A 109,774-nucleotide genomic window follows, 5' to 3' on the forward strand; every position below is an offset into this window, starting at 1 on the left:
TCTGCCAAGCTTTAGCTGTTGGACACATGGCTTCACATTTGACTCTAAAATAGTTTGACTGCAATGGCAGCAAGGTGCCCAGGTGCAGGATTGTTGAGCCACATGATATCTCATTTAGGAAGATAAAAATAAGTTATTGGGATCACCGCTCCTAAACCATTAAACAAGTAAGTATTACTGTAAATATGACATTAAATGTGTCCTAATTGTATCCAAAAAAAAGAAATAGGTTAAAGTGACTGCAAAACAAGCCAAAGTCATTGACCGTCCACCACCTTACTCGAGCTTGTTTGTGTTGTGTATTGGTGCCAGATATCTCCAGTTTGGTCTCATCTTGTGCAAACCTAAGCCATGCTGCCAGGTTTTCTTTAGAGAGAAGAGGTTTCCTTCTGAAAACTGTTCCAAAATCAGCCACCCTTGTTTAGTCTTTTTCTAATTGCACTGTCACGAACATTAACATTTAACATACTAACTCAGTCCTGTAGAGTCTGAGATATGATGATTTTGGGGGCAATTTCTCTGGGTATTGCACACTAGTGGCTTTATGGTCTAGTGGTTTACACAAAGTTCAGATAGAGACACATGACTGCACGTGTTTGTGTGTTTTCACCTTGTCGCTCCATGTGTCCATTTGTCCATCTGTTTGTCTGTCTGGCTCATCATGCAAAATCCGGTCTCGTTGGCATCTGCTACGACAGACCCAATACTGTGACATGTTCTCGCTCATGTTCTCTCTCTCTGAGCAGATTTTGTCATTTTTTCCCTTTCTAGTCTGTTGCTCATCTGAAACTGTAGGTTGCTAAACAAACAGGTAATACATCTGGCAAAACATTTCTATGGCGCAATCACCACCTACGCTCAAGCCTTGCTAAAATACTTGTTAGCATATAGCAAAATGAAGACTCTTGGACAAACTATAAAGAAACAAAACTAATTCGAGTGCATGCTAAGTGTTATATAAGACATTCTGGAAAAAACTGTGAGACGTGGGAAATATATGACAGAGTATTAGTTTAAAACTTCTTAAATCCCATGGCAGGCAGCTCAGTGCGGAGCACTCTATCAAGAGGCTTATTTCACAAAATGTCAGGCTTACTTTCTTCCAAAGTGTAGCTCATCACTTCACTGCTCAGGTTATGAAACAGCAAATGTAGGGAGTGTTCTAAGGATATATTAGGTACTATGCAAAATACCTCCACACCAAGACATGACGTTATTACAGTACTATTATTGCACCAGTAGTAGTAGTATTTGTGGCAATATACATACCATGCATATTGTGATACTAAAAGACACCAAAGTCTTATTGATTAACCTTCTAAAAACATTCCCAGTCAATAATGGGTGTTACTTCTTACATTTAGTTAAAACTACACTATTTGTCCCAGAGAACTGAGTGTTTCCACAAGGGTTTATCTTGCATAGTTAAAAAAGACAGGCGACGCTGTCTGAAGCTGGATGTGTTATGTTGACTGTATGTTATTTAAAACATCAGTCGGTTTAAGAAAAACAGAAAATCAAAACTTCATACATTATGATTAATGCTGCATATTTAAACTAACATTAAACAGAAGAAAAACTTTGTCAGCACTATTCATGAACACTTTTTTTAACCATATTTAATGTAACTGACAACAAAAGGCAAAGGATGATACCAGCAGGACTCTGAACATATTCATCCAGAATCCTATCCATTTTGGCAGCTTATCTTCTTTTTAAGCTTTCAGTACTCCTTATTTCCTTTCCAGGAAAGCCAGCACTTGACAGACTTTAGAGATCAGCACATGGACTGCACAAACTTTGCTTCAGTTAAAAAGATATAAATGAAATACGACTGAAATTCTGGTAAAGGGACTCAAAGGTAGTGTGGGGGAATGGGATTGCACAAACTGCTGATATAGACTTTGATAAGGAGAACTGGATCTCTGACAGAGAAGTTGGGATTTGTCTTGGGCAGCAGCCTAAAAACCCCAAGTTGTCAATCGAAGAAGTTTCAGTTTTGTCTCCTGCCTGTTTTGCAAAGACTGGTACACTTTGTGCATTTTGGGATTTTTGGTGACTCGTTGTGAGCTTTGCTGTACTAACGTCGAAGGAGAGGTGCCATAGTGTGCGCGTCAACAACAAGCAGCACTTTTCAAGAAAAGGATTACCATTAATTGAGGTTATAACACCGGCTGCCGAGACCTTACAAGATGTCGGGATGTTTTCAAAAGCCGACTTCAGCCCAGTTATTCTCATAATACTTTTGAACCATTTTATTTTTATGTAAATCCCTTAAGGAGAGTATACAGACTGGTGTATACAGCTACTAAATGATTGTTTCTGAACTTGTGGCACATTTATTAAAACATTAAAACATAGAGTAAGGTCTTGCTGACTCCACATGGTGACTCATGGTTCTGTTTGGCTCATTGCCTGATATCATTATCGCTCCTAGAGCTGATTTAATATCAAAACCCAGATATTCCCTCGTTGCAGGACATCAAACTTCACTCTGGAGAGCTTTTTATGTGTAGCGAGGTCAAGATATGATATGATCATATGTCACAAGGGGGTAGGTGTCTCCCCAGTGCTGTTTGTGGACTAACAAACCTATTGTGTCACAAACAAGGATGCAGTGGACTCAAGAGCAGATTCAATTGCTCGAACTATGTACAATTTATTGAAAGGAAAAGGAAGTTAAACAAGACTGGGTCTAACAGAAATCATTCGCAGGAACTGAGGGAGGCCCGAGGGCGGAGAAACGGACGTAGAACACAGGGAGAACACGGGCAGGAACTTCTGCAAACACAGGAGAAGGGTTTTACTGAATGGGAAACAAGTAAAGGGCAGAGGTGAGTGGTACTAGTGGAGAGTCTTTGGGCTTATTTGAAAATACCGGCAATTAGGCGGGGAAGGAGTTGCCGTGGGAGCGTTCTAGGGATGGTTGAGAGTGTGGGGAGGCTGGTCCAGGTTCCAAGGTGTCCAGGGAGGTTGAAGTACGGGCTGGAGGGCAGGCTGAGGAGAAGATGAGTGTGTGGTCCTCGGGTTCTGGGCAGACGGGAGAACGGGACGGAAACAGCACCAGCACTGCTGGTGAGTACGACGGGTGATGAATCTGGAGAATACAGGAGACGGAGGACACATTAACCCACGATCGAGGCACACAGAGTCTGAGCACAGAGGAGGCCAAGTTTACCACGGGTGGTAGCAGGACGAACTGGCGAGGAGTAGCAGGCAGTGCTGGCTTAAAAACCCTCTAGATGGAGCCCCGGAAATTGTAAGCAGGTGATGAGCTGGCCAACTCCACCCCAGGGAACGGACAACAGGAACCTGGACCACACCCGACCAGACACTCCCACAGCATATGACATATTGGCATTGTGGGTTTAATGTATTGTCTCTTATCTCAACAATGTTGTGGCAATGACAGCATTGTGTTATATTATCCAAATGTGGACCTCCTATGTCATACTTTAAGTGTGGCCTGGGCACTTTCATTCACAAAATTTGACCTACAGTATGAGTAAGATTTACTTCCAAATTCAGTCTCCAAAGAGAAATCATTGCTTATGTCAGCAGGAGACAGGATGAGAAAATATACAGAATTAATAATAAACATGTATTTGCTTCAAAAGATAGAATTCACTCCCGGGTTTTAATTATTTAGTCACATGTTTTGATTCGAGTGGAAGCCCTTTTTTCCCCTTGTAACTGAGATTTTAACTCTGTAGTTCATTTTATTTGTTATCTTCGTTCTTCTGACTTTACCTGTCTACCTGTCTGGAGCCTACAAAGCAACACCCCTCCCCCACGTTGGACAATCGGACCATCTCTCACACCTCGGTATTCACCACTCATCCAACGTGTGAAACCTGCTGTGAGGACAATTAAAGCGTGGCCAGAGGGGACAGACGCAGTGCTCCAGGACAGATTTAAAAACATAGACTGGAATATGTTCACCCACACAGACCTGGACAGGTACGCCTCATCTGTACTGGATTACATCTCCAAAACCACAAACGGATCACCATGTACCCCAACCAGAAGCCTTGGATGAACCGGGATGTTTGTCTCCTCCTGAAGGCCCGCAACACTGCCTTTAGGTCAGGAGATGCACACGCCTACAGTACAGCCAGGGCTAATCTAAAGAAGGGTATCAAAAAAGCCAAAAAGAAGGTAGAAGAACACTTCTCCAACTCCTATTATCTGGAATCACTTATCCTAACATCTGCCTTCAGGATAAAGGGTCATATGAAGCTGATTACCAGCTTAGTTAAACTAAGGTTTCCCTTGCACTGTACATATGAAAGGGATCCATCGCCAGTATCTGACCAATCACAAACATGGATACAGTGACTTTACAAAGGTAAAACTGTAATATTAGAAAAATGTGAAGAGGTTAAACACATAATACATAAGCTACACAGCTGCTGCAAACAAGTAACAGCGGGAGTGTGTGTGAGAGGAAAAGTGCTGTACAGTATTTAGCATTAAGTGTGCTCTACATACGTGTGAGGATCAGTAAGTCCAGGCAAAATGTACTTTATGAATAAAGTTTGACCTATTTGAAGCCAGGAGAGAAAGCCAGCAAAAACACAGACTCAGTATCACAACTTTCTTATTAATACACAGTGGAATCTGATGGGTTATAATGAAGAATTTCATTAAATGATTGTCTAAAATAACTTTTTTTTCTAGCTACAGCCTGGGTGGTTCTTATTGGTCACAGAGCAAGTAACTGTATGGGCAGAAATCTGTGCCATCAGAAACTGAATTTGAATAAGTTAAATTTGAATTTGAATTGCTCAGATTGAATCTGAATTGTAACTTGAATAAATGCTTTTGAAAACTGAATTTGAATTAGTCTAATTTGAAATTAAATTTATGGTTTGAAAATGATCATCACTAAATTGAAATTGTATTTTATATTTTGAAAATGAATTGATTTGCTTTGAAACTGCATTTTATCCTTTAAAAATTCAGCTCTCGAATAATTTCAGTTTCACTTCTCACCATTCAGTTTCAGTTCTACAATTCAATTTCAGTTCCAAAATTCAGTTTTTTGGAACTTACATCCGGTTCCGGTTCAAGCGCAGATTAATAGAACTACGTTTTACTAGCGGACCGAAAGTGTTACTGATGGGAATCTACGGCGTCTTGAGCTGAATTAAGACTTCAGAAGTCATTCGTCATGTCGAATGACCAGCGGATAAACTCTCAGGTTGGTAATAAATGTATTACATGTATAAGAACATGCGTCATGTTAACAAATGATAGCCGTAAGGTAGAGCTGGGCGATATGAGATTTTTTCATATCACGATATGTTTTTTTCATTTCAGGCGATAACGATATCTATCACGATATAAGCCAAATAACTATATTTGTAAGATTTAAATGTGCCGTTGCTCACAAGTAAAATGTGAAATAATCAGCAGCTTGTTTTTATTTAAATATTTATTTCTCATAATAAGTTCAACAGGGTAGATGTACTTAAGGAACATGAGACTTTTTCAGATAAATAAAGGCAAATATTGCAAACTACACAAAAGGCAGCCGCTAAAGCGTTTAAGTTTCAAAATAGAACAAACGAAACAGACTACTAAACTGTCAATTCCACTTAGAAACAAAATATTAATTCTAAAAATAAATCTTAGTTTGTTTTACAGAAGAACAGACAAAACTGACTAACTTTTGTCAATATCAAATAAACTGAGAACTAAAAGGAAATTCTCAATCTCTCCTTGTTGTATAGCTGAGCTTTTCAAACAGTTTTAACAGGTAATTTAGTCTGACAAAAGCCGAATGACGAATTAGCGCTTCCAGTCAGAGACTGAGGCTACGTCCACACGTACACGGGTATTTTTGAAAACGGAGATTTTCCGTTTTCGTTTTAAAAAATAATCCCGTTCACACGTAAAGGCAGAAATGAAGGAAAACGCTGCTATGAACATGCCAAAGCAGCAGGTGGCGCTAGATTCCTAACCGTGCAGAAATGTTGGCCAATCAGAAGTCTAGAAGCCTCGGTGGGAAAAAGTAAACAAAGCTGGGGCATAGAAGCAGAACCGAGTCGTATGTGTGGACGGACAGTAACTGTGTGTATATGTAAGCATTTAAACACTGCAGAGAGTAGAATTAACAGTAACAGTATTGTAGAAATTCATTTCACCGAAACAATAACGTGGCGCACAGTGTGACGCATGCACCAGTTTATTGTATTTCCAGACTTGCTTTCGGCACAATTTACAGTGCACGCTACTGTTTTTTGTCAGACTTGAAATAGCCGAAATACCTTCACACTACGGAACTTCTGTGGCTCTTCCGTTCGACAATCTCTCCGGCATTGGAACCATCATCTGTTTTCTCTTCGGTCACGCTCGGTTGATTTTTTTAGTCGGCGCACTCATTTCCTCCATTACGCGCTGGCTCCATTACCCGCTGGCTGCTTCCCAAACAAACACACGTGCGGCTTGGCACTTGTGACGCGACGTGACGCTGCGGCTGTGATTGGTTCGGCTCTGCGCTACTTAATTTGGATTGGCTGACCTTTTTTTTTTTTTTTTTTTTTTAAGAGGACAAGAGCGGCGAGGTCTATCGCGATAGCTTAATTTCTCTATCAAGTAAAAGTTATATCGCGATACATATCGTTATCGTTCTATCGCCCAGCTCTACCGTAAGGTAACTTTTATGCTTATTGTAGCTGTTAGCTAAAAACGCTAATTTAGCGTAGTTTGCCCTGAATTCAGCTTTGACAAACAAATATGATCGACTGTTTCTAGTAGAATTCCAAAGTTGTCATCTTGGACCCTGTCAGAGTACCCCCTCTGTATGCTTGCAGAGACCCCTACAGTAGGGAAACATGCAAAACGGTGCCCAAACCTTTGTATTTTAGCTTTATTTATGTCTTACACAGCATCCCAACTCTTTAGCTAACTTAATAACTTTAGCTAACGTGAATAGTTAGTCTAATTCATTAATGCAGCATTACTGGATCACCTCTGTTTAAGTGATATAATATGATATACAACTATCACTGAAACAGCAAACTTTGTAAATAAGCAAACAACACTTCTCATTCTCTAAACGTTTGGCCACAGCTGTAGATTACATTATCAGTGCTTGTTCACTCTTGACAATAATTACATTTCAAAATTTACTTTGTGCATTTACAGGTAAACAATATCTAATATTTTATCTAAATGACTGCTTTGTCTTTGAAAAGGGTGAAGAGCCTGAGGCCGGTGACAGTCCATTTCCATTCTAAGTACATCCTTACAGTGGCTCACAGGACAAGGCCACATTCCTGTCCTGCCAGAAGAGAAGAGAAACTTCAGAGTCTTCATGCAGTTCAACCACACCTGTCAAATTCCATATGACAGGGGTCTCAAACTCCAGTCCTCAAGGGCCAGTGTCATGCAACTTTTCCATGCCCTCGAGGACTGGAGTTTGAGACCCCTGCCGTATAGTGTTCATGCAGTTTTCTACCCCACAGTTACAGCATGTCTGACTGCCTGTTCAGCATATGCAAAAATATATGATGAGTTTAAGCATGTGATGACTAAGGCCTTCCATTATGGTGTTTGTCATCACATGTCACAGACATCTGGATGATCATTTGGAATAAACAAAACTAAAAACTTGTTACTTCATCTTTTATCTTTATTATTATTATTGTTCTTATTTTATATTTTTCATTGTTAGGCATTGGGTTTATTTGTAGTAGTCCTTTCCAACTTCTTTCCCTCTTCCATGTTACTGTGTCAGCTTGTCGCATCTATTTGGGTTTGGAAGTGGAACAGAAAGTAAGGAAATCCAAAGTGCCATTAAAACCAGGAGAGGTTCTTATATTTCAGAAGAAGGGATTAATTCAAAAGAAATGACCTCAATGCCATATTTTATTTAGGAACCCTAGAGAGCACTTTGCAAAATAACACATTCTTATAATTTCACCCTCAGATGAGCCAAGCTACGACTGTCAGGGAAGGTGATGTAGGTACAGAGCATATGAGAGTGGTTAAGTTAATGTCTCTTGTCTAGATGAAGGCACAAGAGGGATCAATGGCAAGGCGTAGAGATTCAGTATCTTCAGTCTTCAGTGGACACTCCATTTCTGGCACAAAACACCTGTAAAAGATGGTCGATTTAGGAGGTGACCCGACAACTTCAGCCTGTCAAACATAGTAATGGAGCAGTATGCTTTAAAAAAAAAAAATCTAATTAAGCATGCACTCAGTACCCTAAGAATTATTATGGTAGTTAAACACAGTGATAGTTGTATATCACTTCAAACAGAGGTGACCCAGTAATGCTGCACTAATGAATTAGACTAACTATTCACTTTAGCTAAAGTTATTAAGTTAGCTAAAGAGTTGGGATGCTGTGTAAGACATAAATAAAGCTAAAATACAAAGGTTTGGGCACCGTTTTGCATGTTTCCCTACTGTAGGGGTCTCTGCAAGCATACAGAGGGGGTACTCTGACAGGGTCCAAGATGACAACTTTGGAATTCTACTAGAAACAGTCGATCATGTTTGTTTGTCAAAGCTGAATCCAGGGCAAACTACGCTAAATTAGCGTTTTTAGCTAGCAGCTGCAATAAGCATAAAAGTTACTATACGGCTATCATTTGTTAACTTGAGGCTTGTTCTTATACATGTAATACATTTATTACCAACCTGAGAGTTTATCCGCTGGTCATTCGACATGACGAATGACTTCTGGAGTCTTAATTCAGCTCAAGACGCTGTAGATTCCCATCAGTAATCAGTAACACTTTCGGTCCGCTAGTAAAACGTAGTTCTATTAATCTGCGCTTGAACCGGAACCGGATGTAAGTTCCAAAAAACTGAATTTTGGAACTGAAATTGAATTGTAGAACTGAAACTGAATGGTGAGAAGTGAATCTGAAATTATTCGAGAGCTGAATTTTTAAAGGATAAAATGCAGTTTCAAAGCAAATCAATTCATTTTCAAAATATAAAATACAATTTCAATTTAGTGATGATCATTTTCAAACCATAAATTCAATTTCAAATTAGACTAATTCAAATTCAGTTTTCAAAAGCATTTATTCAAGTTACAATTCAGATTCAATCTGAGCAATTCAAATTCAAATTGAACTCATTCAAATTCAGTTTCTGATGGCACAGATTTCTGCCCATATAACTGCTCTAATTGCTCTAAGCAAGAATTCATATTAAAAAAAATAATAGGCTGTCAACATGCAAATTTGATATGAGGCCAGCAAGTACAAATAGCTGCTTTGTTTTAAATTCATAATGCTCATAGAACAACAAAATTGTATTAAAATAGTTTCAAATCAAGATGGAAAAAAGGGAATAAAAGCTTTAAAAGAAACTGTACACCTCCTGCTATCCGCACACAGAGGTGTAGGGATCTTCCAAGAATGGGGATGGGGTTTTTTCCAGAGAATATATTGGTCTGTATGAATCGAATCTAGAATGGGTTACAGCATAAGTTCCCATGGCAACGTAACCCAGTACATTTCTAAAGTGTACATATTACACACAGACATAAACACACACATGTACGTGTACTAACACTTTCGGGGGAACAAAAATTAGAAGTTTGGTATACTTTTGGGGACCAATAACCCTTGTGGGGACCAAATTCCTGGTACCCAAGAATTTGAAAGCATTTTTGAGATTCAAAATGTGGTTTTATTGTCAGGGTTACACTTAGGTTATGGTTAGGTTTAGGGTAAGGGTCAGGGTCAGGGTTAGGCATTCATTTTTGATGGTTAGGGTAAGCGGCTAGGGAAAGCATTATGTCAATGACATGTCCCCACAAGGATATAAATACACACACACACACAGACACATCTTTTGGTTAGGTTAGTCAAATGAGTCAATTACAGATCACTAAAATGTTATTGGTCTAAATCTGAGGCCAAATGATGACTTACTCCACGAAAAATAGATCCTAGCTCACTGTCGACCTTTTCACGGTTGGAAAGAAACATTCAAATGTGTAACAGATGCTGCTGTTTGTTAACCATGCTGCCTTAATATTTATCCTCCAACTCCCGCACCCCCCCAAAGCACACACTCATACACACGGTTGGTAAGTCAAAAATGCTGTGATTGAATAGTGCTATAAAACACCTATGATGACAACAAAAGAACCTTATTTGCAAATGTGGCCCACAGACAGCATTACAGTTGCTGCTGGTGCAGCTAAAGAGTGTGTGTGCATGTGTGTGGCCACCAGGTCCCAGCATGCTTCTGCATAAGAAAGGAGAAGCTGATTAACCAGTGCACACCAGCTGTGCCAATCAACTCCACCTGGCACTGCTCCCTGAGCCAGTGTGCATCACCTTTTTTTTCCTGCAGCTGAACTAAAACCACACCGACTACCACAGTGTTTTAAAAATGTCTCCCTCGTGAGACGAGTTAGAATCTGTGACCATCTCTCGAGGTGAGTGACAGATACAGCGCGCATCATGCTTCATAGAAGAGAAACAGTAATGTGTTGCGTTGGTTCTCTGGGTATGCTACTGCTTTGTGTGCACAAATCAGCCGAAAAACACTAAATTCATCATAAATGTGCATACAATACCCTTATTATTTTTATTAGGCTTTAGGATGATTTCCTTTGCACTTTTACATGTACTGACTAGCTTAATAATCACCGAATCTGTTCATGAAGGAGGAATAAAAACAGGAAAAAGGACTATTTTTATAAGCAGCATTATGAAAATTCCTTAAACAAAACACCACAATTCCTGGTATCGTGTAGTTTACGATAATACATTTCCCATGATCCAGTATTGTAACGCACATACCCTAGATGTGCCATTTGCCCAGCTGATAAATTTATCAGCACTTTAAAACGTGTTGTCTCTTTTTATTAACAAGTCAGGGACAAACTGCTGAAGACCTGAATGGTAAATTAATTGGTTTCAGCATTGCCATCAACATTTCTCTGGGTTTTACAATCCTGCCAAACATTTCTGGAGTAGCTAAGCAGTAAGTGGGATTTGAGAATCTCAGTCAAACAAATTGTTTTTGCAAGAGCTGACACAGGCACCATATCTCCAGTGATATCCTCACAGTTGACAGATAATATTCTCTGCAGCCCCACTTACTGTTCCAAGCCACTTGAAAATTAGATAGCCAAATATTGCATAAAGCCTGAAAAAAGAGACGTGCTCAAATATGGTGTAAAGACCAAAGACTTCAGATGTTTTCAATGTTGTCTCTTGAAGTAATTGCACTTCCAGTCTCCAGTTAATAAGGAAATATGGAACACTTAACCGCCTATAAAATAAATCTCCCTTAAGAGAAGCCCATTCTTCCCATCCCATGGTGACTGGTATTGGACATCAAAGAAAAATCCAATTAAGAAGTGCCGGGTGAATTAAATACCACCGCTCTCGTCCTCTGTCCCTCTCCTTTAATTCATACCTCTTCAGGCTGTTTTTGAAGCAGATTGTATGCTCCACTTAACTTCCAGCTCAGCTCAAGTTGAACACCATGCTAAAGTTTTGCTGCTTCTTCCTTGGAGTGCATGACTTTGAAGGGACTTTGGAATTACAGCAGCTCACTTGAAACTCTTCAAAGAAGAGCTGGTTGCAGCTGCAGGTTAAAAAAGAAAGAAAGAAAGAAAGAAAAGAAAAAGAAATGATAAAAAAAATAGTTAGTCATATTCATCTAACATGAAAGGGCATTATCAGAACCATATACACTGAAATCATGAGGCCAGATCTGTCCGACACTTGTCATAAATGCTTCAGAACTGTTTGATTGTTTTAACGTCTTTTCTGTGGTTTTTGAAATCCATGATGAATGCCAGCTACTGTATTGCTATTAAAAATAGCAGCTTAAAGCCTCTGCCTCTTAATCTAGTGATATCACCGGGTCAAACTCTGATTAATAATCCGATTTGTGACCAAATCTCTGGACATTTTTTTTAAAAAACAGCAACATTTTCATAAGCCCCAGCTTTATATTCATGCTTAGCATTTACTATCAAATTTTAACATACTAAACTTAAATGTGGAAATGAACATGGTGAAATTATACCTGTGTCAACATGATGGAATTAAAGACTTGGAGTCAATTATTTCAGCAAGTGACTCAAAAATAATGAAACTTCAAAGTAATCATGATATGGGCAGAGGAGCAGAGCTACTGTAACTATCTTTAACTATCTTAACATCTGTGATATAGTTCGTCTCACTGGTGTCAGATCAGGAAATGTCTCCTTTAGTCTTTTAACCATACTAATGGGCTAAGTTAGCATGGTTATCTTAGCATTCTGCTCAAAGCACCATAGTTCACTAATTGAAATTCCCCCCAAAACGTGAACCAGCTCATTGTCTTCAAGCTTATGTCTCGCAAAAAAGATGTTTCCAGGAGGAAAACATAAATACAGGCACAAAATAAGGAACCACATGAAGTATGTAGGTCAGAGAAATCATTTAGGGAATCATTTAGGTTACATAAAGGACATTGTTAACATATGATAAGGTACACCGGCCACGTCAGTGCTCTCTATTGTCCGACCTTGACATCTGGTTAGTGTTCTGTTATTCCTCTCTGAAAGCTTTACAGCCTACCTAATGGAAGACAATGGTATGATCAAAGCTTTATGTCATTATAAGCAGGCCCCAGGTCCAGCTCATCTCTTCTTGTTTAATGATGAAACAAATTAATATAGACTGGATTGAAGACGTAACAGCTTCTCTGGAATCTATATAACAACTGAGGGACATGCTGATCTTTCAGTATTTTACACTATAAATATATGCTATACTAGAAAGTGGGTTAACATATTTGTGGTCTGGTCAACATACACTAAAATTGGGTATGAATGTTATGGTAATTCAGTGTGTTTTTTAACTATCCTTTTTCCATGGTGGAATGATTGTACAGCATACATCTTTAATAATTGTACACAAGTTCAAACGGTTGTACACAAATACAAATTATTTGGATATCACCACTTTGCCAAGGTCTGGAAGAAGACTGTCACCCTTAGATGAAACGAAATTGGTTAAGATATTCAGGAACAAACCAGGAACCACTAAGGCTCAAGCCTGCTATGGAGTGGAAACTGCTGGAACACCAGTGTCGCTGTCCACAGATCAGCCAGTTTTAAATTGCTACTGCTCCCAAATTGAGTCCTTGAAGTTTAACTGAAATTTGCAGCTGCCCAGTGTTACGGTCAGATGACACCAAGATCGAGCTATTGGGCACAGTGATAAGAGGTATGTTTGAAGGAGTAAAGATGAGGCTTTCAAACCGGAGAACACTGTACCGACTGTCAAGCATGGTGGTGGTAGCATCATGCTTGGGGCTGTTTTGCTGCCAGTTGCACAAAGTGGATGGAACAATGAAAGAGGAGGACCATCTCCAAATCTTAAACTTCCCCTCAAATCAACAGCTAGATTGTTGACACGATAGGATATTCTTACATGACAATGATTGTAAATTAATATCAGAACTAGTTTTGGAATGGATACAGCAGGCTAACATTAAGCTTCTATAACTGCTGAGCTCTATTGAAAATCTGCGGACTTTGCTTAAAAGCCAACTTAATGAAAGGAAAACCAACCATTTTAAATCAACTTTGCTAATTCGGCCAAGAAGAGCAGTAAAATATCCCAAAATTATACCAGACATTTGTTGATGGCTACTGAAAAGAATCAAGGTGCAACTTCCTAAAGAACACTATATGTATGTGTAACCCAGTGAGTTTACACGACTCAGTAATGCACTACAACATGTTATTGTTAATTGGGATTTATCATTACTCTGTTAATCACTGAGTTGATCAAAAATAAATCAATAATAAAAGATAAATACTATAAATATAAGAATAAAACCCAAAGAGTATATTTAACACCCCTACTGGTTAGGAAGGAACAAGCCCTGCCTTCCCCTGCTCTGTACCGTCACGTGCTCAGACACAGAGAGAGACGGAGGTGCACGAGACCATCACTGATTTTCACCGCCAAGCTTTTCGCTGGAAAATAACTATTAACTTGATAAATTGAGCAAATATCCATACCGGAGATCTGCATGGACCTTGGAGAAACGGACCTGATTTATTGTGAACATTTCGGACCTTGAAACCATCGCGGTGAGTCAGAAGCTGTTAAGCTAACCTTGAAGCTAAAAAGCTAACAAGAAGTTAACAGGGAATATAATGGCCCGATTTCAATGTTGTAGATCTGCGCGGGAGCGGATGAAGTGGACAAGATCCTCTCTGAGAGTTGAACAAGATCCTCTCTGAGAGTTGAACATTAGAAGTGTGCTGGTGAGTTAAACTGGGACTGGGCGAATCAGGCTAATTGAAAAGCTAACTAGCCTAATGCTCATAGCTGTAGCTGACCACGTTTTCACTGTGGGAGAACACACGGGGTTTCTCACTGAGTTCAGCCATTTTGAGCACTCAGCTTGTGTGCTGATGATGTTCTAGTATTACTTGTTGAATATTAAATGCACTAAAATTAGATGATGGAATAAGTTAATGTTGATCTTAAAGGTCATGAATCTACTTTATTTTGTTACATTTGATGCTCGAGCGGCACTGGATAGATGTCCGTGTGTATTCTTACTGTGCTGATACGTTACCGCATACTGTAAAACTACAGCCTGTGGGTTTTTGTATATTCTTTTGGTAATTTTATTCTGTACATTGAGTGTAAATAATATATTGCTTCATTGCTATGCAGTGTAAAGCAATGCTCCTGTAATTCAGTTAAAGGGCAATACTGTAAAAAAATAATCTACCATAGTTTATGGTTTATTTCTGATCTCTGATAGAAATGTGCACATTGATGATAGAATAAGCTGATTGTGATTTAAAGATTGCATTCATGATTAAGATGCACTGTATAGACTATAGTTAGAAATTAGAATTAATGTTTTGTGCTTGTTTTGTTATAGCACTTACATTATTTACATATGGCCATGTATATCATTAGAGTGTGAACTGAATTAGTAATAGTCCTGTTGTTTACAGGCTAGGTTTTTTTATGGGATCGTGAGACCTGGATCTCTTCCTGACGAGGAAGATGGCGAGCCTTTCCCTTTGAACCGAACCGAACCACAGCCATTCTGAGTTGGCCCAGAAGGGCAGGTTGCTCTTCTCTCATGAACAATTGCAACAGTGCGGTAGGACGAAATCGCACCAATCACAAACTTTTGACCTGTTGGATTTGACTTGACTGAACACTGACTATTAAGCCGGCAAGACTGACATATCTGAGCTCAGATAGGATTCTGACTGTTATTATTATTGCTGTCACTGTATTTTATTTTATGTTTTCATTCCTGTTCATAAAATGCTGTTAAATTGTTGCTAAATAGTTTAATACAATTCATAGCAACTTTACCTGTGGCTCCAGTCATTCTTCTCCACGCAACTCCCTTTATCCCTCCTGCGAATCTAGCTATTGGCCCATTCTCTCCATCTTACTTTAATTTCCCCTACCCTATCCTGTACTTGGCTACAGAAAGTGGCGAGCCAGCCAGGAGGGTTTGCAGAGTTGTTAGTCCACCCAAAATTTAATAAAACGATTAAGAGTGCCTGGAGCTTCACAGTGACTTGTATTTTTTTCTACTGGTACTTTTACGTGTCCTAACCATGGAAGTTGTGAAAACAGAGAATGTTAAAGTTCAAAATGCTGTCTTGGTCAGTGGTTTAACTAACACAGACATTGATAAAGAAATAATTGAGTTCTTAGAAGCTTTCGGTCCTGTCAGTAGGCAGATTAAGCTACCAACTGGTGGTCAGATTATTGTGGAATTTCAACATGAGGCTACTGCTAAAGAACTAGAGAAAAGATATTTGCCTTATGACAGACCTTGCACTGTGAAACCTGAAGTTGTCTATCACGTTCGAGACCTAGCCAGTGCGTATAGCATTGAAACCAGCGCATCAGCTACTGTAACTTACCTGTCACAGCTTAAAGATGTGGCAGCACGAAGCAACCGATCGTTTAAAGACCTTTTGATGGATGAACTAGCTAAAATTGGGGAGTCATTGGGAGGGGATGTCCACACAGTTGAGCCTTCCACTGAACAAGAGCCAGTGCCCCACAGTGATGAGGCCCTACCTTCTTCTCCTTTAACACCCAATAGCAACCATGTAAGTGCCTTGAATACTCACCCACCGGCAGAGGCTGAGAAACAAACCCCTCAGATTCCCACCAACCTTTTAAGCACACCTGAAGTGCAGCGGGTTATTGTAGAGCACATTGTTAAAAGCAGTGAAGTCATTCCCCCATCAAACTCGCAATACAGACTGAAACCTTTTTCAGGGAGAGTTCCACATCCTCCTTTCGAAACTGACTATGACACTTGGCGCAGCAGCGTAGAGTTTTGCTTGACTGATCCCTCGCTCACCGAAACTCAAGTTGTGCGAAAGATTGTTGAAAGTCTTTCACCCCCTGCAGCGGACCTGGTGAAAGCTTTTGGTCCAAAAGCAAACCCCAAAACTTACCTTGAACATCTTGATTCTGCCTATGCAACTGTAGAGGACGGTGACGAACTCTTTGCTCGCTTCTTAAACACCAATCAGAATGGAGGTGAAAAACCCTCACATTACCTGCAAAGATTGCACACAGTGCTAAACCTAGTCATAAAAAGAGACGGAATTGCTTCTAGTGACATCAATAAACAGCTCCTGAGACAGTTTTGTAGAGGGTGTTGGGACAGCTCATTGATTGCAAACCTTCAACTTGAACAAAAGAAAGACGACCCACCTCATTTTGCAGAGCTACTCCTCCACCTACGCACCGAGGAGGACAAACAGGCAAGTAAAGCAACCCGCATGAAACAACATTTGGGGATCCAAAAGACTCGTGTTTATTCTAACGTGCAAACCACACGCTCTCAAGGTAGGAACGATTATGAGCATGAAATGGACAGCAATTCGTCTGACCTCCAGAAGCAAATTGCTGACCTCAGGTCTCAAATCGCACAGCTCAGAGCTGATAAAACAGAGAAAAGATCGCAGAAACTTCAAAAGGAAGCAAAAAGGAACCCAAGTACCAAAACTCAGAACAAGCCGGGACAGATACCACAAATTGCTGCAGTGTCAGCCAAACCCAAACCTGGATACTGTTTCAAGTGTGGAGAAGATGGTCATATCGCTTCCAGCTGTAGTAATGATCCCAACCCAGCATTAGTAGCAGCTAAAAGGAATGCCCTCAGACAGAAGCAGCGAGAATGGGAAATATCCAGACCAGTTGATGAGTCATTTAATTTAAACTAGAAGGAGCCCCTGTCGCGGGACAGATGGGTGCTAAATCTGAACCAAGTCCCACTGAGAAAAAGACAACAAAAGCCCAATGTGAAACAGCTAATGTTCACTCAGTGCCTAAACTTCCCAAAAGACTTGTGGGTAGAAAATGCACAGCCAGAGTTGTTATCAATGGCGTTGAATGTAGTTGCTTGCTCGACTCAGGCTCTCAAGTAACCACTATTGCCAAATCCTTCTATCAAGAACACTTACCTGATCATCCTATAAAACCCATCAGTGATCTCCTAGAGGTCGAAGGTGCGAATGGTCAGACAGTCCCTTACTTGGGATACATTGAGACGAGTATCATGTTCCCCAAAGATCTCGATCAGTCAGAGCTTGAACTATCTACTCTTGCCTTAGTTGTCCCTGACATTCGCTCAAACTCAGACACACCTCTACTAATTGGCACAAATACACTTGACCCCTTATATGAGCATCTTTGTGAGAACACCTTACCTGACTTTAAGGTACTCCCTTATGGATACCAACAAGTGCTAAAGACATTAGCATCCAGAAAAAGACAAAGTGACAGTGGCAAGATCGGCTTGGTAAAACTTCAAAGTAGAACCCAAGAAGTCCTTCCTGCAAATCAAAAGCTACTAGTGGAAGGTTTTATGCATGCTAGCCACGCTAAGCCTGAACAGTGTGCACTTATTGAACAGCCCACTACCGGCTCCCTACCTGGTGGTGTGTTTGTAGATTGTTGCCTTATATCTCTGCCAAAGCACGGACCTTATAAAGTTCCTGTGTTGCTGAGAAACGAGACTAACCATGACATTACATTGCCCACTAACTGTGTAATTGCTGAGCTAGTTGCCCCTGACTGTGTCATGCCATGTCCTGAGCCTGAGAAAGGCGACCAAAAGGTGTCTGCAACGTGTAACTCTCAGCAGCAGACTTCAACCTCAAGACCCCCTCTCAGTTTCGACTTTGGTGAATCACCACTATCTGAAGAGTGGAAAGAGAAGATAGCTGAAAAGCTAAACACCTTCTCTGATGTTTTCTCACACAATGATCTTGATTTTGGGCATGCCACACATGTAAAACATCACATCAACTTAAAAGATGAAACCCCCTTCAAACAGAGATCTCGCCCGATTCATCCCCATGATTACGAGGCAGTTAAAAAGCACTTACAAGCCCTCTTAGATGCAGGCATAATCAGAGAATCTGAATCTCCATTCTCATCACCGATAGTGGTGGTCCGCAAAAAGAATGGTGATGTGCGGTTATGCATTGATTTTAGGAAGCTTAACTTGCAGACCATCCGCGATGCCTATGCCTTGCCAAACTTAGAGGAGTCATTTTCTGCTCTTGCAGGATCTCAGTGGTTCTCTGTGATGGACCTTAAGTCAGGGTACTATCAAATCGAGATGTGTGAAGAAGATAAGCCAAAGACAGCCTTCGTGTGCCCCTTCGGCTTCTACGAATTTAATCGTATGCCCCAGGGAATAACAAATGCCCCAAGCACTTTCCAAAGGCTTATGGAAAAGTGTATGAAAGACATCAATCTGAGAGAAGTGTTAGTCTTTTTGGATGATTTGATAGTCTTTTCCAGTTCCCTTGAAGATCATGAGACCCGACTCATTCATGTTCTTGAGCGACTCAGAGAGTACGGGCTGAAACTCTCGCCCGACAAATGTCGTTTCTTCCAAACATCAGTCCGTTATCTAGGCCACATTGTATCTAGAGACGGCGTAAAGACTGATCCCGAAAAAACTGAAGCACTCAAGACTTGGCCGAGACCCCAAACCTTAAAAGAACTCCAATCGTTTCTTGGTTTTACCGGTTATTACCGGAGATTTGTCAAAGATTACTCAAAAATTGTCAAGCCCCTCACCTCCCTCACAGCTGGCTATCCTCCGAGACGAAAGCATAGTAAAAACCCACCCAGTGATCCAAAGTATCTGAACCCCAAAGAGCCCTTTGGTGATCGTTGGGGACCAGAGTGCCAGAAATCGTTTCAAACTATTATTGAAAAACTCACCACCTCACCAGTCCTTGGGTATGCTGATGCAAAGCTACCTTACCTGGTACACACAGATGCCAGTACAACCGGACTTGGGGCAGCTCTTTATCAAGTGCAGAATGGAACCACACAGGTTATAGCCTATGCAAGTCGTGGTCTATCCCGTAGTGAAGCTAGATACCCCGCCCACAAGTTAGAATTTCTAGCTTTAAAGTGGGCCATAACTGACAAGTTTCATGACTATTTATATGGAAACACATTCACAGTCATCACCGACAACAATCCATTGACTTACCTTCTGACCACAGCAAAGCTTGATGCCACGAGTTATCGTTGGTTGGCTGCATTGTCCACCTATAACTTTGACATTAAGTACAGAGCTGGGAGACAAAATCTTGATGCAGATGGACTATCTAGGAAACCACATGACAAACCTGAAGACGATCCAGTTTTTACCCAGGAATGTCAGCGCATTGATAAGTTCAGATCCCATCTCTTGTCCTCAGTCAAAGATGTCGAGCTCCAACTTCAATCCGATACCGTGATGGCAGCCTGTCAAAGATATATGGCTATGGATCAGACTGAACCCTCTTGTGCTCTAGTCCAGTCACTTGCCATGTCTGCAGGTGCCATTCCAGACATGTTTCAAGAAGAAGGCAATGATAACAATCTCCTAGCCTTACCCAGATACACCCATACTGATCTTGTCAACCTGCAGAGAAAAGATCCAGCCATTAGTAAAGTCATCAAGCTGCTGGCAGCTGACTCACGTCCACCAGCCGATACTAAGTCTGAGTCTCACGATGTTCTCTTATTTTTAAGGGAGTGGAAACGTCTTGACCTCCAAAATGACTTACTGTACCGGAAACGCCAGTTGGGGCCAGAGACCTTGTTGCAGTTAGTCCTTCCTGATTCCTTACGCCCTACAGTTATGCTTAATCTTCATGACAACATGGGGCATTTAGGGGTCGAACGCACACTGGAACTCATTCGGTCACGTTTCTACTGGCCAAAAATGGCAGTTGATGTCGAAAAGAAAGTGAAAGCTTGCGAGAGATGTGTCCGTAGAAAAGCCCTGCCAGACAAGGCTGCTCCTCTGGTAAATATTAAAACTTCCAGGCCCATGGAGCTAGTCTGCATGGACTTCCTCTCAATAGAACCAGACAGTAAAAACACTAAAGATGTCCTAGTGATCACGGATCATTTTACAAAGTATGCTGTGTCCATTCCAACCAAAGACCAGAAAGCCACCACCGTTGCAAAGAACTTATGGGAGAACTTCTTAGTTCATTATGGCTTTCCAGAGCGACTTCATAGCGACCAAGGGAGAGACTTTGAATCGCGTACAATCAAAGAACTGTGCTCTCTGCTCGGTATCCGCAAAGTCCGAACAAGTCCTTATCATCCTCGTGGCAACCCTGTTGAGCGATACAATCGCACATTACTCAGTATGCTTGGTACCTTGAAAGACACCGAGAAACATCACTGGCGTGACTTCGTAAAACCACTTACTCACGCTTATAACTGTACAAAAAATGATGTAACAGGCTATTCTCCTTATGAGTTAATGTTTGGTAGACAGCCTCGCTTGCCCATTGATATTGCCTTTGGCCTGCCACAGCCAAACAAGCCACAGTTGACTCACTCTCAATACGTCAAGCAGTTGAAAAGATACCTCGAACAGAGCTACGAAATAGCCATCAAAAACTCCCAGAAAGTAGCAGACAAAAACAAGAAACGGTTTGACAAAATCATCCGTGAATCCACACTACATGTGGGAGACAGAGTCTTGGTTCGAAATCTCCGCCTGAGAGAGAAGCACAAATTAGCGGACAAATGGGAGCAAACAGTGTATATTGTTACCAAACAAATGGAAAACTTACCAGTATACACTGTAAAACCAGAAAACGGAGATGGACCCAACAGAACGCTCCACAGAGATCTGTTACTTCCCTGTGGATTTCTCTCACCAACAGAGCATGAACCCGAGCGAGTCACAAAAACTAACAGACCACGCACAAGACAAAGTTCAGCTTTGGAAGTTGACTCCGACCAAACACTTGAGGAAGAGGAAGATGAGTTTTCTTACCCTGAACCTCCACAAGTGAAAAACAGACATTTTTACCAAGTATGCGCCATACCGCCAACCCAAGGATTCAAACAAAACAAAGATCCTGTAAATGATAACGAACAACCTAACACATTACCGGACATGACAGACTTACCTGAAAAGGAAACTGAGAACGAAACTGAAACATACTTACCTGAAGGCGAAATTGGAAGTTCAACTGACACCAACTTACCTGAAATGGACCGTGAAACAGACCTACCTCAGACAGAACGTGAAAGTGAAGCAAACGTATCACCAAGTGAAAGTGACACAAGCCTACAAAATAACACACCAAGTGAGTCTGAAACAGACACTCGAAAAGACAAAAATGTTTTGTCGACCAGTTTGTCAGATTCACCGTTGTCAGAGAACTCAACTCATCAACTTTCACCTGAAAGACAAGTTGAAAACGATGATGAACCTGAAACCTTGCAAACAGAAACACAGATCAGAAGATCTGAAAGAATTCGCCAACCATCCCAAAGACTCACTTATCCTCAGCTAGGTAACCCACTAGTAACAGTGGTTAAATCACTCTTTCAAGGATTGAACAAAGCTTTCATCGACTCCCTTGCTCATAATGTTACCTATTCCACCAGAGCCATGCACGGGGACGTGCATGAGATTTAAGAGGGGAGGATGTAACCCAGTGAGTTTACACGACTCAGTAATGCACTACAACATGTTATTGTTAATTGGGATTTATCATTACTCTGTTAATCACTGAGTTGATCAAAAATAAATCAATAATAAAAGATAAATACTATAAATATAAGAATAAAACCCAAAGAGTATATTTAACACCCCTACTGGTTAGGAAGGAACAAGCCCTGCCTTCCCCTGCTCTGTACCGTCACGTGCTCAGACACAGAGAGAGACGGAGGTGCACGAGACCATCACTGATTTTCACCGCCAAGCTTTTCGCTGGAAAATAACTATTAACTTGATAAATTGAGCAAATATCCATACCGGAGATCTGCATGGACCTTGGAGAAACGGACCTGATTTATTGTGAACATTTCGGACCTTGAAACCATCGCGGTGAGTCAGAAGCTGTTAAGCTAACCTTGAAGCTAAAAAGCTAACAAGAAGTTAACAGGGAATATAATGGCCCGATTTCAATGTTGTAGATCTGCGCGGGAGCGGATGAAGTGGACAAGATCCTCTCTGAGAGTTGAACAAGATCCTCTCTGAGAGTTGAACATTAGAAGTGTGCTGGTGAGTTAAACTGGGACTGGGCGAATCAGGCTAATTGAAAAGCTAACTAGCCTAATGCTCATAGCTGTAGCTGACCACGTTTTCACTGTGGGAGAACACACGGGGTTTCTCACTGAGTTCAGCCATTTTGAGCACTCAGCTTGTGTGCTGATGATGTTCTAGTATTACTTGTTGAATATTAAATGCACTAAAATTAGATGATGGAATAAGTTAATGTTGATCTTAAAGGTCATGAATCTACTTTATTTTGTTACATTTGATGCTCGAGCGGCACTGGATAGATGTCCGTGTGTATTCTTACTGTGCTGATACGTTACCGCATACTGTAAAACTACAGCCTGTGGGTTTTTGTATATTCTTTTGGTAATTTTATTCTGTACATTGAGTGTAAATAATATATTGCTTCATTGCTATGCAGTGTAAAGCAATGCTCCTGTAATTCAGTTAAAGGGCAATACTGTAAAAAAATAATCTACCATAGTTTATGGTTTATTTCTGATCTCTGATAGAAATGTGCACATTGATGATAGAATAAGCTGATTGTGATTTAAAGATTGCATTCATGATTAAGATGCACTGTATAGACTATAGTTAGAAATTAGAATTAATGTTTTGTGCTTGTTTTGTTATAGCACTTACATTATTTACATATGGCCATGTATATCATTAGAGTGTGAACTGAATTAGTAATAGTCCTGTTGTTTACAGGCTAGGTTTTTTTATGGGATCGTGAGACCTGGATCTCTTCCTGACGAGGAAGATGGCGAGCCTTTCCCTTTGAACCGAACCGAACCACAGCCATTCTGAGTTGGCCCAGAAGGGCAGGTTGCTCTTCTCTCATGAACAATTGCAACAGTGCGGTAGGACGAAATCGCACCAATCACAAACTTTTGACCTGTTGGATTTGACTTGACTGAACACTGACTATTAAGCCGGCAAGACTGACATATCTGAGCTCAGATAGGATTCTGACTGTTATTATTATTGCTGTCACTGTATTTTATTTTATGTTTTCATTCCTGTTCATAAAATGCTGTTAAATTGTTGCTAAATAGTTTAATACAATTCATAGCAACTTTACCTGTGGCTCCAGTCATTCTTCTCCACGCAACTCCCTTTATCCCTCCTGCGAATCTAGCTATTGGCCCATTCTCTCCATCTTACTTTAATTTCCCCTACCCTATCCTGTACTTGGCTACATATGCTTTAAGCCCCACATGAATTAGAGAAAACCCAAAATAAATTCAAACTTGTGCACCCTATTCTTGTTTTTAAATTCATTAAAAAACTATACGGGCAGCACGGTGGCACAGTGGTTAGCCCCGTTGCCTCACTGCAAGAAGGTCCTGAGTCCAGTTCCACCATCAGGGTCTTTCTGTGTGGAGTTTGCATGTTATCCCTGTGTTTGCTTAAGTTCTCTCCGGGTACACCGGCTTCCTCCCACAGTCCAAAGACATGCAGTTAGTGGGGATAGATTAAGTGGAAAGTCTAAATTGCCCATACGTATGAATGTGAGTGTGAATGGTTGTCTATGTCTATGTGTTAGCCCTGCGATAGACTGGCAACCTGTCCAGGGTATACCCTGCCTTTCGCCCTATGACAGATGGGATAGGCTCCAGCACCCTGCAACCCTGAATTGGTTGAAACTATGCACTTAAATATTCGACCAGAACTGTGCCATAGTATTTTGTAGTTAGTAGTATTTCTTCCATTTGCGCAACATCTCTAAAATTAGAAATATCCTGTCTCAGAGTGACGCTGAAAAACTAGTTCATGCATTTATTACTTCCAGGCTGGACTACTGTAATTCATTATTATCAGGATGTCCAAAAAACTCACTGAAAAGCCTTCAGCTAATCCAAAATGCTGCAGCAAGAGTCCTGACAGGGACTAGAAAGAGAGAGCATATTTCTCCTGTTTTGGCTTCCCTTCATTGGCTTCCTGTTAAATCCAGAATTGAATTCAAAATCCTGCTCCTCACATACAAGGTCTTAAATAATCAGGCCCCATCTTATCTTAAGGACCTTGTAGTACCATATCACCCTATTAGAGCACTTCGCTCTCGCTCTGCAGGCCTACTTGTTGTTCCTAGAGTATTTAAAAGTAGAATGGGAGGGAGAGCCTTCAGTTTTCAGGCCCCTCTTCTGTGGAACCAGCTTCCAGTTTGGATTCGGGAGACAGACACTATCTCTACTTTTAAGATTAGGCTTAAAACTTTCCTTTTTGCTAAAGCATATAGTTAGGGCTGGACCAGGTGACCCTGAATCCTCCCTTAGTTATGCTGCAATAGACGTAGGCTGCCGGGGGATTCCCATGATGCATTGAGTTTTTCCTTTCCAGCCACCTTTCTCGCTCACTATGTATTAACAGACCTCTCTGCATTGAATCATATCTGTTATTAACCTCTGTCTCTCTTCCACAGCATGTCTTTTATCCTGTCTTCCTTCTCTCACCCCAACCGGTCGCAGCAGATGGCCGCCCCTCCCTGAGCCTGGTTCTGCCGGAGGTTTCTTCCTGTTAAAAGGGAGTTTTTCCTTCCCACTGTTGCCAAAGTGCTTGCTCATAGGGGGTCATATGATTGTTGGGTTTTTCTCTGTATCTATGAAGCGCCTTGAGGCGACTTATGTTGTGATTTGGCGCTATATAAATAAAATTGAATTGAATTGAATTGAATAGTTTCATGTAAACTTGGCCGTATGAATAAACGTACAAGTACAGCACTCAGCACAGAAACCTCTGTGGGGTTTTTTGTATCTGATATGAGTGTGGACATACTGAAACTGCACAGCTCTGTGTTATAGTATCATTATAACATTGACTGAATGGTGTATTCTTTAGGTTTACACTGTGGGAAGGTTTTTGCAGTCATTTTATTGGTGCTACCAATGGCTTTCCACTCTGACAGGTCTGCACAACTCTCCCGGGAATCTCATGAATATATTTAGAACTATTAAACCGTTTTTAAAAAGCTATTTTGCATGCACACAGTCTAATCATTATAATGCAAATGAGACCGATGGGATGGTAAATAATGTGTGAATGAGAAAATGGATAAGAAAACCACTTGGATGCACATTTGTGGGGCCAACCGCATTAGTTTGGATGCCCGTTATAGTCAACCTTTATTGTAGTTTTTGTACACTATCATGAAGAATTGTGATTTTTTTTGTAACACAGACTTACCTGTGCATGTTTGTTTCACACACTGCGCAATATTGCTTCTTGTCCTTGGCAAGATGTTTTGTATTTGCTATTAGCTCTGTTTGATTCTGTCACTGAGATGTATTCCAATAGTTTCATTTACAAAATCAATGACTGTGGAAATGGGTAACATCCTATGAGACAACTGAGGTGACATTTTTCACTGCGGCAGGCTGTGATAGCAATCTGCTCAGAGGTAAGACGGGTCTTTGAAGCAACGACTGAACTCATCAACCATCAGGGGTCCTGCTGCACAACCTACACACTCAGACAAAGGCAGGGAGTTGTGAGCAAATCTGTCACCCAGCATATTTTACAAACAGGACTCATGTTAGAGAGAGCTGTGGGAATATACAGAGCAGTTAAAACACCTAGTTGGTATTTTCTGGATATCTATGATAAAGAATTTGAATGATGAAATATAAACATCAAGTGGCTAAGATGAAACATGAAAGCTGTAGCTCCCACTGAGCCCACTGAGGGCATCCTCCAGTTTTAGCCTGTTCCAGTTAGGCCTGTATTAATACCACCAAAGCACATTACTTTGGAAAATCTTTTTGAGACCAGGTTTTCACTTTCATTTCAGGAGAGTCAGATGTCTAAGCAGTAACATTTATTACATCTTGGTACCAAGGTAGAAAAGCCTGAATAGACGTATTGGCAGGACTAATAATCATCCAGTTCTGAAAGCTGCCCTTCAACAGAGAGTATTTGTGGTCATCATCATTTCTTCAGCCCGCCTGCCCCTTCCAGATGAAGTGAGCACAACTCTTTCACCTTTAGTCTAAAAAGGAACAACCAGAATTCAGTCTTATCTTGCTAAATTAGATAAAAGAGCCCCAATAGGCCTTTGGGGCTTTCATGGACACAAATGAGATACGCATGAGCAGAGACCCAGAGGTCAGCCAAGGGATCAGCTCAGGACGCTCCAAAAAAGGCTCCATTTAGCATAACCCTTTAGAGAGATCTCTAAACAGGAAGAGAAAACTTCTAACAGGGAATATAACCTTTGTTAACAAAGTATTTCAAACGAGATGTATCACTACTAAATATTTTAGGGTGATACAACATACCATTTATAGCTTAATTTCCCAGCATCTACTCACAGTATTTTCCTTGAACCTACATTGTAATTTTATTTTATTTTTTTTGAATGAATGAATGAATCAGTACATGCGATTTACTTGGTGTTCCTACTAGTTCTTAAACTTATATGAAGTGGAGCATGGGACGAATGGTGAAAGAAGTTATACTGTTTAATAAGTACAGGGTTCCTACAGGGCACAGTGGCTAACTGTGCCCTATAGGAATACAAACTGGTGTATTTTGGTGTAAAGTGACATGATAGCATTGCACAGTTGCTGCAGATGACTATCTTTGTTCCACCAAATCCCAAGGGTGCTCTACTGGACTGAGATCTTTTGACTGTGAAGGCAATCTGAGTACACTGAACTCACTGTCATGTCCAAGAAACCAGTTTTAGATGATCTATGCTTTGTGACATGCCCTGTTATAATGCTGGAAGCAGCCATCAGAAGATGGTACCTTGTGCTCATAAAGGGACCATTAAAAGGGACCATTACCACTACTGCCTAAGAAGTGTCCGGTGAGTGTCTATTTCAATTGTGCAATAAATCAGCTCAATAAAAATAAACAAATCACACTTAATTCAAAAAATTTGACAAACTAATTAATAAACCATAATTATTACTTTGCAAAGCACAAAACAAAATAACTTAAAATAACAAATTAGCCAATAATTTGTGTTTGTTTATTTGGTGATTTGAAGGCGCATGTACCGGTGGATTTATTTCTGCAGCCTTTAATCTTGTCTGGGAGAACACACTACCAGTAAAACAATGTTACAATGCAATATTTCTGTCTTTCTTAAAAGTCTGTTGTCAAACATAAAAGCAATCAATGAGATCCTTCTGAAATTAATTAAATGCAAAATACTAGAATAAACTTGGATGCGCGTGGAATAAGGATCAAATTGTTTTACATCCACAACAGGACGCTGTTAAACCTGTCATACATACAGATGTCAAAGGGTGAACAGATTCTGGTGATAAATCAGAGTGGCATGTGCTGTGTGCCACTAATTATCGCTCTTTTGCCTATCATTAAGCTACTGAATGTGCTCTTCTTCTTTTTTTTTTATGAACACCTATTTTAATTAAGAGAAATACTGCTGTGTGTGGAGATTAGTCACTTCACTTCTCTAAACTACTCCATTAATCTTACTCTGTGCACTGGAAGTCATTACATTCTGTTTCGGTCCATTTGTTTAGATCATATTGTAACTGCCATAATCTCTTTCCACTTGGACTGTGTTTGACTTTCTGTCATGAGCTGCAGAGTTAGAGTGTGTGTGTGTGTGTGTGTGTGTGTGTGTGTGTGTGTGTGTGTGTGTGTGTTTTTCATGCTTCATATTTTTTTATTTTCATGTAAGAAAGGGCTGTGGTCATGTTCATGATAAACAAACAAGTTTTCTATTCCGTAAAATGTTTTTATTTTTATTATTTAAATAAGGTTAACAGTTGCTATGGGGGGGAGGCATCAAACGAGGCCTGAAGAATCAGGATCAGAAAAGGTCAGAAGTTGTTCTTTCTAGCTTGTAGTAAGAGATAGTTCATATTAGCCATATTTTCACTTCAGGAAAGGCTTTGTTTCCTTTAGATGAGGGTGCTGCATGAGTAAAACAGGCAGCAGACAGGAAATAGGACAACCACTTGCTAGCTGTGAACTGACAGGACTATTACCTGCGCTTTTGTCACATTAGTGCAAATTGGTGGAAATTCCCACAATCAGACATCACACAGTCTTTGTACTAGAGAGATGTCATACATTTGCAAACGTGTCACCTACTGAGTGTGTTTTCTTTTATGCCAAAATACCTGCCCGGTGCTTTAGGTTTGATTTATTTGGCAGTTTGTTAATATGGTGCAGTTAGTGACTCCATAGTGTAGTGATTTACATAATAGTGTAACAAGCAAAAGATCTCATTCAAATCTGAGAAGAGACACAAAATGCTTTGAGGTTGTATGAGGAAGGGCATCCAGTAAAAATAAATAAATAAATAAAATCTGCTAAAGTCCAATTGCCTTAGTATTGATCGAATACTGATCCAATATTAGCATTGGTATTGATACTATCAATATTTGGATCAATCCGCCCACCTCTACTATCCTACTGTCCCTTTGTGAACAGGGGATTAGCCCGAAGTAGCTTTGTTCCAGTTGGGTGTGATGAGGGATGAGAATCTGTACCCATTGCTTCCACACCTGCAGCTTGTTTATCTCACCTGGTTTTGCCAGGTGGAGTAATAAAGTCAAGACTTTCCTAAACCTGTAATGTTGCTCATTCTCACCTCCATTAGGTAATGTAATGTGGGTTGTCTTTTGTTCATGTCATATGACAGCAAAATTAAAAGAAAACACAGAATTTTCTATGAAATTAAGTATAAAACTGAGAGCTTACATAATACTTTATGTACTATCGCTTCAGGTTGTAAGCTGACAGATTTTTACAATAGACAGTCTGTATATAGATTGATAGATAGATCGAGTAAGCATCACAGTGGCAGACATCCAAGAAAGGGTCTCCAGTATGAAGAATTGGACAGCACCAGGCCCTGAAATGTGTTACAAAATCAGTTTCACCCTTTTTTATTCCTCGGGCATCCAGAGACGGCACCGGACTCAGTAGTCATTTTCACAAAAACCTTTATTCATCTTGTTAAGCATGCATCTTCTAGAAGGGGAGATGTGCAAGGCCGGTGTCCCTCTCCAGATCTTCCACTCCTTTGTTTGTTTCAGTCATCTTTATAGAAGCGACCCCATCCTAAAACCCCGATGGTGTACTGCAAACTCTGTGTCTGTGTGTGTATGCACGAGCACGTGAGTGCCTGTGTGCGCGCACACGTGTGTATAGAATAGAATGACTTTATTGTCACTATACAGTCGTACAATGAGATACAGAGCATCTCCTACTCAGTGTAAACATGCTGGGGGGGGGGGGGTACAGTTCTGCAGCGCTATGTACATATGGACAGTGTCTGTGTGAGTGCACGTGAGTGAGTGTGCATGTAGGTGTGGGTGCGTCGTAAAGCACTGTGTGTGTGTGTCTCTGTGTACGTGACTTCCTGCCGGTCATAAAAGTAATCTCCTCACTCAATCTACACCAAATTCCTTTAGACAACATACAAAACAGAGTTAACATATTACAAACACTGAGACCCCCACTCTGCATCCACTGGACCATTGGCCTCTTGTTGTCTTACATTTACATTTAGGGTGGAGAGTCTCCTGTAAACCTACTTCTAAGTTTATAACAATTATGAGCGTTTATTAAATTCAGGTTAAAGCATCAGCATCGCATTCCCTACTGTAGCTTCCTGTCTCATTTCATGACAGCAGACCCCCAGTGTCAATAAATTCCTTTCCCTCTAAACAATTACACACACTATCAGGCCTACAGCTAAGCCAAACTAAAACACAGACAAATCCTTCCCTATTCCTCTGATCTACTGCTGGACCGTCTCATCTAAGCAAATTTAACACATTGTATTCTAATAATTGTTTTCTTGTACTCACACATGGTTCACGCTTGCTGGCTGAAGAAGCTGACTGCACTCCACAAGCGCCTGGCAGCACAAAAGAACCAGCTGCTAGTTGACGAGAGACACCCAGAATGGCTAACCAAAGCCAAAGGCTGGACAGTCCTGATCCTCAGGGACCCCCAGAAGGGACCGGTCCTGTCCAACTACCGACCAATAACCTGCCTCAGCACCACGTGGAAGCTCCTATCAGGCATCATCAGAGATGGGCAGTAACGCGTTACTGTAATCTCATTACTTTTTTCAAGTAACGAGTAAAGTAAGGGATTACTATTGCAAAAACGGTAATTAGATTACCGTTACTTTTCCGTAGGAAGGCTGCGTTACTGCGTTACTAAAACTGTGATTTTTTTTTGCGAGAATGTCTCATGACAGTGACGTAAGCGAGTGCGCCGTTAGTGACAACAGCTGTGTGCAGATCAACAATGGATCATATATCAAGTGCGGGAGAGAGTATGAGCGTGCAGCGTTTAAAGCGTGGAAGTAATGACCTTATTTTAAGTTTGAGTCCATAAAAAGTGACAAAAACATTAACATCCGTTGTGCGTGGGAAGAAAACTTCTTTTTACACCGAAAAAAACCCTAAACAAGCTCGTGTGCAATGACGGAATGGGAAACTCACAGAGAAACTCGCAGATTCTTCCACTGACCGCTGCGGCACACCTGCATCAGGGTAAACCTCCGCCTAACCCCACTCCTGTCATGATCCTGGGTCTTTTGACCCAGCGTTTTAAGTTTGAGTTTATTTTGTTCATTAGGAGTTCATTTGTGTATCCAACCCCGTTAAGTCTCCCTTGTCCTTCATGTGCTTCATGTCTGTGTTATGTTGTCATGTTTGCGTTTCATTAGGTTTCCCATTTTATTTTGAAAGAGGTCCTGTGTTCCTGCATTCAGTTTTACTCTTCCCCTGTGGCGTTGTTATGTTCATGTTGATCTACTGTGCCTTTCTGTTCCATGTTTCAGATCCCTATGTTCTGTCTCCCCCAGTCTGTTAAGTTCACATGTCTTGAGTTCCATCAGTGTGTTTCCTGTTTTACTTTCAGTATGTTCTATGTTAATGTTTCTAGTTTTGCTTCCCTTGCCTCGTCCTGCTTAATTACTCTCAGCTGTGCTCTCCTCCTGTGGCTCATTCCCCCTCGTTATCCCTCAGTGTATTTAAGCCCCATGTTTCTCTTTGTCAGTGTTGCGTCCTCCCTCATAGCTGTGTGATTTTTCCCTGTGGCTCCTTGTGCTTCAGTTTTCCCAGTTTAGTTTACTTTGTATTGTTTTTCGTGTCCCACTTCACGCCAGCAATAAAGCTGTGTTTTTTGAGTTTACCTTTTGACTCTGTGAGTTTGCGTTTGGGTCCTACTCTTGCCTGCACACAGCCGTATTGTGACAGAAGGACGCAACCAGACAATGGACCCAGCAACTCATAATCCCTCCGCTGAGCTCCGGGAGGACATGATCTATGCGGTGGAGTTTCTATGCCAGGAATGGTTTGCGCTGCCCTTTGAAGAATACCAGGAGGAGTTAGCTATCCGTCTGCAGAGGATGGTTTCTGGACTTCCCTGGCTATTTGGCGCGCTAAACCCTCTCATCCAGGACTTCCTCGTTTCCACCGTACACGTCTGCCCAGATCGGCCTCTCCACTATGAAGACTCGGAGGAGGTTCAGCCCGGTCCGCTGGAGGATTCGCGGGCTGGCACGTCTCCTCCCCCTCCTTCCCGGAGAAAACGGCGTTCACGCCGCCATCGTTCCACAGCAGCTGAGCAGACCACTTTCACGAGTAAAAGTGACTGTTTGCCACATTCTGATTCCAATCCTTCTGCCATTTCATCCACAGTTAGTCATGCTGCTCCTATGAACACTTTAGTTTTTCAACCAGCTCCTCCGAACCTTCATGATTCCAATCCTGTATCTGAGATTCTACGTAATGCTCTGCCAGTATCTCAGGGAGTTATTTTTTTCTGTGCCTCAGCTGGGAGGTGTAAATAGTAACAGAGTGCCTCCTACCATAGTTAAACTGGCTAGAAGACTTGGACTTGATGCCACTGAGCTCATGAATCAAGTTGAATTTTGTGTTCCACAGCCAGCCATGTTCAAACACACTCACCATGTTTTAGAGTCAGACCAAGTTCAACCTGCACCTCAAGTGACTGTTTTGGGTGTGGCTTCACCCCTGGACTTTGCTGCTCATCAGTCAGCTTATTCAGAAACGGCCTTTGCAAACCTACCTACGCCTGTGACCACTCCTGAGCGCCGCTCTCCACCACCTGTCCCGGCTCCCAGGGTGAGGCCAGCCAGGACACAGCCTACCTCCGTACCCGTACCTACTCCTCGGGTGGGAGCGGCTCGTGTCCGGCGGTTGCCTGCACCCATTCCTGTGTCCGCTGAAGGCTCAGGCGAGCCTATCCAGCCCCTGTCCTTGTGTTCTGTAGGCTCGGAGTTAGCCCAATCATCTGCACAACCAACCGCTCAACAGTCTGCTCAGCACTCCGTGGCTCCCACACCGCCGCCTGTTTCAGCTGGAGGGCCCGAGGAGCCCGTCCAGCCTCTTGCCACGTCAGCTGGGGGTTCAGGAGAACCGCACCAGCCTCATGCCACGTCGGCTGGAGGGCCCGAGGAGCCCGTCCGGCCTCATGCCACGTCGGCTGGAGGGCCCGAGGAGCCCGTCCGGCCTCATGCCACGTCGGCTGGAGGGCCCGAGGAGCCCGTCCGGCCTCATGCCACGTCGGCTGGAGGGCCCGGGGAGCCCGTCCGGCCTCATGCCACGTCAGCTGGGGGTTCAGGAGAACCGCACCAGCCTCATGCCACGTCAGCTGGGGGGCCCGAGGAGCCCGCCCAGCCTTATGCCACGTCAGCTGGAGGGCCCGAGGAGCCCGTCCAGCCTCACGCCATGTTAGCTGGGGGTTCAGGAGAACCGCACCAGCTTCACACCACGTCAGCTGGAGGGTCCGAGGAGCCCGTTCAGCTTCCTGTCTCCGCTGGAGGGTCCGAGGGGCCCGTTCAGTCACCAGCTGCTCCACCAGCAGCCTCATCCCCGTTTGCAGCTGATGTGTCTTCATCCACGCTAGCTGCGGCCTCCGTGTCTCCGTCCACATCGTCACCTGGTCCAGCTTCATCAGAGTCTTCAGCCTCGCCTGGTCCAGCCTCAGAGTCTTCAGCCTCGCCTGGTCCAGCCTCAGAGTCTTCAGCCTCGCCTGGTCCAGCCTCAGTCTTCAGCCTCGCCTGGTCCTGTTGCGCCAGCTGGAGGTTCAGCCAAGCCCGTCCAGCATCCATCCACGCCGTCGCCTGCAGCGCCATTATCTGGTCCTGCCTCGCCTGGTCCTGCCACGGCCCAGCCAGAGGTCGACGCCACACCTCTGCTTGTCTCACCTGCCAAGCCACGTCCAGGTCCAGCACGGCTGTTTCCGGAGCCTGTCAGGACAGCCTGTCGACGGAAACCAACCAAACCATCCAAGGATTATCGTCCACGCCGTCGACCACCAGCCAATTCTTGTTCACGCCGTCGACCACCTGCCAAGCCGCCCGACGGTGTTTGTACCCGCCCACGTCGCCGCCGGCCACGAGCCAAGCCACCCGACAGGTCTCGTCCATGTTGCCGCCGGCCACGAGCCAAGCCACCAGAGTGTGGCCAGCCATGCTTGCTTCGCCACCTTCCACATGGCCGGCCCCCTGAACCCTTGAACTATGGACTACTGTGCCATCGGCCTCCAGGTCGGCCACCTGAACTACTCCGCCATGAACTCCTTTTCTGCCGAGATCATGGTCGCCCTCCTGAGACAGGGTCTCGGACTCTTAAGCCCTTGTGTTTGGACTGAGTGCTTCGGATTCTTTGTTTTGTTTCTGGCCCTCCATCCTGGACCCCCGCCGCCCGCCCTGGGTGGGTTGTGTTGATTTTGTTTCATGTTTGTTTTCTTGTTGCTTCTTTTCTTTGTTCATGGTTTTGGGCGTCTGGAATCCGCCCTTGAAGGGGGGGCTCTGTCATGATCCTGGGTCTTTTGACCCAGCGTTTTAAGTTTGAGTTTATTTTGTTCATTAGGAGTTCATTTGTGTATCCAACCTCGTTAAGTCTCCCTTGTCCTTCACGTGCTTCATGTCTGTGTTATGTTGTCATGTTTGCGTTTCATTAGGTTTCCCATTTTATTTTGAAAGAGGTCCTGTGTTCCTGCATTCAGTTTTACTCTTCCCCTGTGGCGTTGTTATGTTCATGTTGATCTACTGTGCCTTTCTGTTCCATGTTTCAGATCCCTATGTTCTGTCTCCCCCAGTCTGTTAAGTTCACATGTCTTGAGTTCCATCAGTGTGTTTCCTGTTTTACTTTCAGTATGTTCTATGTTAATGTTTCTAGTTTTGCTTCCCTTGCCTCGTCCTGCTTAATTACTCTCAGCTGTGCTCTCCTCCTGTGGCTCATTCCCCCTCGTTATCCCTCAGTGTATTTAAGCCCCATGTTTCTCTTTGTCAGTGTTGCGTCCTCCCTCATAGCTGTGTGATTGTTGTTTTTTTTTTTTTTTTTTTTTTTTTTTTTTTTTTCCCCCCTGTGGCTCCTTGTGCTTTAGTTTTCCCAGTTTAGTTTACTTTGTATTGTTTTTCGTGTCCCACTTCACGCCAGCAATAAAGCTGTGTTTTTTGAGTTTACCTTTTGACTCTGTGAGTTTGCGTTTGGGTCCTACTCTTGCCTGCACACAGCCGTATTGTGACAACTCCTGCTTTACAGGTGAAAATAGAGCAACAGGACCGCTAGTCTTTGACTTTATTTATTTTCTGCTGTGTTTTACTTGCATCTATTTGAAAGAGTGAGTGTAAACACAAAAAAAATTATTTTATTTTATGTGCTGGAATGTGCAGAAAATAGGTTTAAATGTTAAACTAATTTCTTCAAGTCAGAGAATGGTGCATATAATTTAATTTTTGCTTGATGCATAAAGTTAAAAGATTAAAACTAATAAAACAAGTTTTAAAAAGAGACTTTTCCATTTGATTACATTTTGTATGATGGATTATGCAGAAAAAGTAGAATTGGGCTGAAAGATCTATCGCTTTATCACCTATTCAGGTTGTAAATAGTGTTTTTAAAAAGTAACTAAGTAATTAATTACTTTTGAAAATAAGTAATCAGTAAAGTAACGGGATTACTTTTGGGGGGAAGTAATCAGTAATTAGTTACTGATTACTTTTTTCAAGTAACTTGACCAACACTGGGCATCATAGGGGCTAAGATAAACAGGCACATGGGTCAATACACGAGCGGGGCACAGAAAGGGATGGGCAAGAGTACCAGAGGCACAAAACACCAGCTACTGGTAGGCCGAGCAGTCAGCCGAGACTGCAAGACTAGGCTGACCAACCTGTGCACTGCCTGGATTGATTACAAGAAGGAATATACATGTATTTTTTTATCTATATCTATATCTATTTATATATATATAGATTTTTTTTATTTTTACGTTTTATTTTTTTTACCTTTGGTCTCTGTTTCAAATAACGTTACACAAGCCTCTCAAAAAAAAGAAGTTGGATGGGATAGCTACACATTGACTGAGAAAAACAAAACTCTCCAAGGGACTCTTTGAAAAAAAATACAAAATTACAAAAATATTCCTTTATTCCCACAGCATGGCCTCTGCGGATTTGGAGCTTTTTAGCACTTGCCCAAAGTTGTTCAGTTAGTGATCTGGCATTGGTGATGCTAGTTGCGAATGCTTCCCTCAAGGTAAAAACCCAAGAGGGATAACTTCTTTTTTTCCCTGCAGAGAGACCTCTGCCAAGAATAAATGGTTTAAGCAAATAACATTTACAGGGGCGGGTACACTTATCTGCTTTGTACTAGAATAAACTCGGCATTTCTTTGTGCCTCATCCTCTCAGTCATTTTCTGTGGATGGACTTAATGACTATTAATTATATCAGTCAGCTGTCTACAGGGCATGAGCAGATGGACTGAGTGATCAAATAATGAGCCATGATGGATGCTTTTTTTTATGTGTCATCCAGTTATTTTCACACTTTCTGAAAAGCTCTGAGAGACTGGCTAATTCTTTGGGTGCACGGGGCCTGTTAGCCTATGGTAACATATCAAATTATGAAGAAGTACAAAAGACGGACGTAAACTCAATCCCACTACAGGCAGCGCTCGTCTTCATCACCTCCTTGCCCTTGCTTCTCCCACACTCAGCGGTTATGCGTTGTCTCGCTCCTTTAGGTCTGGCCCTCTTTAGCATCTCTGCAAAACCCGCAGAGCAAATGTTTTGAGATGATTTGGCCCCATCAAAGACTTAGATTTATTCACTCTGTTTCTGTATGATTGTTCTGCATACCAGATTCACAGCATGATTAAATCTACCTCCTACACACTCGCCTCCTCTCTACTGTCACTCACACCTCGCTAAGGCAGCACTGTCATAGTCTGTTATCAGGCTCGATATTCCCCCATTGGCATTTTCTATTCTGTCTAGAGAATAGGTATCAGAGAAAAAAGAAAACACAGACAAGGGAATGTTTTCTTTGGTAAATTCAGCCAGCAGGGAAGGAAAATAACAAAGCGAGGTTTTGTTTTGTTGAGAGAAATACTGAGTGGCCTTTCTCTACAGGGAGTCGACTGTCATAGCATTTTGATACAGGTACAGTCACATCACAGAACACCACAACAAACTCTTAGCAGTCATCAATTATGCTGCATCTCTTAACAATGCCAGTCTTATTCGGTCCCCTAGGAACACTCAAAATGAAGTGCTTGTTCAGTTAGTGTTGCTCCCTAATAGGTACACCTGCAACACATAGTTTTCTCTCTGACTGTGGAGTGTGTTCAAGTGTGTATCTGTAGGAGGAGGTAATTTAACACAACTTCAGCGTTTGCCTAAAGGAATGATACATTCAAACATTCTCGCTTTGTGTTGTTTACTAGTTCATACTCTCCATCCTGGCCTTACACTCAACCAAGTGCCTCAAATACTTATATGGGGGTTTTTTTCCCCTTGTGCTTCAGATGAAAAGCTAAATATATTTTCAGCTGAAAGTTTTCACATTTTAATGTTTACACACAACTTTAAATATTTCATGGTTTCCTATCCTGACAAAGTTACACTTGTCATTACTTTTTATTAAAATGTCAACAGCGTTCATGTGAAAGCAATCACTGAGGTGATACCGAAATAGAGATTTTGTCATTTTTAAGTCCCGATTTGGTGTTTTGGTTCTGTGAGGAAAGTTACACTTTTTTGTAATTTTGCCTCTACCCAAGTTCTTTGGATTTTAAAATCAAGCAATCAAGATCTGATTAAAGTGCAGACTTCTAGCTTTAATTCAAGGGGTTTAACAAAAGTATCCCAATTTTCAAAAATAATCAACCGATCATTTCTTTTGTAGGTGAGGCCATGTCCTTAATTATTCCATAACAAATTAAGCAGACAAAAGTGTGGAATGGGGCCTTAAGAGATGTCAGTGGAAGTGAAGGCTGAGAAACCAAAATAAATCAATGAAAGAGATAGAGAAAAAAAAAGCAGCATGAATTGAGACATGCACAGGGTTGCACTCTCTGCTTAGACAGCGCTTCACAGTTCAGAACTTCAACGGCATTGCAAGGGGTGCCAACCATGGAAAAAGACTTTTGGACTGCCTTGAAGTGATTCTGGCAAACCATCGGGCTACTAAGGAGGAGAAAGTAGTGCCCTATTCACACAGTGCATTGTGTGTGGGGGGCACTGCTGACTTCAACTGTGGACATAGTGGGACCGTAGGTGTAGCCAAATGGTTGAAGGCTTCCACCTTGGTGAAATCAGAATCGTATCTCTACTTTTTGCAGATGAGGTGGTGCTGTTATCTTCATCAGGTGGTGGCCTCCAGCTCACATTGGAGCAGGTTGCAGTTTGAAGAAGCAGGTATGAGAATTACCACCTCCAAGTCTGAGGTTGTGGTCCTCAGACAGAAAACGGTCCAGGTCAGGGACAAGTTGCTGCCCCAAAAGGAGGAGTCCAAGTATCTAGGAAAGCTGTCAATCTTTCCTAGATACTTGGTCTTTTGGTCACTACCCAAGTTTTGACAGTGACCAAAGGAACAAGACGGTGGATACAAGCAACAGAAATGAGCTTTCTCTAAAGGGTAGCTGGGCTCTCCCTTAGAGACAGGGTGAGGAGTTCAGCTATTCGAAAGAGGCTCACAATAGACCCACTACTCCTCCGCAATGAATCAGAATCAGAATCAGAATACTTTATTGATCCCTGGGGGAAATTACTTTTTGTTACAGTGCTCCATTTTAAACCAACATTAAGACAAGACAGACAATACGCTAACTAAGAATAGTACAATATATACATATATATACATACATACATACATAAGTCACTTATAAATAAATAGTTGGAAAAGAAACATGTGTAGTTGTAGCAGCAAACAGTGTGTTAAGTGGATGCGTTGTACAGGGAGATGGCCACAGGCAGGAATGATTTCCTGTGTCGTTCAGTGGTGCTTTTCGGTAATCTCAGTCTCTCACTGAACGAGCTCCTGTGACTGACCAACGTGTCATGGAGTGGGTGGGAGGTGTTATCCAACATTGTCTTTATCTTGGACAGCATCCGCCTCTCCGACACCACCTTGAGGGAGTCCAGCTCCATCCCCACAACATTGCTGGCCTTACGGATCAGTTTATTAAGTCTGTTGGCATCTGCGACCCTCAGCCTGCTCCCCCAGCATGCAACAGCATAGAGGATCGCACTGGCCACAACAGACTCATAGAAAATCCTCAGCATTTTCTGGCAGATGTTGAAGGACCTCAGTCGCCTCAAAAAATAGAGACGACTCTGGCCCTTCCTGTAAAGTGCTGTGGTGTTTTTAGCCCAGTCCAGTTTATTGTCAATGTGTACTCCAAGGTATTTATAGTCCTCCACAATGTCAACACTGACCCCCTGGATTGAAACAGGGGTCAAGTGTTTCCTGGTCTTCCTGAAGTCCACGATCAGTTCCTTGGTCTTTGCCACGTTGAGCTGCAGATGATTCTGCTCACACCACGTGACAAAGGAGTCGACCACAGCCCGGTACTCTGTCTCATCATCCCTGCTGATGCATCCAACCACCGCAGAGTCATCAGAAAACTTCTGAAGATGGCAGGTCTCTGTGCAGTGGCTGAAGTCTGTGGTGTAGAGGGTGAAGAGGAAGGGGGAGAGGACAGTCCCCTGTGGTGCCCCTGTGTTGCTAATCACCTTGTCAGACACACACTGTGGGAGACGTACATATTGTGGTCTTCCTGTCAGGTAATCAACAATCCAGGACACCAGAGAAGCATCCACCTGCATCGCTGCTAACTTATCACCCAGGAGGGTCGGCCTGATGGTGTTGAAAGCACTGGAAAAGTCAAAAAACATGACCCTCACAGTGCTCGCCGGCTGGTCCAGATGGGTGTAGACACGATTGAGCAGGTAGATGATGGCGTCCTCTGTTCCGAGACGAGGCTGATAAGCGAACTGAAGGGGATCCAGATGTGGTCTTACTATGGGTCGCAGCTGGTCCAGGATGAGCCTTTCCAGGGTCTTCATGATGTGGGAGGTCAGTGCCACGGGCCTGTAATCCTGGGGGCCACTGGGACGAGGCGTCTTTGGTACAGGGACGAGGCATGATGTCTTCCACATCACCGGGACCCTCTGCAGACTCAGACTCAGCATAAACAGTTTATGAAAGACTCCACACAGCTGGGGGGCACAGGTCTTGAGGACAAGGGGACTCACTCCGTCTGGTCCAGCAGACTTGCCTGAGTGAAGTCTCCTCATTTGCATCTCAACCTGGTATTGAGTGAAGGTGATGGGTGGGGGAGGGGTGTCAGGAATCTCACAGGAGGCAACATGTGAAGAGAGAGGCTGGCACAGTGGTGTGGCTCTGGATTCCAGGCTGACTGCAGGTGAGGTTGTGGGGGTGGGAGCAGACACTGTGGTGTCGAATCTATTGAAAAACAGATTCAACTCGTTAGCTCTATTCTCACCTCCCTCAGCTCCCCTGCTGTTGGTTGGCCTGAATCCAGTGATGGTCTTCATGCCCCTCCACACCTCTCTCATGCTGTTCTGCTGGAGTTTCCACTCCAGCTTCCTCCTGTAATTGTCCTTAGCCTCTCTGATCTTGTCCTTTAGTAACACCTGGATCTTCCTCACCTCCTCTTTGTTGCCCCCTCTGAAAGCCCTCTTCTTGTTGTTGAGGAGGGCTTTGATGTCCTTAGTCACCCACGGCTTGTTATTTGGGTAACAATGAACAGTCTGAGCTGGAACAATGGAGACGGTGCAGAAAGTTATGTAGCCTGTGATACACTCAGTAAGCCCATTGATGTCCTCGGCGTGAGGCTCACAGAGTGTTTCCCAGTCGGTCACCTCGAAACAGCCCTGTAGTTCCGCTATTGCCTCCTCTGACCACCTCCTAACAGTCCTGGTGGTCACAGGTTCCCTCCTCACAATTGGCACATAGCGGGGGGTGAGGTGAATCAGGTTATGATCTGACCTACCAAGTGGGGGGAGGGAGGAGGAGCTGTATGCATCCTTGACGTTAGCATACAGTAAGTCTAAAGTTTTCTCTCCCCTGGTGGGACAGTCCACATATTGTTTGAATGTTGGTAGTGTATTGTCCAGTGATACATGGTTGAAGTCACCCGAGATCACAATAAAGGCACTCGGGTGCTGAGTCTGTAGCCGAGCTATGGCAGAGTGGATAGTGTCACATGCAGCTGTGGGGTTAGCAGAGGGGGGAACATAGACAGCCACCAAGATGACGTGAGAGAATTCCCTGGGTAAATAATACGGCCTGAGTCCAACAGCACACAGTTCAGTGTCCGGGCAACAAATCCTTTCTTTGATTGTTATGTTGGCAGGGAAAGGAGACAGTTGAGGTGGTTTGCCTGTCTGACTAACACTTCTCCTCGATGTCTCCTCAAGCAAGGTGTTCGAGTTAAGTCCTGCCAGGCAAAGACCTAGGAGTAGGTCCAGGACACTCTGGGGAGATTATATCTCTTGGCTAGCCTGGGAATGTTATCCAAGGTGTTCCCTTGGATAAACTGGAAGAGGTGGCTAGGGAGAGGGAGGTCTGGGTTTCTCTGCTTGGGCTGCTATCCCTGCAACCTGGTCCCAGATAAGTAGAAGATGGATGGATGGATATTAAAAGCTATTCTTGCAGTATTCTGGTATACCTTTTTTAAACCCCTTGAATTAAATCTAAGGGTTTAGACTTGCTGTTTGTTTTAAAATCCACTGTGTATAGAGGCAGTTAGAAAGATTGCATTGTTGTCCAAAAACTTCTGAACCTACATGTATAACAGTTAGCCTCCTGAGTACCTTCATCTTACCCAGAAAGATGGATAGCTTTGTCGTGGCCAGAAATATATCAATACTGAAACAAATCCTTAAAAAAGAAAAAAAGAATTTAAAGTTAAATAATGAAGATAAATGTATATTTATTTGTAAGGATTATTTTCAGTAGGTTACGGCTCAGATTTATTACATTGTACTGGTTTGATTTTTAGCTTCTTGAGTGGACGCGGTCGCAGTTACTTTTGACCTAACTTTGGTTCTTCAAGTGAAAGGTGCAGTCCAGCCTCGTGTTGATAAAAGACTGGCTGGAAGTCTAACTGGCTCTTTGAAGGATAATACCAAACAATGGAGAGAACAGGGGAGATACTTCATGCACACTTGAGTGCACATGCTCTTATTCATTCACTTACTTATGTAAAACTTTCTTTTCTTCTCCTCCTCCCTCAGACTCGATGTCTCTCAGCTCCGTCTGTCCTCAGCCATCTCTCTCGAGTGCTTTACTCCAAACACTTTTATACTTAATCTCTGTCTTCTCTCCTTACTTACACAGTCACCGTCTCGTTGTCTTCTTTCTTCCTTCTCCCATCCTTCATCTGTGTACATCTAATGCCTTGCCAGTCAGTGCAGCACCGCTAGCATACTGAGAAGGTTCAAGAGAGACAGGTGGGAGTCAAGACAAGACATGAAGAGGCAGAGAACATCTGGAGCCTGGTTGCTAATTCATTCACAAATGATAAATGAGCTATTTTGCGCTTGGTAATGGATGAGAGAGGTGCCGACAAACGATAAATGTTCTGACTAAAATATATGTGTCTCCTCTCTGAGACAAAGTCCGAGATAGAGTTTAAAAATCAGGATGCGATTTAAGTAAAGGCAGTAAAATATGAAACATCCCTGTTGCTTGTAGTTGTTCATGTTTGCAAATAGTAACTACTACTTGACACTTGCAGAAGTTTGAGTAAACTGGAGGTGAAGAAGGTTCACCTTCCAAATTAAAGCTATGCCTCAGCAGGCAACAGTTTCTATTTCTGCTTTGTTTCATGCTTTTCACAGTTTCACTAAAGCTCAGAGAGCACCTGGCACTTTATGAGAGTACCTTGCAGACAAGTCAGTGACCTCCATGTAAGCTATGAATGACTGATGCATGCTAGCAACCCAAACAATCACAAGGAGGTTTTATCCAACCGCTTGGGAAATGTAAATTTCTTTTCCTAGCAATACCAGGGGGTCACACACCAATCTCTGTGGCAATTTTATTCATACAGCACAATTCATTATACTCAAACTCAATGTGCCTAACACAGAAATAAATAAATTATTTTACAATGACTTTATAATGAATACAGCAAAAAAAAAAAAAAGATTACAAAGAGGTAGAACACACAGACACACAAGTTGACATACACATGTCTGTGTATTTCTGTGAGAATGAAACAGTTTTGAGTTTTTTTAGATTTCATATGTAATTGATCTCAGGTCAGCAGGCAGCTTGTACCAAAAAACAGGACAGCAGTAACTGAAAGCACCCTCAGCACACTTTAGACCTAATTCTGGAGACAGTTAAAAGAGCTGCATCTGATGAGAGTTCTAGTTGGATTATAGATACTGAGCCTATCAGTAATGCACTGAAGGGCCAAACCACTGAGAGCTTTATGAACTAATAAAAAGTAATTATGGGCTCCCAGGTCAATACAGAGAGTGATGTAGCCTTTTCAGAAAATACTACATTCAGGTGAAACTTTCAGGGATTTCCTTACTTGTAGATTTAAAACTTTCCTTTTTAATAAAGCTTATAGTTATAGGGCGGATCAGGTGATATTGAACCTACTCTTTATATGATGAATAAAGTCTTTAGAATTCACAGCTGAGAAGGCTGACACTGAGGTCATGGCAGTCATTTGATAAGATTGTGATTAGCTAGATAAATTACAAAAATATATATTTTCTCCAATACTAGAAACTCTTTTCCGGAAGAGAAATGCAATTTCATTACATTTTTTTTCTTTAAAGAAATTCATTTGGTACAGTTTTGGAGGGATTAAGTATAGGTAAAAATAGAAAACCATTATTAGACTGATTAATGTTAATCAGTTAGAGAGATGTAGGATTGTATGGCTATTTTATTATTATAAAAATTAAGTGTCTTTTTATAGATTTCAAAGCTATTTTCTCTTTTCTCAAGTGTGTGACTAACAGTGTTGGTCAAGTTACTTGAAAAAAGTAATCAGTAACTAATTACTGATTACTTCCCCAAAAAAGTAATCTGTTACTTTACTGATTACTTATTTTCAAAAGTAATTAATTACTTAGTTACTTTTAAAAACATGATTTACAACCTGAATAGGTGATAAAGCGATAGATCTTTCAGCCCAATTCTACTTTTTCTACATAATCCATCATACAAAATGTAATCAAATGGAAAAGTCTCTTTTTTTAACTTGTTTTATTAATTTTAATCTTTTAACTTTATGCATCAAGCAAAAATTTAATTATCTGCAACATTCTCTGACTTGAATAAATTAGTTTAACATTTAAACCTATTTTTGACACATTCCAGCACATAAAATAAAATATTTTTTGTGTTTACACTCACTCTTTCAAATAGATGCAAGTAAAACACAGCAGAAAATAAATAAAGTCAAAGACTCAGCGGTCCTGTTGCTCTATTTTCACCCGTAAAGCAGGAGTGGGGTAGGCGGAGGTTTACCCTGGTGCAGGTGTGCCGCGGTCAGTGGAAGAATCCGCGAGTTTCTCTGTGAATTTCCCATTACGTCGTAGCTACTCGGTGCTTGCTTAGAAGTTTTGGGGGTTTTTTCGCTGTAAAAAGAAGTTTTCTTCCCACGCACAATGGACAATAATGTTTTTGTCACTTTTTATGGAATCAAACTCAAAGTAAGGTCAGTACTTCCACGCTTTAAACGCTGCACGCTCATACTCTCTCCCACAATCGATATGTGATCCATTGTTGATCTGCACACAGCTGTTGTCACTAACGGCGCACTCGCGTCCGTCACTGTCGTGAGAGATTCTCGCAAAAAATCACGGTTTTAGTAACGCAGTATTTACCGTTTTTGCAACAGTAATCCCTTACTTTACTCGTTACTTGAAAAAAGTAATCAGATTATAGTAACGCGTTACAAGTAACATGTTACTGCCCATCTCTGGTGACTAATTATTTGTACATCGTTACCTTGTCGCTGTTTTTCTCCAGGAAGCTTTACGTGGAACGTGCATTTATAGTTCTAACAGGAGCAATATGATCAGTAATGTGAGAAATTTTCCAGCTTTTTATCACATGATGACAGAACTGATGATATGTACTTTGAAAATTCGCTGATAAATGTATTGGCTGTGCTGGCATTGATCTAATGCTTGTTAATGGTTTAGTTGGTGTTTATTTTGACACTTGAACAGAATATTTTGTTGTGATAAATGTCAAAAATTATTCAGTTATTTAGACATACAAAAAAAAGAAGGTAGAAGCAAAGTAAAACAGGTAGACAGCAAATGTTCAGCAGTTGAAGAGATTGCATCGCTCAGCAATGATGACAGTCAATGAGCAAAAGAAGTATCAGTCTCTAGGTCTGCATGATTGGGGCTTTAGCATGATGGTCTAAAACCAGTCTCTATGTGACTGGGATTTTATTAATTCTACATTGTTGCCATGATTGTCACACGTCTAAAATGCAGACGATAATACCACTTTTGTTTTGAAGGTTATAGCAAGGAATAACTTGGCTTAGGATGAAAATTTGAAAAAAAAAAATCACTGATTGTGTGTAAGAGACAAATGTAGCTAAAGCCTGTCTAGCAGCAAGTCTTGTAACAAAATAAGCAGCTATCTTGAAACAAGACCAGATTATCTAAATAATGGAGATGGAGGCATAATTGTAATTTTCATGGTCACTAACAGATGAAAACTTCACAGTAACATAAATCATGCTGAATAAAAACTCTTCAAAAAAGTCTGGACAAAAAGACAAAAAACTCTTTCTTTTTTTTTCCTCATCAAGATATAGTTGTACAATACATGTGCACTGTTTCCCAACTGTTCAGCTGCATTACGAGCTCGATGCAAGGTGGACACCATCCTGCTCAGACCACACGAGCACTGGAACAAATCCAGTGTCGAATGTGAATCTCCACTGTTTGCATGTGTAATTGCAACATCATGATGGACAATATCCTAAAAAGTAGCCAAACTGGGTTGGCAGGTTCGAATTTTCAGCCAGTGCTAGTGACTTTGGTTAGCCGGCTGGATCCATCAACTGTATGGATGCATTAGACAGGCACAGATATCTGCTAAGCAATGCTTAGGAACATTCAAATACAGCGTCTTCCTGAGTAGGTTGTCAGCATTAATGACACAGTGAACCATGTTTAAAAAAAAAAAAACTTTCAAAAAGCACCAATGCCACAAACACAGTTGAAAAGATGCAGTTTAGAGACTCGAATGAGCAGAAATATTACTCAGCCAGCTCTATCAGCCAGCTCTCTGTAAAACCACCCATACATAATAATTGGTGCATTTAAGCATTAATACAATAGGAATTGGTACTTATAAAAATACATTTCTCCCTCTACAGCAGTCCCAGCAGGGAAAGTGCCATTTATTATTATGTGTCATTTATTTTTTCTGTATAGGTGGGCATTTTAACACTGGGTCTTTGGGGATTCACTCACTTTTGGAGCCAGCCTCAGGTAGACATTTGAGGAACTGCAGTTTTTTGCCATTTAAGCTTCATTCTTCTTCTTCCCAGGAGTTTGCTGCTTGCTGGAGAAACTGGGGCGAAAAATAACCTGACTCTGTCCAAATCACCACTTTTTAATTTGTATTTTATCTTTCTTTTTTTATTTGCCATAATATGCATAAAATCGTAAAAATGTTTATTTGTGTTTACTCAGTTAAAAAAAAGAGACTGTAAACAGCTCCTAACTTCTTGAATCACTATCTATACTTAAAAAATGTTTACAAAAATGGATTGATAGATTCATTTGTGACTCCTCACTGTTGTTTAGTTCTGATAGAGTTAAAGGGAGTGCTTTGAAATCACTTATGCAAGAAAAAAAAGAAAGGAAATCATTCCCAGGCGTGACCCATTTCATTTTAACGCCTGCTTGGCTACACTTTCCTACATTGTGATATTTTTTTCTTTTTAAACCAGGTTTCAAGGCATAAAGAGCAGGAAACTGTAAGGAATGAGTAACCAAGCTGTGGCCCATGTCATGCTGTCTCGCCTTAGCGGATTGTAATGAGAACTATGCCCCTGCATCATAATCACCTGTGACCGTCACGCTAAGACTTGATTGGCTCCTCTGTGACCTCCTGGGCGTCCTCTGAGCAAGGTCCTGACTGTCCACTGGTTCGGACCTGACCAGAATATTCATGAATGTGTATGTATGGAGGCTTATATTGGTTTGTCTAAATAACCCATGCTGCTGCTGCCAGGGGAGAAGACCAGGTCGAAGTGTTGGGTTTCTGATGGATGTGTTCAGCTTCTGCGTGTATGTGTGTGTGGTTTGGTTTCTCGCCTAAACCATCAATGAGTTGATAAACTAATTTGGCTTGGATTTGTCTTACCTGCCAATACTGCGAACGCGCTTCAAGAATCGATGAATAGAGGTTCAGGCACGACTCTTTCAGAGTGAACCTGCTTCCTCCGTGATGCTGCTGTATAATGACATCACGCTGCTGAGGGGATTCGTGTAAACGGAACCATATGGCTGTGAGCACCTCTGCTTTCTGTCAACCTGTTATTGCTCCCCACTACTCATCTAATGTGCACATGCTTAGATGTTCTGCCATTGTTGTGAATGTTAGCAAAGCGACTATAGCTCATACGGTAATATAACACCACCTGTCGGGAAGGTTAATTGTTCCGTGGGAAACTCTCAGAGCTCATTTTATTCACTCTGTTGGCTTTTTAATATGTATCTGTTTATTGGCTGAATGAAGAAACTCGTGGTATTTAGATTTTGTAATAGCATGAAATAGCAGGGGATTCATGATGAAATAATTGTGTATGTATGTGTTCCCGTATATCAGTGTGTACTTTTAATGCTCATTAAAATATTCATTATTATTTCTATTTGAATATCGTTTACGATCATAAAGCTTCTGGTTGTTTCGTCTCTTCTCCTAAAAGCGGTAGACGCATTATTCATGTTTTCCGAGGTTACACACAGCACCAAAATTCCCACAGCCATCACTGCATTTGTTTTGCTGAGAGGAATACAAATGTGCTGTGTCTGGCACCCACAGAGATGCTCTGAACCACAGTAGGCATCACACATCCAAACTACATTTGAATTTGCAAGTCTCTCTTCAGGCTGGAAACAACACCTCTGGGTCATTTCTCTATGAAACTTTTTTTGATGGGCACGGAGGATTGGAGTTATGTTTTTGACAACTACAAACGCTACACCAACCTATCCTGTCATCTTTGACATATAATTTATTATTTACATTTATTAAAATGAAGACATCAATATGTGGTGTCTTAAAGTGGTTGACTGGCAACATTTCTGCTTTGACAAAGGTGCTCACACTGCTCAATTAATCAGTTCCATTTGATTTGCAGCACCTGGTTGGTTCTTGCCCTCTTAATTCTTATGGAGGCTTTTTCTGTATGTTTAAATTAATCTTCAACAGGTGGCATGAGTGGAAAAACCACACAGACAAGGCTAGCAAACAGCTGATGAGGGAAGTGTGGCATTGCGGAGTTGTCCTGTCCTTCAGTAAGTGGAGACAAAAACAAAAAAGAGTGAGAGAGAGCTAAGAAGCGGAAGAAATGTGAAAGATTTCTGAAGTGGACAGTGAGCTGTGGACAAATGAATGTTAATATTACTCACTGCATGCCGGAAGTGTGAATAGTATACACACCATAACAACAGTATCATGAGTATGTGCACATTGTGTACAAAAAGAGTCAGTTGGTGTATCTGCCAACAGAACGCAAAACTTTCCAGATGTAACCTCTCATTTTTTAGTGAGCGGCCACTCTTCATACCTGCTACCACTGTTTCAGGTTCACAGTTCAGCACCTGCAGCTTATGTTACCTGCAGTTGCATCAGATGTCAGCCTTGGTCATTTGAATCATGATACATGGATATAAAAATGTGTAGTATATGTTATAAAAATCTCTGCTAAGCTAATGGTCGCCTTGTTTTATTTTTAATTCTTTTCTGACAGATAACAGGCACATTAGGGCTTTGTCAGCAGGCAATATGCACTGATGTCAAAAGCAGAAATGCTTCTTTCACTAACTGCAATAAACACAAGCCTGGCTGATATTCTCATACGTCATTAACTTTTGGTTATATCTATTGTACATATAATTTGTGCCTTAGCGGCTGGATTCAGGCATGAGTTATGGTTAAAGGCACATCACATTATCTCGGCTAAATCTAAGTGAGATGGATTGAGGGAAAGAAGGTGCAGCGATGAGAAATCCTGGAACTTTCCATTTGGTGTCGCTGGGATCTGTGACTTTGACAGCTGTGCCTTCCAGTGGCTGAAAAAAAAACTGTTTAAATGCAAAACTTAATCCTAACAGGAAGCCTGTCTTTCCTCTGTCAAGTCTGTGGCAAGCTGATTTTAACACACGAGATAATCAACGCGATTTGTATTTTCTTCCATATATTTGTGTAAATTTTGTGTTTGCAGTATATTGAAATCTGGTTGGGTGTCACTAAAGGGTGCATACATACAGAATATCATGCATCGCTCGCTCAATTTTCTCAACGCCTCAAATGCAAATGAGCCCATTTGATGTAGTGGTTGTTCAAAAGATATTGTAGAGGCAAGGAGATTGGTTACCGAGGTTGATAATTAAAAATGGGAGACTCTTCCCTCGCCTTCCTGTGTTTATAAGCAAGTGAACAAAATTCTCCTCAGAAATTATCTGAGTTGGCAGACGGACAGATGAATACGTCTGGTAGTTAAAAGGAAAAGCAGCCTCGCACTGTTTCAATATGTGTCAGAACAAGATGGTAGCTTTCTGCAAGCCTCCATTACAAGGCTTTACTAATCCAAACATGCAAATCTGTGTCTAAAAAGCGCTTTATGCATAATCCTAACACAATTTCTATGGTATTAAGATGGGGCAACAAGAAAAAGACTGGTTGCCAATACAGTATCAGTATGTCAGCTCTTTATTGAGCCGTACTGTAGCACAGAGCTAAGCAAACTGCAGCAGAAAGCACACAGGAAAGCATGCATCACGATTTTCAAAATACTGCTGTACTGGAGAAGCACACAAAACAAAAAGTAATATTTCATTCTTGCAGTGATTTGAGTCTTTATCACGGTGAGCACTCATCGGCTGGCACACAGAGTCGTGGTTAATAAGTTCAAGAAATCAGCAAGGAATTTCACATTGATTTTCCACTTGAACTGTGTCCGTGTAGCTGATTATTTTCTAACAGCAGTGGGTTTGATTGCAGGGATCAACATCACATTGCCCAATACTTCAGTCCTCTTTAACAAACACGCAGGAGCCTTGATTTAACCAAAGAACGCTTCGAGCTTAATTCATGATTAAAGACCGAGTCTCTAAAGTAAGGAGAGGCTTGCCAAGTTCATTTATATGGCACAAATTCCTTCTATAAAAGGCACTTATGTGACTGATATAATGCATTAAAAGGAAACTGCGGGGAATGAGTAAGATGCAAACCACCGCCAGCTTCACCTGTTCTGACATTTCTGAATGTGCACAGTTCGGAAATAGGTGTCTCTGAATGAATGCTCTCGAATTCCCTTTTAATGGCGGCTTGAATCCCTCACATGACAATGTGTTATTATGCAGCTAATTTGCATCAGCAACTCACTTTCACTGGTAATATTCAGCGACAATGCAGGATGCAGTGTGGCATTCACACACTCTAAGGGAAAACTAAAGGCATTGTGAAATAATGGGTGGTAAAAGAAGGTGCTTACATTACAGGCTGAGATTTACATCCTGTCTCCTAACCATGAGCTTCCCTCAGCTATAGTTGTTTTGCCTGGCATTAGATCACACTGGTTTCTCTAACAATAATTAAATAAATAATCATAGCAATAAATACACAGTTGTTCTCACAGCTGCATTTAAAATGATAAATATGACATTCACTTTTTGTTTTGGTTTCAAGTGTTATTTTCAGCTTCTTTAAATATGTGAATGTCATTCAACTCCAGTGATGGCCATAAATCCCTCATCCTTGCTCCAGGGGACACTGTGTCGGGAAACGGTTACTATATTAACGTCTCTAAATCAAAACTGTATTCACACTGCTTATGATTTTCCCTCAGACACGCCGCGAGTGTTTAAATAAATCACGTGAGTTTAAAATATTACTGTGAGGCTACGAGACTTACAAGAAGTTCTGCGGTGACTCTGAGACAGATTTACTCACGAATGGTGACATTTCCAAAGAGTGATGCAAGCTGACACAGCCACCCTGCCCTTTCCTGCGCGATTCAGCTCGATTTGTTACAATTATAATTCACTGTCCAGAGAGCGGGGCAGAGTGGGACGTGCGTGTGCACGTGTGTCGTGAAGTACAAATGCCACCACGGTACGAACAGACCGGTTACAATATGTTAGGATGAATACCTCGCAGCGCACACCGCAGACAACAGTTCATTACTGCCTGATTACCATATGCTTGTGAGACCGCGGGTTCAAACCTGGTTCAGATCTAGCCGGTGATTCATGTCCGACCTGATTTCACTCCGCTGTGCGCTGTTTACAGCAACAATGGAAGGTGTTTTCAATCAGTGACACAAAACGTCTTTAAATCTCGCTAATTGCGCGGGATGATGAAAATCACATTTCCTCTGCACTGGCCTGTTTGGGGGGTGGTGGACCAGATTCAAAGCTGGTGAAAGGATACGTGCCAGCTGGTAGCAGGTGATGTCAAATCGAGTACGTCCTTTCGGTTAGAAAGACAAGAGAGGGAGCAAGGCCATCTGTGCCTGTGGAGATTTAGAAGGAAACGAACAGAGGTTTATAAATCTGACTTTGTATTGTATTATGGGACATATTACTGTAGACCAATCTGGGTATTAGGAAAGTAGTAGTCATGGTTAGGGTTGGAGTAAGTCTCCATGAATGTAAGCCAGTGTTCTTTTCGTTAGAAGTGTGTGTGTGTGTGTGTGTGTGTGTGTGTGTGTGTGTGTGTGTGTGTGTGTGTGTGTGTGTGTGTGTGTGTGTGTGTGTGTGTGTCCCATGTATTCGTTAACTAGCAGTGATTCAAAGCCTACACAGACACGATACGGAGGCTAAAAGATTAACAGCGTGTCACTGTCACATGATTCAAATTTCTCTGCATTATGAATGTAAGGATGAGTTTAAAAATACACAAGGCTGTGAATTATGCAGCCATGCTCTGTGGTTGTGCAGCTTCGAGTCAAAAAGCCTCTCAGTGAGTAATGTGGCAAATGTGACTGAGGAGAGCACCAGGCTGGAGGTGAAACATGTGACATGAAACAACATTCACGTTCTGTTCAAGTGCTCCAAAAATCTTTGGCACAGTTTATTTCATAGCAGGGGGGGGGGGCAATTTAGTTTAAGAGCAGTGGAATAATTAGGCGGAGAGAATATACCACCCGTGGAGAGTGTAAATAAGGCAATTTATTTGCTATCATGCAGCTGGATTCTTGTGCGCTAAACTCCCCAAAACTCCAGCATGCGATAGCATACTTTAATGAGCACTATCCTTTTGCTTTTTTTTCTTTACACCCTCTGCAAATGAATTGTTCTTAGACTAATTCTTGATAACTGATTTTTAGCTAAAAGCTCAACATACTTTGTGGGGTGTGTCTTAAACAATGCCTTTTCTATTCACCACAATCATACATATATATATTACTCAAAAATATCTCATTTTGATTCATTATGGGATGCTGCCTGAAATTCTCATTGTCAAATGAGGCAAACAGTATTGTGTGTGTGGGAGAGAGAGAGAGGCGCTGGGTGCATGTGTGTATGCTGCCACCTAGTGACAGCACTCAGAACAACGAGAGCAGATGAGTCATTCTTGCAGCCCGGACCGACTGCCTTTCCTCGGTGCTGATGCAGAGGGACCCGGGTTAGGTCATAAATTAGTCTCTTTTAACATTCACAGCTGATGGAAGGCAATCTCAAGGTGTGTGAAGATGAGGTTGAAAGGATGTGTAGACGGTGAGCACAGAGCGGGGAAAGCTGGGGAGGGGAGGTGGCAGCGGTGATGGTGACAGGAGTGAAACATGGATATGTGGCTCTGTGAAGCAAGAATAAGAAGGCGTGAGCCAGTAGAGCAGGGCCGTGGACAGCTAACCATTCAGAGCAACAAAAAAAGGAGCTGTCATTGACAGTTCTGCAGTGTTATTTCTGGAAGGAAAGAAAGAAAAACATTAAACCAAGAAGTTTATTTTCAGTGGCTTTTTCTGGAAGTTTATAATTAGACATCAGAGCTTTTTTTTTTTTTTTTTTTTTTTTTAAAGGAACACTGAAAGCATTTCTCAAGACCAAGAGGCTGTAAAAAGCACCTATCTCTTTCCCCCCTCTATAACCTTGAAGAGCAGCATATGTTTTTAAGAGGTCACTGATAACAGGATTGTTTATGTCTTACAGACTTTTGTCTTCCCAAAGATCAAACTCTGCATAATTTAATATTCACCATCGTGTTTAGAGTACATTTATGTTGACAAAATTGACATTCAAAGCCGCTTTTGGCGCTGTTTAAGCGTACTGTGATTTAATCATGTCCCGAAGCCCCTACGTGCTAAATTAAGTCCCGGCAAAAGCAAATGTGTGTATTGAGGATTAAAGAAACGAAACGGCATAACATAGACGGATTTCCACTCAGAGGAGGCGTTAAAAATCTAGCAATAGAGGAGCAAAAAAGAAAAAAATACCCAGTGTGGAAACAGTTACCTTGAACATTCCGCTGAAAGGAAATGTCACAGGTGTTTATCCATTCGCTGAACTCCTCTCTTCCATAACCTCCAGCGAAATTGCCATAAGACCTCTAAATGACTGTAGACTGTAGTCAATTTCCAGACCCAAAGCCCCATGAAGTCAAGTAATACCACAGGCCAGTCCAGCATGAAAAGTATTAAGGCAGGCGCTGAATTCATGTGAGGATAAATAGCCTTCCCTCCACTGTGTGAGTTAATCTTTTTAATTGTGTGTCTTTTGTTGATAAATGGGCTTTTTTTGCATCCTTCATTTGGTAATACGAGAATAAATATGCATGTTAGGCCAATTTCCTTCTCACTCTGTGTTCAATCACAACTTGAGACATGGCATTCCATCCCATAATTACCACGTGACAGGTAATTTTAGTCAAGTAAAGCCTGGCTGTATTGATATTTTATTAAAAAAACTGCTGTAAAGGGATGATGTATGCGGTTTAAAAACTGTCATTAATTACAGTCTGACATCGACCTTTATGTCCTTTTTCGCATCCTACCAAAATGCTGTCATCAATTTCAGTGAAATATAGAGTCACAATAAGTATGCATTAAATGGCTTAAAGAGGCCATACGTTTAAATTCTCCCCCTGTCTAGCACATCGCTCTCCTCCCTGGAGTCACTCTCAGAAAATTACACCATTACAACATTTTTAACTAAGCAGCCTCGGGCCACCGAGCCACTTGACACATCCTCATCCGTCTCTCTCCCTCAGATGTCGTCCACATCATAAACTCTGGCAGTCTGCACAAACACGCGCCGAGGAAACGCGTCGTGAAGGAGCGGTGACATTGACGGAGTGAGAGTGCGGCCACAGTGCGATGTAACAGCACGCTGCCACTTATGAAAACACCTACTACACACTGTCAGCAACTTAACCTTCTATCACCTGAATCCCCCGCTGGAGGATTAAATGTGGCAGATGTAGGACGAGAGGAGGGGGATCAGGGGAAGGGAGTGACAGAGGTGAGGTGGAAGGTAGGAGTGACTTCATAAGTTTTGGGAGAAAAACAGCTGAAAGGGGGAAAAGAAGGGAAACCGAGCAAAGGTTATACATGAGAAGAATGAGAAAAGGTGGAAGAAGAATTGAAATAAGGCACTTGTTTATATGTGATGCCAAGCAATGGTGCCTGATGTCCACATTATATATATATATATATGCCTTTGTAGCTGAGAAAATGTGGGGGACACCAACAATATCTAAAGCACATTTTGTGCCAGTTCTTCCCATATTAAGATTATTTTTATATATAAGTATACTGGTAATAAATGTGAGTAATTAATGAATGCATTTCTGATGAAAATCACCATAAATAGCAAATTAATTCATCATCTGTACTGCTTGGTAAACATCTGGACTGCAATCCTTAAAAAAAGCAAATGTAAAAATTTGTTCAGTACATCTGTTTGTTATGTGATAAAATCATCATATCATTATTCACCAGAGTCTCAGTGCATATTTAAGGCTTTAAATTTCATTATTATCCTTCGCTTATATAAATTGGATCTGTGATGCTGTAATTAGGATTCATCATCTGGAGATGATTAATATATGTTGTCAGGCCACGAAGAATGAATGCAGTTCTGAAGGCAATGGGCTCCAACCTAGTATTAGGTATACACCTTGCTGAGACTAGGTTGGAGCCCCTTGCCTTCAGAACTGCATTCATTCTTCGTGGCCTCCAACAAGGTGCTGAAAACATTCCTCAGAGATTTTAGTCCATATTGACATGATAGCATCACATAGTTGCTGCAGATTTGTCTGCTACACGTACACGATGCAAATGTCTGCACATGTGTGACTGTGGAGGCCATGCCTGGATTATCGGTTTACAGACCTCTGGGCACAAATGTTTGGTTTGGTTGTTTTTATGGTCAGGCTTTTCTTTTCTCAGTAGTCATACATCTCATACAAGTATGTGTAAACAGAATGGTTTTATAGAGACTTTTTATGGCGCACTTTAACTTACTGAAAAAAAGTGGTCAAGGCAGTGCACTGTTCCACTAAAATCTTTAAATTGTCAAATATGAAATGGAAAAAGTCTTTGTAAAGGAATAATAATATATCTCATTTAAGTTCACACACACACACACACACACGTTCTTGTCTCATCCCTGTCTCTACGTCCTCCTTTCCTTCCTTTCAGTGGTGCTTGCCAGTACCACTCCACTCCATCTGTTGTGCTTTTTCACAGTCCCACAAATGAATGAGTGCTTAAAAAATAATTGACGTGAGAGTAATTAGATTTGCCTTTTTTCATTTGTCAAAAATGTTTAAATTAAATTAAATAGACTAATGGATGGGACCCCAACTGTGGTAAGCCCCTGCAGATGTGTCCAGAATGATTAATCCAGCCCTGAGTACAGTGTTCAAGACACCAGTTTGAGATCCTCTGAGCCTTGCAACTTGGTGTGTTGTCCTCGGAGGATGGGTTCACTGTCGTTATTAAAGGATGAACATTACTCAGGTAGCCAGTGGTGTTTTAAATGATGCTCAGTTGGGCCCAAAGCATGCCCAGAAAATATCCCTTACACCATTACACCACAAGCAGCCTGGACCATTCATACAAGGCAGGATGGATCCATGTTTGCATGCTGGTTATGCCAAATTATGACCATACCATCTAAATGTCACAGGAGACATGAAGACTCATCAGACCAGGCAACATTTTTCCTGTCTTCTATTGTCCAGTGTTGTTTAGCCCATGTGAACTATAGCCTAATTGCCTGTTCTTAGCTGACAGGAGTGGCACAGGGTGTGGTCTTCTGCTGCTCTGTTGCATGATCAGAGATGCTTCTGCATACTTTGGTGTTAGCAAGTAGTTACTTAAGTTACTTTTGCCTTCCTACCAGCAGGGTAGGGAACAGTAACTCAGAGAACTGCTGCTCACAGGATATTTTTTCCTTTCTTTTTTTAGATGACTCTGTATAAAGTCTAGAGATGGTAGTGTGAGAAATTATCAGCAGATCAGCAGTTTCTGAAGTACTCGAACCATCTGACACCAACAACTATGGCACGTTTATTTAAATCGCCTTTCTTCCCCCATTGTGCTGCTCGGTTTGAACTTCAGCAGGTCATCCTGACCATGTCTACATGCCTAAATACACCGATTTGCTGCCATGTGATTGACTGATTAGGTATTCACATTAACTGCATCACTGGGGTGAAAATCTATTCATGCAATCAGGTTCTCATAGTGAACATATTCGTGCAAATTTTCACAAGACTACTTCCACTTTCTGTTTAGATCAAAGTGCTAAACCATTAACTAATTAACTAAACAGAATAAAATAGGTAGCCTTAAATAAAAAGTAAATGTCCATGTCAGCAGTGTTAGTTTTGTACAGTGCATAAAGGATGATGAATGTGTCTTTTCACAGTTGAAAGGCAGCTAATGGAGCAAGCAGACTTGTTAGACAAAAGGCCCTTTAACAAGGACACGAAAGACACATAAGGACACAGAAATGTGTCTGAATTAAGTCATCCTTCACCAGATGAACATCAAAGATTTAGACTGATGTTTGTTGTAAAGTTTATCTTTAAATTAGTTGCATCATCTTATATATTCAGGAGTTTGAGGATTTTCAATCTTGTCTTGTTGATAGCAAAGCATGCCATCAACTTCCAAGCCATGATATTGTCATGTATGTCTGAAGCAATAAATATACAGACAACAGATGGGTGACCAATGAGCCTTTTGATAATATTGATTAAGATTTTTTGGGGGGACAAAGTTTGGTTGCAAACAAGTGTGGTCTGCAGCAAAAAATCTTTAATCAGCTACTCTGTGACCGCAATCCTACATTTTCTGTGACTGTTTTGTGGTATAAGCCAATTTATGTTTAGTCAATTAAATGTTTTGAATGAAAACCAAGTGCACTTAGACTTCCACTTGTTCAGAGTTAAAATGCCAGTCTTCTCTACTAACAGCTAAAAGCCATACTTGAGAGGCAATTACAGAATTGGAACATGGATTTTGCTTTAAACAACCTTTAAAGCAGGGAAGTGTCTATGGCTGGGCAAGGGTGGACACTGCGCACTAGATGAAGTCTTGCCAACTAAGAAGCAAAATAATCTTTTTTATATGACCACTGGCCTGCAACCTGCATGATTTGGAAACGAGCAGTCATTTTCCCAGCAACTGCCATCAACCTCCAGTGGCCACCCACAACTAGTTGGGGAATGCTCATGATCGGAGGTTTCCAGATGGTTGCGGACCAGTCTTAGATTGTATGACTGTGACTGATTCGTTTGATCCTATATTATAACGACGATTTTCACATGTTCATGTGAGTGCTGAAGTCTCCAAGGAGCTATGGAGTCCTCAGGCAGAGCCCCTTCTAGGAAATTCACCAAAACACTCCAAGAAGGCCAGAAAAGGTCTGAAAAGCTGTTTGGCGTTTATGCACAGGCAAGAGTCTAAACCTTACCCTCCATGACTCAAAGTCATACAGAAGTGGCTCTCTCGCTGCTTCCGGGTCAGGAAACGGGGGACTCTTCTTTCATAACCACATTTTTGTTCTTGCCCTCCAAGACAATCCAAATACTCACCAAAAAATAAGATCTCAGTAAAATCTCTGCCCTAAATATTAAAAAACAATCCTAACTAAAAGCTTGATGGTCTGTTGATATGGAAAACATGATAATTCATGTATCTTTAAAAAATGACCACCAGAATGTTCTTCAATCTGGCAACCAAAATGATTTTCTTAATATTAAACTCTTATCAAGCTTTACAGTGATTTCTTTTTTTATCCAAAAAACAAAAAAAAACAAAAAACCCACCCACATATCTTCTTATGTATTAATATGTGGGACATTTGTGTTGCAGCAACGTGCTGCAACTGGATGTTATTGTTACTTTTATGCTCGGGTCCTAAAGTATCAGTTAGTGTGTTACCATTTCATTTGACATCGTCCTTATTTACTTCATTTTAAGGACTCTAAGCTTAATCACTCAGCTCTCTCAGTACAACTTATGACTGTTTAATCCCATCAGCAGCAGGGATTGATGTCAGAGTATTACTGAATTTGACAAATGACAGAAGCAGTACAACTGGGATTCAGTTCTTGGTAAAATGTTGATTCATGATTTCTGAAAACCCTACTTTCCAACTTCCCTCAAGCTTACAGGACTTTTGCTAAACAGATTAATCTTCCACACTCAAAATCAACTTTTCCTCAAGCACAGCAACACAAGGAGTTTCACTGAGGCATTACAGCCATCTCACTATTGCATCAGTCAACAAGTTTTGTGCGAGTTAAGATGGTTGCAGAAGTTGCGTGTAGTTATTTCCTCTTTTTTTTTTTCTTTTACCGAGTTCTTACTAGCTGAGTTTTATTGCATTAATTCTTGACAGTATCCACAAATGATTTATTACTTCCTGTCATGGTCATTCCTGCTAATGAGGCATCATTAGCATACACGGTTACATAAGGACATCTGCCAGAGGTCAGCAGCACTAACCCAGTCAACCACGCCTCCTCCACCTACCCTGATTGGTGTCTTTTTAGGAATTTGTGAGAAGGGTCTTATGGGTTTGACTCAGAGACCATTTAACATTTTGTGTGTGTGTGTGTGTGTGTGTGTGTGTGTGTGTGTGTGTGTGTGTGTGTGTGTTTGTTTGTTTTAAAAAAAAAAGAGATAAATGCCACTTTTTCAGATCCTGACTGTATATAAAATTATATGGCATATAAAAAATATTTATGACCTAATAAAGGACAAAGAGCAAAGTTTATTTAGTGTGGTTTGAGTCTGGGAGAGATTTGATTATGTTATTTTATGATGTTTCTAAAGTAGTTTACTCTGACTGATTACTGAACTGTGATTATCTGTCAAAATGCTTCTGTACTAATTTGTATATTTGCAAATGTAGCACAGAATAAAAAAAATATTTCATGTGAAATAATGTAATTTTATATACTAACATTCAAAAATTTTGAATGTCATACCATTACAACAGTATGCTATTTGCTGTACTAATTGCACATTATATTCTGACGACACTCTACCTTGTTCTATAGAGTACTTAACTTTATTTGTTTTTCTATGATTAGTATTCTTGTACTTTTGATTAGTTGTATTTATTTACTACAGTAGCAGGTAGCAATGTTTCATTCATTTGGATTTACAAATGAATGAAATGTGAGCTGAACGGTCAGGTTCAGAATGTTACTTCGCAGCCACCGTACTTTTCTGAACGGGAAACGGCGTTTGTTTGTTGTGTTACCTGTTAACATTAGCTAAAGACATGGCGGAATACGCACACGTAAAATCTACCAAACTGGTTTTAAAAGGTCATAATAAAGGGTAAGGGCTATTTTTGCTTTGTGGCATTACCCGATGCCACCTCAACTACTTTTCGGGGCTTATTATGTGCTCTTTTCTCTGCTAGCTTTAATTAATACGCTAGGCTAGGCTAACAGTAATGCTACAAAGAAGAAACTTACCTCTTAGCCCGTAGTTAACCAACATATCTACAGTCTTTAAGGTTGGACAGGAACGTTTTTGAAAAAAGGGCTTTGCAAGTGAAATAATTACCAGTCAAAATAAACAGAAAGATTTAAAGATAAAGCGTGATGTTAAACCACCAACCTGAAGGCTTTACCTAAAGCATAAGTTAACTGGAGTAACATAAACTAATCTGTTAGCAATGTTAAAGAAAGTGTAAGTGAGAGAGAAAGAACTACAAAGAAAAAAAAACCCCACATTATGCAGCATGTGGTTTGCAAAAAAATCATATTTATTATAAGGAACATAAATAACTTCATAAAATGAAAGCTCCAAGCTATAGTTTGGGTTAAAATTCACTGGAGCTGAATACTTTTATGGAGAAACAGAAGTCCTGAAACCCTTTATCCATATTAAGTAATAAATGATAATATTCATTTGGTGTTGCTTAGTATTTAGTATATATTATTTGGTATTATTCCAAGAGAGTGGAAGTTGCATTTCAAGGAAAATGCTTGGATATTGCAAGGTCTATTTTATAATTAAATTTAGCTACTGTACAATTTAAGACATTTTTGATTTTTTTTGTGTGAAAAAAGTAATAAAATACTAAATTAAAGCAGTCTGCCTATTTACTTGACACAAACATTTTCTTTACATAGGAATATATATATATATATATATATATATATATATATATATATATATATATATATATATATATAACTTTGTAGCTAGCAAGCAGGGTAAAATATACCCACATTAATTTGTCTATTAACTAGTGCTCATTAAGAAGCTGATCTTTTCCATCTTGATATTAATGTCACAGGAAAAAGAAGAAAAACAAAGATAAGAAAAGAAAAGCCACAGATGAAGAGGAAAGGCTTGATATTGTTGGTATGTATATCTTCTGTATTTTACATTAGTATTTTGTCCATTAAGCAGTAAGTGTTCTTTGAGCATACAAACAGCTAAGATCTTTCAGATATAAAAACGAATAAATTAGAGGGGTCTGTTCAAACTCATTCAAACATCAACATTCTTGATACATTCATGACTGAAGGAATATATTCTTCCCTACTGTTAATGTCTCTTAAATTCACAGTAGTGCCGTGCATTATTTAAGCTCTGACATGGACCTTTTTTTCTCACTAGGTGGCTGGTGGTCTGTAAGCAGCTTTGGAGAAATTACAGGAACAGTTGCCATAGAGATGCAGAACAAGTCATACATCCATGCCCTGGATACTGGTCTCTTCACACTTGGTTCACCACACAGAGGTAAGAGGAGAGACTGGGGTTACATCAAAATTTAACTCTGTTTTTTTCAAAGGTTCAGCTATTTCTGCAGCTCATGGCTTATTCTAGAGACAGTCGAAGTTATTAGCTGATAAATAGTGTAAAACTATTTGAAGTCTGTGTCCTGTGCTGTATCTATACAGCATAGAGCTAAATTTCATTCAAGATTTTTTTTTTTATTATTTGTTTGTTTTAAGCGACATCAGACATTATCATGAAATCTGAACTCAGATTGTGCAAAGAAACTTGGAAGTCCTTAGTGGATAGCGCTAGGCTAGCAGTAGGCTGCCTGTACTAAGCAATTATGGATGAGGGTTTGGAATTTAATGTGGTTTAAAATAAGCAGCAAGCTGGAATTATTTCTTCTCAGTCAGTAAGCAACAACATCTACCTACTGTTATCCAGCTTTGTGTTTTCATATGACCATAGCATGCTATTGAAATGTTATTGTCATTGTTTAAAAGCATATTCTTAGGCTTTTGTAATCCTGTACAGCAGCTTATTATTACAGTTAGCCATGTTGCTAATGATTGGCAGTCCAAACGCATGCCAACTAATACAACCGAAAGGTTAGCAAGTAGATCAAGTATGATCCACTAAGGTAATGCTAATATAAACAAAAGAATATGTACATGGATACTCCTTTCCATTCTCCTCTTTTTATAAAAAGGAGTGTGTGAATCTAGGATTTAATTTTTAATGACATGATTCTTCTAGTTTGTGCTCATAGTTATTTATTTTGTGTTCATCACTCTGCCTGCTGTGTTCAGTGTTGTTTTTATATTAGGAGTAAAACAGGAAAGTTATGTGATGTGGCACAACAGTTCCTGTTGAGTCACTAAAGGAAAAAAAGTGATCTATTGTAGATTTAACTGTAAGATCAGCTCCTAGGAACTGTGATTTAGGTTTCACTGGTGTCTATTTTTTTATTTTGTTTTGGGTCTTGTTTTGTTTTTTATGGGACTGTACGAAGTCCGAACCAGAAGTTTCACCCTATTCAAGTTTTGTCCATTCCCTTTGCCTTCCTTACTTTGGGGAAAGGGACAAACAAAGCGGAATGTGGTGAGTTGAGTTTGAGGTGATTACATGTGATGGCAGGCCCCTCAGCTCAGGTCATTTGCACCTCAGATGTGGTCATTAAAGTAGAACTTTGCACTGGGAGCCTGAACCTGTCGCTGAATTTATGGTATATGACCTCCTGACTTTGCATGTTCGTGGTGGAGTTGAGCTCTCATCACCCCTAACTAGGGCTGTGCGATATGACGAAATATAACTGATGACGTAATTAAAACATAATATGAAACACGTTTCATATTATATCTATCATTTGTTTCGTGGTGTGGCAAAATACACTGTATACAGCGATATTTTTTTCATCGTTTGGATGGTCACTACATGGATGCAGGCACAGAGAATACCAGCATGGCTACTGGGGATGAAGCAGAACCAGGTAGCTCCAAACAGAAGGACCAGTCAAAACAAATCGAGGACCTTATTTCTAAACAAGGGGCTACCTCTGTTCATGGACATGGTTTGGTTATGAAGTGTCTCACATGGACCAGAAAACAGAACTATGCAAATTATGCCACAAATCCATCCCCACCATAGACAGAATGCAGTCATTAACAAAGCATGCCATAAAACTATTGCTGCAAAAGGTAGCAGTACCATGAATTTATTCCACCAGCTGAAAAGTCTTCCACTGCAAAATGAGACTGTTTAATCTTGGCATGTCCACGTCTCCCCACACATCAAAGAAAATGTTAAATAAATCAGCTGTGATACCTGTGACTATTCCTCGTCAGTTGTTTTTATAGTCACTGTTTACGCTTTTGTTTCTGTAATTTGAGGTTTATTGTAAAATTTTATATGTTAGAAGCATGAAGGAGCACATTCTTAATTTCATTTGTTTTCAGAATCAGAATCGTGTTTATTGGCCAAGTATATGTGCAGACACATACAAGGAATTTGGTTCCGGTAGATGGTGGCTCTCAAGCACAGCAATGTAAAACACACACACACACACACACACACACACACACGTCTATATATACACATTACACATACATACACAACGCTGTGTAAACCAACTATAAATAACTAATCTAAACTTATATACATAAAATACAGAAATGGAATGAATACTACAGAATGTACATAAGGTGCAGTTGCAGTCTGGCAGTGGGAGCAGTGTGACAGGTCAACTGTTTAGGAGGGAGATGGCAAGGGGAAAGAAACTGTTCCTGTGTCGGGTGGTCCTGGTCTGCAGGCTTCTGTACCGTCTGCCAGAGGGCAGCAGATCAAAAAGTCTGTGACCAGGGTGTGAGGGGTCTGCGATGATTTTCCCTGCCCGTTTCCTGGTTCTTGAGAGGTACAGATCCTGGATGGAGGACAAGGGGGCGCCGATGATCCTTTCTGCTGCCCGTACAGTCCGCTGCAGTCTGTTCCTGTCCTGTTTAGTGGCTGCACCATACCAGACTGTGATGGAGGAGCACAGGACAGACTCAATGACCTCAGTGTAGAACTGGATCAGCAGCTCCTGTGGAAGACTGTACTTCCCCAGTTGTCTCAGGAAGTACATCCTCTGCTGGGTCTTTTTGAGGATGGAGTTGATGTTGGTCTCCCACTTCAGGTCCTGGGAGATGGTGGTACCCAGGAACTTGAAGGTCTTCACAGTCGACACAGGGCTGTCTGATATGGTGAGGGGGAGCAGAGTTGAGGGATGTCTCCTGAAGTCCACTGTCATCTCTACAGTTTTAAGAGTGTTCAGCTCCAGATTGTGCTGACTGCACCAGAGTACCAGCTGCTCAACTTCCTGCCAGTATGCAGACTCATCACCATCCTGAATGAGGCCAATGACAGTGGTGTCATCTGCAAACTTTAGGAGTTTAACAGCCGAGTTCTTGGAGGTGCAGTCGTTAGTGTAGAGGGAGAACAGCAGTGGTGAGAGGACACATCCTTGATGGGCACCAATACTGAGGGACTGAGTTTCAGAGGTGATCTCCCCCAGCCTCACTTGTTGCTTTCTATCTGTCAGGAAGCTGGTGATCCACTGACAGGTAGCTGGTGACACGCTGAGCTGGGAGAGTTTGGAGGGGAGAAGTTCAGGCACAGTGGTGTTAAAAGCCGAACTAAAGTCCACAAACAGGACCCTGGCATAAGTTCCCGGGCGGTTGAGGTGTTCCAGGATGTAATGCAGCCCCATGTTTACTGCATCATCCACCGACCCGTTTGCCCGGTAGGCAAACTGCAGAGGGTCCAGCTGGTGGCCTGTAATGTTTTTCAGATGGGCTAACACCAGTCGTTCGAAGGATTTCATGACCACAGACGTCAAGGCGACAGGTCTGTAGTCATTCAGTCTCAGTTTATTTTGTCTTCTAAATTCTATGGCACTATATGGTTGAAAATAACATTTGTATACCGTGTATTGTGATATGGATGATCTGATATCCTCATGTTGGTGTTGTTCCAGGTTCAACATTGCAAGTGACCAATCACATTGTTGTGACGTTATTCTTTTGCGCGCCAAGCCATTCCTGCATTTATGAAATTCCAATGTTGCAAGGACAATATCAATTCTGCTTACTGTTTATTAAAGGGTTAGGGTTAGGGTTAGGGTCATGGTCCGTTGATCGGCGGACAGAGGCGGTTTCACGCAGCTTTAGAACAGTTTTTTGTTTTACGCCGCTTTTTCCCGAAGTTGCAAAAGTATGACGTCACAATATTCTGATTGGTCACTTGCAACGTTGATCCTGGAACAACATTTAGTATGATGATCTGGGAACAACACCAACACGAGGATATCAGATCAACCATTGTGATATAGCCAAAAAATGTCGTGATATTAGATTTTCCTCATATCGTCCAGCCCTACTCCTAACACAAAAATTTGCATCGCCCTCTCTCTGAGGTCTTATATGATCGGATGATAATTGTACATCTACTAACACAGTGGTTCCCAACCTTTTTTTTGCTAGGCCCCCTTTGTTTTACAAGAAAAATGTCTCAATTCTCAAACATTTAGTAAACAATTAAGCAAATACAAGTAAACTGCAATAAACTACAGGTAGTAATAAAATAAACTACTAACTCTTTTACGCTACGTGCACACCTACACGGGTATTTTTGAAAACGCAGCTGTTTCTGTGCGTTCTGACCTTTCGTCCACACGGAAACGGCGTTTTGAATCACCGAAAACTGAGATTTTTTTAAAACTCCTGTTTTGCGTTTACGTGTGGACGAGGAATACGGAGTTCCTCTCGCAACGTCAAAGGTATGTTCCTTTTTTCACATCACGCTGTGCTCCACATTATTGTTTACATGACATGAATTGCAGAATGGCAGATAGAGACAAAATACTCGCAGTTACTGTCCCTCTATTTACAAAGGCAGAGGCATCACGGTGTAATTATTTTACGTGTAGTTGTTTTTTTCCTGTGTAATAATATTCAACATTGCTATCAATAAATTTTTTCAAAAAATGCCTCTCTGTGCAAAATGGGTTTAAAAAAATAAACAACTGTGGGATACTGTTTGTCCGTGATTTGAACCGAGGGAACAAATCGTGGCAGGATCAGCCTGATATTATTTGTATCCCACTGTAACTTTACTGTATAAAGAGCTAACATCGCCAAAATGTCAGGAGTAGTTAGTCATTACAACAAGTGCTTGTGAACTAAAAATCAAGAATGATACTGTTTGTCTGTGATTTGAACAGCCCAGCGCTGCTTTCGATGCAGGGAAAACCACTTCTGTCGCGGAGATCTACCTCGGCACTTGTGCAGGTGAAGCCAAAGGGAAGATATGCTTCACCATATTTTCTAGTCTTTGGTTTGGAAGGAAGTTGGTTTGGAAACATATTTGGCGATGCTTCATCTCCTGCTTTGCGTTTGTGTGGAAGGAAGCCCCGTCAAAAAAACTGTCCATTATGCTAGCAGTGTCCAAGCGTTCTTTTTTTTTTTTTTTTTTCTTCATACTGCGCCCCCCCTGCAATGGCTCTGCGGCCCCCCTAGGGGGCGGGCCCCACACTTTGGGAACTTCTGTACTAACAGATTAAACAGTGATCATATTGTTCTGTGTCAGAAAGAAAGCGCATACAGGGAGTGCAGAATTATTAGGTAAATGAGTATTTTGTCCACTTCATCCTCTTCATGCATGTTGTCTTACTCCAAGCTGTATAGGCTCGAAAGCCTACTACCAATTAAGCATATTAGGTGATGTGCATCGCTGTAATGAGAAGGGGTGTGGTCTAATGACATCAACACCCTATATCAGGTGTGCATAATTATTAGGCAACGTCCTTTCCTTTGGCAAAATGGGTCAAAAGAAGGACTTGACAGGCTCAGAAAAGTCAAAAATAGTGAGATATCTTGCAGAGGGATGCAGCAGTCTCAAAATTGCAAAGCTTCTGAAGCGTGATCATCGAACAATCAAGCGTTTCATTCAAAATAGTCAACAGGGTCGCAAGAAGCGTGTGGAAAAACCAAGGTGCAAAATAACTGCCCATGAACTGAGAAAAGTCAAGCGTGCAGCTGCCAAGATGCCACTTGCCACCAGTTTGGCCATATTTCAGAGCTGCAACATCACTGGAGTGCCCAAAAGCACAAGGTGTGCAATACTCAGAGACATGGCCAAGGTAAGAAAGGCTGAAAGACGACCACCACTGAACAAGACACACAAGCTGAAACGTCAAGACTGGGCCAAGAAATATCTCAAGACTGGTTTTTCTAAGGTTTTCTGGACTGATGAAATGAGAGTGAGTCTTGATGGGCCAGATGGATGGGCCCGTGGCTGGATTGGTAAAGGGCAGAGAGCTCCAGTCCGACTCAGACGCCAGCAAGGTGGAGGTGGAGTACTGGTTTGGGCTGGTATCATCAAAGATGAGCTTGTGGGGCCTTTTCGGGTTGAGGATGGAGTCAAGCTCAACTCCCAGTCCTACTGCCAGTTTCTGGAAGACACCTTCAAGCAGTGGTACAGGAAGAAGTCTGCATCCTTCAAGAAAAACATGATTTTCATGCAGGACAATGCTCCATCACACGCGTCCAAGTACTCCACAGCGTGGCTGGCAAGAAAGGGTATAAAAGAAGAAAAACTAATGACATGGCCTCCTTGTTCACCTGATCTGAACCCCATTGAGAACCTGTGGTCCATCATCAAATGTGAGATTTACAAGGAGGGAAAACAGTACACCTCTCTGAACAGTGTCTGGGAGGCTGTGGTTGCTGCTGCACGCAATGTTGATGGTGAACAGATCAAAACACTGACAGAATCCATGGATGGCAGGCTTTTGAGTGTCCTTGCAAAGAAAGGTGGCTATATTGGTCGCTGATTTGTTTTTGTTTTGTTTTTGAATGTCAGAAATGTATATTTGTGAATGTGGAGATGTTATATTGGTTTCACTGGTGAAAATAAATAATTGAAATGGGTATTTATTTGTTTTTTGTTAAGTTGCCTAATAATTATGCACAGTAATAGTCACCTGCACACACAGATATCCCCCTAAAATAGCTAAAACTAAAAACAAACTACAAACTACTTCCAAAAACATTCAGCTTTGATATTGAGTTTTTTGGGTTCATTGAGAACATGGATGTTGTTCAATAATACAATTATTCCTCAAAAATACAACTTGCCTAATAATTCTGCACTCCCTGTAGTTATTTTTAGGCTTGTTGTTTCATAATATATCAGTAGTGCTGCAGTAATCCAAAAGAGCTCCGTATCAGCTCAGGATGCTTTTCTTTGACAGTCATAATAGTAATCACAATAATTAACTCGAGGATTTTTTTTTTCTCAATTGTCTGTAATTTTATAAACAGAACATTTTCTTGTTTGCAACACTTTCAGACTATTTTATGTGTATACTTATCTACATGATGTTGATTATGGGCAAGGATAATTGAAGAGCAGGATTATACGGAGGGGGGGGTCACTGTGTACAGTAGGATATAAGTGGTTCTGCTTTTCATTTTGTCGTTTTAAATGAAGATGTAAAGTCTGCAGCTTTTTACTTATTCCATGCTCGTGCAAACTTGAGAAGCAAAAACCTAATCTGGGGTGAGGTTTACCGTAGGCTCCTGGATTCGCCTTCAGTCCACAAAGCAGTAATTACTTACGCAGTAAATCCAGACACCAGACTGAAAAGGCTGAACAGGGGTTGACTTGAGGAGGAGGGTAGAGCCAACTCTGAGTTTTCACCCATTTCTGCCTTCAGGCACTTCTGAGGAAGCGCTTTTCATTGACACAGTCCTCCCAGAACAGAGACCCTACTAACAATTAATTCAGACCACATTTATTGAGAACCTGTGAAAATGGCTGGAAGATTGAAACATCCCAATTCCCTTAGTGGGTCCTCATCCTCTGCATGCGCAAACACCAATTTCCAGTAGATAAAAGAGGGCACAAGCTAGAGCACCGAGAGGGAGATGAAAGATTTCATCGTCTTTACTGAGATTTCTACACTGATGCCACACTGTGGATGTTACAGCCTTTTAGAAATGTTCAGTCACCTACAGGTCAGCGGAAACATGCGGATGTTCTTTTAGCCACCCCACTGGGTCACAGTCAGACATATTCCAAACATAATCAGTGTCTGTTATTCATTAATGCATTCTTTAACATCTCAGAGTCTGCTCGGCGTTGACCTGAATGATGGACTGTGAATTCCTCAAAGCTCTGACTGATTGTAAATGTCAGAAAGTAGCCTCATCTCAGGCACCCAGATCAGCACAGCACTACATAACCAGAGGGTCTGCATCATTTATGAAAAACATACATAAGTAAAATACGAAGCGGGTTCAAAGATTCAAAGGTTCAAACTCTAAATATTGAATTAGGACAAACTATGTATAGGGTTCAAAAAATGGAATAAAGCCAAGATTATAATGAGAGCAATAATATAACACTTAAACAATCTGAAGAGGGCCACTGACACCTGTAAAATCTTTAAAAGGCAAATGTTGCTTTGTGTTTCAGATGATGAAGGACCAGATCCTCCCGAACAGTTTACTGCCATCAAGCTCTCAGACACACGGTGAGTATACAAAGATAAACTGCACATTGTTTTTTCATCTTCTCACCAGCAGATTTATTACCCCATTTCTGCATTTTATATTAAGGATCTGTTTCTATTGTCAAGATGTACACAAGTAATTTACCAGCCCATGGGCGATCAATCCTTGAAGATACGCTGCCTGTTACAGAGCTATTTCTTATGCATTAGTTTCAGTGATAGATCTCAGATTCATACACTAATGTTATTGAACTATTCTTTTCACAGAGAAACACATATTCTGTGGCGAACGTGTTTTGAATATTAGATTAGCCTTTTTTACAAATCTGTTTAGGGTTTTTTTCTTTTTTGCTGTCGCAGGATAGCCTTGAAGTCTGGATATGGAAAGTACCTCGGCATCAGCTCTGAGGGTGTGGTGATGGGGCGCTCTGATGCCATTGGCTCCAGGGAACAATGGGAACCAGTCTTCCAGGATGTGAGTAAATCTTCTAATCGATGTATGCCACCAGTTCAATAATGACATGCAGAGCTGCTGTTTGAGTTTCTTTCTAGTCCAGTGAGTTTTTTTGCAGAAAACAAACGCATCTTTTCAAGATTCCAGATTGGTAGCTTGAGTAGTTTCTGGTGGTGACAGAAAATGTGGCTTAATCCCACAGGTCACAAAACTATTGATTTTATTATTAATGTCAATTTCAGTTATTCTGGCAGACTCATGCTGCGCATATTTGAGTCTGCCAGCAGCAGGGCTGTGAAAGAAGTTTGTTACCTCATGAAGAGGTGTGCAGCGTGCTGAATGCAGCTTGCTGTGGCTTCTGCTCATTGTTTTTTTTATCTTGTACTTATATAAAACATGCTGAATACTACAGCCATACAGTGATAAATCCTGAAACCTACTGAATTTTCTGTGATTATGTCAAAATATAACTCAACCCACCAATTAAATGCTGCAGCTGCCAGGAACGTTCACATTGCATTAGCAGTAAGTTGATACGGCCTTTGTTTGTTTTTGTTTAGTTTTCTTTTTGTTTTTGCTGTTGGCACAGTTACCCAGTTTGTATTATTGCAAGTCGCGACTGAACATCTGACATTTATTTTGAAAATTAGAGTTGCTTGATCTCACACTACAGCATCAGCATAATAGGCCAAAACAAGCAGGTGCAGCACCCACACTACCCCTCCTCTTCCTTTGTGTATCATTTACATCCACCTGGAAGCTTGTGATGATCCAACCGAAAACCAACCCGTCGCTATATAATACAATAAATGTCCCTAGCAAGTTGTCGTCAAGCAATTTCACTTGTACAATTGTTTGCCTTTTGTGGCTGAATGCTCTCCGACTTCCTATTTTTTCATTGCCATGTTAGAAGAGACTCTTTTTAATAAAAGGGACAGTGTTTTCAAAGGAACGAGGTTCACATAGATATGGATGGCCAGGCTGCCGAAACATAGAATAGAAAACCTTAGATACTTTATTCTCTGCTAATGAAGCTATCACTCCACTAAATCTAGTAAATGGTTGCACTGGGTTTATCGAACCCTTCTCGATAGAGTACACCAGCCAGATTTAACTGCTAAAGGCACTGGATTAAAATAAGAAAAATAATGATTATGTCATAGTTTCTAATTGCCTTCATTATCAAAGTGGCTGCCAACAAACACTGGAGGGACCCTGGCGTCTTACTTTTAATTGGTGTGCAGCCTTTTAGTCCCTTTACTGTCTGACTTTATACTCTGAAGAGATGATTTGGCAGTCGCACAAATTTAATCAGTGCATTTACTAGCCCGCTAGCAGCAGCACCACTGTGCAGTGAAGTGCAGAGAACATGTGCATGTGAAGATAGAAATCTAAACAAAGATAACAGGCTAAATAAAGATAAAAATTAAAGCATCAGATAATGCTGTGAACACTAAGTTGCTCTACTGATCGCACCGACACAAGTAAGATAATTGACTAAACAATTAGTGGTCTGATAAGACATTTGAATATATTTACTTGGGTTTTCTCTTTTTTTCATATGTTTTGGATACCTTCAAACTTGCAGAAGAATGATAAATGTTTTAATAAGAACTTTATATTCTTGAAATTTGTAAATATTTGTATTTGAAACACAACATGCATATTTTGTGGTTGTGTCACATCGTGTAAAAGGATCGCTTATGTTTTAGTTTCTTTGTTTTGTTTTGGTTTAACCAGCCCCAAAGAGCCCTGATTCATACAACACGCCTCTCGACTGACATTAAGCCCATGGGAGATGGCATTTACCTGAAGTTATGAGCAACTAGCTCATTATGCAGAAAGCATCTACCTTATCACTGCAGCGTGCTGCTTGCCTTCATGCTTTGTTGAAACTATAAACAAGCTGCCCAGCACAACCTTGAAACTCTTTTACATCAAATATTGGGCAACCTTTCATGCCTGTCACAACAACCAATCCCACTGCAATTCTATCTAATCTACCCGACCCCACCCCTCTCCCCATCTCCTGTGTTTTCTTTTTGTTCTGCTTCAGGGTAAAATCGCTTTCCTGGCAGCAAATAGCTGTTTCATTTCCTACAGTGACAACGGGGACATTGTGGCCAAGAGCAAGACAGCAGGGGATGGCGAGATGGTGAAGGTGATGTGTAAATAGTGTTCTTCCACAAGGTTGCATGTTAATCCTTTGATTTTAAGCATGCAATCTCTGTAGGGGTCTGACTGTTAAGTGGGAAGGGGGAAATGTTGTGACCTCACTTCATGGAGTTCAAGGTATTGATATGTAACGCACCACTTCCCTCCTGCTCCTCTCTTTCTCTCTCTCCCTCTTTCTTTCTTCTTTCTCTTTGTTTTTTGTTTTTTTCCCACTGGACAAAGAACAGATCCGAACTTGTGCAGAACGAGAGGTCAAGCGTAAAGATGACATTGCAGATGAGGACAGGGGCAACGTGAAGTCCTGCGAGATCAATTATGTGTACGTAACCTCTGCTGTTTATAAGCGGTGCTTATGAAATGTGTAAGCAGCCCAAACAAAGACTAATGAAGGAAAAATGTTAAGTTCTCTTATATTTTCTTTGGAATCTTCTCCGTTAGAAAGGTTATCGTAAGTTAGAATAAGTAAATGTTATAATTACCTGTTATTCTTTGCTAAGTTCAGTAGATGCTTTTGTTCTCCTTTAATGTGAAGTTTAACTAGACGTTTCTGTTCTCTTTCAAAATAGGCCTGTGAAAAAGAGGACGTTGTAATTTATTGACGTCCATAACCAGAAAAAGCGGCTGCATGTACCACGGCCCACTACTTAAAAAAAAAAAAAAAGGCTTGTAGCAAGCAGTGAAACACAGATAAGCTGATGTGCTTATGTGAGGCGTTGCAAGATGGTTAAAATGATAGGAAAAGAGGGATATCTGACAGGGAAATACTGTGTCTATAGCAAAGCTATAGGTATCAGTCAGTATGAGGTCTCATCGATAAGCTGCTCAAAAAACAACGTTTAACCTCCAGTGTTTACAACGTCATAAAAACATTACATTTAAAGGCATTCATTAAGAGGTACCAGGTACTTTTTTAGTACCTACTTTACTGGGTTTCCAAGTGAGTGGAGTCGCATGCCACTGATTGGCCAGCCAGTGGCATCACTGTTGTGAAAGCAACTTTTTGAAACCCAACAACAAGGGAAACAGCAGCATGAAAACCAACACCGTGTCTTTGAGTCTGACTAAAAGCTGTAGACGGAGCAGCAGATGTACCATCGCCTCAACGTTCTTCATTGTTTTGTTGTGTTTGTGTCGCATACAAATGACATCAAAAGACTTTTGGCCATGTTGCTACGGCGACCTGACACACATTGAGGTGGCTCTCAGTTGTAATGGAAAACAACCAAAACCAGATTGAGCCGAGTAGGTACTAGTGGAAAAGAGGGATAACACTTCTTTTATATGACATATCATTTGTAATATTTCAGCGTAAGTAAATCATCTGAACCCCGACCACACTGCTGGTCACAACTTCTCGATGTTCCAAACAGTGAGCTGCATCTACACATGATGCTTCGGTTTCAGAGGTTAGAAGACTGAAAAATGCCCAATTTAAAATCGTTATGTTAGAAAAGGCCAAAGCTTAATGCCCGTTGGGTTAATCTCTGCATCCACACAGGAAACGATTCGTGTCGAGGTCACGATCAGAGATCATAGAAAACCACTGCCTTCGGCTTGGTGATGATGTCACTACTGTGGAAACACACTAGCAACCAGACGTTAGGAGCTCTCAAGATAAACTTTAGCACAGGATACTGGTGATTGCCATATGGCAGAGTAGTAAATACATTCAGAGGGTTGCCTAGACAACCCGATCCTGGACCAACCATCAGCTTCAAAATGATCATCACCTTTTTCCGTCCCATTTTCTGTAAATCATAAACTCTGCTTTGATACACTTTCTTTGTAAAAAATTCATACTGCTAATAGAATTTGTCTTACAAGCACTTGATGCTTCCTATCAGTAATTAAATTTAATATTTTGCAATAATTTGACATTTTACAGTTTCAACCGAGCACCATCTGCCTCCCCAAAACCAGGGAGGAAAATAAAAGAAAACAAACAGTAATTTCTTTATCCTCACAATTATCTTAAAGTGTCAGTCTCTACTGACAAGATTTGAACAGCAAAAACACTTGCCTGGGTGTGAAGAAGATCACGCCTAAAGGATCTGCCTCATCAATCCAATGCCTTTAAAGGCACAATTGATGGTCTGCTGTAAAAGCGTGATGAGAAGGCAGGCAGCGGCGCATTTTCGCTTCCAATGCTTCAAGTGTTTTATATACAGCCTGTCTGTGGCCTATTAAGTTCCGGGCAATATGTCTGAAGCTGTGTTTTTGTTAGTTTTTTTTACTTGGCATGCTTTGGCTTTCGTTGGCCACTATTATTTGTTTTAGATGAATGCGGGGGAAATGGACTCATCTTGCTGACATGTTGATAATGGCTGCCCTTGAGCCTGTGTCTTGATGTAGTGTTTAGCATCTGAAATGCTTTTCAGGATGGAGTGTGCCTTGGGAACGGCAAAATGCAGGCAGAATGGGAGAGAATGTAAATATCGGAGAGTTTTCCGACACACTGCCGCGCTTGTTTATGAAGGTTTTGTCTGAGATATTTAAGTATGTTGTTAAGGTGGCTTATATTAAAATGAGGGATTATTTTAAGCTTTTTTCCAGGGACTTTATGATATTCAGGTGAAGCTTATTCAGATGCACAGCAACATGTATTAATTAAAGGGGAAATCCAACTACCCACTTCAACGCTTCCGGCAGCTGAGTATTTAAATAAGAGCACTGTATGTGTGGTCGCTGGTGGCAGCTGGTAGGCTTAACCACTCAGCCTTTTGCTGTTTAGGTGCCACTGTCAACATTTAGATAATACTTGAGAGCATTATTTGGAATTATTTTTTAAGGTTTTAGCTGCTTATGAAGCCTTGATGTCATTGAACATTTCTCTGTGTGTGTGTGTGTGTGTGTGTGTGTGTGTGTGTGTGTGTGTGTGTGTGTGTGTGTGTGTGTGTGTGTGTGTGTGTGTGTGTGTCTTACAGGAAGAAGTTTCAGAGTTTTCAAGATCGAAGGCTCAGGGTTAATGAGGGTGACGCCACTGTCCTAAAGAAAGCCAGGACGGATGGAAAATTTCACGAAGCTTTGCTCGACAGGTGTGAAAATAAGTGTATTATATCCTTACTGTCAGCCACTTACGCTTCTTTTAATGAGCGCTCTCTGTTAAGGGATCTTCTTTCCCAAATGAGTGTTTCTACCTGAAGTTATTAAATTCAAAGTGCCAGAGGAGTGTTTTGTGTAAAAAGAAAGCACTCAGGTACTGCAGAGGCCTGTGTGTTCACACACTGTGTAATACAAAGCAATGAAAAGGTGGCATTCAAGATCAGCATGTGTGCATTCAAAATCCACTTTATTCCTGCACTTCACTTCTGTTTGTGATTCCCTTTCAAAGATAAAGCTGATAGCAGTTTTACATCTCTAAATGAAGATTTGCTTTGGAAAAAATCTCAGTTGAAAAATTCAAGTGGGATTCAAGGGTTTAGAAAAAAACTGAAGGGTATATATATTTTTGTTTCTTTTCTGATTTAGTTTTTTTACACAGTGAAATTTTCGGAGGTTTTATCCTGTTGTGTTGGCATAATCTTTATCTACTCTTATAGTATATAAAGTCTTACACAAATCAGTTCTCTGTAGTTACCATTTAGAGCAGTTTTTAAATTCAAGTTATTCTAATCATGGAATTAATACACGTATTATTTGCACTGATTAACCCTGAATATAAGATGTCCTTTTTTTTTTTTTTATTGCAGGCGAAGCAAAATGAAAGCAGACAGGTACTGCAAGTGAAGAATGTGGATTGCTGTCATGCCTTTGTAAATGAATGCATTTTATAGATTTGATCATATGACATCGGATTATGACTGTGAGTGTTTTATGTATTTTGAATAAACTTTTAAACTTTATTTTGTTTTGTGTCCTTTTTTACAGCCATGTTCATCTTTGTGAGATTCTTTGCTTTGCTTTGCTCTGGAGAAAAATTGTGTCTAATGTTTGTGGAATGCTTTTGCAACCTTTGATAGGAATCAAATGGCCTGTATAGTGGTATTTGATATGTGAACTATGAAGATTATTTAGTGGGAAATTAACTACAGGCTGATGTTTAACTAAGCTTTAATGAAAGGCAGCAATACCTAATTCGTTAATCTATAACTTAGTTTGACAGTACTCTGTGTGCTTCAGTATTTGCAATGATTTTATGCAATAAGGGTACATGAATGCAACTCAAAAGAGGTAGTGAATTCACTTACACAACTCAGCATGTGTTTTACCCTCCACTGCAGGCATTTATCCTTTTGGCCTATTGATGCATTACTAAATGGGCACACTGGGCACAGGATTATGGGGGCATAGATATTACACGTTTTCACCTGCAAAATATCTGTGTGAATGAAACCTAGTCTAGAATGAGTTATAAAATGAATACAATCAGTTACAAAATACTTCTTTTGTATCAGGGCAGTGCTGGTGATCTCACTGTTTTAGGATGTGTATTCATTTCAGTTCACCCCCGATAGTTAGACATGGGGGGTGAACAGATTTTTTCTTAAATGTATCCTCACTTGTTGAGTTAGCCACAACCTAATTGTTGTCCATAGTCCCTACCTGTAGTCAGAATTATAAAGAACCTTTAGAAAAAAAACTGTCAGCATTACAAAAATGAAAAGAAAGCGAAATAACAGACACAAAAAAACAAACCATAGAAGGATAAAATCAATGGAGACAAAAGTGATTATCAATCAAACATCTTTTAAACTGTGTTTAAAAGCTGTAGATGGTCTGCTGTCTAATACTAGTTTGTATAGAGCTCCACTGTTGCACAACCTTTACAGAAAATGCACACTGACCACAAGAGCTCTGCCTCAAAGGAAAAATACAGGCTTGTCAAACGTCTTTGATTCCTGTTTACACTGGCAATGAAGTAACTAAATGTTGAAGAAGCCACATAAGGTAATTTTCTTATAAATAGGACATGACCATATATATATGTATAGCTAGATATATATATATACACATATGTATACATACATATACGTGGTCAAGGGTTGTTTTTATACGGAAGTGAAAAAGGACACGTGATGATTTGCATTTATTTTTCTCATGTGACAGCCACTTATGACCAGTTACTGTAATCTGATTACTTTTTCCAAGTAATTTGTAAAAGTAAGGGATTACTATTGCAGGTGAAAATAGACTTAAGAGCAACAGTACTTAGTGGTCCTGAATCTTTGACTTTATGTTTTGCTATGTAAAAATATTTTATTTTGTATGCTGGAATATGGAGAAAATAGGTTTAAATGTTAAAAACATTTCTTCAAGTCAGAGAATGTTTCATATAATTTCATTTTTACTTGATGCAAAAAAGTTAAAAGATTCAAACTAATAAAACAAGTTTTAAAAAAACTTTTTCATTTGATTTAATTGTATATAATGGATTATGCAGGAAAAAATAGAATTGGGCTGAAAGGTCTATTGCTATATAACGTTTTCAGGTTGTGCATCATGTTTTTAGAAAGTAACAAAGTAATAAAGTAACTAAATACTTTTGAAAATAAGTAATCAGGAAAGTAATGGGATTTTTTTAATATATACATATATATTAGTGTATAACTGGCTGTCACATGAGAAAGATAAATGCAAATCATCACGGGTGTCCTTTTTCGCTTCCGTATGGAAACAACCATTGTCCTGTCATCTGGGGGGTGTTTTATAACACTTTAATTATTCTGTAATTGCTTTGTTCACGTCTCTCGCTTGGCAACCAAAAGCCATTTTAATTGTGCTGTTTTATCCACTCAGAAGACGTGTGGGATGCGTGTTTCCCTGCATTTATTAATGGAAAGGGCGTTTAATACATTCTCGAGCTCTTCCTGTTTCCCCTCGGCTGTGCAAAAGTCAGTTCGCCGTCATGGGATAAACAGCAGGAACTTCCGCAGTAAACTTAACGAAACAACAAACCGAGCTGGACATTAGAAAGCGGTTTGAGGGAGATCTTCTGAAATGGGTCCCGGTGTGCTTCTCGTTTTAGCGGCTTCGTTCTGTGTCGTATGGACACAGTTTGTGCCTCCGGTAAGCAAGATTTCTCTAACCACACTAACACGCCGTGTTATCAAAGCTCGACTGTTGTCTGACTGCATTGTTTTCAGTGATGTTTGAACCATAAGAGACAGTGACCTTCTCTCCCGCTTATTTACTGCTGTTACTTTCGTGTGTTTGCAGTACACAGAAGACTGTCGGACGGACATGTATCCACCGAAAGGCCCCACGTATGTCACATTATTGTGTAGCTGTCATGTTAATGTTTTAGAGTTGTTACATAAACTCCGTGATTCGCCTGGTAGCTGAGTCACTGCTGTGTTTGATAACAGCCCTGCTTCGTAATGAGCTCTGCTGCTTTCACTTACTCCTCGTAAATTTGTTAGCCGCACATGTATCCGTTGACAATACTTTGTATTATTTCTTTATGCAATTTTATTACTGCCATTGGCCCTAAGTGAGCTCTGGGCGAGCTTTCTTCCCTTTTTGTGTGTGTGTCTTAACTGTACACTAAAGCTAAAACTGCCAATAATGAATATAGATAGCAGGGATCAGGACAACACATATGCATCGGATACTTCACCTTTTAAACTTTATCCACAGAGTTTTAAAGATCTCTCGGCTATAAGGGAAGTGTAAGATTTATTCTTTGCCACCATTCTTCAGTAATCAGGCTTAACAAGTTTTGATGAGGACCCCCTTAGATGTCTGCACTCCCCCACCCAGGAATTTAAAAAGACAATTCAATTCACTAATATTTATGCAGCGCCAAGTCACAACTGCAGTCACCTAAAGGTGCTTTAATTCTAACAATCAACCTTTAGGCAAGCACTTAATGAAAGTGGGAAGGAAAAACTCCATTTTAACAGGAAGAAACCTTTGGCAGAACCAGGCTCAGGGAGGGGAGGCCATCTTCCATTACCGGTTTGGAGTGAGGGGAGGGAGACGGGGCAAAAAAACGACTTCTTTCTAACCGAAAGAAGTAGTTTTATCCAGCCATTTATCATTTATGTCATCATATCTTCGACTAGTTTTGCACTCACTTTATTATTTCTTAACCAAGTCAGTAATGTATTAGAACTCACTTAGCTGCGATGAACAATAATGCTGTGAATGGAGGCTTACCACTAAAAGCAGGGGAGTAGTGTCGTTTTTAAATCTTTTGCTTTCTAATCAGGTTCAAAGGAGCCGTGAGCTGGTACACAGTGGACCTCGACTTACCGCCCAGCAAGAGATGGTCGGCTGTGATTACTGACAAAAAAACAGATGTAAGAGTCATTGGAAAACACTTCGCAATAATGCTCCAAGTCCCAGAAAAAAAAGCGCATTAAAATCGTGATCTTATTCTCTTCAGCTGGTCAACATGATAGAAGCCATCAAAGAGCTGGCTGACGCTTTAGTGCCGAGCGGAAAGCTGATAGAGATGGTCGACATTGCACTGGTGAGTGCTGTCTTCTCTTCTCCCACTTCCTTGATATATACTTTTTTTTTTTTTTTTAAACTTCATCTCAAGTGTTTCTGATTGAATCCTTTGCAATGTTTCACAGCCTTTAATGGTGGACACACTTCCAAGCCCGTTCAATGAAGAAATCAGAGGAATCGCAGCTGCTTCAGGGGTTCCCCTTGGTAAATAAATGAATTGAAGTAAAGTAGTCAACTCTCTAGTAAGCGAAAAAGGAAATCCAAATAATCTCTGTTTTCGTCATTCTTAGGTGAAGTCGTCTTGTTTAACATCTTCTACGAGGTGTTCACCGTGTGCACGTCGATTGTTGCAGAAGACGAAAAGGGTAAGTGGGCTGATTTTTGGAGTCAGTGAAGTGATTTTTATTTTTTTTAATAATTAACTGATACACTGTTGGGCTTTGGCTTTTTTCAGGTAACCTCATTCATGGCAGAAACTTAGACTTTGGTCTATTTATGGGGTAAGTTTATCAGTTTCACAGGTTTCAAATTTTAAGCCAAGTCTTGCCTCAGACAGGTTAAAAGTGTGTTCTTCTTCAAAGCTGGGACGTGAAGAACAAGTCGTGGATCATTAGCGAGAGGCTGAAGCCTCTCGTGGTCAACCTCGACTTCAAGAGAAACAACCAGACAGTCTTCAAGTCGACAAACTTTGCCGGTTATGTTGGCATGCTCACCGGCATCAAGCCTGTGAGTCATTTAGTAGCACATCTGAGGACTCAATCGGCATAAAACATTATTTAAGGCAGCAGAGTTGCCTATGCTCTTTGTAGTTGTGGAAGTACAGAAGATTAAAAGGAAAGTTTCTCTTGCAGAACATCTTCACCCTGACTATGAACGAGCGCTTCAGCCTCGACGGAGGATACATTGGTGAGCTTTTGGGGTTCTACACGTGCTCAAGATCAGATGTTTTGTCATTGTTTGTCAACGTGTTGATCTGCTCTCATGCAGGAATCCTGGAGTGGATCTTGGGACAAAGAGATGGGATGTGGATGAGCTTTCTCACTCGATCAGTCCTAGAAAATGCAACCAGGTATTCTTTGATACTTAAAGCAGTTTTTTTGGCCACTAATGAGCACCAAGACAGTGTGACAGTGTGCCTTTTCGTGTTAATGTGTAGAAGTGGGAGGCAGTGAAACGCTGCAGTGCCCGACTATAACAAGACAAAAGTAGATTTAAGTAGAAGATTAAGTTTTGCTGTTATTTGGTACGCAGTGCATCCACTGTTTGATACATCTTAGGGATTTCGATGGCATTGTTAGTAATAAATTAGTTTGTTTGTTTTTTGTTTTTTAGCGATGATCTCTCCTTTTGAGTTTTTGAAAAATAAAGCATAAGAATATCAGATTATAAATCATTGAAAGAAATCCTATTAAAATGATTAGAAAATAAAATTCTTTCATTGGAAAGAAAGTTTCACTACAACATAAGAACTGAGTTAAAGCGCATTGTAGTTTCTTTGGTGAATCGGTTTCTGCGAACAATATTTATATTTTTATTTTTTCCCTCTCCAGCTACGAGGAAGCTAAAAGTCGTCTGGCTCAGACCAAGCTGCTCGCTCCAGCCTATTTCATCCTTGGAGGAAACAGCACAGGACAGGGCTGCATCATCACCAGGTCTAGGCTGCTCAGCATTGATATCTTGGAGTAAGTACTGCTGCCTAGATCAAGGCCACTTAATATTAAATGTGTGTTGAACAACACAGAACCTTGTATTCTTGGATAAAGGGATGATAGATCACCCTCATGAGGTCCTGCAAAAATCTCAGTGTAGATCTGTGGCGATTTGGTAGCTAGAGACCATAGAAAGTGATTATTTTGGTTACTTGTAAACCTTCAGGCAAGCGACTAAAGAGACTACCAGTAAGAATTGATAATACCATTGATCGATATAACTGATAAATACATTAGAGGGTCACTGAGGTACCCAGATCCTGATCTGCAAGCAACGGGCTGGCAGCTTTAAAGCAATGCGTGACAAGCGTATCGCTTCCTGTTTGTACACGGCTTAAGGCGCTAAAATCCAACACACAGCAAAAGTACTGGATCATGAGTCAGTGATGCTGCTTTCCTCATGCTCTCATGATTTGTTGCTTAACTAGCAGCTGAGGTCAGATGGTAAACAGTCCAGTTACTTGCTGTTATTGCACGTCACACACTGAAGTTTGACCAACTTGTTCCTCAGGATTGATCTGAAGCTGGGCCGGTGGTACGTCCTGGAGACAAACTACGACCACTGGAAGGACCCTTTCTTCCTGGATGACCGCAGGACTCCAGGCATGAAGTGCATGAATCAGACCACACAGGCTGTGAGTACTGAAGACGCCCACTTCCTGTCCAGAACTGACAGAATTCTGTCAGAAACCTGGCTTTAGGTCTGAGTCTCTTATCACCTTTTGATCATTTCTTTTGTTTTATTTAAATAGAACATCTCAGTGAAGACAATGTATGATGTGCTGTCAACCAAACCAGTGCTGAATAAGGTGAGCATTTTATGATTGCCAGGACTTATAAAATTAAAGACTACTGTACTTTGATCGGCTGTAACTACTTTCTCCTCCTCGATTTACTTTCTTTCCAGTTGACCACATACACGACACTGATGCAGGTCTCTGAAGGCAAGCTGGAGTCCTACATCAGGGACTGCCCAAACCCATGCATGCCGTGGTGATCCTCTAGACACTGAATCCTGATCAGTTTGGAAGTGCTTCCTGGCACAGAGACACTCAACTGATCCTTTGGATAAAACTAAGCTTTTGTACAGCAACCAGTCACCTGATCCAGTTTCATGTCACTCCAGCATTTGTTTTGCAAGCAGTTTAGTAATACTTTCAACTCTGAGAATCCCAAATCCTTTTTTTCCTCTTCTAATATAAAAGAGAAACGTGCCTCATTTTGTTTTTCCACTGTAATTATTTGTATTTTAGGACAAGTCTATAAGTTGATCTCTGTGTGGGCTTAGGAAACGTGTGTGTGTGTGTGTGTGTGTGTGTGTGTGTGTGTAACACAACCAAAATGTCAGTTTATTTGTTAAATGTGTCAATTCCAGCTCACTCTTGTCAAATACGTCAATAACAGTTAAGTTAGAGGAACTTAATGATCTGCCACCACATGACTGACATGTTACACACTGACAATGACAAATGTGCATCGGTACTGAACTACTTCCTTTTTCACTGTTTTAAATTATGACTATTAAAAGAATTCTAATAATGAATGCTCTGCTTTTAATTTAAAGGACAGTCCAACCTCTAGTGCTACTTATCCATCGAAATGGTTTTGATGTTAACTTCCCACTCTTGGAGATACTGGCTATAAATGTTGCTTCTGACTATAACTGAATTAGAGGGCCCTTAGTTCTTAATGCAACAAACCAAATTTAAAAATTAAAAAAAAAAGCCATTTCAGGCAGGACTGTTTTGTCTTGTCTAAATCCACCAACCAGGAAAAATAAAAGACTAGATGGGCAACAGCTCAGCTCATTATATTATTACATCCTGTCACACTTTCATGAGCACAAGCCTTCCATCCATAGATGCAGACCACCTCCTGCAGAATAATACAGCTCAGTATTTCAGAGAAGGCAGACATCCTGAACTGGACAATTCATGCTCAAACAATCTGCACGAATAAACTAAAACAGGCCAGAGAAACAATATTTCTGTATGACTGGGTGAACTGTGCCTTTGATCTATTTTTTTTTCCTCCAATAAATCCACTTCATGTTTTTTAGTCGGCTAAGTAGATATTTATGTTACTAACCAGTTGAAGTGGCATACCTTATATTTACCTACATTCACCGACCACTTTATAAAGCGATATATACATACATATTTTTAGATATAATTATATTTGTTCAGTAAACTATGTAGGTGACAGTTCATTCAAATTTAGTGGTATCAAGAAGAAGAGCAAACAATCAATGAGCAGTAATGGAGATTTATCGTTATGATATATGTAGTAACCACATGACAAAACCATGTTTGAAAGTTCCAGCATTTTATTAATTAAAACTCATTACTGTAGCCAACATTTTAAATACATGGAAAGACTAACCATTAACTGAAACAGTATATAAAGAGGAGTGTGAAGGGACAGAAGCTGAGTTGGAGCTTAAAGGTGTGTTCAAGCTAAAGAAACATTTAGCTGAAGTCAGCTGTCATCTCTTTGTAAATAGGAACCAACTTCAGAAAAGGTGAGATGTACAGTAACAGTAAGGCCAGAGCAAGACAAATAAAACATTAAAAAAACCAAAACAAACAAAAAAAACCAAAACATCACAACTGATATCGAACTGATCCCAGAACCATGGGAGAAAAAAAAAAATCTAAGGCGGATCTGAACAGGAGCATCAGCACTATAGCGATTCAAGCAGAGGATTAACTGTTGTGATCCAGAGCATAGAAGAAAATTCTCCGCTCCAGATTATCCATAAATCACATTAAATATTCAGGGATAAAATTAACCCAAAAGTGTTGTTGTATAGGAGTACAAGTCTTAGTATTATCTGTTGCACATGTGTTTGTTAGAGAGTCGCAAATGATTTGCAACTTTAAACTATCAGATTAAGAGTTAACAATCCTACAACCAGAACAGGTTTTAGGGTTTTAAAGTATAGTGTTGCTAAAAAACAAACAAACAAAACATCTGTATAATTCTTTAAGCATCCTGGGCAGCAGCGGTTTCTGAAAAATAAAAGAGCAAAAAAAAAAGGGTACAATTTGCTGTCACAAAAAAAAGCTTCACAGTTTGTTTATGTATCGACTTAAAAGCTGCTCGGGTCTGTGGATGTCTGCCGAGAGACGGCGGCTTTGCTTTTGGCGAAATGTGTGACATCCGCACAAACAAAACTGCGATCTTGACTGACAGAGACTGTAATCCATACCTGGTTCCTTCAGTGCCTGCGCGTTTCCCACCAGCCCAGTCAGCAATTCAGTGTTCCCGTTGAGGATCTCTACCGACAGGTTGTTATTCTGCTGCTCCTCCACGATCCTCTTCTGCAGCTCCTCCTGATGTTTACAGCACACAGACACATTGTACAATCAGACACCTTTTGCCACGGGGGTGGGGGTCATGCCTCGGCTTTTAAAATGCTTGCAGTTTGCATTTTAACTGAGCGTTTTTGTTTTGTTTTTTTACTGTTAGTCTTTACGCACCTCACACATGACTGTGAGCTGTAGCGGTAAGTCGTCCACCTTAACAAAGTCGTCCTCATCAGACTTTTGGCTCGCGTTACCAGATCCCACCTCCTGAGCATAGACCCAGAAAAAAAAAAAAAAAGCAGCAAATTAAGGTTTGACATTATTTCTACAACAGGAAGGGGAAAAAAGTCACATATAGGTCATATTTGGACTTGCATCCACGCTGATCATGACGGGCGAGTCTGTGTCTGGGCTGCTTGTGGTCGTTGCCTCCTTGGTGACATCCTGACCTTGGTACATGGTGGACTCCCTCTCTGAGGCAACAGCAGAAGCCCCAGCTTTGCTCTCCTCCTCGGGGCTCTGGCACTCCACCCTCTCATGCTCCTCCACTCCAGAATCCACAGTCTCAACTGACCTCACGATTTCTGCAAGACAAAGTTTGTGAGTGTGCAAAGAGAGCCCCAAAATATTCCTGACAAGTTTACTATCGCGCACTGGCCGGGATCGAATTCCGCTGCTGAATACGTAGAAAAGGCCTCACCGTCGTCATTCTCCGAGCTCCTCTGTTCAGTTCTTATCTCTTCGGCTTCGCTGGCTGCTGTACCCTGGAGTACAACACAATTACACAGTCAGACTAAGAAGAAGCTGCTTAATAATGTAAGCTACAGCTGTTGCACACATCTCCATGGCTGACCGTGGCTGTGCTCTCCTGCTCCGCCTGTCCGTCTGCAGAAGCCTGTAAGGATGTTTGGACGTCTACAGGTCCTGCTTCAAACTCCTCGATTTCCTCCTCTTCGTTCTCATCCTCCCCACTGCCATAGTTAGTCAGCGCCTGCGTCTCTGCTTTGGAGAGACCTGAAAAGCAAAAAAAAAAGTGAAAATGAAACGGCAAAGTGGTCGGGGTGCAGGTTTAAGTGAGCAGCGATTCTCTGTTTTGATTCCCAGCTGGTTGGCCATTTTCCAGGTCGTTTTTACTGTTTGTTCTTGAATAAAGGCGTAAAATCCCAAAAGTATGTGCTTAAAAAAACCTTTAAAAAGAAAAAAGATAATGACCTTTGGGTTTAAAACTGTAAGAACATTTGAAGATTCAAAAACATTTAAACGCAATAAATTATGATTACAGATAAAGAGTAATTGAAATATTTGCACCATTTCAAGGGCACCAATCACACTGCAGATACCTTTTATTATTCTGTACTCAGGGTCAGATATCTTTCAACTTGTATACCTTTTACTGAAGCAGCCTTTCAGATCTACTAAACAGCAGCTCATTTAACATGCAGCCTCTGTTTACCTGTTAGAGACGTGGCTGCGATTAAAGTTTTTTAGAATAATGGTGTTTATTGAGCAGCTTTGTAATTGCAGAAAACACGGCATCAGAATTAGACAGCTGCACTGAAACGACTCCACTTCAGCCAGCGAGCAGAGACACTCAATTTTCCAGAGATGTGCTCCCCCTCTGGTTTGTACCACACTGCATGATAATGAGTACACATACACCTAAAAGGTAAACTACTACTTGAAGATCAAAGAAGACCAAGAAGTGCTGACTCTCGTGGTCAGTTACCTGACCTCAAACTCCACCTGTGGGGTGGAAGAAAAGAAGGAGAAGAAAGCGGAACTTTCTTAACGGGCGATCGTGGCTCAAGAGTTGGGAGTTCGCCTTGTAATCGGAAGGTTGCCGGTTCGAGCCCCGGCTTGGACAGTCTCGGTTGTTGTGTCCTTGGGCAAGACACTTCACCCGTTGCCTACTGGTGGTGGTCAGAGGGCCCGGTGGCGCCAGTGTCCGGCAGCCTCGCCTCTGTCAGTGCGCCCCAGGGTGGCTGTGGCTACAATGTAGCTTGCCATCACCAGTGTGTGAATGTGTGCGTGAATGGGTGGATGACTGGATATGTAAAGCGCTTTGGGGTCCTTAGGGACTAGTAAAGCGCTATATAAATACAGGCCATTTACCATTTAACACGACAAGAAGATTTTCGGAGCATCGTTGGGTCATGCGGGGATAACTCAGGCCGTCACAGTTCGAGGGCTGCAGTTATTAAGTCAAAACTGAGGCGTGATCAGACATCACGAGAAAAAGTTGCCAATTTTGTGTCATAAATACTACAAAACCGAGTAAAGAGCAAGAAAGTGAGGCTGAAAGAAACCTTTAATGTAAAGTTCCTATCAGAGTGGTTATCAACGATTTCAAATCACAGGATCATAATTTGAATGTTTTTTTTGTTTGCATTTTTAAATATTTAGACTCTTATCACCTCAGAAACAACCTGCCTGACAAGTAACATAATTTGCTGTTTGCAAATTAAAGCAAAGGGCTGAATTCTGTTCACTGAACATTTTTAGCCTGAGGACCTAAAGTTATTCACAAGAACCGCCTTTTCTTACTCCACTTTTCACTCACTGATTGACAGAGGCACTTCCCGTCCACCTTCTTCATCCTCATTATCCTCTTCAGCCTCCGAAGCCTCACTGCTCCTACTGTTCTTCATCTGCGTCTGCAGGTAAAGCTCCTGGGAAGCAGAGGCACCTCCCTGCTCAGCCTCATCTTGGTCCTGGAAGACAGTGAGAGACATTGTCGTTACAAAGATTAATTACTGACAGTTTCACCCAATAAAACAGTCATCGGTGTGAAGATTACCTACCTTGTCTTCATCTGTGTATGCTGGAGAAAGAGATTTATTGCCGCCACCGGCTGTATTATTCTAATACGGAGGAATAAATAAACACAGCATTAAAATTAGGATCATTCAAGCTAACATTGCATTACAAATGCTTGGAGAAAGAAAACAAAAGATGTAACCTTCTGACTGTGTTTGGCTTTACTATGCTGCTCAGCCCTGTTCTTATGTTTGTGTTTGGCTGCCAAAGCGGTGCCGCTGCTGTTGTCCAAATCCTGCATGAGCCTGAAGAAGGCCAGTTCATTGAAGAGGATCTCTGAAATCTCCACGAGCAGGTCCTCCCCGCAATCCTTCAGAGTACGGCCGACAAATTTACTGAGAGAGTCCTGGAAGAAAAACAAAGAGTGAACCGTCAGACAGGCAACTTTTCATGTGATCCAACTGCGCTTGTTGAGGCAAATTTAGAGCAAGGCTGGCATCGGTCCTACCTGCAGTATGCCTCCCAGCTGTCTGTGGAAAAAACGGACAAACTCTTTGCTCTCGTCGTTTTGCTGGGTGAGAGTGAGGACCATGCGCCGGACAGAAGTCAAGAGCTGGACGGAGCACACCTCGTCCATGTTCTCCTGTGAGAAGAAAGACGGACAGTGACGAGTCATTTTAGTCTTCAGTAACTGCTCAGAAGCGCGAACTTTACTGACAACCGAACGCACATTAGAGCAGTGTGTGGACAGCTATCATTCTCATTTCCAACTCCACATTTTATTCTTGGACTTCGCATGAGTCATTTGAAATTAATCCCTGTTTCTCTTATATTTGGTGCAAACCCTCAGTTCAGCCTCTGTGCTCAATGCTATACACCTGAAAGACACACCTTATTAAAGACTGGAAAAACTTTCTTGCAACCATGTACATTTTTGAAAACTGGGAAGAGTTTAACATAATCATCTGACATTTCAAAAGTATATAGGACAGAAAATATTGAAAAGGTTAATAGGTGCCACTTAAAGGCTAATTTGTTCAATACACATTTAGTTGAAAGTTTAATAAGCAATTACTAATAAACCACAATGTGTTTTGCTTCTGTTAAGCACAGAAAATTCACGTCACTTGAATATTAGCAAACTCTATTCACTGTCTGTGGTTTATCCTACCTTAAGGAAGGGAATGACTTCTGTCATGATGGCTTTGATCTGACGATCCAACTGCTGGGTGTCGATCTGAGGGCAGTGCACTTCGCCTCCTGCAGCTCCTGATCACAGAGAAATATATATATTAATTCAAAACGCCATCTATTTATAATAAACAGCCATAAGAAAGACCACAATCAGCCAGCCACAGGCCTTCGTTGTACACATGCAGGGTCTTGTGATTAGGTACCTTCGAGGTGCTCAGCAGGGTTAGCAGAAGGACGTTCAGCATTTGAGACGTCAGAAGTGCCTGCACCTGCAGTGCTGGCGCTGCAGGGGTTAAACTCAGCTTTAAGCTTCATGCGCTCATATTCCCTAATCCTTGCCAGAGCTTTATCTAAATGAATCACCGTGTTGCCTGTCAGAGCCGCACAGAAAGGAGAGGGAAAGGAGGAAAAAAAGGGGGGGGACACACCAAACATTTTACAATCAGTGAAGCAAGAGAAAAAGAACTGAATAATAGATTGTTTTGTATCTGTAAACAGGTTTACACCATGGGATCAAACAATGTATGGCAGCCTTGCTCTTATGATAGCAGGCCAACAAGTCAAAGTTTTACATTGCCAAAAAGTCCTGTTGTTTACTTATTGATCCTGACGTGTAAACTGATTGGTTTACCAAAACCAGCACTAACAAGCCCAGCGGGGGAAAAAAGCAAGAGGAGGTACCAGATTTGTAGTTCAAGGCAGAAGGAAAAACGTTTCAGATGAATACCTCCAAGTGGAACTTTAAAAAAAGAAATTTTCCCCAAATACATTTATATATACCCAGGTCATCATTAGCAAAAGGTTCCAGGTTGGAGGAGGTTGACATGGTGCTGTCGTTGTCCACAGATTCTGCATCATCCCTCTTCTTCATTGTGTCTTGCGTGATCCTCAGATTTTTCTCCACCACCTCCTGAAAAAATAATTCAGATTTGAGGCACATACGCTGTGGTCGCCATTTTTTTAGCATGGAAAATTAGACATTTCATCCATCACTCCTGAACGAAGCCATTATTTAGACAGACAAAAGCCTTGGCTCCCAATTAGTACAACTCTGGGGACCCTGGAGAAGAACAAAGACCACATGTCTGATCTGGCAACAGACGCACAGGCAGAACAGGGTCATTTTTTTCCTTTCTCTTTTTCCTTTTTTGAAAAAAATACTTCTGACGCGTGCCGTCAAGTTAAACTCAAAGACAATGAAGATCGGGGAGGGAAAATTAAAGTCAGAAAATAAAGAGGGACATGGAATGATGAAAGGAGACAAGACGAGGTGGGATGAAAGGAGATGAGGCCGAGAGAGAAATTAAAGAAAGGTATAATGAAATGTAAGAAAGAAAGCGAAGGGGAAGGATGACAATGAGGGATGAAAGGCTTCAGAAGGACCAAAGCGACATGGAAGCAAGAGAAAGGAGGAAGAAAAAAAAAGTGTGAGAATGCCATGCTGGGAAGCAATAATGTTTCTCTTACTGCATCACTGGTAGTCAGGCTCTCGCTGGGTGTGAGCTCAGACTGAGAGCCGGCAGCCCAAACTGCAGGACCAAGACGGGGCATCTGGTCTTCGGTTGCACTCCTCTCGGCTAGATGCCTGCTTACTATGTCCTGTAAGAAACACACAGAGAGGGTATCATAACTGTTAGATCAAGTGTTTCAGTGTCTCTATCTGCCCATGTCATGTCACAGACATATAAACATTACAGTGCATCCAAAGACACAAGCTAGAGAGAGTCCATGAAAAAGGAAGCCCATCAGCAAAAACAAAAACTGAAGCACTAACAAACACACACACACACACACACAACCCTAAGTTAACATCCCACCCGGCATGATTTCTTTATCTTGTCCACCATTGCTACTGTTTTGTGTGCATATGTCACTGTACCTGCCATGGCAAAGAGCTACAGCGCTGAACTAGACAGCAGTCAGGAAAAAGAGAGGAAGACAGCCCAAATTCCAGTAAAAATAAAAAATATTCACCCCTCACCTTTATTTGAGTTAATACTGTAATCTTGCTCAATTGACAGGATACATTTAACCAACTTCATGCAACTCTTGAACTTAACTTCCTTTTATGCATGTGGCTAGAGACTGGCCACAAAGTCAAACAATGTTAGTTCCTCTTCAAAGAAAATTTCACTAACCCTGGCTACCAGCAGCTAACACAGGCTTACTGCATCAAAACAGCAATGCTTACTTACAGAAAAGTTCAGGATCTCCTCAACAAATCGCCTCAGTATCACTTATCTGACAGAAGTGAGCTTCACTGGCTCATCAACTCATATCAGACTCCTTTCACAACAAGTTTTACAGCCTCCTCTAGAGTAAATAGACTTGGACACATGCTGACAGCTAAGGTCAACCACAGACTGACAGCCTAGACTCACTATACATGAATTATTACAGTGAAAAAAAAGTTTTATTTCCATTATTTCAGTTTCATAATCATCAGAAGCCAAAATCACATGATTAAAATTTAAAAAAAATAAATAAAAATAAAAAAAACTAATTTTGAAAAATATGATCTGTAGCCATGTTTTTTCAAAATTAGTTTTGTTTTTTTTTTTGTTTTTTTGTTTTTAAATGATCTGTAGCCAGGCAGCACGCTGGCACGGTGGTTAGCACTGTTGCCGCACAGCAAGAAGGTCCTGAGTTCAATTCCAACATCAGGCCGGGGTCTTTCTGTGTGGAGTTTGCATGTTCTCCCCGTGTCTGCGTGGGTTCCCTCCGGGTACTCCGGCTTCCTCCCACCGTCCAAAGACATGCAGGTTGTGGGGATAGGTTAATTGGATAATCCAAATTGTCACTAGGTGTGAATGTGCGAGTGAATGTGAGTGCGAATGGTTGTCTGTCCCTGTGTGTTGGCCCTGCGACAGACTGGCGACCTGTCCAGGGTGTACCCTGCCTCTCGCCCTATGACAGCTGGGATAGGCTCCAGTGCCCCCCGCGACCCTGAAAAGGATAAGCGGAAGCGGATGGATGGATGGATGATCTGTAGCCATCGTCAGCTGTAGCTCTAGTCTCAACAAAAAGCAGAGATACTTTCAAACCTCTTTCAAAGAGGTGTTCCCAGATATTTTCAGACGATTGTAAAAATCAAGTCAGTGATCAAAGTTATCTTTAATACTTGACAGACTGTATTTACAGATGTTCAGTGCCACATTCTCACACCGAATCCTCTTTCCAGCCAGATGGGAAAAAAATAAAAAATAAAAAAAATAAAAATCACCCAAAAATCTTATTATGTGAACCCAGGACATTGGATTTAAACAGCAGTTGAACATGTTGTGAAAATTTTGAGCCTACCTGTAGGGAATACAGTGCCCTCTGGCGCAAGTAGTCCGTGTTGAGCAGCTGCAGTTCGTGGAAGAGCTCAATGAGAAAGTGTGGCCGGGACTCATTCTGGGATATCAAAGTAGCTACTTCAGAGTAAATGGTCTCCCTCAGCGTTTCAAACAGTGAGAAGTCACTGCTTGCATCTGAAATTTAAAGATGTGACACCATTACAGACAGATATTTGCAAACTGCCACAAACAACAGAAAATACCATACAAAAAACTACTGACTATTTTCACAGCTAAAGATTTATCCTGCACACATGTTTAGTTAAGCCAAAAAGGAGAAGAAAACAAAAAAGCCCATGCATGGGATAGTTAAGTAATGCTAAGATCTGCATGGTGACTTTACCTGGTGCTTCAGTGCATGCAATTCTGTTAGAGAGGAAGGGTGTTCTCCAAGCATAGGCTGTGAGTAAGATAAATTAAAATTGACAAAAAAAAAAAAAAAAAAAGGAAATTAACCCAAAATTAAAATGAAATCTGTGGTCATGAAGAATGTGCCAAGTCAATTACATATATATTAAAATAAAAAGACAGGGTGTTATTATGAAAGAGAAAGAATAAACATTCTACAATAAAATAATGTGGATCATAAATAAAAGAAAACACACACACACACACAGAAATAACAGAGGAAAAGGAGGGTGCATTGATTTTACTACAAGCAGCTTCAGCCATACCAGAGGAGAGGTCGTTCCGTTTGCTCCCAAGCTTAGCCTTGCTGTCCAGCTTTTCTTGAGTAAGTTTGTCTAAAAGACTCTGATTGTGCTCCTTCTGGTGGCACGTGTCTGCGCTCTCCTGGACAGAGTCTGCAGTGCTGCCAACACTGTCGCTCTCATGACCTGAGGGAGCCACCAACAAATGAAAAGACACATACTGATAATGTTTCTCATATCAATAATTTGACACTTAGGTAAGGAAATGCAGAAAAATGCCCCTGAAGATAAACTCACAATACAATGGAACTGAATTCAACAGCTTTTAAAAGGAGCTTCCTGCATAAAATATTCAATTGGCCTCTCAGCAGGGTGCAGCATTCCACTTTTAATACCTTCACTGTTCTTGCCCTGCCCTTTGCTCCTCCTGCGGCGGCTTTTGGGAGTCTTGCTTCGGGAGGCCAGGTTGGCTTGTGCGGAGGCCTTGCGCCCGGTTTTAAAAGTCTTTGTTATGGTGGTGGGATCGACCGGCTCGGGCATGCTGCTTAAGCTTTCCTGCGACCCCTTGTCAAAGTCACGATGTCTTGATTGGTGGTTGGCAAAAATGGGAGAGGAGGAGGGAGACTCTCGGGCCTCAGCGTTAGACAGTTGATGGCGAGTGATATTGTTTGAGTAGGAGGTGTTAAGCCAACCTGCCGCCCTAAGGCAGGGAAAAAAAGAAGGTATTGATAATAATGTTCCATAAAGAAACACAAATGAGTTTTCAGGCAACATTGATTGACATACCCTCTCTCTGTAGAAGTGTTAAGAGGAGAACGCTGCAGCGGTGGAGGGAAACTCAAGTATTCTGTTTTGATTGAAGTGTTGGGATCTGACTGCTGCTTCTGATGTTCAGGAGTAGCCTGACCTACTGCACCTTGAGGAAAGTCACTCATGGAACCAGGGAACAGGGGATATAAATTAAAGCCTTCAGACAGAAAGAAAAAAAAAACAACTTAGATTAAGATGGCAATTAGGCAATTAAGTCAGACAGTGAGATTTTTTTACATTTCACACCTACTGAAGGTCCCCTTTGAATATATTAACCATTTCTAAATCAAATGCACCGATTGAAAATGTGTAATTCACACCAATAATAACATTTTTTCAATAGTGTTTATGCCAGAGCAGTCACTGGAGGTTATACTTTTAATTTTAGAGTGGAAAATAGGATTTCTGGCCAAGTGTAAAATTTGGCTTTTATAGTACATCATAATCAATAATTCTGGTTAAAAAGTGAAAATCCTTATGCAAACTTGGCCCCTTCACTGTCCACTTTAAAAACAAGTCTTGAAACCCATTTTTCCTCCTTGGCATATGACACAGTATGACCCTGATTTTATTGTTTTAAATGTAATTCTAATTATCATTTTATACTATTTTATTTTTTTGCTATTTGTGCTAATTTTATTATTTTAAATGTCATTTTAATTATCATCTTATTTTTATTTATTTATTTTTTACTTGTTAAGTGTATCATTTCTGGCATGTCAAGTGTACAGCACTTTGTGTTCAGCTGGGAGTTGTTCTGAAAGTGCTATATAAATAAATTGCTTCCTTGCTTGCTTGCAAACTTCCTCTCTTTTCAGACTCAAAAATATTTGCCCTCTCTGTCGTTTCTATTACACAAAAATTCAAAAATTATTTAGAGAATTAAACTCAAAAGCTGATAAATTTTCATATCATACTGGGAGGAAACGGGGATGTCATGTTGTTGGCTGAAGGATGCAGGGTAGAGGAGAAGGGGAGGAAGAAACCAGGAGAGGCTGGAGGGCCGGAGCTGGATTCCTGGGATGATCCCTGCTTCTGGGTTTGCCAACCTGCTGATGAAGAGGAAGGCATAGGCTGCTGCTGATGAAGAAGGTCATTGAGGACCTGCTTTAGTCTGAAAGAAAAGTGACATCATGTAGTTTCTGTACTTCATAGACATAGAGTGAAAAATACATATTGAAGTTGCTGTTATCACCTCTGGATATTGTTCTGTTGCCAGGCCAGCTGGGTGTAGCACTGGTGTAACTGGTGCATGATGAGCTGAACCTGTGGTGATGACAGGTTGTTGGGCAACATGCTGTACTGACCTGTCAGCAGAGTTTGTAGCATGTATGATAGTGTCTGTGGAAACAGGTGAGACACAAAAAGAATGCTTTTCACTTGTTGACAGCGGTTTTAATCCAAACACTGGACACAAACTTCAACCAAAGAGCATTTCAGCATCTGTGCATGTATGTGCCGAGTGCACTAACCTGCTGGTCCTGCAGGAGTGTCTGACACATGCTGGTGCTGTAGTCCAACTGTCTCTGTAGCTGGCTGACCTGTTCCTGCCAGTGATACGAGCCCTCTGTGAAGGAGAGCTCCGAGGCCCAGCGCAGGTTTTCTTGTCGCCGTGTGCCCCCCTGCTGGCTTCCAGACTGGTTCAAACTTCTTGACTGCTGCTTGGCCTTAGTCTTGTTATGAAGAAGCCCACCACTGTCACTGGAAAAGGCTGCCGGAGGCTTCAGATTGCTGCAGACACAAAAAAAAAAAAGCATGTAAATTATTGATCACTACACAGTGACATAAATCCTTCCTTTGCCACTTTGTCTGACCTTCCTTGATTCTTCCTGTTACTGTAGGAGCACAGGTTCCTGCTTGGTGAGTAGAGATGAATGTCATCATCAGAGGTGCTATCTGTACATTCTTCCTGCTCTTCTTCTTCCTCTGCGCCCATCTCAGAGCGATATTCCTCCTCATCATCATCGTCGTCGTCATCATCGTCATCATCCAGGTGGCATGGAGAGGAACCCCAGGTGGCCATTGTTCTAATAACAAATCATGAACAATGGTTCAAAACGTTTGTGAAACAATGACAAATGACAACCTAGCAGAGGAAATGCTCTGCATCCGAAAAAGAGAGCATGCGTTACACACTTTCGCTGCTATTCATCTTCAAAAAAATTATTATCTCATGAGACAGACCCCTAGAACAGAATCTCTCCTACCTTTCATCCCTGCTGACAGGCTGTGAGGGTGTAGCGATGCCCTCTTGATCTTCAATCTGGCAGGCAGAGTCTCCAAGACCACTACGCCTCTGGTGTTCAGCCATCAATGACTCTAAGTGCTTTCTTCGCTGTCTCAGTTCTTCGCGCAAAATTTGATGGCGACGCATTTCTGACCAAAGCTGCCATTTCAAAGCAAGAACAGAAACGATCAGTGGATGTGGATTATTCTCAAAGTGTAAAGTGTGTTTGATATATCACAAGAGTTGGTTTAAATAGTTAGCTAGCAGGTGTTTTGTCGTCTATGGTGGAGTCTGTCACCTCATTGTCAGTGACTGAAGAAGTAGCTGCTTCTGGGGCTGTGGCTTTGAGTACGGCTGAGTTTGTTTTGGCTCCAGACGATGGAGGAGCCGGGGCGGTTGCAGGAGTGGAAACTGCAAGTGGAACCTTCCTCAGCAAACCCTGCTGACTCACCGTGCTGGACACAGATGACTGGAAGGAAAACCAGCAGAAATACTGTTTACATCTGAAAACAGCTCGTAACACCTGACTTCTAAGCACAATGGCAACATGACATGGCTAACTGTGTTGGAATAAAATCTGTGGTTACAGTTACACTGGATTAAAATTCAATTTGTCATATAACAAAGCAAAAAAAAAAAAAAAAGACTTCTGAAGTATGAGTATAAACAAGAGATCAATGTTTTAATGTGACAAACTTTATCTACTAACCTTATGTTATGTACATTTTTCTTAGTGAGTTATTTTTAGAAATTTCAAGTTTGTTTGTGCCATTGGTTGGCTTTGCCATAACTGAGCTGCCTCCAGTCACTTGTGTGTAAACAACAACACAGGTGGACATGAACTGAATCCACAAAATTCAATTTCAAGTACTAAGAATCAGAAATAAAAAGCATTACTTACTACATTCTTAAAGCATTAACATGTCAGTTTTTATACACTGAGACTGTTCCCTTTGCCACCAGTCCTACATATAGCTGCATGTATGTGTATTAATATGAGTCAAGTACCTGAAGGTCAGGGCAAGCCCACTGCAAGTCCTGGATCTTGCCTTGGATTTCAATGAGCTTCTGACGCTCTTCATGAAGCATCTTCAGCTCCTGCTTCTGCTGACGTAGCTTCTCCTCATACAGCTTTTCTCTGTCAGAAGAATAGGGTGGGACTGATGTGATGCAACTTCAAAGTCAAATAAAGGGTTTTCAAAAAGAATATTTTTACAGTTCTGTACCTGGCTTTGCTGGAGAGGGTAATTTCTCTGGGACTCTGTTTTGATCCTGCTCCTAATGTCCCCGGCACAGAAGCCCTGGTGTTATTTGGCTGCTGGCGTAAAGCTTCATCCTCATTAGCTGTTGTTCCATCTGTGTCATCACTCTGGATACACACAGATTGGGTCAGTGCTTCTTCACTAAAATAGTCAGTCGTTTATGATCTAAGGGAACAGTTCAACTGACTGCTTTAAGCGTCTTTAAGAGTCTTTTCCTATTTTTCTTGCAGTTGCAGGTGTGTTTGTTTTTTCATTTTTGTTTTCTCATATTCCAACAAACTAATGTCTTATGTTTATTTAAAACATAAGTAAAAGTAATGGTTGTTGAATTTGTCTCCAAAAATCCAAAACATTTCTACATGTCTACTCATGTCTAAGTACTCTTACTGAATTCCACCTAAAAGCTTTGGCACAGTATCAGTGGTTCAGCTACAGCTGGTAGGGTTAGCATTTAAAGCTTGGAACACTCTGTAATCTGTTAAGTCGCTTCGTATTTCAATAGTGAACCTAAACATAAGTCCCATAAGTACCAATAAAGTGCATGTAAGCAACAGATTCCTCAGTAGTGGGATAAAATGATTAATTTTACACACATTTACAGAATCAGAGCCTCATGATGGTTTACAGTGGTTGTTGCTGGGTTTATTTAATGACAGTTTAATCTGGAGTGTCTTTGCTGTTTACAGGTAGTTTGGATTTTAAAAAAATCTTTTTACTTTGTTAAGCTACACCCAACTCATGACCACAGAACTTTGAGCATTGTTCTCTCATCTTTCTCACTTGAACCATGGCCACCAGCTCCTGCAGCTGCCACAGTTTTTGCTTCGCAGTCTGTCGATGGACCTTCTGACCAAAACCAGCTTCATTCCCAAGGCTGCTCCTCCGACTAGACTCCGATGCCTCGCTGTCTGGAGCCACAGCCTGCGCCCCTCGCTCATTATCAAGACCATCTTCATCCTTCAACAAATTATAGGGGATGTCTCTGTTGTACTGGCAGTCTAAATCAAAGCAAAGTTACAGGAGTATCACTTACAGATCACAGAAAAACAAGACAAAACATTGGTCTGACTTTGACTTTAAGTGGCTGTTCAAGTCAAAGAAATAAAAAATGAAGGTTAACATTATTTTATACAATGGTCAAAACACAGCAGAAGACAACACATATAATGAGTTTCTCATACATAGGATTTTATTTGGACATGCCACCAGGTATTTTAACCCTCTCGAGGCAGGCGTTGCTGATTTGCAACAGTTAAAAACTAACAACCTGATTACCCCACATACATATTTTATGAGTTGTTTTTTTTTTTACTCAGAAGTACCACTGCAGGACTTGGTTGTGCATTAGCAACAAAAAGTTTAATTTTAGCCTGAGAGGGTTAAAGACTCTCACGAATGCTTGGTGCCTAATTTTTACAAATTTTTCTGCAGCCTGACGCCGGTTATCTGGCACCGCTTTAGTCTACAGGAAGGATTTGACAAGATTTGACATGGGTTGTCAAACAAGCGGCAGACTTTCACACCAGCATTACAAACTTACTCTCAGACTGTACTACAGTCTGAGAGAATGGTTGGTGAGCAATTTTTACAATTTTTTCTACAGCAGTTTAGCAGCAGTCAACCTTGTTGCTTTTATTTTGAAAGTTTAAACCCCAAATGGTAGATAGCCCCGCAAGTCCTTCCCATGTCATATTTTCCCTACTGGCTAGCTCAATCTGTTATGTAATTCAGGTGCCGTACTCCAACTACACCGTCTTGGACTGAAACTAAAATTAAAAAATTAAGTGCAGTATAAGCTTATATAAGCCTATTATGACTAACTCTGTTATTCAACTCACATATTCTTATTTATAAAATAACACTAACACCATCAAGTGTGTGTCAGTCTGTGCAGTGTGTACCTATAGCTGAGGGGATGTTGAGGCTTCGAAGGTTTGCTGCTGACCGGTTGTTGATCTCACATTCAGTGTTGAGCCTGCCGTCCCGGTTGTTTGTGGCGCCACTCCTGGGGCTGCGCCCGTTGGTCAGGCTGTTCAGGTCTGCCCAGTTCCCACCGCGCTGTGGGTTCCTAAACAGATAAGGTGCAGTGACCGTTGCGGTGTAGAATTACTTACACACAATCACCTAATTACTAATGCTATCATATTGCAACTTGGAACCAGTGACAATAATAACCATTTTAACAAAAGATACTGAACTTGTTAACAAAGATTAAGAAATTCAAAAAACATTTTATTCATTAAGTTACCCACCTGATGTTAGTTACAGGCTGGCGGTTCTCCTGCTCCGAGTCAAACATGGCCTCAAACATCGAGCCATCCTCCGTCTCATCTTCCTCGTCCTCCTCCTCATCATCGTCATCTTTCACGTTTTCATTTACTGCGTCTACCATCATATCAGAAGTCTGCTCGTAGTACTGGACCAACTCTCGCAGTTCATTCAAGCGCTTGTGGACCTCCTTCAGCTTCCTGCAGGAAGTGAATGAAATGTGAGTATATGCTAGGTTTAATCATTAAAAATTAAGTGACAGGCCAGGAAAATATTTTCACATTTCTCTTCCTTTTCAAAGGCTAAAGTATAGAAAAAAGAAAATAAAGACTGCCATAAACGAGGAGGTCTAGTGTCTTGTTCAAGAGCACTTTAGAAAAGGATGAAACTTGTCAACAGGAGGCCGTGTGGAAGGTTTTGTGACGTCAATGTTATACTATATCCCCACTCCCTGTACAGCAACCTGCTGTTGATATTTGACCTGCCTATTCAAGCTGTGTCTTTGTTTGCGTACGCACCTGAGCTTATCTGCTGAGTTGGAGCTGTCCTGCTGTTGTGTAATTGAAGGATGAAAGGAAGTTGAGGCTGAGGCCCCAGAGGTCAGAGTGGATGGAAACTCTGAAGATCCCCCCATACTCAGACTGTACTGTGCTGACAAGCCGCGACCTAAGTGAATCCACACGCAATTCATCAACAACTTTAGAAGAATAAAAGCCATGTAATGGTTGAAAAGAATGCCTTAAAAATACTCATACGTGAGTTATTATTGAGTGTCTGGTCTCTGAGTGAATGCAGCTCCTGCAGGATCTTGTCCATGGTCTGCTTTTTGTCTTGAAGTTCCTGGAGTTTGGTGAGTTTGGCGCTGGCAGCTGTTGCTCCAGTGTCTAGACCAGTGTGTGGGCCAGAGGCAGAGTGGAGGAGCGGCCTGTGTTGAGGGGGGCCAACAGGCTGCGGAGTCCTAGACCAGCACACCTCTCTGGAGAGGGAAAGACTCTCTGCCTGACGCCGGTTATCTGGCACCGCTTTAGTCTACAGGGAGGATTTTTCAAGATTTGACATGGGTTGTCAAATGAGTGGCAGACTAACGCCATTCACACCAGCATTACAGATTTACTCCCAGACCGTACTAAACAAATAGTCTGACATGACTGGCTCTGATGGAACTGATATGAATCTAATGTAAATCTAAAGTCTGTAGACTGATGGCTCAAACAGAGGGGATAAAATTATATGATTTATGGACATGAGAGAGTAAATTTACAGTTTCTACCATACCTGAGAGTCATGAAGCTGGTTGTGGAACCGCTGGATCAAATCGTTTAACTCATCATTGAGTTCTGAGGTGATGCTCAGACCAGAAACGCTGCCTGTGGTTTCTGTGACAACTAATAACAACAAAGAAATTAAGAGAAAAAAAAAAAAAGAAAAAAAAAAAAACAGATTTATTTGTGTCAGTCACTGAATATAAATTTCAACTCTTAACACCTTTACCAGAGAATACTGATTAATGTTTGTAAATACATTAGCTCTGCTGAATAAATATTTCCTGAGAATATTCCATCTAAGATGTCAGGAATGCATAACCGACCGTTTGTGAGACAAATCGTTTTAAATTTTTCCTCTAAGACCAATTTACACAACGATGTGATGTGAATGATCATTCTAACCCTACACACTAATAGTCTGTACACAGTGATTATGCCTGTCACTTTTTACTGTATATCTCACCAGTGTCTTCAATCACAGCGAGTGCCTGCTCTGCACTGTACTGCATGGCCATTAGAGCTTCCTGTCGGCCCTGCAGGGCCCTGAGCTGCTCCTGCTGCTCCAGCATCTTCTTCAGCAACTCGTGCTGCTTACGCAGATTCTCCAATTCTTCTTTCTGGTCAGCACGCATGGCTTCTGGCCTTCCTCCCTAACAATGCAAACCCACAGACAGTCAGCATTATTTTACCAAAAGCCATGTTAACAATACTGTACTGCTACTGAACAAGAAGGTTAGAAGAAATAAATAAGACAAGATAAAAGCCAGAGGAGGGACAAAATGTTTAGTTTCCATTTTCTCATCACAGAACTCAAAGACAAAACAGAGTGTGTACGTACTGCACATATGTATATAACAGCTGTACATACTGTTGCATTTGAAGCATCTGAAGATCGAACTTCTGTGTTAAGAGAAGTGCTCTCTGCCACTGAACCTGAGCCAACTGCAGAGTCCAGCGTCCCCACATCATCTTCCTCATTCTCCTGTGCCTATAAAAGCAGCAGAGAGAACAATCAGTGATTGTAAAAAAGGATAAAATCAAGAACTGGCATGCCTATATACTCCCTCTCGACTGCAATAGATGGTGATGATAATTAATTGGTAGACTACAAGGCTTAAGACTAAAATGTATCTTTCTAGAAATTTTAATTTCTCAGAGAAAATATTAAATAAAACTACACAAAAAATTAATAATAATAAAAAAAAAAATCACAGAACAATAAAAAATGGTAGTTACAGTTTTTATAGCATATTATAGCTTAAAATATGATTAAACTATTTATTAAATAGCGTGTGGAATAGCCCAAAGACAACAAACTACTGTAGTTATGAAGAAGCCAAATTTGTAAAAGAAAATAAATAAATAAATAAATAAATAAATAAAAATAATAATTTCCAAATGATGTTAAAAGCATGAAGCAGATTCTAAAAGATATTCGGGTGGAGCTGGAGAAACAAATATCAAATTTACCAGCATTTTCTGCAGGAACCGTAAATAGGACTTCTCCTGCTCCTTGAGGTGGTCGATGAGATGAGAAAGACGCTCCACGTTGGCCGGCACGTCATTTTTTTCCACCAGGTCATCCCGCATGGAGCTGGCCTTACTGATATACTCGCGGATCTGTACCAATTTGCTCACCACCTGAGACCAAAGAAAAAGAGGAGGGTGGTGTAAGGGTGTGGGTTTCAGATTGAAAATAAAGAGTAGACTGAGAAAGACTGTAGGATAGGTGAGCAAGCATCTGTAAGGAAGGCTCAGACTGGGCTAAACAAGGGCAAGAAAGGGGGTTGGGCGGAAACACTGGGCACAGAGGGTGGCATATTTATAAAGTGCCCTAAATACAGCCTCGTTTCAGCTGCACTGGCTCTCCCTCACTTTCATCCTAGTTCTCGTTTCTCAGAGTTGAGTGCAGTAACACACGGACGACGACACATATATGTATGGATAGGTTATTTCACTTGCATAAAATATAAATATCAAGAAAAGATCAAAAATTTTCATTGCATCTCAGTCAAATTAACTATAAACATAAATGTGTGTGTTTTTGGTAAGTGCCATTTACCTGCAACACTTCAACAGTCCACACTCTGTCTTTGCTGGAGGTCTTGTACCTGCCCCATAAACTAACTATAATTGCTATTCACCACGTGTAGCTGGTTTTAGGCCTTGTTCCTTGCTTGCAAACATTTCTTTGCAGCATCTGAATGTTAATATTATATACCACAGATAACAATATAACCCCTTTTTTGCAATTTTACATTGAGTAACATTCTTAAACTTTTAAAGTAGGCATTCATAGCAACTAAGCATCCACTCAGCCACTGCAAACTGATATTAACTTATTTTTAGATGTTCCAAAGTTTTTTTTGCTGAAATTTTTCCAACTTATGAATTATTCAAATGATATTGGTTGCATCCACTTCAAACATAGTGTTGCATTTAAAAATAACAAGCAAGTTAGCAGTTTCAATACTTCACATGTCATTTTTGTCCTGTTTTGATCAATACAAGGTTTCAATGATGTGCAAACATGTTTAACACACTGTTAAAGATTCAAGTTCCCAAATAGATCTCCTCTAACTGCTTTAAAAAGTCTTATTTTCCTCATAGCACCATAGGCTGGTCAGAGTTTTCAATCATTAAAATTCCTATCTACTTAATGGATTGATATGTCTGCAAACTGCTCTCCACTCAATCATCAAAACTCCAAGACATCAAGCGGACATCAAACAACAGATCAAATTAGTAACAACAAAACATTACCTGGCTGCTGTCTATTCTCGGCTCTCCTCTGCCATGTTCCCTGTGCGACGAGGGCAATCTGTCTGTGCTGCCATGACCGAGCCTCGGAGGTTCCTTCGTAGGAACGACAGGAGTTAATGTGTCTCTGAGTCCTTGGCTCTGCTTCTTAGTTTCCTTGGTGATCACTGGAGTAGCTGGGGCAGAGGAGGAGGGGGGGAGCAGCTCCTTGCTTTTGTTAGTGTTTACATGCAGAGGTAGGAAGTTATAGGGCTTCTTGTTCTCGACAGCTAACTGGCGCTGGTTGTTGGCAGCTGTGACGCGCCCCTGGGAGTCACTGCCGATGCTCCTCTGAGTAAGAAAAGTCATCACAAATCAGACAAATCACCACTCAAAGTTTTGGGTATTTTTTATTTTTTTATTTCACAAACTGCAAGTGAAGTAAATGTTCAGAATTTTGTTTCTTTAAAGCAAACATCTGACAAAGGATAAATGAATATTGTAAAGGTATGTAATTTTATTTATATATTTATCTAACTGCCTTTTTTTTTTTTTTTTAAACACTCTCCTCAACTTCTAGCTTTCTCCACTAATGAAGAGCCAAACAAATAGTTATATATTAACAATCTTCTCTTTTGCTTTCTCCATTTACAATCCCCAAATTCATCTCCCACGCTTGTGTGCCGCTCTGTCATTCTGCCACCCACACTGGTGCAACAGAACAAGGTCAGTCAAACAACTCTGTATCAAACTATGAAAAATATTCTGCTATCACTTCCCGCAGCGACTGCTGAAGTGCCACAGCAGATTTAATCACTAACTTTTTAGTTTGACGGTATGATAAGTGTAGCCTGACAGATACTGGGACTTCTGAGATCATTACCATATAAATTAGTTAATAAACCTGATGTTTTAATGAATCTGACTACTGAATATTTTTGTTCCCAACCGGCAACAAAAGCAACCAAATTTTTTAAGTGAAACAAAGAAATGCGAAGGCTGGGACACCCGAAGCTGAAAAATAAACTGTCCCTGACTCTGGTAGCCAAGCTATAACATTTTTTTGTGTCATTTCCCAGTTGAAATTTATACCAATGATATGTCTGCAACCTGCTCTCATGAGCCAGTATGACTTGTAAGCCTTACTCGATTCCTGTGGCATGCATGTGCATTCCTGTAATTGTTTTTCCTAAAAGACAGCAGCCATATTCATCCAGTCACAGGAAACACTGTCAGATTATAAATTCTGTATTGTGTTACTGCACAACAGCTCTTTGAACAGAAATCAAAAGCAACAAATGAAGCCAGTCAACATTTTTATACAACACCACCACCTGAGACGGGACATAGGTGTCATATCACTAACAGTAAGTCATGCAAGCCACTTTTTAGTAATCTATCACAGTAATACCCATTAACAAAAAGCAAAGCATTTTACCTCATCCAGGTCTGTAAAATTGATCCTCTGCCGGAGTTTGTCTAGTTCAGCCTGGTCCGGTACAGACATTTGGGTCGTGTACTTCATATGGGGGAAGGAATGAGGAGTGCGTGCTCTCCTGCGACCTGCCCCAGGAGTGGACTCTGGCGAAATATCATTAGTGAGGCGGCTTTCCACCACCGCAGCTGACAGCTTTTTCTTGTTTTTCTCTGATGATCGGTTGGCTTTCTTCTGCTGTACACCCCAATCCTTAGGAAAGCACACACAAAAAACAACATTTGAGGTTAATTATTATTCAAGGTAAAATCAATGAAATGTATTTATTTTAAAGGAGAGTGCAGTTTAACATAGTTCCAAAATGGACATGAAACTGATCAGAATCAGAATGAGAGAAGCTTTATTAATCCCGTAGGGAAATTGATTGACAATTAATTACATAATACTATCAAAACAAAACTAAAATACACAGTGTAAATAGCATACAAAAGAAAGTAGGATAGACGGCTATAAATGGGAGTTACCATAGCGTTTATATCACTTGGTAGAAAAAAAAGATAATGAGCTGTACTTCAAAAAGAGAAAAGTCCTTTATTGTCATTGTACATGTACAATGAAATTATGGGGCTTCTACCATTCTGACATTCAGCATTGGGCCAGCCCTTACCATGTTGTTCAGCCTATCTTCAAGACTGCAATTGCTTACAGTCCAGTTGTGCAGCTCTTCTGCACTGTCATCAAAAGGTGTACCTCCAGTTGCCATGCTACCCTCCTACAGCTTGCTGAAATTCACAAAAATTGTCATACTGGTCAGCACAGAAAAAGCACTCAAAATAAGTAAGCAAAAAAAGTAACACACAACTATATCAAAATGACACCCCGTGTGGTTAAGCAAACGCTTCTTAAAAGCTTGCTGGAATCCACAACAGAAAGACACCACACTGAACCACGGACTGAATTAAATCAATTTCTTCAATGACAGACAGGGCATTACGCATCTCATTAAAACGAACTTGACCTTGTTCATAATTTAACTTTATGACTAAGGTCACTTGGCTAATCGTATTTAGCTATTAATAACAACGTACGGTTGATTAAACAGGCTCTGAATAAAACTTCATCAACGCTTCACATGATGGACAGTCACAGTTAACGGTAAAGCTAAATATGCATCAGTTCTTACCAACAGAGTTTAATTAGCGGCTTTATTTTAAAGCTCGAAAGCATCAGTACCTCTGCGCTGATCACATAAACGTGCCGTCTGTTTCGGTACCCTGTCTCTGAGCGCTAGCTACCGTTTGGTTATTGTATGTGGCCCGCTCGGATTCCCGGGGAAAGCTAAGCTATGACATACTCCCCCCAGCGCGCGGCGGCTTCTAGCGCGAGCTTCATTCCTGTACTCCGCAGGAGAATTTATAATATTACCAACAAGAAGTCCAGCGACGAGTATTGCAGCAGCTGGTGTTGGCTATAAACACAAACCCTAGTATCAGCGTACACATCATATTTGCTAAACTTCACTAGCACAACACTTGTGACCTAGTTCCGTCCCGCAATCGCCATGGCAACCCCGACTAACCCGTACCAGCTAACCCGGTGTTTAACGTTTACGCTGGTCTACAAAAGAATGAGAAAACTAGTGTTGCTAGCGAGTGGCTAAAGTTGTCAAGCTTGCCGATGGAGCTGGCTAGTACTAACCAGCTCCCAGGCTCGCCGTAGCAGCTGCTCGCAGTGCAGCTAACTTTAAATGTATAGGTAAAAGTTCGGTCTCACAAATATCTCGCGTAACGACAGCTGAAATACACTTAAAAGCTGCAAATTCGGTCATTTATGTGGATAACTTAAGGTCTGAATAACTTCTGTGCCACCGCACATTAGCATCAACGTAGCTGTACCAAAACGTATCATGTTAAGTGATGGCTTTTGGTCATTTTGTTAGGACTGCACTTGCTAAGGTAGCTAGCTTACGTTCCAAGATAAGAAACGGTGGTGTCACCGTTCAGAGCCAGAAACGGACAGAGATGTTGTTGCCCGTCGTTGTTCTTCATATACGCCAGAAAGAGCTTCACAGATTCTCTCTTCGTCCGGTGAAATCCATTTAATTATTAGCAACGTTTCCGAGACGCACCAACTAATGGACGCATCCCTAGCGTGACATAACATATACACTCCCGCACGGCAGGCGGCGTCAGCCTCTGGCTGACGATCGCAGGAAGTGCGTTTTCAGGAAACAGCAACACTGTCGTACGCTGTTTTTTGTTCTTAAACTTACACGAACGTGGTATGAGGTTATTTACACTGGCCTGAAGAAAACATACAGCCGACCATTCTAGTCCCTTACCGAGATTGGATTTTGAACGCAAATTTCAATCTTTGCCTTCGAACTACGTAAGTTGTGGCTTCGGTTAATGACTTAGTTTTCATAGCTTATGTAAGCTAGTTAGCAAGGGAAAGCTAACCGCTTTCCCGTCATCAATCAAATCTTAAAATTGTCAAAGCTAGCGGTTTTATTTTTCACTGCTTGCATTTTTAATTGTTGTTGTTGTAATTTTCAGATAAACGATGGGTTCGTCTAAGAAACATAAGGAAAAGAGCCGCGATAAGGACACAGAGGAGCGCCGTCGTGAACATAAGAAACATCGCCACAAGGAGCGCGACAGAGACACTTCGGACCGAGACAAGGAGAAAAGAAAGCGCTCCAGGTCCAGGGAAAGAGGCAGACGGGAGAGCCGTGGGAAGGGTGAAAGGAGCAGCGGGGAACCACGAGTGAAGAAGGAGAAAGTAGATGCGGGATATGAGGAAAGCAATACTGAAGTGCAGCCTCAATCTGCGAGCGGAGATGCATCTCTCAGCATCGAGGAAACAAACAAACTCAGGGCAAAGTTGGGTCTGAAGCCTCTGGAACTGAATGAGAACAAGAAAGAGCTTGGGACCAAAGAGGAACCCATGGTTGCAGAGACCATCAACCCCGTGGTCATCCAGCAGCAGAAAGAGATGAGAGAGAAGCTTGCAGCTTTGAAGGAAAAACGCATACTCAATCAGAAACTGGGGAAAGTCAAAACCCTAGCTGAGGATGACTGGCTGGATGACACATCCTCCTGGGTCGAGAGAAGCAGAAAGCTGGCAAAAGAAAAAGAAATGGCAGAAAAAAGAGCCAAACTTCTGGAAGAGATGGATGAAGAGTTTGGTGTCAGCAATCTGGTAGAGGAGGAATTTGCTCAGATTAAACAGGATGCGTACACATCTCGAGATTTAAAGGGACTCATAGTGCAGCACAAAGTAGAGTCTTTCTCTGAGGGCCAGACTGTCATCCTGACCCTTGAAGACAAAGGTGTTTTGGAAGAGGAGGAAGATGTGCTGGTAAATGTGGGACTGGTGGACAAGGAAAAGGCAGAAAAGAATGTGGAATTAAAAAAGAAAAAGCCAGATTACAAACCTTACGAAGAAGAGGAGAGCGTTGACGACATGGTTTCATTTAAATCTCGCTCTGTTCTGTCAAAGTATGATGAGGAAATTGAAGGTGAGAAGAAAAAGAGCTTCCGGTTGAATACAGGTGGTTTTGCAGATGGAGAGCGAGAGCGCGAGCTCCAGGCCATGAAAGAAATGCTGCGAAATCAGGCCCAGTCCTTGGAAATGCCTGCGCTCTCTATCGCCTCGGAGTACTACACACCACAGGAAATGGTGGGCTTTAAAAAGACAAAACGTAGAGTGAAGAAGATCAGGAAGAAGGAGAAGACATCCACTGCAGATGACCTTCACCTCGATGACACCCGCAGCTCTGACTTTGGCTCCAGGACACGTGGCCGAGGCCGCAAACAGGAGGATGATGAAGACCAAGAAGTAAAGAAAGAGGAGAAGGTGGTGACGCATGAAATCCCCCTACTGTCTGACGACATCAGGATGGCAGAAATGGACATAAGCGACGATGAGGAATTTACCCCTCCTGAGCCAGCTGTAATTGAGGAGGATGAGGCAGAGCAGGAGCTGCAGAAGCAGTTGGAGAAGCAGAGGAAGCTGAAGCAAATGCAGCTCCTGAAAGACTCTGGGGCGAAGGTGGCAGAGCAGGTTAAGAAGCTTGTTAAAGATGACAATGAAGACGATCCTGACAAGAAGAACAACATTGTTTTCAATGCTACCTCAGAGTTTTGCAGAACCCTGGGTGATATCCCAACATACGGACTGTCAGGCAACAGAGAGGACCAGGAAGACATTATGGACTTTGAACAGGAGGAGGAAAAAGATGATGCTGGAGGTTCAGACTCTGACATGGATGAGAATGTTGGATGGAGCACAGTTAACCTGGATGAGGAACAAAAACAACCAGATTTCGCCACAGCCTCTGCCACCATTTTGGACGAGGAGCCCATCGTCAACTCCGGCCTCGCTGCTGCCCTGTTGCTGTGCAAAAATAAGGGTCTGTTGGAGACTCAAATGCAGAAAGTAGCACGTGTCAAAGCGCCAAAGGGTGCCCTGCCCAATGGCGACTACTGCATCGAGGACAAGATGGGCTTTGATGACAAGTACAGCCGCAGGGAAGAATACAGAGGCTTCACGCAAGACTTCAAGGAGAAGGATGGCTACAAGCCTGACGTCAAGATTGAGTACGTGGACGAGTCTGGGCGGAAACTCACTCCAAAAGAAGCTTTTAGGCAGCTCTCCCATCGATTCCATGGAAAGGGGTCTGGAAAAATGAAGACCGAGAGGAGGATGAAAAAGCTGGAGGAAGAGGCGTTGCTGAAGAAGATGAGCAGCAGCGATACTCCTCTGGGAACTGTGGCTTTACTGCAGGAGAAGCAAAAATCCCAGAAAACGCCATATATTGTGCTTAGTGGGAGTGGAAAGAGTATGAATGCAAACACCATTACTAAATAAGCATGTATTATAATTGTGTATAATTAACGTAGAAACATTCAAGTACATAGATAAAATACACCACACACATACACATCTTTTAATTAATGTCTACGATTTAATGTCCTAGTTTATAGAAGCTGCATTGTTGTGTTGAAGAATTGTTCAATAAAATCAGTACAATTCAGAGGAAGTGTTTGGTTTTTCCTTGTGTTTGGAATTTACATGATTAATTCAGATCACAGCTATATTAAGTCATAAAAACAACAAAATTATTTCTCTAATATTGTAGGTTATTTACTTTACCACAAAAAAGATTACTGTACCTGTGAACTAGTGCTATATAAAAACCTGGATATATTGAATTGAGCACTGTGTGTTTAAAATGCCTTTTAGTTTCATGAAAGCTGTTTGAGTAGGGTCTGTAATTGTGCCCTGGCAAATATAGCAGGTGCATTTAATTTCAATATTTTTAATGGAAACTACATGACAGGAATTAATGCAAACATAAGTGCATTATGGGTGCACACATTGACTAATTACCCAAAATATAACAATATAAACTCACTGGCCACTTCTTTTCAAATACTTGTTAATAAAAAATGTCT

General features: G+C 41.2%; 4 protein-coding genes across 4 annotated transcripts; 3 read left to right on the top strand and 1 right to left on the bottom strand.

Annotated features, from left to right (window-relative positions):
• The first annotated feature begins 59,781 nt into the window (after window positions 1–59,781).
• On the top strand, window positions 59,782–75,745 carry frg1 (FSHD region gene 1). Its single transcript, XM_085355766.1, has 9 exons — window positions 59,782–59,881; window positions 60,852–60,919; window positions 61,178–61,300; window positions 69,293–69,350; window positions 69,690–69,804; window positions 71,840–71,944; window positions 72,186–72,277; window positions 74,883–74,993; window positions 75,648–75,745. The coding sequence occupies exons 1-9, from the start codon at window positions 59,823–59,825 to the stop codon at window positions 75,682–75,684; spliced, it is 768 nt and encodes a 255-aa protein (XP_085211892.1). The 5' UTR covers window positions 59,782–59,822; the 3' UTR covers window positions 75,685–75,745.
• Window positions 75,746–77,812: 2,067 nt separating this feature from the next.
• On the top strand, window positions 77,813–82,558 carry asah1b (N-acylsphingosine amidohydrolase (acid ceramidase) 1b). Its single transcript, XM_085355767.1, has 14 exons — window positions 77,813–77,964; window positions 78,115–78,161; window positions 79,109–79,199; window positions 79,286–79,372; window positions 79,479–79,557; window positions 79,644–79,718; window positions 79,808–79,853; window positions 79,935–80,079; window positions 80,205–80,259; window positions 80,341–80,422; window positions 80,904–81,035; window positions 81,574–81,697; window positions 81,815–81,871; window positions 81,970–82,558. The coding sequence occupies exons 1-14, from the start codon at window positions 77,896–77,898 to the stop codon at window positions 82,057–82,059; spliced, it is 1,179 nt and encodes a 392-aa protein (XP_085211893.1). The 5' UTR covers window positions 77,813–77,895; the 3' UTR covers window positions 82,060–82,558.
• A 920-nt stretch (window positions 82,559–83,478) lies between these two features.
• Window positions 83,479–106,497, bottom strand: pcm1 (pericentriolar material 1). The gene is made up of 40 exons (XM_085356865.1): window positions 106,284–106,497; window positions 104,983–105,097; window positions 104,319–104,567; window positions 102,905–103,231; window positions 101,612–101,782; window positions 101,010–101,129; window positions 100,605–100,791; window positions 100,152–100,261; window positions 99,632–99,905; window positions 99,395–99,542; window positions 98,861–99,076; window positions 98,510–98,676; window positions 97,389–97,606; window positions 96,573–96,715; window positions 96,355–96,484; window positions 95,645–95,815; window positions 95,327–95,505; window positions 94,934–95,146; window positions 94,592–94,850; window positions 94,315–94,460; window positions 94,037–94,233; window positions 93,096–93,276; window positions 92,705–93,009; window positions 92,334–92,495; window positions 92,003–92,059; window positions 91,622–91,794; window positions 89,789–89,920; window positions 89,102–89,231; window positions 88,525–88,692; window positions 88,299–88,396; window positions 87,636–87,770; window positions 87,330–87,533; window positions 87,172–87,231; window positions 86,931–87,081; window positions 85,224–85,384; window positions 85,071–85,134; window positions 84,746–84,954; window positions 84,545–84,637; window positions 84,274–84,397; window positions 83,479–84,073 (listed from the first exon to the last, which is right to left on the bottom strand). The coding sequence occupies exons 2-40, from the start codon at window positions 105,076–105,078 to the stop codon at window positions 84,048–84,050; spliced, it is 6,354 nt and encodes a 2,117-aa protein (XP_085212991.1). The 5' UTR covers window positions 105,079–105,097; window positions 106,284–106,497; the 3' UTR covers window positions 83,479–84,047.
• Window positions 106,498–106,552: 55 nt separating this feature from the next.
• sart1 (spliceosome associated factor 1, recruiter of U4/U6.U5 tri-snRNP) lies at window positions 106,553–109,305 on the top strand. Its single transcript, XM_085355769.1, has 2 exons — window positions 106,553–106,703; window positions 106,871–109,305. The coding sequence occupies exon 2, from the start codon at window positions 106,878–106,880 to the stop codon at window positions 109,185–109,187; it is 2,310 nt and encodes a 769-aa protein (XP_085211895.1). The 5' UTR covers window positions 106,553–106,703; window positions 106,871–106,877; the 3' UTR covers window positions 109,188–109,305.
• Window positions 109,306–109,774: the final 469 nt, after the last annotated feature.

The sequence above is a fragment of the Diplotaxodon limnothrissa genome, linkage group LG6 (genome assembly GCF_057381915.1).
Source record: "Diplotaxodon limnothrissa isolate DT_005_m linkage group LG6, D_limnothrissa_male_GT1.1, whole genome shotgun sequence".
Taxonomy (NCBI): domain Eukaryota; kingdom Metazoa; phylum Chordata; class Actinopteri; order Cichliformes; family Cichlidae; genus Diplotaxodon; species Diplotaxodon limnothrissa.

What these genes read in the sequence shown, in the direction of transcription:
- frg1 (XM_085355766.1), top strand. Translation starts at nt 59,823, where the DNA reads ATGGCGGAATACGCACACGTAAAATCTACCAAACTGGTTTTAAAAGGT. An exon ending in TTAAAAGGTCATAATAAAGG is followed by an intron (nt 59,882 to 60,851) that starts GTAAGGGCTATT and finishes TTAATGTCACAG; the next exon opens with GAAAAAGAAGAAAAACAAAG. An exon ending in GGGATGGCGAGATGGTGAAG is followed by an intron (nt 71,945 to 72,185) that starts GTGATGTGTAAA and finishes GACAAAGAACAG; the next exon opens with ATCCGAACTTGTGCAGAACG.
- asah1b (XM_085355767.1), top strand. Translation starts at nt 77,896, where the DNA reads ATGGGTCCCGGTGTGCTTCTCGTTTTAGCGGCTTCGTTCTGTGTCGTA. An exon ending in TTACTGACAAAAAAACAGAT is followed by an intron (nt 79,200 to 79,285) that starts GTAAGAGTCATT and finishes TATTCTCTTCAG; the next exon opens with CTGGTCAACATGATAGAAGC. An exon ending in GTCCTAGAAAATGCAACCAG is followed by an intron (nt 80,423 to 80,903) that starts GTATTCTTTGAT and finishes TTCCCTCTCCAG; the next exon opens with CTACGAGGAAGCTAAAAGTC.
- sart1 (XM_085355769.1), top strand. Translation starts at nt 106,878, where the DNA reads ATGGGTTCGTCTAAGAAACATAAGGAAAAGAGCCGCGATAAGGACACA.
- pcm1 (XM_085356865.1), bottom strand. Translation starts at nt 105,078, where the DNA reads ATGGCAACTGGAGGTACACCTTTTGATGACAGTGCAGAAGAGCTGCAC. An exon ending in GCAGGGCAAGAACAGTGAAG is followed by an intron (nt 92,496 to 92,704) that starts GTATTAAAAGTG and finishes TGGCTCCCTCAG; the next exon opens with GTCATGAGAGCGACAGTGTT. An exon ending in CATACACAGATGAAGACAAG is followed by an intron (nt 87,082 to 87,171) that starts GTAGGTAATCTT and finishes ACTGTCTTCCAG; the next exon opens with GACCAAGATGAGGCTGAGCA.